The 144179-nt window shown below is 43.5% G+C and overlaps 5 protein-coding genes and 1 non-coding gene across 8 annotated transcripts; 3 read left to right on the plus strand and 3 right to left on the minus strand.

Moving 5' to 3' along the window:
- Positions 1–6446: 6446 nt before the first annotated feature.
- trnaq-uug (transfer RNA glutamine (anticodon UUG)) lies at positions 6447–6518 on the plus strand. Its single transcript has one exon. It is a non-coding gene; the product is annotated as a tRNA-Gln (tRNA).
- A 183-nt stretch (positions 6519–6701) lies between these two features.
- Positions 6702–61387, minus strand: LOC130106652 (tensin-2-like). The gene is made up of 26 exons (XM_056272839.1): positions 61051–61387; positions 23553–23585; positions 23314–23363; positions 22990–23173; positions 22525–22575; positions 22152–22274; positions 21985–22049; positions 21136–21219; positions 20056–20168; positions 19803–19863; positions 19444–19519; positions 18879–19008; positions 17411–17476; positions 17188–17304; positions 15573–17000; positions 14729–14731; positions 13281–13425; positions 12228–13144; positions 11829–11960; positions 11329–11421; positions 10764–10841; positions 10390–10467; positions 9531–9699; positions 9135–9203; positions 8776–8805; positions 6702–8575 (listed from the first exon to the last, which is right to left on the minus strand). The coding sequence occupies exons 1-26, from the start codon at positions 61171–61173 to the stop codon at positions 8431–8433; spliced, it is 4563 nt and encodes a 1520-aa protein (XP_056128814.1). The 5' UTR covers positions 61174–61387; the 3' UTR covers positions 6702–8430.
- Positions 61388–64090: 2703 nt separating this feature from the next.
- eif4ba (eukaryotic translation initiation factor 4Ba) lies at positions 64091–81822 on the minus strand. Of its 2 annotated transcripts, none has more exons than XM_056275022.1 (15): positions 81788–81822; positions 79508–79648; positions 78336–78541; positions 76202–76318; positions 75953–76007; positions 75641–75784; positions 74017–74202; positions 73048–73212; positions 72422–72692; positions 72101–72189; positions 70599–70854; positions 68698–68735; positions 66660–66789; positions 65663–65729; positions 64091–65189 (listed from the first exon to the last, which is right to left on the minus strand). In XM_056275022.1, the coding sequence occupies exons 1-15, from the start codon at positions 81798–81800 to the stop codon at positions 65115–65117; spliced, it is 1953 nt and encodes a 650-aa protein (XP_056130997.1). In that variant the 5' UTR covers positions 81801–81822; the 3' UTR covers positions 64091–65114. The 2 variants fall into 2 exon arrangements, with proteins under 2 accessions (XP_056130997.1, XP_056130996.1); XM_056275021.1 differs by having other exon boundaries at positions 64091–65192.
- A 1297-nt stretch (positions 81823–83119) lies between these two features.
- On the minus strand, positions 83120–88286 carry LOC130108170 (keratin, type I cytoskeletal 18-like). Its single transcript, XM_056275024.1, has 7 exons — positions 87754–88286; positions 86165–86247; positions 85509–85665; positions 85161–85325; positions 84716–84841; positions 84127–84347; positions 83120–83960 (listed from the first exon to the last, which is right to left on the minus strand). The coding sequence occupies exons 1-7, from the start codon at positions 88204–88206 to the stop codon at positions 83921–83923; spliced, it is 1245 nt and encodes a 414-aa protein (XP_056130999.1). The 5' UTR covers positions 88207–88286; the 3' UTR covers positions 83120–83920.
- Positions 88287–95079: 6793 nt separating this feature from the next.
- LOC130108411 (keratin, type II cytoskeletal 8-like) lies at positions 95080–101001 on the plus strand. 2 transcript variants are annotated; one of them, XM_056275326.1, is made up of 9 exons: positions 95080–95622; positions 97428–97636; positions 97759–97819; positions 97976–98071; positions 98274–98438; positions 98700–98825; positions 99017–99237; positions 99333–99373; positions 99998–101001. In XM_056275326.1, exons 1-9 carry the CDS (start codon positions 95158–95160, stop codon positions 100312–100314), a joined length of 1701 nt encoding a protein of 566 aa, XP_056131301.1. In that variant the 5' UTR covers positions 95080–95157; the 3' UTR covers positions 100315–101001. The 2 variants fall into 2 exon arrangements, with proteins under 2 accessions (XP_056131301.1, XP_056131300.1); XM_056275325.1 differs by having other exon boundaries at positions 95082–95622; positions 99995–101001.
- Positions 101002–135604: 34603 nt separating this feature from the next.
- On the plus strand, positions 135605–139291 carry LOC130108388 (keratin, type II cytoskeletal 8-like). Its single transcript, XM_056275298.1, has 7 exons — positions 135605–136111; positions 137790–137998; positions 138137–138197; positions 138308–138403; positions 138542–138706; positions 138821–138946; positions 139067–139291. The coding sequence occupies exons 1-7, from the start codon at positions 135722–135724 to the stop codon at positions 139289–139291; spliced, it is 1272 nt and encodes a 423-aa protein (XP_056131273.1). The 5' UTR covers positions 135605–135721.
- Positions 139292–144179: the final 4888 nt, after the last annotated feature.

Raw genomic sequence — 144179 nt, forward strand, 5'->3', positions numbered from 1 at the left:
ACTGCTGCTGCTGGTGCTACTGCTACTACTACTGCTACTACTACCACTATCACTACTACTACTGCTAGGTACTAATCCTACAACAACAACAACAACTACTACTACTACCACTATGGACTAATTCTACTACTACTACTACTACTACTACCACTGCTATTACTACCACTATCACTACTACTACTGCTACGTACTAATCCGACAACAACAACAACTACTACTACTACTACTGCCACTGTCAGTAACAATAATAATGATAATAATAGTAATAATAATAATAATAGCCCTGTGATGGACTGGCGGCCTGTCCAGGGTGTCTCCCCGCCTGCCGCCCAATGACTGCTGGGATAGGCTCCAGTATCCCGTGACCCCAATTGGGATAAGCGGCTTTGGATAATGGATGGATGGATAACAATAATAATAATAACAATCAATAATTGATCAAAGTAATTATAATGATAATAACCACCTGCGACCCCCCCCCAAAAAAAGATTAAAACGAAATGACACCAGTTAGAAGCTGCATTATGTAATCAAATGTACATCTTATATATAATTTAATTATATTCGGTTGTAAAAAAAAAAGGTAAGAAATCGGTCTAAATCAGTGGTTCCCATCTGAGGTCCAGGCCTTTCCTAAGGGGATGGGGATATGGCTTTGCCCGTTTTGAGGCCATTCTCACATACAAAAATAAGGGGGGGGGGGGTCAAAGGAAAAAAGTTGGGGAACCACTGGTCTAAATGCATTTGGACTGTCCTATGGCTATGGAGGAGGTAAGTTCCTCCAATACAGTGGATTGTTTTTCTCTTTTAACTCTAACACCCTCTATTGACCATATAATCAATTGCAACACAAGAAAGAGCAACTGTGCGATAGTGTGTTGCTGACACGTCAAGTCAAGCAATTAAGGCTTCTTGTTAATGTTTTTTTTTCTTCATGATAAATATGGTAAGACTAATGTGTAACAGATGCAGGGCCTTATTTGTGACTTTCACATGACTCTCCTTTCCTACCACTGAAGCATGGCCAGTGGTGTAGTGGAGGATATACGCAGGTATATGGATTATACCCACCTCTTTTTCCACCAGTTTACAGTATAATCACCCATCAGCCAAAAAGCTATTGAAATACATATAGGAGAGTAAGCCAGTTCCTCCTTAGTGATCCTCCCATTTAGGTTGCAGTGTGCCTACCTCCTCAGCGACCACCATTGAGCATGGCCATCATTTTTACATTCTTGCTTGCTTTTAAATTCTTGCTGCAGTTAAACTTTAACAGGATGACGTTTATGATTCCATCTACAGGCCCAAACAAGGGTTTATCTAGTTATTACCTTCAAAATCAAGTGATTCTTTGGCAAACCTTTCTCTTGAATATGTGTGGATATGTGAGGGCCGAGTTGAGAAAAAAACAACTTGTACCCAGTATCTAATATAGGGCTTACCCGAAAGCAAGGTGTGAAACAATATGTCAAATAAACTGCGGTCACGATAAGTAACCCATTTGGTAAACTACCACAAGTTTTGTGTCCTCCCCAGACAGTTTATGAAATTCAAGCATTTACCAGAGACTTCAATACAAACTAGATAGAGAGACAGAGAGAAGTGCGGCATCAGAAATAATTGAAATACTATTTGCTCAATTAAAAAAATCCTATTCATTTAATCAAATTAAGGTGTCATCATACCACATTTTAATATACAGTGCCATGAGAAAGTATTTGCCCCCTTCGATGTCCTCTATTTTTGCATATTTGTCATACTGAATTGTTTCAGATCTTCATAAAAAATGTAATACAAGATGAGGAAAACCTGAGTAAACACAAAATACAGTGCTTAAATGATAATTTCATTTATTGAAGGAAAAAATTTATCCAACACCCATACAGCCCTTATGAAAAAGTAATTGCCCCCCTGAACTTAATGACTGGTTGTGCCACCTTTAGGAGCAACACCTGCAACCAAACACTTCCTATAATTGGAGATCAGTCATTCACATTGTTGTTGAGGAATTTTGGCCCACTTCCCTTTGCAGAATTGCTGTAATTCAGTGACATTGAAGGGTTTTTGAGCATGAACTGCTCGTTTAAGGTCCTGCCACAGCATCTCGATGGGGTTCAGGTCAGGTCTTTGACTAGGCCACTCCAAAAACTTCATTTTGTTTCTTTTGAGCCATTCTGAGGTGGATTTACTTTTGTGTTTTGGATCATTATCCTGCTGCATAACCCAGTGACGCTTCAGCTTGAACTGCTCTCTACCAGAACGTTCTGCTAGAGAGCAGAAGTCAAGGTTCCTTCAATGATGACAAGTCTTCCAGGCCCTGAGGCAGCAAAGCATCCCCACACCATCACACTGCTACCACCATGTCTGACTGTTGGTGTGATGTTCTTATTGGCAAATGCTGTGTTTGCTGTATGCCAAACATAATGGGACTCATGTCTTCCAAAAAGTTCCACTTTCGACTTGCCTGTCCAGAGAACATTATCCCAAAAGGCTTTGGTGATCATCAATGTGGGTTTTTTTACAAATGTGAGACGAAGACTAATGTTTCTCCTAGTTAGCAATTATCATTTACAAACTGAATTTTGTGTTTACTCAGGTTCTCTCGGTCTCATATCACATTTTGTATGAAGATCTGAAACAACTGCCGTGACAGTTATCTAATTCCACTCTGACAATAAATGAGGAGCGAGACAAAAAGCTTCTCCGGTATTGTTAAACTTTGAACAGGCGCACAGTACAGTCTCTCTTATAGGGCTGTTGTCTGTTCTTCTCCTCCTTATCGCATGTCTTCCAGCTCACATTGCCCACCAAGGCCGTTTCTCAAATAACTTTGTTCAGACTTTGCTATACTCGGTGAGTTTCTCACACATTCCTTTGCTGTCGACTAACAGCTAACAATATGCTTTTATTAACAATATGCTTTTATTTGTTAACATGGAGAGGAGACTTTCTAACACTAACTTTGTTCTGTTACATATGAACTATATGCATCTAGCTAATTCTAAGCAATATAGACTACATTTAAACATGGCATAGCTCATACATGATAAAAGATTAAAAGTAAGCAAACATCATACATATCATTATATGGCAGACAATTTGCATTTACACCATTCATCCATCCATCCATCCATTATCTAATAAGCCACTCATCTGAATCCGGGTCGCGGGATGCTGGAGCCAATCCCAGCAGTCACTGGGTGGCAGGCGGGGAGACACCCTGGATAGGCTGCCAGTCCATCACAGGGCAGACACACTCACACCTAGGGACAATTTAGTACGGCTGATTCACCTGACCTACGTACAAGTCTTTGGACTGTGGGAGGGAACCGGAGTACCCGGAAGAAACCCACGCAGAGAACATGCAAATTCCACACAAAGGATGACCTGGGACGACCCCCAAGGTTGGACAACCCCGGGGTTCAAAGCCAGGACCTTCTTGCTGTGAGGCGACCGTGCTAACCACTGCTCCACCGTGCCGCCTTACACCGTTCAGTGTGACAAATATGCAAAAATAGAGGAAATCAGAAAGGGGGTGGGGGGGTAAATATTTTTTCACAGCACTGTGTCTTTCCTGTGTTTTGTATCCTTAAACCCTTCACATGCTTAATTGTGCAAGCATGATTGAGTCTCTTGAGAGAGTTGGAGTTCATGTTATCGATTATCAGTATTCTTAAATATGCTATATTTTAGACATTTAACTTACACACAAATTTGGTCAGCTCACCAACATTGCCTCCTTCCTAGCTCCTGGAAAATATATTATCATCTCATCCTCAGTTTTTCTTTCCACACTGTTCTGCATGGCTGGCCAGTCATGACATACCATACAGTAAATCCATATAATAACAACCGATTACATTTGTCTTGACACAGAGGCATACACTAAATCTCCGCACTAGTAAAAAAAAAGAAGTATATATTGTATGTTTGTATTACAGCCATGAAAAAATAGTTGAATATAAGATTCATTCCTGAAGAATTGACATTCTGTGAGTCTGGAATCCAGCAGCATCTTAAACTGGAATATCGCTGGGAAAGAATAAAAATGAAAGTGCACAACATCAAAACATATGACTGCTTGCTCACAAACAGCAGGGGGACTGTAAATATAACATAAAGCTGTCATTATTTATGACAAGTGTTTTGATGATGTCCCCACGTGTAGCTTAATAAGTAATGTTTCAAAACTATAAATACTTGCATGCTTACTCTTGTGTTGAACCACTGTCAACCAGTGTCCTGAGTCAGGTTTAGGGTTACACTCCACAGAGGTCTTTTGGTGTGGATCGTATAAGGACAGCACACGCCATACGCGTTGTCGTCATAGGGCATTATTTTTGTGGACCATCTGAAAAACTTACTATGAAAATGCTATTCATCTAATCAAACAAATCAAAACCAATCAATCATTGCAAACTTGTGTTATTTGTCTTTGTTCAGCCATATAGTGTAGACTATGAAGGTATCAGTCTGAATAATGCCAATCTTTATGTTTTTAAGATCTGGATTTGTAATACATCATACATGTCAGTAAGTGTGCCCCCCCCTTTTGGATCTTGTTATTGAGATGACTAATGAGACGAAGCTAGGGCACTTTGAAGAAAACAGGCAGCGGAAACAGTGTTATGATTTGCAATATTCATTAAAATGAAACGTTTTTATGAAGCCTGCCACTCGGGTTTAAGTTTGCTTTTTTATGCAAGTTTGTTTACAAGTCAAAATGCTAATTTTTTCAGAACTCTACAAAAAACTTGATCTTTCAAGATAAAAAAAAATCAACTAAAGCACGTACTCCAGTTTTCCCCTCTTCTTGCTAAACCACAGACAATGATATGGGCAGAGAGGTTAATAATGAACAGGTACTCCTCGTTTTCCAGAGGAGCCACCCCTGGACCTCTTACCTTCAAAACAAGGCTCCTACCACCCCTTCCACAGTAAACATTTTATGAATAACTCACCAAAACTCCTCATCTTTCTTTCAGTTAACATTTGTCAGTGGTGTTCTCAAAATCTACAATTTTGGAGGTTTTAGAACGGACCTTGTTTCTAATGATTAATATGCGCTACTGATTAATATGGCGTAATGAGGACCCAAAACAGGCTACAGAAGAAGAGTTGATAAACACAATATGGAGAGTCTCTCTATACCCTTTTCAGACAATCTAGCATAAAAATCAGTTACAAACATTTAATCTAATTCATTTTTCTACTAAACGGGAGACACGTGAGCGGTCCATTTCCTGCTCTTGTTAGTCTGATGATAAGTCTCTGATGGAAATTTCAGTGGACTTAACTCTCTTTTTTTCTATTTCTGTTCTGATCTGTTCCCCATAGCTCTGCTGATTTTTATTGATCGATATAAGTTTACAGCTCAAAGACAATTTTAGATCAACTCAATATGGGTTGAGCCATGGACTTGTTCAGCAGGTTGATGAGCTGGTGTCGTGTTGGGTTTTAAAGAAAACCTGCTTACATATGGCTCTCCACGGCACAAGATTAAGTGTCACTGTCTATGCAATGTTATTATGGCTACTTAAATCATAAACGAATATGCTAACAAATCAAAATAATTCAGTAAACAAATTATGAAAAGAATTGGGATTAAATCTGTTTGACTACATATTGCAGTATTATTACTTATAATATCACTTGATATAATGATATTACTATAATTACCTATGACTTGCATGCTTTTGCACTCAGTTCCTGTTGAAAGGCCACTTGATATTGTACTTTGTCTGAGTGATGTACATTTCATTTGTGGTAATGTTATTGTTCTTAACCGATTTATGTAATATCTTATATCAAGAACACTTCACGTAACTACAAAATCGTTGCTGTGTGAATGGAAAACATTATATTCCAATTTTAACATCTCCAAATAAACAATTATAGAAAGCCTTGACGCACCTTATTTTGAAAAGTTCTATTTTGCGAGTCAAGCAGCTACGACGAGAAGCAGACACCGGAAGTGGGCCGTAATGACGTACACAGTTGCCTTTTCGTCATGTGCTTCCTATTTAACAAGCTAAGGTCGCAACGTGCTAGCCGTGCCGTAATTTCCCCTTCTTTGGTGGTCCGACCAGTGATTAAACGATGCTTATGTCCGTTTATTTCCCATCATGAAGTACTTTTCCCGCAAGGAAGGCGTCGCCGCACATTTGCCAAAGCAAGACGTACTGTAGGTTAGGCTGCTAACGCTAACGCTGCTCGGCGCAACGCTGGCTAGCGGCTGAAGTATTTTGCTAGGGGGCCATCTACGAGATTAATTCACATACTCGTCCCAAATGCGAGACGTTATGAGCATCGAATATTTCGGGGCTTCGTGTAAAGATGAGAATAAAAGTAAATACAGCGAAATTATGCAGATTCAAGGATAACGTCCCTATGCTTCGTTATTGCATACTATATATACTTGCTTTCCTGACACTGTAGCCGTGGACGGTCCCATGGTGTAATGGTTAGCACTCTGGACTTTGAATCCAGCGATCCGAGTTCAAATCTCGGTGGGACCTCATCCTTTTAAACGTGATCACATATAGTTTGTGTGTTTATTCATAGTGAAGGTCATGGTCAATTTGAGGTACCTGCGAGATGTAAGCGTGTTGGTGGATTCGCACTAACCAAGACTGAGGCGAATAATGTGTCACTTGTAATAACTAATATAACAAATTTCAACAACAGTAGGCTTTGACGATCTCACAGTGACACGCACGTGTTTCGTTTACTTTTTATTTGTTTCTCCTTTTCAGTGTCATAGAAATATTATACAGTTATTCTTATCCACTTCAGTTGCATAAAATATATTATTTCTTTTTTTTATAAAGCACAACTCTGAAAAATAACCGCATTAAAGCCAAATTAGCTCATATAAAACAGAGATACCAAAAAAAAAACAGAAACATGATAGTAAAAAGTCAACACTTCATAGATCCCTTTATACAATAATTTAGAATAAAAATCCAACCTAAAACGCAATTCTTGCAAGTTATGCTAATAATCTTGGATAGCTAAATCCAGACTTGCTTGCAAAACACACTTTGCAAATCTAGACTTGTTTGCAAAAAAAGTTTCCTTTAATAAAACAGGTCAATAATCTGTGATATAGCAAGACATTTTCTGGATTAACAATGAAATTCCATCAGGAACGGAAACTTAACATTGTGGATACAAAACATGATTTAGGGTGATTTGCCAGGATACTGTTAGACTTGTGTGCCACCGATGTACGATTATTATCTATTTTTCAGGCAAAAACATCACAAAAGATTACAAAGTTCCAATAAATTGTGCATTGAGCAGCTCTCATGGACTACGCGCAGTTTCTTTCTGCTTATTTCTAGCTTTGGGAGACAGTTTTTCATCCTCTCATTATTGGTTAAACTGTCTGTGATCCCTGAAATGTGTAATTTATTTTAGGGTCGAATTTCCCTTTGACAAATGAGCTAAATCAAACAATATTTTGTTTGTACAGTCTGAAAATATTTTCTATGCATCATAGATTATAGATTTTTGCTTTTCGTTGACTGTGTAGGGCCTAGCGTGTACAGTACGATGCACCAAGGTTACATCTCCTTTGCCTGTTTTTGTGTTTAAATATAAATGACTTGAATAAACACACATTAAAATACCATACGTGTCAGTGAACCATTAGTGTATGAACGTAAACATGAAATAGCTCTTCTCAAGAAGGACTGTAAACGGACACGGCATGTATCCAAAGATACTCAGTCGTTAAAACATCACATACGATAACTTGCTGTGCTCCATGTAATGACTTACTTACACCGTCTCTTTGGTACTGACTCCATCAGGGCTGATGGTGCAACAACGTCATCTTCCATGTGAACATTTTGCCTCTACATTCTAGTACACTGATAATGTCCTGCTTAGCCATTTCATGAACTTAACATTTTGTAATATTGTACTGTGGGGGGGAAAAAATCCAGTAACAGTCTGTGCCAAGTGCATCCATAAGGTGCAGGTGTCTAAGGCATGCCGTACCCATATTATTATTATTGTTATCATTATTTTAGTAAACATGATAATAAGAGGTTAACAAATAAAATGAATGAGTATATGGATGACACAAAATGGAGAGACAAATGCTGCTAAAATCTCATTTGGCAATGGTTCTTAAAATCTCATCACTCTTTGGGGGTCTATTAACCCATTCCCTGGAAACTGCTTTCACCATTTTGTGAAATACAGCAACGACTTTGTGTCCCACCAAGCAGCAACTTGTCAGAATCTCTCCCCTGTCTGCACTGAATCCTGACATTAAAGCATGGATTCTATCACAAACGTGTAGTTGCCACGCCGTCTTCTTCCTCATACAACTTATGCACATAAACACTTTCTTTTTAGTCCCATGTATATCTTTCCCCTGTTCACGGCAATCCCAGGCCTCAAAACCCTCCCGGGTCTTCATCGTCGCAGCTGCGGCCCCAGCATGACTTTGTTGATAAAGTTGACAATGGCTACAGCTGGCTGCTCGGGGTCCATCTCTGCAAACAGGTGACACACGTTTTCTGTCACACTTCCTGTCCGCCTTGCCACGAAGCCAAACATCCTACGGGGCAAAGGTATACGAGAGGTTAAAGGGGAGGAACCCACATAATACGTACGAGAACAAATGCTTAAAAAAAGACTTTGGCACACACCCCCCTTCTCTCTCTCCCCCCCCCCACTCACAGATCAGTTGCCATGCATAGACAGCACACACTTAACACACTTAGTGATAGTGAACATCACTCAGACAGAAGCACTTACTTGCTCGACGTGCAATCAGAATTAGTCCACCTGAAGCACGGACACACAAACAGAGACTTAAGCTTAGAAAAACAGGGATAGAAGCTTTTTTGGCACGGCAAACACTACTCACCCATTCATCATTCATTCATCACATCACACAGAAGGAAGCACAGAAACACAAAGAAACATTACATGGTGAAATATTGACGTATTGCGCCCATTTGTTCAGCAACATAGCACAGCATACAAATATCTTCAAAATGGACAAAAATATAGCCGGCGTTAATATATATTTAGCCACAAGAGCCCACCATGTTGGTGTTCATGTTCATTCCACATACATTTGAGCGTTTGATTTTTTTAACACAGTAACTGACCTCTGGTCGTCAGGGTCAACGCTGCTGAACGTCACACTGCTGATGGGATAGTGCCTCCGGAAGAAAAGTCTGGGTAGACACGAACAATATAATTGTCTTTAGTATAATGCCTTTCATGCAAGTTTCACTATCAGAAAAAAAAATGTTTGCATTAAAATCGTGCACATATTATCAGATACAGAGCCAACAGAAATGGTTTAACCACCACCTATTCAATACTCATTGCTTTAGCAGTCATCGAATGGCCGGATGTTCTCTGCGGTGCCTCAAACCACGTGCACAAGGCATATTTAATCAATTCGACTGCTTCGCTGTAACAGGTCCATCGTGTTAAGAGGTCTCATCAGTTTTTCGAGCAAGCAGAATTGTTCCCCCCCACCAGCTGCTGTGATCTACCTTCTCTTGCTGTCGGTCAAAGTGATGCCCTGGGTGGACACTTTGAAGTGGACAACAGTTGCTGTGGGACGCGGCCTCAGGGCCAGGGTAGATCTTGTCGCCTTTGAAATGGCCTGGGGCCCCGTCAGCGACTCGGTTTCCACAGAGTTCAGGTAGAGTACGTTGCAGGCTGGATCAAACATAGGATGATGAAGAATCACGGATCTACATCAGCATTACGCATGTTAAAATAAAAAAAGTTGTTTATTGAGCGGTCTCTACTGGTCAGAAGTAATAATTACAATTGTATTTAACAGATTTAACCTGAAATCAGGGATTTTTTTTCCATTAATGAATAACTATGTCATCCATCTGGACTGTGGAGTCAGAATACATAATAGTAGCCGACATCTTTACCATGGTCGGAGACACTTCCCATATACTGGTGTTGACATTTTTCACAGGGTGTGCCGTGGGAAACACACTCCCACTAAAGCAGGGAGAGGGATTCAAACATGATGGCAACACACCCGTTGCACAGGTAATCAACAAATCCTACAATCAGTAACAGCAGAACAGTGTTGCCATACAGTTTGATGTAGCTTGTAATTCATTTGATTGCCCGTGTTAGCTCTGGTCCGAGCAGGCCATTTCTACAAGGATGGGAACTGTTCGCTGCTGAGCTGACGGCACACAAAGGACAATGGCTGCTACACCTCGTTTTCACTTTCAGAGGGAGGGATAAATCCGGGAGATCATGGATTTCAGCTTTAACGTCCAAGTCTTAGGAACAATCCACGGATGAATCCAGGTATGACTTTAAACAGAAGCAAAATCTGATCAGGAGAAGAAAGAAAGGGAAAGAAAAGCCGATGGTTACCTGCTCCTTGTTTGAGGAGGTCTGCTGCCGTGCTGGTGTTGGTGGCACTCTGCATCTCCTGAAGCTCCCCAACTAAATCTGAACATCGTGGTGTACAGTTTTATATGTATATCTTAACTATATTGAGCCATATTTTATCGCGATCTACGTATATATCCACAGAACACACATGAGGTTTGTCTGCGAACAGAAGTAAACACACAGGCACCCAGACAAAAACATGAACATTATACAAATAATGCTGTCAATACAATGCCATTTGTTGAAATACACGACTTCCTAAGTATTATCATTCCATTTCACTGCAATATACAAGGCAATTTCAAATTATATAGGTGTCCCATCCTGGAAAAACTAGCAAACATGGGTATTACCTTTTTCTGGTATGCGTAAAGCACATGGTAGTGATATGGGAGTGATTGAATGCTGGTACACCAGAGCAGATAAACTTCCTGAAAGATGTAGAGGAGGAGACAAAAAGAAGCTAAAATAACATTCATCAGTCATTGACACGTGCAATTTTGTTCTTACACACCCATGGACTTTTTTTTTTTAGCCCTGAGGTTTGTCTCGGAGACCAACGTAGAACCTGGGTAACCCCTGAATTTAGACACCAGTTGGTTAACACTGATGTCTTTGCAAGACTGGGTGATTGCTCGTTGCAAGAGGTAGACAATAGATGTTAGGGGGAAGGAATTACACATAACCATCATGCTTTGTTACTGACTGTCAGACCAGCATGAGAGCTAAAAAAAATTCCAAGAACAAATTTGTATGTACGCACAATTGATGAATACGGCCCAATATGCGTAAGCACGAAAGAAGAAAGTAAGTCAGGGCAGAAGTGAATTGAAGAAATATCTTTTGGGTCGGTTATCAGGTGAAAAATGTCGAGTATTATGAATCGCAGAAGTTATGCGGTGGCTGTCCACAACTGACCGAAGTAGGACTCATTCTGGCAGCCCTTGATCTTCACTCCCCGCGGTCCCGTCTCGATGAGGAAGTGTCTCACCAGCTGTTCCAGATGATCTCCTGGGGAAAGAGGAGAGGGCGAGTGAGAGGGGGGGGGAGATGGAGGAGCGGGAACTCTCACTGCTGCTTCCTGAAGCTTCTTTCATAGGAGAGCAGATTACAAAAAGAATAAAGACTGATTGATGGAATCTCATTAGATCTGTAACATCACGGCTTGCTTTGATTAAGAATTAAGCCTCTCACTTCAGATTTTTTATTTTTTTTTATTTCATTCAAGTATTGAATCCTTCAAAAGTACAACAGAAACCAAAAAGAAAAAAAAACTCCATTCCTCATAATTTCTTCAGGAGTAAATAAGTTGACTTGACAAATAATGTGGTGAACAGTACGGTCATTTGTGCACAAGTAAGAACGATAGTATAATGACACTAATGTTATAGTACATTCATCCTGAGTAGCCTCAATACCTTTGGTGCCACTGACGTTGGCATTAGGAGGAGCGATTGCCACCTTGAGGGCCAGGCCATAGGCCCCCTGGAAGGAGTTGCTGTCTCTGATGAGGAAAGCCCCGGGCTCTTTGTCCTTCAACACAGCTATCGCTACAGCGGGACAGACACGAAACAGATTATGGACAGAAAAAGACTAGCAACAGGGATAATACTTGGGATAAAGGACAATAGCCTTCCTTCCTTCTCTCTAGAAGTATTATCTGATGTGGTGTTGTACAACATCCAGGCAAGAACAAAATCTAGCACGCCACGATTCTTCTTTTTCTTCATCCGCTGCGAAGTTGAACGGCTTATTACAAAGAAGTATGTTGATAAAGACACGTACGTTCAATATTTACCCCTGGTTTAAACCCTCACCTTGGTCTCTTGTGATACCCGGTTTGTACCAGTACTTGGAGCTGTCCTGGACAAACTTAGCATTGACTCTGGTGTCAGTCTCCTCTCTACAGCTCGACCCTCGTGGGACCATCTGGGGTAGCTCGCCCACAGAGGGCGAGAACGTTACGTGGTGCGGGCTAGTGCATGCTGAGGAGGCCCTCAGAAGAGAGTTATGTCCGTTGAGGGGCCCGGCTCCGGGCGAAAGGCGTTTTTTCTCAGGGAGAGGCGGCTGAATGGCGGGTATGGTAACTGCGGTGTATCCAGTGTATGGGACATGAGGCACGTTTAATAACGGGTAGTAATAGGACGCCATGGGGAAAGTTGGCGTGTGGTACCCATCGGGCACAGGGGACGGTGGCTTAGTGTCCGCCGTGCCGTCTCTGTCGGGGGTCAGCCGCTGACCCGCTGGGTCTGTGGTCAATAAGGAGGGCTGAGGAGAGGGTGGTTTGTCCGAGGAGCCAATGGGCGAAGGTGAGGACATGGGTACAGAGCTGTTACTGGAGGAGGGGTTTAGACATACACCCATGTTACTGTTACTGTCTGACTGGGTATCACCAGGAAGGGCGGAGCCATTGAGTTGCATTTGAACAGGGGTGACTGGTTGGGCGGAGGGAGGGATAATGTCGGTGGTCTCAGTTACAGCTTGGTTAGATGTGACTGTGACTTTTGCTTCATCATTGTTGGATGTGGAGCTGACACTCTGGGAGAGACCACTTGCTGCCAAAGTTGGGTCTTTGGATATATTTAAACCTTGGGCTTGTGTTGTCGTTTTTGTTGGTGTTTGTGTGATGGTACTGTTGCCGATTGTGTTGGGGTCGAGAGGTGCAGGGACTGGGGTATCTCGACTTGACTCGTGGGAGCTCTGGGGAGCACTCTCCACAATCTTCTCTGTTACGCTGGGGGGAGAAACAAAGCATGAGAAAATAGCACTAAAAACGGTGGACTTGTCTACCAATGTTAAAGCTTGAGCGTTTTATCCCTCTGGGAGTGTTTTGTTTTGTGTTAAGAGACACTGCTTTGATGGGCACTTACCTGTCTTCCATGTGTGTGGGGCTGTTGCTGGTAATAAGTGTGTAGTCATGATCTGAATCTGGAGCAGGGGTGCCTGACTGTTCACTAGAATCAGATTTTTCCGTTGAATCCTGCGATATGTGGTCCTCTGCACCATCTTTTTGTTCTTTGGGAGGTTTGAAAGGGGGAAAAAAAGAGGGGAGGGGAATTGAAACAATGACAGTAATGGAAGAACTATTATACCATCAATACAAACCCTGCTGTTCCTAATGTCTTTATGCATGCTCAATAACCCAGGGAAGAAAATCACAGAAAGTTGAATCAGTTCATCCGGACACATGTATTACAATACCGTGATTGTAAACATTCCCCAGTCCTCCGTGAATAGTACACATGATCCATTGTAACGCTTGTTAATAGTCACGGCAATTTGCATATGAAACCGATCGTTGGGTTTGGTTATGCCACTGTATTGTTTATAATACATTATAATGTATTGTGTCCTGGGCAAGACGTTAAACTGCAACCATCGGGTCGTCGGCGACTAAACCGGCACCCCCACTTCAACCTGTGGGTTGTTGTGGGGAGGGTGTGTGGACACCCAGCAGGACTAAAAACAAAACCCGTCAAAGGGCGGATCAGTTCCTCTGTGAACCAACGGCCATCCATACCTGGAGAGGAGACAGGGACCACGAGATACTCCCCCTACTGACACACAATGATGACTCAACCTGTTGAGGCATCAGCTGTGCTCCTACCACCTCCATAGGTTACAGAACTGATGATGATGATGATGATGATGATTGTTTATAAGGGGGGTGGGGATCCCTGCAGTCAGTTTAGACTGAAAAGGTCACTTAGATGAGTGATGAAACGTTTCTCTCTCAATAAACATTGTGTCCGGATGAACAGCAGGTCACCTTTCTGTGATCCGCTGTTCTTAGATTCAAGATTCAAGATTCAATAAGGCCATATCAGCTTTACAGTTGATTTGGAATTTGTTTCGGTGTGCTCAAAGAAAACAACAGTAAACATATAACTACACAATACAGACAAGGAGTGTCCACAAAAACATACTGTTACAATTATAATTCAGTTAATGAAATCATATGTCCCATGCCCTTAAAGTGACAAATTAAAGTGCATGTGTTTAAGGAGACTATACTTGAACCGTCAGTGTATTTAGGATGAAGATTGCTGCAGGGTAAGTGCTGCTGTGGAAGCGAGATGTTCTGGTCTTGATAATGTGGATTCTTTTACCCGAAGGGAGATGACTGAATAGGGGGTTGGCCGGGTATGAGAAGTCCTTCAAAATTTTAAAACCTTTCCACTGGATGTGAATATGGTATAATTCAGAAATGGTAGGGAGTTCGCAGCCAATTATTACTGAAGCACAACTCTGTCCAACAGTTTTTTCTTGTGGGCAGGAGAATTGCCATGCCGTACGGTTATTAGGAAAGTTAGCGCACTTTCTATTGCAGCTCTGCAGAGCTGTAACATTGCAACCCTTTGACACTCCAAATTTCCTAAGCTGCCTTAGACAGAATAGTCTTTGGTGAGCTTTCTTCTGGATGGTGGTGAAGTTGTCTTTGCATTTCGGGGAGGAGGAGATTGTAGTCCCAAGGAATTTGAAATGAACCACTGTCCCTACCCCCTGGTTTTTAATGGCCAGCGGTAGTAGCTATCCCTGATTTTTACGGAGGTCGACCACAAGTTCTTTGGTTTTGTTGATGTTCAGTTCCAGATTGCTATTGCTACACCAGTAGACAAGAGAGGAGACCTCCTTTCTATAAGCTGTCCCATCAGTATAGGAAATCAGTCCTGTAAAGGGATAGTTTGGATTTTTTGACATAAGGGGTTAATGAATTACTTAGTAGTGATATCATTTGGAAATCACCACAGTCAGCAAGTCTTGTGGTCAGAGATCTGGCTGCTAATCCCAGTGAGCGGGTACAAAAATGAACAGCAGCAAATGGGGACCGCTAATAAAAACAGTTTAAGCCATAATAACACATGCAACAAAAAAAACAAAACAAAACAAAAATTGTTAACCGTCTGCAAAACCTTCACTTTTATCCAGTACCCCATTCTCCTCCCAGACAACTCTGTATTTTGAAACTACTTTTTGCTGTTGAAGAATACTGGTGCATTGTTACACAACAGAGGCTGTTCTCATATAATGCCTGTGATCATACCACCTTAAAACAATAAATTTGAACTATCCCTTTGAGATCAAGTGCTTCTCTTCTATTTTATCAAAATTCACACTATTTCCAGGGCCAAGGCAAGCCTCTCCATATTGGTTTCGTTTACCTGTGAGATGCCCACTCTGGTTACTGGTTTCAAAAGGGGTCCCAGCCAGTCCACCTCTTGCAGGAGAGGCTCCTGGGTTGGGGCTCGTCGGAGGCAGAGGAGATGCCGACCCAGACTGGTATCCGGAGGCATATCCCCGGCTCTCGTGGCTCTCGGCTGGGGAAGACTGATAGGGGGAGCAGGAGCAGGACTGGCGGGGTGGTGGAGGGGTGTGGTATCCACTGCTGGCTCTGTCTCGCATGTCCACGAGAGAAAGGGGGTTTGGGTAACCCTGATGCGGACCGAAGATTATTCCGGGTTGCTCCAGGGTCCGACTCTGCTCCAAGGGGGAGTGGTAGAGACGGTAAGTTGGCATGGCTGACTTGTGCTGCCAACGTTCTTCCTCTCGCTCCATCTCCCAGGGACTTTCTGGCCCCCACAGCGGAGGCCCATCTCTAGTCTGCCGTGCCACAACCTCTTGGGTCCATTGTGGGCTCCCCGATTCATCTGCATGCAGCGGGTGGACTAGTCTGACTGAAGCTGACTGGTGTTCTCGCCTGCTGGTGCACTCGCGACAGAGGCAACCAGATGAGGCTGGTTGATGAGGGCTGAAGAACAGTTCCCGGTATGGACTGGAGGGCAGTGACTGATGGGAGAGGTGAGAGGAGGGGACATGGCTGGGATAATGGAGGAGATGACACTCATCCCCAATGCACACTCTGTTTGAGGGTGGGAGGGTGTGGCTGTGTGGGTGGGTGTGCTCGGGGGTGGAAAAAGGGTAGCAAGGCCTGTGGAGACAGGGCAAGGGAGGGGTCGGGTGTTCCCATGGCAGCTCTGGTAACGGGTGGGCACTATGGCGATAGCAGAGTTCCATGTGAGTTGAGAGAGGAGGAGGGCTCATGGGTTTGGATGGCAAGGCCGGTAAAGTCCGACTTTTGGGATTGTTTTTAGTGCTGTTGCAACGACTGAGGCAACCGTTAGAAAGACACGGATCTCTCTCCCTCTCCCTTTCTCTCACCCACCCCACCTCCCCACACCTCACACTCGATCGACCTAAATGTGAACACTCCCGCCTCAAACCACTTGGGCTTGACAGTTCCCCGTCATCTAAAATTGCCGTCTCCCTCTCCCTCTCTTTCCCACTCGTTTTATCTCTCGTCCTCTCCCTTGCATCTCCTCTCTTCAACAGACAGTCAGTCTCTTGTTTTGCGGGGCAGACTGGGGAGGGAGAGGGCTCCTCAGCTCGATCTGAGGGGGTCGAGGAGTGGCCTGAGTGGGGGCTGAAGGAGAGAGGCTGAGTTTGAGGCAGAGGCCGGCTGGGAGCTTGAGGTTTCACCGTAGGGCTGCCTGGGAGGCGTCCATTGGGCGAGGCCCCAGAGCTTGGCCCACGTCTCTTTCTCACCTGGGCATACAGACTCCCATCCAAGGGGCCCCTTGTATGAGAGATATCTGGAAGAAACAGTAGATTGAGAGGTTTGGTGCGTAAAAAATATATACGAGTGTCCTATCTTCAGATAAAGAATAGGCAACGGCAGGTCGTAGAACCAATGTGTATGTGTGTGTAGGGGGGGCGGTGTTTGTGAGTTTGCGTGTAGCTGTTTGTTTCATACTTTGTGTATCATAGTGTGTATCATACTTTCCATACTGTCCTGGTAGTGCAAGTTGAAGTTCTCATAGGAGTCCCATCTCATCACAGGGTCGGAAGTCCTGTAGTCAACTTTGATGGAGGGATCATTCTTCCGGTAGTCTCGGCCTTGGCCAGCACACAATTCCGATGTTAAGCAGAGCGACGTTGACGGTACATCAAAAGACATTACCGCACATAATGTGTCAGGACGAAGAAAGGTGAAGATACGTACCTTTCGTTTTCTCCGGGCCGCTTGAAAAGATACACTCGACTGTGGCGTCGGGGGGGAACCTGTCATCTGGAGACAGGCAGAGACGAAAATATTCACTCGGATTAAGACCAGAGAAACATACAGGAAATGCATCGCGGAATGATCTAATCCATGAAGGTATAAAAGCATGCACTGCTGCGGTAGATTATTTTAACACATTTCATCGTAGCAAATAATCATATATTTTTAGGTTGCAACAGGGGGAATTTTCTCTGCGGAGGGGGAGGACGACTAACGTAGTACGGCACACGTAACATATAATGGACATACATGAATTAGATACATGTAAGTAGCACATCTCGAAGAAATCTGTCGTCTGCAAACATAAACAGTAAATAATTAAGATGTTTTTCCATATGTAGCTTGGGCGTAGCACATCTTCTCTTTCGGTGCTTTATGCTTTTACGCTACAGCGGCTGTACTGTTGACGCTCATGCAGGAAGAAGTGTGTGGCTCTTAAAGTCCAGATAAACCGCCATGAGACGGCGGCTTACTGAGGCGTTTGCGGCTTGCGTTTCATTTCATCTTATATTGTCATTTATTATTAATTTCAAAAATACATTTTCTTAACAAAATAGCGTGAAAGAAGAGGACCTCCAATTAAATTATGTAGGAATATAAACAACGTCAAACACCAGAATGTAACTGTGGCATGGCACTGTTTTCTTTTGCCTGTCTTCGCTAGAACAAATCAGGATGAAAAATGATACGGTGCCTTATTTGTTTATACAGCCGTGACTTCTACATTCGGTTTTACTGTTGAGATCGAAAAATATCGTCCAAACAATCGCTCTAACAGTTACGGCTGCGACATTTATCTGCTTATGTCGCCTTAATCTCCATTAATTAAGTAAATACAAAGAGCTTCCCTTTCCACTTATCCTCTTGCAACTGACTCGGCTTGAGGTCAGACAAACGGAAACTATTTTCACAGTCCCAGAATACCAAGTCAGTCAAAAACGACCATGAAAAAACTACAAGTCTGCATCAGCAACTGCCCCCGTTACATAATGAGGATATGGTGGCCCAATAAAATAACAAACGTCGACTTGTGGAAACTGACCAGTCAGGAACAAATCAGCAACCAAATCAAAAGAAGGATATGGAAATGGATCGGACATACACTCGGGAAAAGACCGACCAACGTAACAAGACGGGCTCCAGACTACAATCCACAAGGAAGGAGGAAGAACAAAAACCAACTGGAGGCAGTCCTCGCTTGAAGAGCTAAATAAGACGGGGACCTCCTGGCAAGAAGCAAAGGCCACTGTGCAGAAGAGAGTGAGGAGGAGATCCATGGTGGACGCCCTATACTCCCACGTGGGCCAAGAGGATTAAGTCAGGTAAGTCAAAACACCAAGTCATCAGCATTTACTGCTCAACGCATGTCCAGATAAAGTAGTGGACCTGGTTCCCTCTGTGTCTCTACCTGTGCAGGCCACGTCCAGTTCAGTTTTGCCAAACCACAGTTGAGCTCCATGAACAGTGCAGGTGTGAAACTGGACTCTGAACACCACCTCCCTCTCTGCAGCTTTGGACCGCCTGTGGTAGCACTTTACCTTGAGACACAGAGAGAGAGAGAGAGAGAGAGAGAGAGAGAGACGGGTAGTAAGGGGACGGAGAGAGGGAGAGTGTGATGGAGGAAGAACTGTGAATTTAGTCGGTGTGGGTCGGTGCTGTGAAAATTTCCTCACCCTCCAAGTTAGCATGCTAACCCTTTCTATGTGTTCAGCAGTACAAGCTCAAGCATGGATGGTTTAGGGTTGACGTTATGTTATTTTTAGAATAATGATCATTATTATCGTCAAATTGCTCATTTCCAGGGCAAAGGTGCAAAGTACACCCATTTCAGAGAAGGTTAAGTGTATCATTATAATTAATTAAGTATTTGATAAGAGAGTGGATAAGATGATGAGGAATAAATTCCCACGAGCAAAAGTTTTTGGCGTTAAGAGTTTCTTCTTCTTGTGAAACGCAAGTGTGATCATTCTCACCATGATGTCTCCTTTCAGTGGTAATGTTGGCTCCATGGTGATGCAGAGCTTCCTTGCTCTGGAGCTCTGAGGATCACTAGACACACACACACACACACACACACACAGAGGGAAAAAAACCCCCAGAAAACATGGATGCTCCCACTATAAATACATATAAAACCAGTCAAAACACTTCTCAGTTTGGGTGACACACGCAGAAACATTAACCCTGAAGTAAGCGCGGGCCACCACGCGTCTAAACACAGACAGCCGCCGCCCGCACAGACGAGATCTAACAGGGAGAGAAAAACAGAAGATGTCCACGTAGGTGGTAAACGCCTACGATGACGCAACTGGACAGCGAGCTATATACTTACTAGATGCCTGAGGTGTAAATCAGCTGGAGAGACTGGTAGATTTTCAGAAAGGGACAGTAACCTGTAAAGACACAGAGACGTTAAGGAGAAAGAAGGGGGGAAAGTGAGGGGCAAAAAAGTAAGTAGACAAAGGCTTCATTTCATTTTTTTCCCCTCCTCTTGTAGGGAGGAAAACTGTATATTTCCTACGGTGTTTTGTATTTATTTGTATAAGCACGGTTCAGTAAAAGCACTAAGAAGGTGGAGGACCGACCTCCCCCGGCCTGGAAGTTGGGCAGTGAAGGGATGAGGATCTGGTGGAGGAAGAGAGGACTGCTGTTCATCTTTATGGAGCCTGACAGCAGACCGCCAAAGTAGTAGATGTATCTGGAAAACAGGAGATGACCTCAGCCCAACGGAGTCACAAGGAGAAAAAAAAGAAAGAAAGGGAAATAACCTCAACAGATCATGAGTGAGAAGGTGGCATCAAAATTACACACAGCGATGAAGAGGGAATGTAGAGAATAATGTGACTGCAACTCATTTCATCAGCAAGTATTGCTATGTGAATTTATATCATTTCAAATTAAAAAAAAAACTTCATGGGGGCATCCAGGTAGTGTAGAGGTCTATTCTGTTGCCTACCAACACAGGGATTGCTGGTTCGAATCCCAGTGTTATCTCCGGCTTGGTCGGGCGTCCCTGCAGACACAATTGGCCGTGTCTGCGGGTGGGAAGCCGGCTGTGGGTATGTGCCCTGGTTGCTTCACTAGCACCTCCTCTGGTCAGTCGGGGCGCCTGTTCGGGGGAGGGAGGGGGGAATAGCGTGATCCTCCCACGCTCTACGTCCCCCTGGTGAAACTCCTCACTGTCAGGTGAAAAGAAGCGGCTGGCGACTCCACATGTATCGGAGGAGGCATGTGGTAGTCTGCAGCCCTCCCTGGATTGGCAGAGGGGGTGGAGCAGCCACCGGGATGGCTCGGAAAATAGGGTAATTGGCCAAATACGATTGGGGAGAAAAAAGGGGCGAACCCCCCCCCCCCCCCAAAAAAACTTGACGGAAACAGTAAAAATAAAATAACTCACTCAAATTCTCAGTACAAGTGCACTCGCCAATTCAGAAGAAATGCAATGAGATGCACTGGAATGCATTTGAATAGAATTTAATTGCATGATCGGCCATTTCTTCATCTTAGCCGGCCCATCTCTCTCATCGGCGTGGAAATATGGACGTATGACATCGGACCCATAGGGCTACATTTAGGGTTTTATGCATTTAAACCGATGTGATGGGAACATGCCTTATTTTGCATGATATGAAAGTTGGCTGGAGTCACAACAACTGGTGTCACACCTGTTCTGGGAGGGCTGAAGAGAAGAGGAGACTTTGTCTTCACAAAACTTCCTCATGGCCAGCGTGGTGAGAGCCTGGTCTGCCCTGTAAACACACGCCGTCGCCGTTTAGTAAAATACATGATGCCAGTGAGTGTTAGTTTCAGCCTGACACGAGCCTTACAGAGGAAATGGGGTGTGTCACTAGTCAGCCTAGTAATGGCTGTGGGTTGTACCAGTTGCTTTTTACTGGTTTATACGGGATAATGTGCAAGTTGCATCCTATTCTAAATCCTGCTGTCACCAGTGGAAGACACTGAACTATTTTTGATGAGGTAAGTTTTAAATGTGTATGTTTGTCAACACAATTTTGTTTTGTATTTGACACACATCGGCGTCGTCAAGCCATATGAGCTTGTCTATAATTGCATTTGCACTTATCATTAATGTGTGTCCCGAGCAGATGGACAGATTTAATCTGAATAGAGGCTAACAATAAGAGTCCTCGCTGTAAATGCACCACGGACACATGGTAGATGGACGATGGTCCTTTTGCCCACACTATAGCCGGGGTTGGTAAGCGATGCATTTGGCCACGGTGAACATTGAAAGTAACTGAAAAAATGGAAATAAACAATTATGCAGGAAGTTTCTGATGTAATGTAGTACACTTTGTTTTGCCAATGGCGTGAAAAAAAGAAGAATGGCATCGTGTTGAATAATTTTACTATAAAAGGTTAATTGACCCATTTTAACAGCTTGTGTAAATTTCAAGTGGCTAATTCATGTCTCGATCCTGTCTGGATGTGAAATACAAGTTACTGCAAAACGTGTAAGGGCATTGGCACAACACAGGGGGGGTATACATTACCCAGCTGATATCTTGTTGTAGTGCATGTAGGCTGCCACAATGACCCCCGTCTTGCCTTTGTTGCCCTGTCAGAAGGAAGGCCACAAATCAGCATGAGCACATGTTAACTCTGCTCCCTTATAGGAGCGAGCAGAAACCCACGGAGGCTCTCCCTGCTCCCCACTTACCTTGCAGTGGAGGACCACCACATTGTGGGGGTCAGAGGTCAGCCAAGTCTCCATGGCCTTACACACGGCACAGATCCTGTCCAGTGGTGGGGCGTGCAGGTCAGGCCAGCCGTAGTCCTGCACCTGAAATCAAACAGGAGGATGGAGGAGATTTCAGGGCCTTTTGTTATAGGGTGAGATTTAACTAAGGCCAAACTTTCTGCCCAACCTGCTAGCCGATAATACATTTTATAATAAACGTAGCACGTTATTTGAAAGCTACGATCCAACATCATTCTCCGTTGACGTCAGCTTTGCAGTGGTTTCTGTCATAGTTACATATTCTGTGAATGAGCCGTCGTCTTTTCTTAGGTGTAGATGAGAATATTTGTACCTTCGGGTTAAGTCTGGTGATGTCATGCCTCTTCTCTGATAGGTTCAGAAGCTGCGAGAGAGGGAAACTCTACATTACACCAGAGCACACGTTTTTATAGTGACACTGTAGAAAATAATTGCACAACCACGTTACATGAAACTGTTCATGCAACCGCTGCTGACATGTGCAACCAATAAATCTAACAAGGAATTTAGCGGGAATACAGCCAGTGGTTCATTACTTGGCAATTACCCACAGATCAGGACAGAAAACAATGATATTAATGGACCGCTAAGCCAGACTTAAACAAAAAAAAGCTGTATTTTTCATAAATGAAAGTTTTAATAATGTTAATGATCACCATCTATTCGTCTGGTTCACCTCCGTTCAATCTTTCACAAGATGGGAAAGCACTTCAGTACGTCATACAGTTTCTATTTGTTTTCATGCTTCAGGTTTTCATCTTTATTCCCCCCAACTAACCAGGAACTTGTCTTGGTGCTTGGATTTGAGCATGGTGGCCACTTCTTGAAGGTTCTTGCGGTACTGTTCTTCCTCGAGGCTCGGCAGGAAGAAGACAGAGATGATCCTTTCCGTGATGTAGGTGAGATCGAAGTCATAGTGTCGCTCCATCACATGCTCCATCACTTGTTCCACACTCCTGCTCCTGAGCCGGGGGGTGGGGGGGGAGATAATTTAATCATCACTTAGTTTCCGTTGTTCTACACATTGACTCTTTTGTCATCCATCTTACACAGTGAATATTATTTTCTACTGTCTTGGTATCCATTCAGATGGGTGTGATACCTTCGTAAGGAGCCCCTCTTCTTCTGTGACGTAGACTTGGTTAAGCCCTGCTAGAAGAATGACAGAGAAAACATGTGCATGTGTGTGTGTGTGAATGAGCCAGAGAGACAGGAAGAGAAAGGAAACGAGGGAAGGGAGAGAAAGACAGAGACGTGATTAAGGGAAGCGGAGGAAGATAACCGTGCTTGCTGAGCCAGGGTAATTGTGTTACAAAGCCGTGTTATTTTCAAGATACTCACTTGGTCCGGGGCTGAAGTACAGGTGGTCGTCACCTGGAAGAGAGAGCAAGCATGACTCATACCTTATACACCACCATCACCACAACCACACACACACACACACACACACACACACACACACACACACACACACACACACACACACACACACACACACACACACACTCACACACTAATGTTCTTGGGCTCCCTCCAGCTACAGTGAAGAGAGGATGAAGAAGAACGGAGCGATGAAGAGGAAGGAGGAGAGCTCGTGAAGAGGATAGGAAGAGTCTTTTTCGCTCTCGTTCTGTCGTCTGCAGCAGCTTGTTCGGAGAGGAAGCTGTCAGCAGAGATTTACCCGTTCCAAATGATGGGCTTGTGAGGCGTGGTGCCAGACCAAGTGTGGGTGCCCACACACACACACACACACACACACACACACACACACACACACACACACACTTGCGGGGATAAACATAGACAAACACATGTGGGTGCCCACACCGACACACACACACACACACACGCGCGCGCGCGCACACTTGCAGCAATAAACAGAGACAAACACACACAGACGCCCGAGTTTCTGCATGTGTGCACACAGAAAAACAAGCAAACACAGACACACAAACACAGATACACATTTTGTCACACATGTGCATGCACTTCTTCACACATAAACACATAAACACAACACATGGCAAGTTACTTTCAAATGAACTTATCTCAATTTTAGAAAAAACATACAATTTTATCATACAACGAGTAAGGTATGGATAATTAGCCCTGTCAAATGTACTTATGGCACAAAAAATGTGAGCTAAGACCGATGTTTAATGGCTTGACGATTTTGACAACTTTTGTTATTAATCGGTTTTCTATATCTATGTCAGATGCTCATGTGTGTGATGTTGGATTTGAACTCTTCGTGTATAATCAAGCTAATTTCATGTTAACATTTCAGCCCCACAGTCCCAACATGCTAAAGTGCTCTTAATTGCAATGAGGGATAAATTAATATTTTCATAACGATCCTGCACATGAACAAGCCTGAACAGGGTACTCAAGGAAGTCAGTACAGTAAGAGTTACTCAGTTATAATGACGGGCTGCATTTCTTTGCCTTGTAAATAAGGAGAGACAGGCAGTTTAGTGAAGGTGTGCAGTCCTATTTTTTTTTGGACCCCCCCCCCTCCCATTTTCTCCCCAATTGTACTTGACCAATTACCCTATTTCCTGAGCAGTCCCGGTTGCTGCTCTACCCCCTCTGCCGATCCGGGGAGGGCTGCAGACTACCACATGCCTCCTCCGATACATGTGGAGTCGCCAGCTGCTTCTTTTCACCTGACAGTGAGGAGTTTCACCAGGGGGACGTGGCACGTGGGAGGATCACGCTATTCCTCCCAGTTCCCCCTCCCCCCCCCCGGACACCGACCGACCAGAGGAGGCGCTAGTGCAGCGACCAGGACACACACCCACATCCGGCTTCCCACCCGCAGACACGGCCAATTGTGTCTGTAGGGGCGCCCGACCAAGCTGGAGGTAACACTGGGATTCGAACTGGCGATCCCCGTGTTGATAGGCAACGGACTAGACCGCTACGAAACCCGGACACTCAAGAGTCTTGTTTTAACTGCACCCTTTCATCATGCTTGTTGTGGTGGGACGACACGTGGGGTAGACCCACATGCAGGAGCATAGTGGGACAGAGGGCTGTCTTCTGTGAGCCGGAAGTAACACGGGGATTCGAACCAACGATTCGAACTGATAATCCCTGTGTTGGTAGGCAACGGAATAGACCGCTACGCTACCCGGACGCCCGGTGCGCAGTCCTTTTACTCAGCCAACACAAAGATGCCAAATCGCACACGTATGTACACACACACACTTGCTTGCTGGTTGTCCATCGTGCCTGATGATGACCATCTTCTTCTATTTGCGGGTCCTTTGACGACTCAGATAGCAGAAGATACCTGCGCAGAGATGGTTTTTAAAGTGGCATGGGGGGTGCGCTTCTCCCAACGCCACATGACTTGATTGTAGAGGAGAGGGTTCCGATGGCAAGGGGGATCCCTAGACGACCGGCACCTCCACACAACTGCAGGGGGCTGCCGGAAATCCAGTTTTTCGGAAACCGCCTCGAAGCGTGCCGCCACAGCTTGCTTTTCTGTTGGGGTAAGCTCCCTTAGCCTTATGTCTTCCCAGACTCACCCACAAGGCAGTGGGGCAGTGGTTGATAGGTGCCAGGGCGTGTCCACCAGGGTGGGCCTGCACACCATATCTCTGGGGCCCACTGCTGCTCCGAGATCCCCTGCCAAGTTAGCCTGGGGCCGCAAGACCCCAGTTACCATGTGTGGCCACGGGGAGGCCTGGCAGGAGTCTTGGTGAAGGAGAGGCTATGTACTGGCCAGGGAAGGCTTACACGCTAGCATGCTTCCCTATTCGCCACAAAGGCTAGCCAGCGGCAGCAAGCTAAGGGCAGGAAGGACACAAGCGGGTTGGAAGAACACGTGCACCTTCCCTCCAACTACATGTACACACACCCACACACACACCCACACACACACACACACACACACACACACACACACATGTATAAACCCCTTCCAGAGAGGACGTCATTCAAATGGTTGTGGCAAAATCATCGGTGGTCGAACGAGAGAGACTGGAACAGCAGCTGTCTGCACCTTCATGTAGTCTGGATGGTTCATCATAAACACAATGGCACGTCATTAGCCTCATTAGCCTCATTAGCCTTGCTTTGTCTCAGCAAACTCAACAATGTTACACTAGATTATAATACAACTAGCGAATGAAAGCAGCAAGATGAAAACATTGTTAAAAAAACAAAACTGTTGATAACACGCCCGGATTTAGCAAGGCAATGGGCTCATATTCCAAACACCAACAGACAACCATCACCCCGTGAACTCTGACCCTTTAAGTACGCCTCGACAGGAGGTGATGGACAAAGTTGAGCTGTGTAAATGAAGGGTGGGCGATGACAGGTGCCAGTCAAAAGGTTCACGCGTCAGATCCCTCGCAGGAGCATAACTAACCCTCAACATAAACAACCTGAGGAAATACATACAGCACGCGGCGACGCAGCGATGTGGAAGTTTCTAGTGTTGAATCTGTTCATTAAGGTCAGGCTCTACTCATTTACTGCCAACCAATGAAGCAGAACTGCGTTCTCCGCTATGGCCAAGAAACTTTGTAACATTTTGAATAACGGGGTCGAATTTAAGAGTGTGTTGGTCTATCTATGAGAAATATACACATCGTCCATTTAAGTCTGAGAACTGCACACACAAAAAAGGAGAAAAAAGCAGAAAAAGTTCAGTTCCATAAACGGACTCACTCCGCTATCCCTCCTTAAAGATCTAGAGGGAATCAACAAGTGGTTCATAGCCGAGTCTTATAGATCCCGAGGTTCTCCCGGTTTATTTATCGGAGCAAAGATGCTGCAGTGACGCAGCATCTCTCTGCCGAGGGATGAAGATGAAGGGATGACAGAGAGAGCGGGACCAACACAAACACACCACAGGTTACACCCAGATTACATCTCTGAGGTCACCAATTACACAGACGCTCCCTGAGACCTCCTGGTCGTCACACACACACACACACACACGCACACACACACACACACACACACACACACACACACACACACACACACACACACACACACACACACACACACACACACACACACACACACAAACATACAGACACACACACACAGACACACACACAAACACACACTCTTGTACTTCCATCTTTCTGAGGACATTGACAACATTCATTCCCTAGCCTTTGACCCCCACCTTAACCTACTTCTAATCCTAATTCCAACCTAAAATCCCAAATCTAAGTCTTTACCCCAAACTAGACCCTTAAAAAAGAGGCATGGCCAACATGTCCTCGCTTTGCAAAAATGCCCTCATTCTGATGGTTAACAATGCAAACTGGTCTTCACAAAGATAAAAATACAAAACCACACACACACACACACACACACACAGTTGACAAGTGTGGTTACCCACATGTGCATTGCAGACTTGAGCAAACGCATGTATGCAGTATAGTACGCAAACACACATGCATGTGCACACACACACACAGAAAATGAATAGTTCATGTTTTATTAACATCAATATGTGATGACAGCTAAGTGCTGCTGTCATGGACAACACTGTCAATAAAGTGGAAAGCCCGCAGCATACTGACCTCCGCTGTGAAGGGGGTCAGGCTTTATGTCAGAACCATAGAACAAAACAGTGACGGATGAGTATTTCCCGAGTTACCGTCTCGAGAAACAGGGCATAATTAAACTTTTATTCCCAGTTCGTTTTCCTTTCCTCTTGGCGCCGGGAACATGAACGGGTCTTGTGGGCCCTTCTTATCTAACGGGAGAGCAGCAGGACTCAGAACAACTCATTAATTCTGGGTTTTCTGCAACATCTACACGAGAAAAAAACAAAACAGTTCGTCGTGAGTCATGAAGAGGGAGAAACACAGTAAGGCTTGGGATGGCCCGATGGAGGGACAGGGTAATGGAGGAATGAAGGGGTGGAGGAGAGGGTGTGACTGCCAGCAAAACATGTCGTCGCTACACTGAAAAGCATATTATTATGTTAAGATAAAACCATTTCTCCTCATGGCTAACAGCAGCGCCCCCCGTCGAATGTGACGATGCCGTTGGATGTCTTCGAGTTACTCTGCATGAGTACACTGATCTGTGTGTTCATGGGTACTTGTACAGAACACTTAAATATCTTTTATTTGTCTTGTCATGTGCAAAAAGCATCAGGATTGCAAAGCAGTGTCTGTTCTGACGCTCTCCATCGCTGGCATAGCAAGGACAAAAACCCATCCACCAGTATCAGAACCATGAAAGCTCAGTAGGACTTTCCCCTGAACAATTACGCACGCCTCATATTAACATCTTCACCATCGCAGCCAGACACGAAGAATGAGACCGGCAGCAGTGGGTTTAAAGAAGAAGCGAAGCAGTCGTGGAGAAGAAGTCGATATTTCAGACCAAGCTCAGGGAAGAATTTTATTGACAAATTCTACAACAGCAGAAGCTGAAGCCCGGGCGTAGCCGTGTGTTTGTTCGCAGGTGGAGAAGCCAACCGTTTCATTTTGAATGGATCTGTATGGTCTGGAGTGGTCAAGCACCACTTACCAGCTGCACCTTGGGTGTCGGGTAACACGACCACGAACCACCATCCTCAGACTGCAGCTTCAATTCATTTATTACCTCCTCTTTTTAAATCTGTGTTCTTCTAATGTTATTTTCTACCATGTGCCTCACAAGAACAAGTTCGCTGCTGTCGCACCAGTCAAACCAGTGAACTAAAATTAGAAAAACGCCTCAGCAATTTTTCAATTTGGTCACTGTGAAGAGTAGGTGACAGTTTATCAATCGATTTCCTTTGCAGCCGGAGGGCAGAGGGATTTGTTGGGATCCGGGAGCGGTACTGTGCTGTCTTGTTCTATTATGATGTGTTTGTTTAACCTCAAATTAAACATTTTCATGTATCGCTACAGTTCCTGCTTGTTTTCGTACTACTTTGTGGCGTGTTACTGGAGGGAAAACACACACACACACACACACACACACACACACACACACACACACACACACACACGCACGCGTAATAAAACATAGGAAATGAAGTAACATGGATGTTCACCCATAGGGGAGGAAGCTACTGTTAATGGGCTTAATAATGGTGGCTAAGTGGATAAAGTGGGAGGCCCCAGGAAGGAAGGGTAAGAGGCTGTCACCACACACACATACTTATACACCCCAAAGAAACACAGACACAAAATTTTATATGTATATGTATATGTGTGTGTGTGTGTATATATATATATATATATATATGACTTCGTTAAATGAAACACTCAACACTCAACGGTAGGGAAATATGAATAAAAATATATATATTTATACATATGTATGTATAAACAAAAACAAAGGCAAGTTCAGACACAGCCACAGCAGCAGTGAGCACTGGTGTGTACAGCAAAGACACAGGAGGAGGGGACCAGAGTCAACAGGAAGCAAAAACATTTCATTGATGGTCAACCAAGACACACACCCACACACACAGGCAGACCCCCCCCACACACACACACACACAGTGTATACACATGTCCGTGGTGGTCCGGTTTGCCAGAGGGTCTTCATTAGCACATGTAGACTGCATGCTGGAGCCACTGGGATTGAGACCATCTGGTTCAGTTTGCTTTGTCCATCAGTGGTTTAGCCCTATGTTCCCTCAGCCCTGTGGGTTAGCTATCGAATAGGTTAGCTTCGGCTAAGGTTAGGTTAAGGTTAGGGTTAGGGTTAGGTTGAGGTTAAGTCAGGTTAAGATATTTTAGGTTACGTTAAGGTAAGTTCAGTGATATAGGACTGAGGGAACATAGGGTTGAGGAAACATAAACACGCTCCCATACATCAGTTAACTTTTACTGAGGTGCCACAGAGGGCCCCTTATCTCACCCTCAGGGACTGAGTCGCTGAGTGACTAACTAGCTAGTTGGCTGGCTCCCTCTGTCTTTCAGTTTGCTTTGTTCTTCAGCTACTACTCACTTCCATCTTGCTATTTCCAGTCCCCTATCTAATGAGCAAGCATGCAAACTAGCTTGCTGGCTGGCTGGCATGCTAAATGGCAGGCTGGCTGACTGGCAGGCGTGCCGACTGGCTGACAGGCTAAATTCCCAGGAGCTGGACAAACGGAGGCTCCTGAGAAATCCTCTAGCAAAGCAATCCACCCACAACACAGTAACTGTGACAGAGAGCTTATTAGTTTTCACTGCCACAGTCTTGAATCACCGGGCCGACTCTGCGGCGAGGAAACTCAAAACTCGAATCTGCTGAAACAGCTGACTCAGAGAGGGCAACATAAGTTGAATGTGACTCTTTGAGACAGAGGCTTCGCTTTGCCATCCAGGAAGACTGACTTTAATTCTGACGGTCAAGTCAGAGCGCCCATCGCACTCCAGGAGTGGTAAGGAAGAAGTGAGTAAGCCTTCCTGTTTGAAACTGGAAAAGCTGAATAACCATTCCCCTTGAGGCATCACGAGTTCCATATTTTCACAAAAATAGCCAATGACCAATTCCATAGAAAGTGGAGGCTTTCTTTGGTATTGCCTTTCTATTTGTGTTTCTGTTATGTTATGCCTATTCAAATACACCACAGTTTCAGTCTCAGACTGCCTCAAAATGAGGCTCTCCCCCCCCGCCCCCCTGGAGAGTTACAAGGTTTTACTCTCGGCACCAGAGGGCAAGTTTGGAAGCAATTGTGCTGAGGCTTCACAGTGAGAACACTTCACATGGAAGTGTGATGCACAGTCCTCCGTCCGTGTTTCTTGCTATCCCTCTATCTTTTCTCACTCCTTTGATCCATCGTTTCTTAATGCCCTAACCCCCCCGCCGTCTGTCACTCCTTTGCTCTGCCCTTTGCTTTTCTCTACCCCTTCATCTCTCTCCCAGTCACACAGCGCTCCTCTATATCTTTCTTCATCACTTCTTCTTTTTGCTCTATCTCACGGGACCTGAGGTTACCGCACATGTGACCGCATATATGCCCGCCATGGAGAGGGGGGGGGGGGAGTATGTCCTGCCACAGAACAAACATCGGCACGGCCCGGTGACATCTGATGACAAAAGACACCTAGACTAGCATCATGCTAAACTGGGGCGGGGAACTGGCTGGGAAGAGAGGATGGGAAGAAACACAAACAGGAAGCAGAAAAAAAAAAGAGTTGGAGAGATGGAAAGGGCTTCGACACATACCGCAGAGAGAAGGAGACCCGTAGCGGAGACGGGCATGGTGCGGGGATGAAAGAAAGCAGCAGACATGGACAGAGAGAGCGAGCGTTGGTGAGGAGAGAGATGTCAACAGCTGAACATGCTTCCCGACCACTGACAGAGTGCTGAGAGATTTCGCAGAGCTATTTTGATAGAGCTCCTTATTTTAGATCATACATTGCCCTGTACACTTAACAACTCATTTTTAGCAATTCGTCCGTCAGTCACCTCATAACTTTGCTTGCTTTTCCCCCGTAGGGCTCGCGACTGTCACAAGAAATCTTGCGAACACAAACTACATGTGAGTTACAAATATATAACTGTCACGCATGCGCATGGTTTTGTGCATGGGTTTGGTTTGCCTCGCAACCTTGAACACTTATTTATAGCGCCGCGATTAGTTCATATATTGCAGACAAATCCATCCTCGCCTACGTTCTGCGCCACAAGAATTATAATTGTAATTCATAAAATGGGAAAAACTCAAAAGAGAAAAACAGCCTCCAATCCTTTAAGCCTAAATGGTTTTAGGGGCATTGTTGCATTTGTGGCAAGCAAAAAGCAACTCTTTAATCCCTGCAGCATCAGACGGTGGTTGTTATAGTAGCTATCACAAAGCTCAGAGGCACAGGAAATGAAAAACTGATGGGTAAATATAAACACGGTGTACATGTGGGCGTGCAAGCGCGTGCATGTGTGTGTGTGTGTGTGTGTTCCTGCTCATCTGTGTATTTTTCCTATATTACCACCTTATTGGGGGGGCAGGGTAAGTGACTTGAACTATTATGCAATTGTCTAGACACTTTGCAGTGTCTACTCGGGTCACAGTAGGAGTAACATGACAAACATGAATAGCGATGACATCGTGGCGGTCATGACTTTAGCCTAATTCAGTTACAATGACATTCATCGCTGCACTTCTGTGGCATTTGTCTGACAGGATTATCCGTTCACAAAATCCAATTCACTCTCCCTGCCATTGAGCTTGCTGGCTGTCATGGCATCGACTACGCTGTCTCTGCCTTCCAGTTGATCTCCAGCGACACTTAGAGCGGGCAGAGGACAGGATGTCTCTCTGGCCCCCAGGAGTAGGATACACAACAGTTCCAATGGCAGACACACAACAGGCTTTCTGCCATGTTGCCCAAGATACTTGAGGGAGGAGGGAACATTTACAGCATCTGCTTGGCAGGGGGTGCCAGACATCGGTCCCAGAAGAAGTCAGAAGGAAGGTGCTTGCAAATCTGCAACGCATTACTTCACCTGCACCTGTTCCATAGGCAGTACTCAAGACAACTGACAAGCTTTGTTGTGGAAAAAAGCCCCAAAAAAACTGGCTTGTTATGTGAGCATGCAGACTACTGTACCTAGCATGAGGACTCTATTTACATTTATATTCAGCATAGGACATTAGCAGAACAGCTGCTGCAGCTCAGGACACAATATGACCATCTGTATTTCATTATGGCACATTAGGGCACAACGGATGATTACAGGACAGCTGATCAGGTCATCAGTATAGCCATTTGTCTTTGTCAGCTGATCCAAACAATACACATACATAGACATCTGGACTTCGGGACACATTTTCCAGTGGAAGCGATGCACACAGCTATCCATGCACACTGTGCATACAAACACACATAGGCACATGCATTCAGGTACCAGCAGACAAGCCGTGAAACCAAACTGGGGTGTTTGTAAAATTAAGGAGCACAAAGCATATAGCGTGAGGTTGTGCGTTAAATTCCAACTTGGGGAAAAAAAACCTCAGGTCATCTCCAATGCACCACCTCTTTAGCGTTCCCTCATCCCACACATTAAGAAAGTAAAACACAAGAATTTGCTCTCTCTCGTATAAAAAATTAAATTCAATGTCCTTTTAGTAGGTCACAGCCAGAGTTTCATCTTGATTTTCTGCACTTGCCTTCATCGTTCCAAAGCAAGCCCTCTTACAAGGCAAGGCAAGAATACATTGCCAACAGCTTGAATTGAATAGTTTGCATGATTACATACTGCATCATGTAAAACTCCCAAGAGTAGTTTAAAGGTTGTCAGGTTAGTGATAAATGACTCTCAACCGACAAGAAACATACGTGAAACACGTGTGGTCAAAACTCAAGTGGCGAGTCTGACTGAGTATGCATACAACACCCTGCCATACAAAGACCAACACATTATACAGCAAACGAAGCACAGAGCATGGTTTACCTTTTAACAAGCAGCTTCAGTTCCCTCACTCAGCCCCGAACAGTCTTGTATAAGGGGAGTGATACAGTACCTCCCTGTCTCTCGCCCTCCCCTCCCTCTCTCTCTCTCTCTCTCTCTCTCTCTCACTCACTCCCTCTCCCTCACTCCCTCCCTCACCACCCACTTTTCCTCCCTCCCTATTTCTCTCACAACACACACACACTCCTGCTATGCCAGCAACACATGCAGCATAGCCCTTTTTTTCACTCCTCCCTCGCTGTTGTTACACATAGACAGCGATACACGTCAGCCGATTACTAAGTGTTCCCCCTTGCATGCATTTCATTCACAAATAAACAAACACATGAGCACGAAAATATTCGAGAGCTGAAACGCCACATGGATATTATGCTGAGCGGCACACTCAATCAGACTCAGAATCATAGGGCTCTGATCTGTAGGGTCCCCCCGTCCCTCGCCTGAGGCCTTAGCGCTTAACATGATGAGAGCGGGAGAGAGAGGGGGGGGGAGGGAGAGAGAGGGGGGAGAGCAAGAAGAGTAGAGAGGGGGAGAGAGAGGGGGAGAGGGAGAGAGAGGGGGGGGAGAGAGGGGGGGGAGAAGAGAGAGAGGGAGAGAGGGGGGAGAGAGCGGTGAGAGTGAAGAGAGAGAGAGGAGAGAGAGGTGAGAGGGAGAGAGAGGGGGAGAGAGGGGAGAGAGAGGGGAGAGAGAGGGGAGAGCGAGAGAGAGGGGGAGAGAGAGGGAGAGGGAGAGCGAGAGGGGGGAGAGGGAGAGAGAGAGGGGGAGAGACAGCGAGAGAGAAGAGAGGGGGAGAGAGAGAGGGGGGCGAGAGAGGGGGGGAAGAGAGAGAGAGAGAATTAAAGCTTGTCCCTGCTTGAATGCATCAAACATTATACTTAAAATCTTTCACTGTTATCACTTGTTCCTGAGTAACTCAATATGTTTTAGGTGCTTTGACAATATTAATTTAGCAATCATACCATCAAAGCCAACTGATCTGAACTGTGTGCAAGTGTGTGTGTGTGTGAGAGAGAGAGAGAGAGAGAGAGAGAGAGAGAGAGAGAGAGAGAGAGAGAGAGAGAGAGAGAGGTGGGGTAAGTAACTGGGGAGAAACTGGGGCTGTAAGAAAGACTGCTACAGAGACGATGTGAGAGGGAAAAGGAACAGACGCCATATGAGACGCTGATAAGAAGGATGGTGAACAAAGAAAGGAGTATAACGATTAAAGAGAAGAGAAAAACATTCCGGATAAACTGTGGAAATCTTTGGCCTTGTTTAATCTGACAATAAAATATCTGGAGCGCGAGAAATCGAACAGAGACTAAAAGACAGGAGAGATGATGACAACAAGATGCAAGAGATGAAAAAATAAAAAAGGGGGGGACAATATGTTGACATATAAGCAGGAGAGATAGAGGCACATAGAAGAAAGGAAGAAACACAGCACATCTTGAGCCATGAAGCTCCCCTGTATATTTATAAAGGTTCCCAGACAGGACTTATCACACACACACACACACACACACACACACACACACACACACACACACACACACACACACACACACACACACACGTGGACAGACAGGCAGGCAGGCAGGCAGGCAGACAGACAGACAGACAGACAGGCAGGCAGGCAGGCAGGCAGGCAGAGAGACAGACAGACAGAGACAGATAGAAAGACAGACAGACAGACAGGCAGCGACAGGCAGACAACTTTCCTCCTCCCCAGCTGCCTCTCGGTTATATTCCGCCCCCCCCCTCTCTGGTAGGCATCCACGGCACTCGTGTTATTTTCTATATTTACCCCTGGAAGTTCTGCCACTATCCAGATTGAGCGTCGTTGTGTGTGACGATGCCCACTCGTGTCCACGGCGCCTGCCTGCCTCGCGCTCACCTTACCGGCTGCCCACCGAGAGTTGCTTTCGCTCGGCACCATGGTGACCGGGGAAGGATGCGACCAAAATAATAATCCTCATTTAATAGTACACGCCGCCATGGCACGACAGCTGGCGTTGTCCAGTCGCTTCTTATGTGGGCGGGTTTACGGAGGAGGGGACGACGCGGCGAGGAGAGTCGTTTCCCCTCATAAACCCCACGGGATTTGGGCTGAACTCAAGTGCTAAGTTAAGGAGACAGGTCTCCATGCATGACTGCGTGTGTCCAGCTCTCTCTCTCTCTCTCTCTCTCTCTCTCTCTCTCTCTCTCTCTCTCTCTCTCTCTCTCTCTCTCTCTCTCTCACACACACACACACACACGCACACATGCGAGAGGCAGCGGTCAGTACAAGGTCATGAGCCCGCTCATTGACGTTTGATACTGTGCCGCTGCGAGTCGGTTCGCATGGGAGCGGAGCGGCTCCGGCTCCTGCCGGCGCGATGTGGTCCGATGAAGACACCGAGGGAGTCTGAGGCCAGCATAGTGGTGTCTCCTTTATACATACGGAAAATACACCGAAAATGTCCTGCTTGAAATCTTCAAAATAATTACCGTCATGATTCTTTTTTGAGGGGGGGGGGGTAAACAGGTCGGGATCACATTGTTTTACTATCCCTTGTTGTAATATAATTTGGCTTGATTCAAGTATCTTCAAAAAACAGTTAACGCTAGGACAGACACGGGCCCGTCCTCACTCAGTCCGGCCCGCGGGTCAATTTCCAAATATCAATAAATTGTTGGTTTCACGGGCGTTGGAAGCAAGCGGGCCATTTGACCACTGGATCAGTTGTAATTATACTGTCCACTGATAGAGGGCGCGCTCTCGAAACACAAGAGGCCTGTAGCCAAGCAACTCCTTCCTTGCACATGTAGTCCATGGGCCAGAGCCCAAAATTTCCTATTTCGGTACACTCAAGGTGGCAAAACTTACTTATAATTTTTGAAAGGATCCATGTCTGTAGATGATATTTTGGTATGATAACCATTCCTGAGTGGCAGCTGTATCACAGTTATCAGCTCATGAAGTTAACCACCCCCTAAAGTAAATTGCATTTTAGACGCTGGTGCATATCCTGGTTTAGCCTCATGGTCAGGACATTTTTCAATGTTCTATAATATTGTCTTTGGTATCATTTTAAAGGGGACCTTCTTAGCTTTCATTCAAGCCCTGTTGTGGATATTTCTCACAAATATAGAGGTCACTTGAGCTCTTCAACCCGTCAATAACACACATCTTTCTGCAATGTTCGCCTAAACTATATACTTTCTTTTAGCCCTGTGGCATCTAGGAATATCAGGGACACAAAACACAAAAACTGGAATACTCACAGGACTGTAAAGATTCAGAAAATGTATAATATACCCATACTATTTCATTGTGTGAGGTGATTGTGAACCTTAAATTAGAAGGGCATTATTACTAAGAAACTAACTAGACCAAAGCCAGTTAGTCCATGGGTCAGACCATATCGATATCACCCAAGGTGACACAACTTCACTGGTGCCATTTTATTTGGTACACTAACAGAAGTAAAATAATACATGATAACCTTTCCAAATGAGCAGCTATTTCATTTTTCTTTCAGGAAACCTGTTTCTGTGCCTCTCACGATTGTGTATTTGCCCAGATTTTTACAAATATAGCATTTCAACACCCCTGGTACTGATTAGCCCAGCTTAAACTCTGGGACAGTTCTTAGTTGGCCAACAACCAAGGATAACCAGTACTGTGTACTTCCATTCATTGTGCTAAGCTAGGCTAACGTGCAGCCAGATAGCTTTCTACTAAACACATATAGAGGAAACTGGTATCTATCTTCTTGTCTCACTCTGGGGAAGATTGTAAGCTAATTTCCCATAATGTTAGCATGTTCTTTTAATGTATATGTTAATATGATTAGTTAAAGTGGCTACGAGGAACTTTCATCTTGTGATGATTTTAGCGGCCTCATGTGGACAAAATACAGCTGTTGCATAGCAACTAGGTAATGTATCTATTTGTGGCTATGTAAGATAAATAATGGTAATATGACACTGGTGAAGCAAAGTAAACTTTGTTTTAGTAGTGTTCATACACCTAAGTTACATGTATTTGTTTGTATGTGGCAGGTGAAAACTGACTGAATATGGCCACTGGTGAACAAGCAAGTTTTTACCCAATACCAAAGCGCCCACGGGTGGAGTGCATTATCCACTGTTCTGATGATACAGATAAGCTGGTTTCACTACAAAGTGTCGACTCATGGAGAACTCTGCTCAGGGCAGCTCAGATACGAAATCATGCACCAGTTTTGAAACTGGCAAAAGACATTCCTGAGGGACAGATTCCAGCAATCTACTACCACAGAAAGTGTCGCAGTATCTTCACTATGAAGCAAATTCTTGATGGCCTCCTTGCAAAAGAAAAGAAAAGTTGTGTCTCTGCTGAAGAGAAACAATCTAAGAGAGTAGCTCGACATGCTCCAATTACATCTAGGACTTATGATGCAGAGTGCATATTTTGTCAGAAAAACAGCAAATATTCCAAGAGACAGAATACGAGAGAAGTACTGGTGCAGTGTCGAGAACTGCGAGCTGATGCAAAGATCAGGAGTGCAGCCACAAAGAAAAGGGACAGCACAATCCTTGCCATTGTGAGTAGAGACCTTGTAGCAGGTGAAGGGCACAACCACAGGTCATGCTATAGACTTTACACCAAAGAAGAGGTTTCCAAAGGAGAGGTTGCCAGCAATGAAGATGATGATGCTGCAGCCCAGTATGAAGCTGCTGTGAATAAGGCATACAATGAGCTGTTCCTCTTCATCAGGATGGAGCTTTTTGGCAATCCTCAAGTGATGACAATGACTGATCTCTCTTCTAGACTGGTAGCTTCAATGAACTCCCAAGGCATTGCCCAAGTCAAGGAATCAACCAAGAAGCACATAAGGCGAAACCTGGAGAGTGAGTTTGCTGGAGCCTTGCAGATATTCCCTGATGAGAAAGGAAAATTCCTCCTCTATCCCGATAACTTGTCCATGAGGGAACTTGCCAAAGAAAATCAGTCTCTCAAAAGGGAGCTGCAGACCCTGAAAAGTGTCAGTGCACAAGATGTTATAGCCAAAGCAGCCATCAAATTGAGAGCAGACATTAAAAGTCAAGATGTTCCTCAAACCTGGCCGTCTGAAGTCAAACCAGAAGCAGAATGTCCTACCATTCCAGAGTCGCTCATTATCTTCCTGTACTCTCTACTCACAGGCTCAAATGATCCTGATCATGCATCCCAGAGAGTGCAGTGCCTTCTGCAGTCATTTGGCCATGACATAGTATATGCAGTGACATGTGGAAATACCAAGCCTTCCAAGCACATTGTTCTGCCATTCAGTGTCAAATCGTTGACAGGAAATGTAGAGTTGATAAACATCCTCAACCGACTTGGTCACAGTGTGTCCTATTCACAGATGGAAGAGATCAACACTGCCCTGTGTCTCCAGAAACTCTCATCATCATGGAGTGGCATTGCCCTTCCAGCTAACATCCATCCTGGCATATTCACAACTTTAGCCTGGGACAATATCGACCGTCTTGAAGAAACTGTCAGTGGTGAGGGAACATCTCACAGAGTCAATGGGATTGCTGTGCAAGCAAAGCCAGTCAACCCACTTCCTGTCCAACCCATGCCCACTGTTCCCAAAACAAAGAAGAGAAGCATTGATGGACCCCCACCAATGTTACCAACTTACAATGCTGGACAACGGGTAGGGCCACCACAAAGCAAAAAGTCAGATGCCGATACTGCAGCCAATACTAAGCTTGCCAGAGAGAAAAACCTTCTTTGGGTCCTAGCACGCATGTCACAACAAGAAGAACAGTCAGTCAGCAGCTGGACAGGCTTCAACATCCTGACTCGAGGAGAGATGACGGTCATCCCCGACAATATAGGCTATCTGCCTACCATCAATGCTCCAGCGACACAAATGTCTACTGTCAACGAGGTGCTTAACCAGTCACTGAGCATCATGCAGTGCTTAGGCCTGAGGAAGATTGTCTGTGTCTTTGACCAAGCCCTGTATGCGAAGGCTGTCGAGATCACATGGAAACACCATGACAAGTTCCATGATATCATCGTTAGGCTTGGGGTATTCCACACCATCTGCACACTGCTGGCAATAATAGGAAAGCGTTTCCAAGATGCTGGACTCAAAGACCTCTGCATTGAGTCTGGCATGATTGCAGAAGGCTCAATTGCTGGTGTTATGGATGGCCGCAAGTACAACAGGGCAGTGCGACTACACAAGCTCCTGTATGAGGCTCTCATGCGACTGACCTTGAATGGTTTCCTGTCCTGGTTGGAAGAAACTCACAGGAATGACATGGTTCACCTGAATGAGACACTGAAGACCATTGACAGCCTTGGGAAAGAAGTCTCACAACATGCTTTGAAGGAGGTCCTCGAGAACAGCTCTTGTACACGCATCATAGATCTATTTGAAGTCTACCGTGAGTTCCTTAGAGGTGGAAACGGCAGCCTCTCGAACTTCTGGATGTCCTATTTGGACATGGTTGAAATCTTGTTGGGGCTCATCCGAGCATCCAGAGAGGGAGACTGGATGCTACACTTGGCTAGCATTCGAGCAATGATCCCATGGTGCTTTGCTTATGACAGGATGAATTATGCACGCTACCTCCCCTACTACTACGCCCAGATGTCTGAGCTGCCCATCACACACCCAGATGTGTACACAGAATTCATGGAAGGAGGCTTCTCAGTCCAACTGGGCTCCACCAATCCCTTTGGCCGCATCCCTGTTGACCAAGCTATAGAAGAAACGGTGAACAAAGACACCCAAACAGCTGGAGGGACAAAGGGATTCAGCTTGAAGCCAGGAGCTGTGACCAAATATTATCTCACAGCTGAGTATAGAAGCATGTACCTCAGACAGCTGAGAGACCTGACAGGTCAAGGCAGGTGCAAATGGTCTCATCCAGATCTACAGAGTCCAAGGATCAAGAGAGATGAAGCAGATGTCCAGTCTCTCATGGACCTTATGGAGAATAACTGGCTCAATCCTATGTCCCCTGATGAGATTGATTTGGTTAGCCTCTCCACTGGCAACATGGCTCCACCTGATGTGACCATAGATCTCTTGAGAGCTCTTGAGAAAGGAGAAGAGGCCTACCAAGCATTCCAGCAAACAAGGTTAGATGCAGACCCACCACCTGTGAAATTCCACGACAAGATGACCAAGCAAAGTCTGAAAACATTCTCCAATGTCAGCACAAAACAAGCTCATGGAAAGAAAGCACAGGATGTGGTTCTGAAGGCAGATAGAAACCTTTTCAGTCACATGATCCTGGTGGCTGAAAGCAGGAAGGTGAATCTGAAGGATGTCCTTGCCTACCCATTGGGCCCACTACCATGGGCACTGGCAAATGCTGATGGGTCCTTACGAAAAACAAACAAGGCTGCACTTGCCAGAGAGCTTGAAAAGAATGTATCTCCTGCAGAAGACATCCCAATCCCATCTACTTCCATCACTGATGGGATGAGCCTGGTCCAAAAAATGAATGGCAACAACAAAACCTTTGCACAGGTGGCAGAGTCAGCCTTGACCCAGGTCCTCCATGAGGGAGCACAGAGTGGGAGGATTGATGTTGTTTTTGATGTCTATCACCAGACTTCGATCAAAGATGCTGAACGACTGAACCGGGGTGGAGACATCACTCTCCAGTACAAGAATCTTGCAGGGGGACACCACGTCCAGCAGTGGAGAAAATTTCTGTGCAGTTCCTCCAACAAGACCAGTCTCATCAAGTTTCTGGTGGAAGAGTGGAAACTCCCACGATACAGAGCTATGCTGCATGGCAAGGTGTTGTACATGACCTGTGAGGAAACCTGCTACAAGTTGACAGAAGATGGGTGTGAGGAAGCAGCAGAACTGCACTCCACACATGAAGAAGCTGACACCCGTCTGCTCCTGCATGCATTGCATGCAGCAAATGCGGGCTCAAAGTCAGTTATCATCACAGCTGAGGACACTGATGTCATGGTGCTTTGTCTTGGCTTCCAGAAGGACATCACCTGTCCCATCTACCAGAAGTGTGGGACTCAGAACCGCACACGGTTTGTCGACATCACCAAACTGGCAAGTTCACTTGGAGACAGCATCTGTGACAGCCTAATTGGCTTACATGCCTTCACAGGCTGCGACACTGTCAGTGCATTCGCTGGTCGAGGGAAGCTGAATGCCCTGAAGATAGTGAGAAAGCACACTTCCTGCCAAGAGACTTTTAGTCAACTGGGACAGACATGGAATGTGAGTGATGAGCTGTTCCAGAAAATTGAGCAGTTCACCTGTCGGATGTATGTTGCTAATAGCAGCACTGCTGAGGTGAACAAACTGCGTTACCAGCTCTTCTGCACCAAAAGGGGAGAGGTGGAGTCCAGCCAGCTGCCACCATGTAGAGACTGTCTCTTTATGCATGTTCAACGAGCCAACTATCAGGCAGCAATATGGAAGTGCTGTCTGCAGGCTAACGCTGTGGTGCCAAGCCCTACTGAGCATGGATGGACAGACGATGAAGGCAAGCTGGCCATTTACTGGATGCGCTCCCCACCTGCACCAGATGTGGTCTTGGAAATGCTAACATGCAAGTGTGTGCATTCATGCAAAATGCCAAGCTGCATGTGCCTGTCAAATGGACTTCCATGCACAGACATGTGCAGGTTACAGACCTGCAGTAACCAAAAACAGCAGGATGGTCCAGAACTGGACTTTGAACTTGGGGAGTCAGATGATGAGAGAAACGAGCAGTTTGATGAATGACAGTGTGATGATTCTGATGGTATTACTGTGGTAGTAGTCTATTGATGCACAGGATGTTGATTCTGGACTTGGTTACCCAGAGCTTGATAACAATAATGTAACCATATTCACATATACCCATTACCCTACCCATTACCATTACATATACCCACTAATGATATGGGATTACATGTATCATTGACTAAGTATATGTAAATGTCAATGTTGTTTAAAATATTAAAATAGTTCATTACCTCACTATGGTATTCCTTTTTATCATGTATTTTGATTGTGTATTTAAACAAATGTATAGAGACCAGTTTGTGACCTAACTGGCTTTGGTCTAGTTCTCATTTAAGGCTCACAATCACCTCACACAATGAAATAGTATGGGTATATTATACATTTTCTGAATCTTTACAGTCCTGTGAGTATTCCAGTTTTTGTGTTTTGTGTCCCTGATATTCCTAGATGCCACAGGGCTAAAAGAAAGTATATAGTTTAGGCGAACATTGCAGAAAGATGTGTGTTATTGACGGGTTGAAGAGCTCAAGTGACCTCTATATTTGTGAGAAATATCCACAACAGGGCTTGAATGAAAGCTAAGAAGGTCCCCTTTAAAATGATACCAAAGACAATATTATAGAACATTGAAAAATGTCCTGACCATGAGGCTAAACCAGGATATGCACCAGCGTCTAAAATGCAATTTACTTTAGGGGGTGGTTAACTTCATGAGCTGATAACTGTGATACAGCTGCCACTCAGGAATGGTTATCATACCAAAATATCATCTACAGACATGGATCCTTTCAAAAATTATAAGTAAGTTTTGCCACCTTGAGTGTACCGAAATATCGTCTGGCCCATGGACTAATGGTCTCATCTTGGTCTCGCCGGGCCTCTTCCGCAACGAGGAGAGACACGGAGTGGCAAAGAAGAAGAAGAAGAAGAAGAAAAGTTGACCCAGAGACCCGCGTCTTCCAGGCAAGATGAGAAACAGAATATATTCAAAGACAAACCGATGTGTTTAGTGTGCCTGGAAACAAAATCAGCCATGAAGGTTTTCGACTTGAGTCACCACTACAATACCGCACACAAAGACAAATATGGCACGTACACTGGAGGCGTCAGAGCCGGCTATCATCGCTGACCTCAGAGGAAAAATACACCGCCAGTAGAGCCCTTTTTACCAAAGCCACGTCCGCTCAGGAGTCCTCTCTCAAGGGTCTTGTGCTGTTTCCCTTGCTAAAGCGAAGAATCCCCTGTCAGATGGCGAAACAGTGAAGCTATGTGCAGTAGAGATGGCTAAATTTTTGGAGATGACAACATGGCTGTGGGTGAGTTTCGATGGCTTCGTCAGTGTGTGTGTGAGTGAATGGGTTAATGTGAGTCATACATCTTAAAAAAGCGCTGTGAGTGGTCGGTAGACTAGAAAAACGTGATATAAAATGCAGTCCATTTACAATTTTACCATTTTGCGCTAAATGCATGTTTATTTGAAACATCATGGAATGGGAGGGCCGAGTAGAAATGCACTACAAACGTGAATATCAGTTGTTGCACTTAGTGTGAAGGTTAACTTTTGTACCATTGTTGAATTATGATTTTGACACCCCGTTGCACTGAAATAATGGTATATCGCTCAGGAATGTGGACTTATTGTTTCTGTGTTAAGCTCATTAAGTAGATATGTTATTATAATAAACTTAGATTGGTGGTATATATTTTATTCTTTTCATTAAATTAGTAGCTATAATTGGTTAACTGCGTGATGGAGTTAGAGTATCCTACTGGTGATAGTGCACGGTCAAAATCTGGCCCTCTGGTAGTGAGGATAAATTTTTTTGTGGCCCTCTCTGTCATCAGAGTTGCCCATCTCTGAGCTAGGATAAGCATTTTTTTATGGCGTCATTGGGCAAAAATTCCATAATAACCTTTCAGCGTACTGTAATTCAAGTGGTCTGAGCAAATTTTACCAAGGTGAGTTTATCTCCTTTAATTTCAGGCACAGTGATATTCCTGTTCTCTCTGCTTCATCGCCCGGCCCCGGCATGGTTATTTCTTCTTCTCCCCCCATGATCGGCTCACCGGAGGATGAAGCGAGAGCAGCGGCTAATTCGCTGTTAGCCTTAGTCATTATTCGGCCCTTTTGTTTGGGGCCCCCCGTGTGGGAGCGAGCATCTTAGAACGTTCTTTCCTCCTCCTCTCACTAACAAGGAGGAGTGCCTCCACACCCTGTGTTCAGTTAGGACACTTTAGTGTTTTGTGGAGTGCTCGGCGACGGTCAGGAAATCTGACCAACTATTCATCTGCCATTGTGGTCGGGCTCAGGAGGCCAGTACAGTGCGGTAGGAGGCCCTCAGGTGGGGCAATGCTCGACCATTGGACTACTGCTGTGTGGTCTGTTGTCTTGGTTAGTGTCTGACTAGTGTCATTTGGGCCCAGCTAGGAGTAAGTAAGTAAGACTTTAAAAAAGTTAAGAGTGCTACACAAGATACAGCTAGAGAAAAAATAAACAACATATAAAAAGTAAAAATTATAGCCCCATTACAGGGAAGGGCAAGTTGGTGGAGATGGGTTTTGAGAAGTTTTTTTTTAAACTGTTAACAGAATCAGCTGATCTAGCTGGGAGGGGGGGCCAGGGCCCTTATGGCAAAATCACAGTCACCCTTGGATTTGCGGTAGGAGCGGGGTATAGATAAGAGACCCTGGTTGGAAGATCTGAGTGGCCTAGAGGTGGAGTAAGATGCAAAATTTGCAAATGTATAAAGGGGCAAGACCATGCAGGGCCTTATATGTGATAAGCAGTATCTTGAAGTCTATTCTATAATTTACGAGGAGCCAATGAAGGGATGCGAGAATTGCTGTGATGTAGGATCTAAGATTGGTATTGGTTAGCAGCCTGGATGCAGCATTTTGCACAAGTTGTGTGAAAAAGGCCCAACAATGCTTGCATTTCCTGAGGAGTGCCCATCTATCCCCCAAAATTCTCACCGAATTCTACCACTGCACCAAAAGAGCATCCTGATCAGCTGCATCTCAGTGTGTTATGGCAGCTGCACATCAGTGAACCAGAAAGCTCTGCAGCGGGTTGTCAAGGCGGCCCAGCATATCACCGGTACCCAGCTCCCAGCCATAAAAGACATTTATCACAAACGCTGCCTTCGAAGGGGTCTAAGCAACAGCAGAGATCCCACCCACCCCAACCATGGACTGTTCTCCCCCCTTCGCTCTGGGAGGTGCTACAGTAGCCTCAAAGCTCACACTACCAGGCTCAAAAACAGCTTCTTTCCCCAAGCTGTTGCCCATGGATATTTTTTAAATATTTTTGTACTTGTACTCCTTTTTTTAAACTTATTTTTAACTTTTGGTCTTCATCTGTGTATATATTATACTGTGTTTGCGGTGTTTGTCTATGGTCTGTCTTGCACTGTTTGGCAAAGCCACAGCCCTTACTTCATTTTTAACATGTGCCTGCACATTGTTTTTAATGACAATAAATTGAACTGAATTGAAAAAAGCTGCAGGCAGGATAGGGCTGCATGGCTGAGACAGGAGAAAAGAGCATTGTAGTACATTCATCGCTAATGGCCTTCGCCTTAGGTGTAAACTAATAGCGAAACCCATTAGAGGGCGGGGCATGTACGACTTAGAAATAGTAGTTACCCTGGATGTAAGTCCAGCTCTATGAGTACGTGCATAGCCCTCTAAACCTCTAGCCTGGTTGGCCAGTCTTTGTTGCTGAGTTCAAAGGAAGACGAGCTGTGGAGACGCTGGGGTTTTATAGGTGGACAGGCGCTGTGTGGCTCCTACCACCTGATTGTGTGGTGAGGGAAAAGACCTGTCTCATGTGCTGCGGTGGAGCCTCGAAGGGGTAAACCAATAGCGAAGCCCGTTAAAGGGCTGAGCATGTACTCATAGAACTGGAGTTATCCAGGGTAACTGGCATTTTCTAATACAATTCAGCTGGCTTCATAGATTCTCTTAAAACCAAGTGGCGACGTCTTGAAATCAGACAGATCCCTGCAGGTGTTTCAAACGACCCATTAAAGCTGCAGCAGGTAACACTGAATATTCCAGTGTAAAAAGAATAAATGACTTCTTATGACTTTTTTTTTTTTGCTGAGCATGAACATGAGTAGTCTATATGGCAAACTCTAGAGAAATCGTCTATATTAAAACGAATGTGTTGAAAATAGTTGAAAAAGGATGATTGAAAACATTGAGTTTACAGCGTGCTGCTTCCTTCCCTGTCATCACAAAACATCAATCTATCAAAGGCACAAAAACATTATTGAGCCCAGTGTGAGAAGTGATAGATTGCTGTTTTACCCCAAAGAGCCCTATATCTAGGTTGGTGGATCTTGTGCTTTCTGCTCTGCTGACCCCTTATTGTAACCACCGAGTCTGAACTGTCACACCCAATGACAGCCCTGTCTGGACACCAGCTCATGGCTCGCTATTTCCCCCTATTGACCAGGATAAGGCCATTCACGATGCGCAATGTCAGGGGGAATGTGGAATGATGAAAGCCTTTAAAAACATCTGGTTGCTTTCTGTTTGTATGAATAGTCTTCTCCAGAATGGAATAAACCCCCAGTTGTATTTGTACTTGCGTATGCACCAAATGTATTGCCTTACATGAAAAAGACAAGCTGAAGTCGATCTTTGTATTAAAAAGTCACTTTTCAATCATGATTATCCTTCCTGGCCTCTCGAACACAGCCAAAGACTCATGCCAAAATACCAGATCGTGAATTTACTCCTAGGAAACCTGGCCGGTTGTTGTTTGGAAGGGGTGGGGGTTGGTGGTGGCGGTGGTGGGTGACCTTCTTAAACCAGACATCTAGGTCAGTGCACACATCGTCCTCCACATGGCTTATTTCACCTACTGCTCACACTATGTCTGCATCCCCAAACCTCAGACACAGGACTCAAGATGCAGCTTGCTCAAGACAATAGGAAAAGGGTAAGATGCACAAGCAGAAGTGATGTGAAGGAGCTTTATTTATGCTTACCTTGGCCTCACATTGCTTGTGAACTGTAATCTTGCACTCTGCAAAATGTAGAGAGGGGGTTATTGCAGACCAGGGTGGTATGCATTACATTCTGACAGTCAGTTTTCAGAGAGGCGGGGTGGAATGTGTTGGGAGCAAGGCACAGGAGGACAGAAAGAGACAAAGCACAAAAAAAAGAAAGAAGAGAAGAGAGGGTCTGTCTGTCTGTGACAGGATTATGTGTACGTGAGTGAGCATTCGGTAAAGTTGGTCTGGCCATGTGTCTGCATCTAGTCTGACTTGGGACTTGGACTCACCCTTGCAGAAAGCCCCTGGGTTGTCGATGTTCTGTCTGCACACATGACAGACTCTTTTCCTCCTGAAACTCTTCTCTGTAAACGTGTGGCTTCTCGCTCTGGCAAGCTGCAGCAACAGAAGACTCTTGCCGTTATTCTTAAACAATATGAACACCGTTATTTTAAGAGAGGAACCCTTAAAATGCGCAATTTGTGTAAAACAGTCTTCAGTATACTATTGAGAGTGAACACATGAACAGAAAATATAATTTTTATTGCATGCTTTGCTTTCTGAGATCTGCAAAAGAGATATGCACATGACGTTTGTGTGTGTGTGTGTGTGTGTGTGTGTGTATTGTCCCTGCCTTCATGCCTACATACAACTTACATTAGGTGTATGTTTGTGACAAGTGCTTCTAAATTAGTTTCCTCTATGTGCTTCCAGACATGAGATCCTGGCATTATCCTATCCAACCTACTGAAAGTCCAGTCTGGCCCTGCAAAAAATGAAATCTTATCAAGTGAAAATATCTTGCATTTGGTACAATAAGTCCAATACTGAGCAGAATTATCTTGAATTATCTCATTCCACTGGCAGATAATTGTTCTTATTTCAAGTTGTTTTTCTTGATTTTGGTCAATTTAATCTTGTTTTGAATACATGTTAATCTTGTTTTCTTAAAACAAGATTATATTGACCAAAATCAGGAAAAAAAACATGAAATAAGCAAAATTATCTGCCAGTGGAATGAGATAATTCAAGATAATTCTGCTCAGTATTGGACTTATTGTACCAAATACACGATGTTTTCACTTGTTAAGATTTCATTTTTTTTGCAGTTTCCGTTATTACAACTAATGTTCACAAGGACGCGCCAGCATACCTACCTACTCCCATTAAACTACATCCACTAAAATTACTCCTTACATATGATGCGGTGGGCCGATTTTATGTTATGAGGCATGCTCTTGTCTCTTCTCTTTACTCATCTTCCTCTGCTTTTTCTTCATTGGTCACCATCAGCGGGGCAGCTGAGACAATGAAAGATGAGTGGGTGTGTTTTTGTGATGGCTGCAGGCCGGCTGAGTGTACTTGCATGGATGGAGTTCATTCTGATGTATTTTTAGATGTCCTTGCTTGCAATTGATGTCGTTGACATTCCCAGAATCAATCAATCAATCCTTAAAGAGTGTGATTGGCTCAACCATATTGCCAAATGTGATAGACCAACACCGGAGCCGACAGACTGTCATGTGCCGTAGAGAACAAACACGAGCTCGAACAGCTCAGCAGGTACGCTAAAGAGAAAATTAAACACTACAAAAAAACTGCTGGAAGAAAACCAAAACAAATCTGGGTTTCCATCCCAAAGTAGTGGAAGTATGGCGTAGTCTTGCCAATGTTCCTCATGTATTCGTTTTCTCGTTGCTATTTGAGTCTGGTTGATGTAGCTGACGACAGTGTTTTTCTTACTCTAATCTTCCGATAAACACAGCAAGCTGGTGTGCTACACCGAAGCCCGTCATGGCATGGCCGCCATCGTGGCAGCTGCGTAAACAAGCACACACCACCTCGTCCAGGCAAAGCAGTCTTTTCTTCCCTCACACACACACACACACACACACACACACACACACACACAAAACAAAAAAACGAAAGCATATTTGACAAACAACCACAGATGCACATGCAAACACATCCACAGTATTAGCACATACAGTAACAACATATTGTGCCAGTGACGGGCTAATTTAGTGGACTGACTTGATTTTCTTTTAATCAAAATGACACATATTAAAACATGGCTTCAACCAAAACAGGACAGTTAGATTAATGCACACAAGCTATATATGTATATAAAATCACAGATTAACATAATGTTGTGCAAGTAACTAATACACATGCTAACTTTGATATTCGCAATAGAAGCATATATTGTACACCAGCAAAAAGGAGTCAAAACACGTGTGTTTCTGTCCACACACACATACACACTCAATGAGACTGCATTGAACCAAAGTCAAATAAACATATTTCTAAGATTTTACTCTTGACAGACACAACATTGTCTGAATAGAAAGAAGACATATATATATATATATATATATACACTACCGTTCAAAAGTTTGGGATCACCCAAACAATTTCGTGTTTTCCATGAAAAGTCACACTTATTCACCACCATATGTTGTGAAATGAATAGAAAATAGAGTCAAGACATTGACAAGGTTAGAAATAATGATTTGTATTTGAAATAAGATTTTTTTTACATCAAACTTTGCTTTCGTCAAAGAATCCTCCATTTGCAGCAATTACAGCATTGCAGACCTTTGGCATTCTAGCTGTTAATTTGTTGAGGTAATCTGGAGAAATTGCACCCCACGCTTCCAGAAGCAGCTCCCACAAGTTGGATTGGTTGGATGGGCACTTCTTTGAGCAGACTGAGTTTCTGGAGCATCACATTTGTGGGGTCAATTAAACGCTCAAAATGGCCAGAAAAAGAGAACTGTCATCTGAAACTCGACAGTCTATTCTTGTTCTTAGAAATGAAGGCTATTCCATGCGAGAAATTGCTAAGAAATTGAAGATTTCCTACACCGGTGTGTACTACTCCCTTCAGAGGACAGCACAAACAGGCTCTAACAGGTACTATTTAATGAAGATGCCAGTTGGGGACCTGTGAGGCGTCTGTTTCTCAAACTAGAGACTCTAATGTACTTATCTTCTTGCTCAGTTGTGCAACGCGGCCTCCCACTTCTTTTTCTACTCTGGTTAGAGCCTGTTTGTGCTGTCCTCTGAAGGGAGTAGTACACACCGGTGTAGGAAATCTTCAATTTCTTAGCAATTTCTCGCATGGAATAGCCTTCATTTCTAAGAACAAGAATAGACTGTCGAGTTTCAGATGAAAGTTCTCTTTTTCTGGCCATTTTGAGCATTTAATTGACCCCACAAATGTGATGCTCCAGAAACTCAATCTGCTCAAAGAAGTGCCCATCCAACCAATCCAACTTGTGGGAGCTGCTTCTGGAAGCGTGGGGTGCAATTTCTCCAGATTACCTCAACAAATTAACAGCTAGAATGCCAAAGGTCTGCAATGCTGTAATTGCTGCAAATGGACGATTCTTTGACGAAAGCAAAGTTTGATGTAAAAAAAATCTTATTTCAAATACAAATCATTATTTCTAACCTTGTCAATGTCTTGACTCTATTTTCTATTCATTTCACAACATATGGTGGTGAATAAGTGTGACTTTTCATGGAAAACACGAAATTGTTTGGGTGATCCCAAACTTTTGAACGGTAGTGTATATATATATATATATATATATATATATATATATATATATATATATATATATATATATATATATATATACACTACCGTTCAAAAGTTTGGGATCACCCAAACAATTTCGTGTTTAAGTGTGACTTTTCATGGAAAACACGAAATTGTTTGGGTGATCCCAAACTTTTGAACGGTAGTGTATATATACACACACACACACACATACAAAGCTGTGGAAACAGTTTCCTAAAGAAATGCTTTCTGACTGCATGTGAAGCACATAAAACCATTAAATCATTTCATGGAGTGAGGCTGGTCAGAGAGGAAAGTGCAGATGAGCGCGCGCGCGTGTGTGTGTGTGTGTGTGTGTGTGTGTGTGGGTGGGGGGGCAATGAGAGTAGCAATGAGGAACAGCTAACGCCCTAGCTACAAATATTGATGTTTCTGTTCCTGTTAAATAGTTGTGTTGTGTGAAGTATGTGTTACGCAGTCGATAAGTTTCACTCTGGAAGTGAGGGCAGTATATTGTAAGGCCCATGAGCACATGCGTACAATCTTGTTTAAATGGCATCACAGCCACTTTTATAATCATTCTATCAAACCGGGTGTTTTCACATGGTCTCAAAAATTATCCACCCAACTATGACAGACTGGCAAAAGTTGTATCTCTCAAGTTTTGCTGCAAACACAGAATACTTGGTGAATTTTAGAGTCATTAATTGCATTCATCTGATAAGTGTGCAAAGGCGTTCTGTTCACTTAATGTGGTCCTTAGCACCACTGATGGATAAAATACTGCACTTAAGAAAATCAGCAAAGCAAGGAACTTTTCTGAGGGGTTGTTAGAGTATATAGCCAGTATATAGTCCAGATAGTTCAACCAAGCTAGATCGCCCGCCTTAGCCACCTACAGAGTCCCAGCTAACCGGTAGCTGGTATGAACACAGGAACATTTGAATCTGGATGATATCTGGCACCTGGCGGCATTGCACTAACTGTAGTATATGTAAAACCATCGGATTTCGGGATCCCAATTGTGGAAGACACGGGTAAAATGGTGCATGCCTTGTTAGACTTGTTTTATTTTTGCTGGCTTGCAGCAGACAGTCAAGTCCTGCCAAGTAGTAGTACTGCAGTAGTTAGTAACACACAATGTATGTCATCTTAGACAATGGCTCACTGTCACATCTAGACAAACTTAACTTACTGTGTGCGCACCTAATTCCAAAACCGCATGTCCTCACCATCGGGAGGGAAATTCAAATGTTGTGCGACGCTTCAGCGATGGAGAGCTCTTAGTGACAGGCAGAGGTGTTGTTTTGAGCTACTAGATCATGAGCGAGCTGTGACAAATTAAGGGATGGCTGTGTTGAAAGGCTTCACAGCACTGGACAACAATTTTTTTTCAGCAGTTTTGCTTCCTGAAACAAAATGAGATATTATGACAGACAATGCCAAGCTGAACACAAAAATAATTTCAGATTTGCTGTATCACGTAGGAATTTGGAGAAACGGTAAAATAACTTTTATTGAATTTAACATGTTTAATCACGTAGTGATGCTGACACATTGTGTTAGTTCAACTGAGCTTAAAATGTTTTGCAGCTGATTTTCATTTGTACTCAGCATCTGGTGCCTCTCGTGTCAGCGTCCAACAATAGTCAGCCAGCATTGATGGATTCCATCCATCCATCCATCCATTAGCCAAACCGCTTATCCTGCTGTCAGGGTTGCAGGGATGATGGATTCCAGTTGCCCTGATACCGCTTTTCCACGGTCGCAATGTCCTGATGAAACTTTTCACCATGTTTGTCACTGACTGCACCAAGATCAGCAGGGAAGAAGTCCAAGTGTGAATGCAGGTAATGAATTTTCAGTGACATGTTGCACATCATGGTTTTGAATGCTTTAAGCAAGTTGTCAAGCAGCTCAGTGTAGTTTGCCAAGAGAATTCTCAGCAACATCCTTAAATGCCTTCCATGCTATTTTCTCTGCCCCCACTAGCAGATCTTCTAACTCCCTGACATTGATGACCTGACTGATTTGTGGACCAACAAAAATGCCTCCCTTAATCTTGGCATCAGTTATTCTTGGAAACATCTGTCTCAAATAGCAAAATTCATCACCTTCTCTGTTCATTGCTTTCACAAAAATTTTCATCAATCCGAGTTTTATATGAAGAGGAAGCAGAAATATCTTTGTTGGGTCAACAAGTGGTTTATGTGCCACACTTTTCTGCCCTGGAACGAAATGCTTACAGAGCGGCCAGTTCTTTTTAATGTAATGTGACTCTTTAGCACGGCTATCCCATTCACAAAGGAAACAACAGTACTTTGTATATCTGGGCTGCATTCCTAGCAGCAGTGCCAATGCTTTTAGATCACCACAGATGTTCCAGTCGTAATTTTTGTACTGCATGTGTTTCAACAATAATTCAATGTTATTGCAGGTTTCTTTCATGTGTGCTGCATAGCCAGTGGGTACTGAAGGGTGGACATTGCCATTGTGTAACAGGGCAACTTTCAGGCGTGACTTTGACGAATCTATAAAAAGACACCATTGTCGTGGGTCTTGCACACAACCTAAAGCCATGAACAATCCACCAATGTCAGTGCAGAAACAGAGGTTGTCAACCTGCGTAAAGAAGTTTGTTAAATGTTCTTGATGGTTCCAAAATAAATGTTTGTACCTGGTTACAGCAAACCCCATCCTTGCAATCTTGAACCAAGTGGTTCTGCTTTAGCTTTTGACAAATCTACGTCCCTGACTAGGTCATTCAATTCTGGCTGTGTTATCAGATGAGGAGAACCAGGCATAAAGGGTTCAACATCTGGATTAGTGTCCTTTTCCACATCTGGTTCATACATTGTGGCATCTTCATCTGCCTCATCTAGGCTCCATGTCTCTGGTGGCTTCGGTACTGGCAAACTGTCATCATGTGGCACTGGCCATGGCTGAAGGCAGATTGGGGTATTTAATAGATTTCTTATTTTTAGTAGAGAAGCTAGATACATTGGTCAGACAGAAGTAACAGCCCGTCACGTGATCCTTCTGTTCTCGTGATATCATTGGGACTGCAAATGGCATTGACTTCCGAGTACCTCTGAGCCAAACTCTCAGGTTGACTGCACATGTTGCACAACAAATATGAGGAGCCTGGGGTTTCTCTTGGTCACCAATTTTACATCCGAAGTAGAGCTCATAGGCTGTCTTAATAAGTGCAGTCATGAGCCTTAAGCATACACTCGCCACAGAAGTAACGATGTATCGTAGCTGTCGCAACATTGATGAGATATTTCTGCTGTATTAAATCTTCCTGAAGACAATAAATCCCGTTAAGTGTACTCACTATGCTATTGCCTGAAGAACATGTGCATCAGCATGCGCCCAAACAGCCTCTGTAAATGTGAGCTGCTTTTATAGCCTGTCTACCACCATCTAACCTGACTAAGCATGCCCAGCCATGCCTAAGACAACATTTGCATAGCACCTACACTGAGTGCATAAACAGCTTGCTTTGTGGGCAATATACTAGTAGACTTAAAATATCATAGGAAACAAAAATATAGGTTATATCTAAAAAACAGTACGTGATAGGAAAATTTTAAGGTGATTTTCGTGATCAGCAGCCCAAAATCCACAAAATATACCCAAAAATGTTCAGGAAGCAAAATCTTCGTTGTCCAGAAGCAATATTCAGCTCAAAACAGGTGTAACATGCCCTTTTTGTAGACAGAATGCCTTTTGTGTTACAAAATGCATAATTTCATTACAAAACCATATAACACCGTAATGTTAAGTGGACAAAATGAACATTTGATGGCACGGAATGATGATAGTACACTGCATTCTGCCTTTCGTGCCACAGAATCATAAATGCTGGCCTAGGATGTCTATTACGTGGACAGAATTCTGTCTACAAAACAAGTTTCTTTTGTCCACATAGTGCTGAAGTGCATTCAGCTTTTTTGTCCACAAAATGAAAATCACATTATTCTTGTCATTCAGTGCATGACAGGAATGTCCATTTGATTTTCTGTGCATGAAAGTATGTGCTCTCTTCAATATCTCATGGACACGATGCTAACATGTTTGTGTTTTTCGTGGACAAAAGGCGTTATGGTGGGTTTCGTAATGAATTTATGCATTTTGTAGCACAAAAGGATTCTATCTATGAAAAAGGATCTGTTACACTTGGTGCCCCATACAAGGCCAGTCTAGGATGGGCAACATGATCCAGAGAGGACCGGTGTGGTTGCAGGTCTTTGTTCCAACCAATCAGTTACACACCTGAGTCTACAAATCAAGGTCCTTAGAAAAGACTATTGGTTGACTAATAGAATCAGGTGTGTAACCGCTTGGTTGGAACAAAGACCTGCACTTTCTGGATCATGTTGCCCATCCCAGGAACCCCCATTTGAAACGCTTCCCTCAGGCCGTAGATTTAGAGTAACCCGGTTCAACTGCAATAGGAGTAGAAACTCCTTCGTTCGCTGTGCAATAACCCTGCTTAATCTGCACGTGTAATTGAGTACTTCAGAGATTGTTTTTTTTTGTATTATTGTGTTCTGTACACTGTATGTACAGGAAACATGTTTGTATGTGTGTTGTTTTTATCTTGTGCACCTGACCACATGTCAAGTTTCCCATCCGGGATAATTAAAGTGACCGAACTGCTTAAATGGGGACGTGTTGCACTGTTTACATTTTTCTGATGATGGATATGATGACAAATGCATTTTCTGTTTGCCCAGTAAATCACTGTGATTGATTTTTTTTTAAGCTGTAGCATCCCTATTGTTTTAAGTTATAGATCAGCAATTTGGAAAATTGCTGGCATTATAATTATAGCTCAAGACTGTGGTAGTGTACCTTATATCTGCACCATTATTATGATTTGGTTCTGTAACTCAATTCAACAATCAATTGAAAGCTCACTGCCATTGGACCGACCACGCTAGCCAAAGCCGGTGGTGAGGGAGGGGAGAGAAGTAACATGTACTAGGTACTATAGGTTTTTATTTTTTATTTTATTTTATTTTTATTTTTTTATATATATTTTATTTATTTATTTATTTATTTTTTGGGTGGCACGGTGGCGCAGTGGTTAGCACGGTCACCTCACAGCAAGAAGGTCCTAAGTTCGAGCCCTGGGGTAGTCCAACCTTGGGGGTCATCCCAGGTTATCCTCTGTGTGGAGTTTGCATGTCTCCCCGTGTCTGCGTGAGTTTCCTCCGGGGGCTACAGTTTCCTCCCACAGTCCAAAGAGACATGTAGGTCAAGTGAATCAGCCATACTAAATTGTCCCGAGGTGTGTGTGTGTGTGTGTGTGTGTGTGTGTGTGTGTGTGTGTGTGTGTGGGCCCTGTGATGGTCTGGCAGCCTGTCCAGGGTGTCTCCCCGCCTGCCGCCCAGTGACTGCTGGGATAGGCTCCAGGATCCCCGCAACCCTGAGAGCAGGATAAGTGGTTTGGATAATGAATCAAGGAATATTATGATTTGGTTGTCATTTCCCTGGTAGGGCCGCAAATGTCATTACCAAACACAGTCAGGACGGATGATGGATTAACTGTTACAATTGGCTGAGGACCCCTTGTTGGCTCTTAGGTCACATGACAATCAACTCATGCTTCAATTGCCACCAAAATACTTCATAAATTTGAGGGACGATACAGCACCGGTTTTGATTCAACGGTACTTTCAGCTGAGCGAATAGTATGGGCTCAGAGCGTATGAAGTGCTGCGGGAGGCAGGCTAATCTCCTCCGTGGCTGTGTACTGGCACAGGGACTTCGCATCCTTAGTAAAGATGGCTCGTGTCTTTTAATGGAAGTCCAACTTGCCCAATGCAATGGAAAATTAGGCTTTTTAATAGAGTGAATAAAGTTCTACCCAAACCATACATGGAAAAGAAAGGTAGCAAACGCAGTTAAATATTTATCTTAATAAAAATAGTTTGAGATATGCAGTTAAGGTGTTTATATGTGACAGCATAGCCCTTTGATAAGTCATGTTGGAATAAGCCACATGTTTTAAATGGACTACGCAGTCTGGTTAAGACTTTATTGACATCAGGTTATTGTCTTGATTCAATTAGCCAACTGCTGTTACCTCATCCGCCAATGCAACATTAATGAGAACTAAATGCAGCCTTATTAAAACACCATTCATCCATGTCTTTTAATTACATTTATTAGCGGTCTAGTCCATTGTCTACCAACACAGGGATCGCCGGTTTGAATCCCCGTGTTACCTCCGGCTTGGTCGGGCATCCCTACCCCGTGTCTGAGGGTGGGAAGCCGGATGTGGGTATGTGCGCCTCTGGTCGGTCGGGGCCCCTTTTCGGGGGGGAGGGAGTAGCGTGATCCTCCCACACGCTGCGCCCCCCCCCGGGCGAAACTCCTCACTGTCAGGTGAAAAGAAGCGGCTGGCGACTCCACATGTATTGAGGAGGTATATGTGGTAGTCTGCAGCCCTCCCCGGATCGGCAGAGGGGGGTGGAGCAGCGAGCGGCACGGCTCGGGAAGAGCGGGGTAATTGGCCAGATACAATTGGGGAGAAGGGGGGGAGGTAAATAAATAAATAATATAAAGACACAAAACAATTATTTATGAGGGCTCACATTCACAAGAGGTGGCAGTTTCTTACCATACTCATATTTTCTGTACTAAGTACGAAGTCTTAATTTGCAATAGTTAAGGGAGGTCAAATCAAGCGACGTCTCAGTGATTCTAAATATAAAATGTTTAAGGCTAATCTTATGCGTAACTGCACACAGTTTAGTAATGTGTGTGGCAGGCGGAGTCGATGTTTAACAAGCCACGTCTAGATTTTGAATGCTAGGGTCTATCGGGCAGCATTAACAGAGTGGCCTATTCAGTCCACGGAGGCTGCATTTTTCATGCATTGAAAATAAGTCTTGTTCCTCAGTTTGCCATAATGGACCTCTTGTTTTATGATTCATGGTGGTTTGCTGTATTACCAAACAGCCACAGTGTTTTAGAAACCAGGCCTCAGATATTAACTTTTCATACTTCAGCATAATGAGAAATGAGCTCATCTTTTATGTGTAATTGTTGCCGGTGTTACAGAATTTTCCGACTCGCCCGCAGAATCTGACTCCCCTTGGCGTGAGGCTAGGTTAGGCTAACCCTAACACCCCCTCGCCCCCCAACTCCAACACCAATCACCTAACCCTAACCTTAACCCATTCACGCCAAGGGGGGGGGGGGGGGTCAGATTCTACGCGGTAGTCGGAAAATTCTATAACACCGGTTCAAACTGTACTATCAGACCGGACAAGAGCAGCGCCTAGTGGTCATGAGGTAGCACTGCAAGTCTCCTTATTCCGCACACCGTGGATTTAATGCAGCCTCCAGAAAAAGGAGGAGGAGATGGCGGGAGCAAAAACAGAAGACGGCAGAGAGTGCAGGACAGAAAACCAGTAAACGTGATAGAGGCTGAATTCACCCCCAGAGAGGCAGCTGTGGCTTTTAGTGAAATAATGGTAACCCAGCACCCCACCCCATTTGTTTATTTGGAGCCAAAATCTATGTCATTCCCAAGGCATCTCTGACACTCCAGTGTCCAGAGCACTTCCACTTCGAATATGGAGATGTTGTGAAAGGGTCAAACACTGACTCATGCCTAATGGATTTCTTTATAACTGTATGGTTGCACAGGCCTCTTGGTGTGGGAACGGGTATCGGCAGTATTTCAACGGTTTCATTCCAAAACACTCCACCCAGTTTTGATGGGGAAAAGAGAAAGAACAAGGGGTCTCATAACTCCTATTTCTACTTCAGTATTTCAAAAGAGAAATAGAGGGTTGCCCTCCGCACAATGTTAAGAGATTGAGATGACTATGACTCCAGAGATATTGCAAGATGAGTGATGCTTTCGTGCAATAAATTGTTTAATGACGCGATTGTTAAAAAAAAGCCTAATTTTCTGTGCTATTCACACAAACTTCTGGACACACACACACACACACACACACACACACACACACACACACACACACACACACACACACACACACACACACACACACACACAGGGTAAATGAATGCAGAGTATCATGACACACCCCCATGGCAGTAAACGTCTCGGCCTGCATGAGTGTTTTTTCAGGGCCACCTAGTCGTTGACAACATGCTGAAGCGCAGGAGCCACGATTCTGATTCCTGACTGGATAACACACACACACGCACACACACATTCCAACCTGAAAGGGACGGGAGCAGGTGGCGAGCTAGGGGTGTATGCTGCGGCACTGGCAGGGTATTTATAACGGTATGTCTGCATGAGTAGGGGCGGTCAGCTCTAAAGAGCTATGAAAACACTTGGAATCAGTATTGGAATAAGTTAGTGTGTGTGTATGAGCAAAGGAAAGACAGATTATGAGCAAAATAAAGGGACTACTACTAGTGTGTGTGTGTGTGTGTGTGTGTGCGTGCGTGTGTGATTGTATGACACATTTCATTCCTCTCTGCTAACGGAGTCCACCCATTCAGTAGGGACCACGTTTGCATGTTTTGGCATGGACGTCCACACGCATACACAATGTACACACGGAGTCTAAGACAGACACACAAACAATTTGGACAAAGGCACATTTGCAGCCCCGTGTGGTCTCAGTAATATTTCTGTTCACAGAGGAGCCAGGATTTCACTGTCAGGCAGCCCAGATGACTTTGTGAAACTATGCAAACAGCGGAAAAATGTCAGTACGCACGTATGTGTGCGTTGCCATACATGGGGAATTAGCGGTATGCATTTGATCATATAATAATGTGATGAAGCTGTCTTAATTTCAAGCTTTTCTCCCCCTCTGTCATACACACTGTTACAATAATGTGTGCGATTTACCATGATATAAAAGCAACCAAACATTTTGGTATGAGGCCTTGGTGCAAAGTGCCTTAGAGGTTCACCAACTTGTCAAACATGCAGTTTTTAAAAAAAAATTAAGACTTCTATACAGCCAGCATGTGGCTTTGTGGCTTGCTCCTACATCCATGCATGTGCACGGTTCCTAAATAGAGCAAGGCGGCAGACAGAAAACAAATCCCAACCGGACAGTAACTGACACCACTTCCTCTTGAACCCCCGACCCCAGGGACATGATTAATACCAACCTATGTAGTTGTCTGCTTCCCTCATCTCTTTATTTTTCTTCTTTCCTCACTTCATCACATGCCTTTGTAGGTGGCAGGGCCACGCAAATACAGTGGGACATAGGCATTACAGCAGGGGTGTGCAAATGTAGTCACTGTGTGTATCGTAGGTCGTGCCTCTAGTAACTAATACAAGTTCAATTTTTTTGTTGTTGCATAAATTGTTTAAAAATGCGGTCTGGATGCAAGCGAGCAATACAAGAAAATACCTTACGATCACAACAAATCTACACCGAAAGACTTGCCAGTAGTACAAATTTGCAGATTTTACAAAATACTTCCGAGACCATTATTGTATGGGATATTTCCTCCTTGTATTTGCTCCTTAATCAATGTGAATTTGGTGCAGATCTCTCTCCCCTGTAGCAGCCACTCCACCACCTTACCATCTTACATCTCATTCAGGACTATAAATGGGACCGGGCACGTGATGTGAAACACATGTCCGGCATATTCGGATACCTTAATGTGAAATGCTTCAACTCTTGTGTCCCTAGCTGCAGTGCAGATCGTTGAAGAGGAGTTTGAAAGGCAGGAAAACGGTCGCCTATGAGCTCAAACTTGGCTTCGGTTGGAGAGGACAGTGGTAATTCTCGGGATTCCTCTGGTTGACATCTACGTGACCAAAATCTGACACGAGTCAACGTAATGGCTCGACAGCATCTTCACTGCAGCCAAGTAATTTCCTCAACACAAACCCTTAACATTTTTATCCAAGTAAACTGAGTGCAATAGGACCATAGATGTATGAGGACCGTGAAGGGATCATGAAGTGACACTTGAGAGCCAAGACTTCATAGTGTACCGTGGCCAAATCAAAGAGATTTGGTAGAATGCATCATTTTGAGACTTTTGAATAGACAACCATGTGCAAAAGGTTGTTTGGTATCTCTCGTATGTCCCTCTAATGCGCTATATCTGGTCATCTTAAGCCAAGCAATTCTACTGACTACCACCCCCAATTTCCAAAGTCCCCCATATAACAGCTGTTCACTTACCTCAGCAATTTGGAGGACCTCAGGAGACATCTCAGAGTCGCTTTTGAGGAGGACCCCCACCGGATCTACACTAGCCCCATATTTCTTTACCCTTCCAATCCTTGTACTGTGAATGCAGCCCATATTTGCGGTGGACACCTCTCCTCTCCTCCTGTCCCGTCCTTCTGTTCTTCCTCTGTCACGCACAAGGCAGTTGTCAAGGAGCCTCTCTCTTCTTCCGTCCCTTCCACACACGTCTCGCTCCGGAGGGTCCCTTCTCCTTTCCCTCCTCTGCACTTCAGTCCTTCATGTCAGCCCGGACCCTCCTTGTGGCTCCTTAACAAGCGAACGTCCTCCTCAAGACCCCCCTTCTACATGTCCCCCCCACCCCACCCCGTGGCTCCTCTAACAGCCTGACAACCTGTCCTGTCTTTTAAAGAACCCTCTTTATCCCCCCCCCCTTCTTCTTTCAACCCTCTCTCTCTCTTTGCTCCTAGTGTTGCCGGCAGACCCCTCCGCTCTTTCCCTGCCTTCTTTCACTCCCCCTCTCCTCTTACACCCTTCTCTTTCACTCCCTAGCTCTGAGAGCATGCACACAGTCACCACCTCTCTGTCCCCCCGCCCGCCCCCGCCACCCCCAGTCCTGCGTCCTCCCTTCAGTCTCCAGACCCTCATGTATTGCTATGGCGCCCTATCAGACTCCCCTCTTTCTCTCTCCAGGGGTTGGAGACGGGGGCAGCTGTTTTGCTTCGTTGATGTCAGGGCCTTCCCTTCTCCACAGCTTCAATTCAACCCATTTCATTCGCTCCTACCGCCCCCCCCCATACACACAGAACTGCATAGCTTAGCAGAGAACATACACTACTTGATAGTACTGCTCCCACCTCTTGCTCCTGTGTCTTGTGCATGAGTGCCAGAATAGTGCACCAGGACTCGTCTGCTCAGACAATGTGATGTAACAGTTTTATTCTCTACCTCTGTAGTCCCCCCCCCCCCCCGAGGATCTTTCGCGCTGGTGCAGAGGGACGCCCGTGGGCACAGACCCCCATCTCTCTCCTTGGGTAGGACATAAATGCTGAAATATATTCCATGCCACCCTGTTTGACGGGAGGTGTCATAATCAAGACCACAGTACTTGTGTCATCCGTATGGCCTTCTCCTCCATCCCTTCCTCACACATTCCTCTGTCCAACGAGACGCGAACAAAGATGGGCTCTGTTCTTAAATCTTAGATCTGTGCACCCCTCGTTAAAGTGTACACACACACACACACACACACACACACACACACACACACACACACACACACACACACACACACACACACACACACACACACACACACACACACACACACACACACACACACACACACACACACACACACACACACACACACCAGACAAAATACTCATTTAATAAGAAGGGTTTGGGATTGTGAGAGGAAAGTTGTCAACAATACACTCTTTCTAGAGAAGTTTTTCACCCTTGGTCAGATCCTACAAAGAAGACTGATGCTGAAAGTAGGACAAATCCATAACTGTGAGCCGCATCAGACGAGCAATCTTCAAAACATTTGAAACTGACTCAGCTCAAGAAAATAACCCAAGTGAGCTTCGAAACAACAATTATTAATTCTGGAAAATTGCACCTCCCATCACTGTTTTGACTGTTGGCAACCCTTTCCCGACATCAGTTCTCGCTAGATGTTGATCATGACATACGCTATGGGGCGTCTCAACGAGGAGAATTCAGAAAATGCACGCACAGAAAAATAAAACCATCATTGTCAACGCAGAAAGATCTCTGGCTGAATAGGGATGCCGAGGCACAATTCCTTTCACCGAACACCATCTACTGACAGACTCGGAAAAGAAGTTGAAGCCAGAGTAGGACCACAGCTCGTAAAGCTCGGTGGAGGAACAGCAAATCTTCAGGACCTCCTGGGAGAACCAGCTGGCGAGTCACACACCAGCACCACACTGCAGGGCTGTCTTTAGTGACACACACCTACACGATGGCTGTGCAGTGACTTGGTGAGGGCAAGGAGAAAGGTATATGATGAAATGGTTATGGGCTATACAAAAACTTTGTTACCCCATGTTCATTTAATTCACAAATAGTTGATGAACGGATTAACTTAACATTTATGCTGACATCCACTACTTCTCTCTCACTCACACACACACACATACTTGCTGGTGCCCATGTGGTTTCATAGGTCACAGTAAAATATAAACCTACATGACCAAGTTAGTGCACTGTGACTGAACAGAAGACCTTAACACAGACACACGCGCGTGCACGCACACACACACCAATTAAAATGGCAATGATTATTACTTGTAGCTGCACACTGCACATAATTTAACTGGTATGGATTGACATCCATAAATTTGCCCCCCCCCAAACACACACACACACACACACAAAAATGTCCAGGCAAGCAACCTGTTGTTGGTCAGCATTCTTCGGGTCAACCCAAAACATGCCGATGTCTGTTCCTGTTTTGGGTTCTGGGGCAATCCTGTCCTTAAAGAGGATCAGCGGTTTGTGTGTGTGTGTGCCTGGTGGCTCAGCAGGACTCGAAACAGCTGCTACAGGGACCAGCTCTCAGCAGGGGGGGCAGGAGTGATCTCACTGAAGAAACACTGTCAAACAGCCCTCTGAGGGACCACACCAGGGGCACAATGAAGAGAAAAACAACAGGGCGGGTGTTGCGTTTGCTGATGCAGTTGCCCTCTGCGACTCAAAACCCTTTCAGAGTTCTCCTACCTAACATATGTAGCACATGAGATGCAGCATATAGTGATCAGTAAGTTGTTCCTAAAATACAGTGCATTTAACCTACGCAATTCAAGGACACGCAAGCTGAAAGACAGGATGTAGAAATGTCATACACTCTGGGGGGGGGGGGGGGGAATCAGAACTACATTCATATCTAAAGCCTATAAGATTTCGAGCTTGCCTCTTATAATGCACTCCTTTTTGCTGTTCAGCCCTTGAGCTGAAGTCCAGCCAACATCCCATGGACACACAATGACCAAATACATTAAGAATGTCCATGAAGACCCCAATTTATTACAAACTGGAAGACAAGTTGATGAAATCTCCTGGTAACCCCAGTATCCTCCCTTAGGTAACCCTCAGCCTCTCCCCAAATGTTTAGCTTTCTCACCTCAAGCAGGGTGAATCGTTTTAACAGCTGTGTCAAAAAGTGAGTGGTTGGAAATACAGCCGACGAGATGACTCTTTAATTTGTCATTGTTTCATCACAAGGTGTAGAAATACTGAAACATCTGCACCATATGTGAGGGTAATGATGATGGCACGTGATAAACTCTTACGGGAGTTTTCGTTCACAACTTGACATGCAACCATTCCTGCAGGCCCCGCTAATGACCCAACACTGCACTTCTGAACAACTCCAGTCATTAGTCAATTATGATTTGTTGAATGATGCTTAAATGACTGACAAATGTTTTGTAAATTAACTACTTCAAACATTCACTATCGTTAGTGACATAGGACAATCTCTACTAGTTTTGCATGAATACATTTGCCAAGAGAGGATTAACAAATCATTTCAGATTAAATCATTTTCTAATGAATAAAATGGGCTTAGGATGAATCGATACGTTGTGTAACTGAATTATTCAATTCAAATGCGTCAAATTCTGAGAAAAATAAAGACGTTCCATTTGTAAGCTACATCTCCCGCTATACCAAACCTGTGATTCACAAATATACAAATTCATTTCCCCCACTTTTTCCATTTATTTATTACAATTAATTCAATTTATCCATCTTTTTTCAATGTGTCATCTACTCTTTTCCATTTAAAACAAGTCCAGTATGTGACTATTATTTTAGGAACTGAAAAGTCCAGAGGGTGGGGAATGGGAAAGGGGGCTGGCCGGTTTACGGGGATAGGTATGGAGGAGTAAGGGAGGATGGGAGGGAGTCATGTTCCCTCCAGAAGCATATAATCCAGGTGAGGAGCATTTTCCGTATTTCATGATTATGTTCTTCATCCGCTGTTTTCTCCTCTTCAAACCCTCTGGTTTCCTGCCATTGTTTTCTCTTTATTCAACATCCTCAACGTCTTCTCCTTGGTCTCCATCCATTAGCAAAGCGGCATACTTACTGGCTGCGCTAAACTTCTGGAAAAAGACGAGGGAATTGATTAACCCAAGTTGACTAATGTCAGTATTTTGTTTTTGTACTTTGGCTACTTGCAGTTAAAAAAAATTTTTTTTTTAAAAATCCCCCCCCCCCCCAAAAAAAACCCTGTTTAAGGACGGTAATTTGGGAATTACAGAAATTATACCGGGGTGTGAAATGTTTAAAGCAGTGATTTTACATACTACAGAAAGCCTTGCAGTGGAATTGAAGTAAACGGTGAACGCACATTTTCGAGGAGAAAGAGGATTTCTGATTGTAGACTGGCCAATTCTCTGGGGGAAAAAAACCCTATATTTGAGTACAAGGGGAACTCTGGTGGACTCAGCTCAATCTCTACAAGAGAGAAAATTGGGTACAGGGGATGTTGTGGTTGAGGAAAAACACTTAAGTAGCCTGTGGAGGGGTGGGGTGCGAGTCAGATATTGACGTCACCCAGCTCAGGACTCACAGGGGTTGGGGTCTCTTCGTATTTCTTTGGCTCTGGTGTTGGTCTGGAGTCTTTTTTGTTATCCTTTCTACAATCAAACAGATTACAAGGCTTAACATTAACACCTTGGCTGAATGCAGGAGAGTTAAAAGCTTGATTTAAATATATACACACAAACACACACACACACACACACACACACACACACAAACTAATCTGGTCAGCAACACCCGCCGTATTCAGATTGTGTAATTTCTGATCACTGCAGCAAATATTTACACGTTAAGTTTCAAAAGCTGGTTTACAGTCATCTAGTGCATGCTGACTGCTCAGTCTTCCTTCTTAAGCCCATATTGAAAATGCTATGCTGTTATAGTTGAATTATAATTGCTATCCTGATGTGATAAAACATGTATATTAACATTTAAAACAGACAAATAAATAAAAAAAGTTGCTTAGTATAAAGCCTCAAACCAATACATTATTTTCTTTTCTTTTTTTTTACAGAAATGACAGAAACTAGGTCACGTCGAGAAAAGGCATGGTCTGTTTCTTGTTACCAAGTGGGCAGATATACAAATGGCTCATGTTGCTGCGTGATGTCATATCTTGATCAACTGCAGGTGAACATTGGTGCTCAGAAGTGTTTGTGTTAAAATATATTATTCAACGTTACCATGTGTCTGTTCAAATCAAGTATGAAACAAGGTGACAATTATCCATCCATTCATCCATTATCCGAACCACTTAGCCTGCTCTCAGGGTCGCGGGGATGCTGGAGCCTATCCCAGCAGTATGTAAGCTTTAAATATTTTCTACAGTAAAACTGAATAAGTGCCAGTCTCCCCGCCTGCTGCCCAATGACTGCTGGGATAGGCTCCAGAATCCCTGCGACCCTGGGTAAGGATAAGCGGTTTGGATAATGGATGGATAGATAGATTATGCAAAAAAGGAACACGAGAAAGCCGTCAGGAATGAGATATCCTATGAATGCCCTGTGTGTCCTTGGATAACTGACCTCTCTGGTTCCCTCCTTCGGTCCTTGTTAGGAACTTCCCCTCGGCCTCGCCCTGCTGCAGGTGCTGCCGTCCCACCTCTTCCTTTAGGGGCGCCACGATCCCGACGCACACCGTCAGCCTTGTTTTCATCTGCAAAATGAGGCAAACAGTTGATGGTTAAGGGTACGGGGGTTGATGGACTTCCTGCATACTATACTTCCATCCATCCAACCATCCATTATCTGAACCGCTTATCCTGCTCTCTTGGTCGGGGGATGCTGGAGCCTATCCCAGCAGTCATTGGGTGGCAGGCGGGGAGACACCCTGGACAGGCTGCCAGGCCATCACACAGCCCCCCCCCCACACACACACACATACCTAGGGGCAACTTAGTATGGCCGATTCACCTGACCTACATGTATTTGGACTGTGGGAGGAAACCAGAGCACCCGGAGGAAACCCACCCAGACACAGGGAGAACATGCAAACTCCACTATACTTCCACTGTACTAAAATCATTGGATTGGATCCAGTTGTAGGTGCTTTAAGTAAATACTGAAGTGGGTTAGAATGGGACAATCCCATTTTCTTAAACTCTTAACTGGGCTTGAGAGGTACCAGAATCCTCCAATCCCAAAAGTCTGCCACATAAACACTATCTTATTTAATATGAAAATGCCTTTTCATGAGAAAAGTTGATAGTGACTAACAAATTCTGTCAAGGTGGGAAAAAAATAAAATTTTTCTTACACTTCAATCTAATGAAAAATGTCCCCCTTCAATCGCCAAGTTATACAAGTCTACAGTTACCAAATGGTCTTTATTGTGTCCCTTTAAAAATAAACACATTCACATTTTTCTTTTTAAAGATGAAAAGGACATTTTCTAGGATCTAAGTTGTTCGAGATGTCCCACATTACACCAATATATTCCATTGGGATGATGTGTCTATATACTTCATATGGGGCCCCTTAAAGAGCACCACGGACGATTTTTTCCTGAAATAATTTTGCATCCCCTGGCAATAGGTTTAGCATTCCCTCGCAATACTTAACTGAAGTGATTTCAGTTTGAAAATGTATATGCGGCTTTTGGACATGCCTTTTATCTATGACACTTCCATGTCTACAGCACCAACTAGTGTCATAAGATTATTTTAGAGAGGAGAATGGGGCCACATTTTCACAGGATTAACTGTGTATATATACATGACTGTCTCGGCTCACTGCTGGCATGCTTCGGAAATATCAAAATAACTTTTTCAGCCTTAAAGTCTAGACAAATCAATGGCCTCACCAACTCCTATTGCTAAACACCATCCCCCCTAATGATCTTGTTTTTGTAGTGGCTACTAATAACAAATAAGTTATTTCAAATTGAAACTTTGCATATTCCACTTTATGATGGTCCCTTATCCATGCTGGTTGCAAGCAAGTGGCTTGAACAAGACACTTGATGTTTATTTGTGACAACAGCATAACCTCAGGGATATAAAGCTATCGATCTTGTTCAAGTAAGTAATAACGAGGGAAGGCAAAAAGTATTGTGGGGAAATACAAAACGAATTGCAAGGTATTTCAAAATACCTTGCAATTCAAAATCCAAAAGTATTTCAGAAAAAAAAAGTGCCACTATATGACTTTTAACAGGCTCTGTAGCTTCTTCGGCTTTCTATACCTGCAGAACCTAAACTGTAATAACTGAAGAAGGCTAAACCAATAAAGGTTCTTCAGAAACAAAACATTTGTAACTAAGGACACAGAAAAGGCAGCACAACTCTCCAATAGCTACAGTTAAGGCTCTGCTTCAGTCAATTACCTAATTCTCTGACCCATGAAAAGGCGAATAAAAACGGTATAACCTATACCACCATTTCAATAATGTAAAAATGAAGAAACCATAAAAAGGACTAGGTATGAATTTAAAAAGGTATAATACAAGTCTACTACTAGTACAAGTCTAAATGTGAGTAATATTTATTTTTGCCTTCAGAGAATCACGTTTTGGTCAGAAAAAGACATCCAGACTTAAATTTACATCAGAGTAAACGAGCATTACCTTTTCCAGATCCTTTTTCATCAACAGAACTCGAAGAGCTAGAGAGACCACAAAACAACAGTCAGGTTTTAACACTACAAAGTACTAATACACATACACTACCGTTCAAAAGTTTGGGATCACCCAAACAATTTTGTGTTTTCCATGAAAAGTCACACTTATTCACCACCATATGTTGTGAAATGAATAGAAAATAGAGTCAAGACATTGACAAGGTTAGAAATAATGATTTGTATTTGAAATAAGATTTTTTTTACATCAAACTTTGCTTTCGTCAAAGAATCCTCCATTTGCAGCAATTACAGCATTGCAGACCTTTGGCATTCTAGCTGTTAATTTGTTGAGGTAATCTGGAGAAATTGCACCCCACGCTTCCAGAAGCAGCTCCCACAAGTTGGATTGGTTGGATGGGCACTTCTTGCGTACCATACGGTCAAGCTGCTCCCACAACAGCTCAATGGGGTTCAGATCTGGTGACTGCGCTGGCCACTCCATTACCGATAGAATACCAGCTGCCTGCTTCTGCTCTAAATAGTTCTTGCACAATTTGGAGGTGTGTTTAGGGTCATTGTCCTGTTGTAGGATGAAATTGGCTCCAATCAAGCGCTGTCCACTGGGTATGGCATGGCGTTGCAAAATGGAGTGATAGCCTTCCTTATTCAGAATCCCTTTTACCCTGTACAAATCTCCCACCTTACCAGCACCAAAGCAACCCCAGACCATCACATTACCTCCACCATGCTTAACAGATGGCGTCAGGCATTCTTCCAGCATCTTTTCATTTGTTCTGCGTCTCACAAACGTTCTTCTTTGTGATCCAAACACCTCAAACTTGGATTCATCCGTCCACAACACTTTTTTCCAGTCTTCCTCTGTCCAATGTCTGTGTTCTTTTGCCCATCTTAATCTTTTTCTTTTATTGGTCAGTCTCAGATATGGCTTTTTCTTTGCCACTCTGCCCTGAAGCCCAGAATCCCGCAGCCGCCTCTTCACTGTAGATGTTGACACTGGTGTTTTGCGGGTACTATTTAATGAAGATGCCAGTTGGGGACCTGTGAGGCGTCTGTTTCTCAAACTAGAGACTCTAATGTACTTATCTTCTTGCTCAGTTGTGCAACGCGGCCTCCCACTTCTTTTTCTACTCTGGTTAGAGCCTGTTTGTGCTGTCCTCTGAAGGGAGTAGTACACACCGGTGTAGGAAATCTTCAATTTCTTAGCAATTTCTCGCATGGAATAGCCTTCATTTCTAAGAACAAGAATAGACTGTCGAGTTTCAGATGAAAGTTCTCTTTTTCTGGCCATTTTGAGCGTTTAATTGACCCCACAAATGTGATGCTCCAGAAACTCAATCTGCTCAAAGGAAGGTCAGTTTTGTAGCTTCTGTAACGAGCTAAACTGTTTTCGGATGTGTGAACATGATTGCACAAGGGTTTTCTAATCATCAATTAGCCTTCTGAGCCAATGAGCAAACACATTGTACCATTAGAACACTGGAGTGATAGTTGCTTGAAATGGGCCTCTATACACCTATGTAGATATTGCACCAAAAACCAGACATTTGCAGCTAGAATAGTCATTTACCACATTAGCAATGTATAGAGTGTATTTCTTTAAAGTTAAGACTAGTTTAAAGTTATCTTCATTGAACAGTACAGTGCTTTTCCTTCAAAAATATGGACATTTCAATGTGATCCCAAACTTTTGAACGGTAGTGTAAATAGGGAAGGGTCTGATCAATATTGGATGGAAAGGAGGATCTCCTCAATCAGTTGTTTTCTGAAAGCATTATTTTCTTCCTCCAGCACACAGTTAAAAATAAGTCAAACACAAAAATGTTTTAACAGTGAACAGTACTGGCCATCCCTAAAAAGTTATATGATAAAGATGAGCTGTATTCTGACCTGAGTTTGGGAGGTGAGGTGCCACTAGGGGACACTGGGGAGCATCCTTCACCCTCACTGCAACCTGCACTTGCTGCACTCCGCTTGGCCCAAGCGTTCTCCTTTGGGGGTGGTGCAGGCATCACCTTCAGTGGCTCCTTGGAGGAACTGGTAGAAGGGGGTCGAGGGGAGGAGGCTACTGGGGATGAGGGGTCATCTTCTTTTCCACTGAAAACCTCATTCTCCACAGAGCGCTCACTCTCTCGACGCCGGGAACCTGATTAGAGACAGAGGAGTTAGACAAGGAACTTTTCTGGGGTCATTGGCAGTTGGTGGGACCAGTAACTGACTGATCAATTTGTTTAACAGTAGAGCGACCAAGGCCGTCATTTTGACGGTTCTGGATTTTCACATTTTAATAACTTTGCAGGAAAAAAAAGATACAGACCCGCTGCTCTGTGAATGCTCCTAAAATTGCATATATTTGCATTAAAATTAGTTTTAGATCAATTGCAAAAAAAAAAAGAAAAAGTTATAAGATCTACCTAAATGACCATGAGCTGTCAAAAAGATCGCACGTAATTTGCGCGTGACTGTGTGCGTCATGTAAATGTTTACGATGTGTGTTGGTCGCATCATTTCCTACGTGAAGTTCATTGCTCTGTCCTAGAGCATTCGCCAGTGCAGAGTAATAGTCTAAATTTGATTTTTGATTATTGCCAACATGCCTGGTTACAGACGTCGTTTCTGACGCACCATGACTACCACCGAGGCGTGGCAGTATTTACAGGTGTTGGACAGCGGTGATTTTAAATTGTTTGAAAAATAGTATTAAAGTTGTTAAAATGTTAATTTTGATGTTAGTCGTTTCTTAAAAGCCATACTAATTTATGCAATGCATTAATATCTCAATTGGGTATTCATCTTGACAATCATGATCTTGACAAAACCTGGGCCGTCATTTTGACGGCCTGTGGTCGCTCTAGTAGTTTTTAAGTTGCGGTCGTTATTTGGGACTGTTTCAATAGTAATTTTCAGTTCTCTTTTTACATTTCACATTTTATAGCCTTGCTACATTCGTTAGATTAGCAAAATGTGTTTTCCGTTTTGTTTTTCAGGTAATATTTTCACGTTTTCAATTTTGCTATTCAAGTTCAACCATGTCTCTGTGAAGTTTAAATTGTTTAAAAATATTATTATAGTTGTTAAAATGTTAATTTTGGTGTCAGTCGTTTCCTAACAGACATACTAACATATGCGATGCATTAATTTCTCAGTTGGGTATTTATCTTAACAGAATATAGAGTTTAAAAACCGGCCGTCATTTTGACCACCCATGGTCATTTTAGGTAGGAGTGAAATCCTGGTCGTTCCAGTGTTAAGGATTACCTGCTAGCTCAAACCCCATTTTAGTTGTTACCAAGTCTAAGGACAATATAAACTGTTCAATCCTGACCTTAAATTATAATCTTTGTATCAAATATGAAATGAAGGAGATGACAGACAGAATATTGATAACTTACCTCTTCCAGAAGTGCTTCCTTGCTGCGAAGATTCACTTCCTGTGCGGGACCGCTCAGCTTGCGACTCCTCATTCCGCCAGCTTGGGTCCCTGAAGACCAGAAACCGGACATAACCAAACACTGTATTAAGATGAATTCCTCAATTATTTGAATTTGCTTCTCAAAGGATGCTGAACTTAAAGTTAAAAACTTTTTCAACTGAAAACTAAATAGGTCTAAATCTCATTGTGGCTCATTACTTAGATCAGTTTTAACACCTTTTAAGTTAAAAATCGTTTTGTAAACCATGTAGCGTGTCACTTTTAGCTGTCATTTACTGACCGGTCTTTGTCTCGTGGCTTTCTGTCAAGGCCTCGACTCTTGTCCTCCTCCAGCTGCCTTGCCAGCCTTTCCTGCTCTTTCTTAAGCCTCTCCTCAACCTCCCTCTCCTTAGCCGCTGTGTCAACTGGCTTTGCACCGCCAAAGATGGACGAAGACCTGCTGCCAGAGCTCTGGGTGGTTACTGGGACACTGCTGCTACCCCCACCCTGTTCCTCCTCCTCCTTGGGCACACTGCGAGGCTTCAGGTTCAGCTTGGGCCTCTGTAGCGGAGCTGGGAAAGGGCCATTGGAGATGTGTAAAGCTGGCATAGTCAACCTCTCATCCTAACTCTATGATGCCAAGACTGTTTACTGAGGTGGAATAATAAGACTGATATATAGTTTCTGAGGAGTATAAACTAGTGAGACAATGTAAAAATTATTCTAAACTGAAATTCTGAACTAAATGGGCATATTTTAATTTGCTCTGTCCAAATTTGCATTACCCTAATACTGAATAACTCTACAACTTCATAAACATAAAGTAAAAAACATAGATCTTATATTTAGATATTATTTGTATTGAACTAATTGGCACACAATGAATGTAACATGAATATGGCATTTTGTACACTGGATTCTTGTTACCTCTTTCTTCGCGCCTCTCCTCCCGCCTATCATAACGGTCATCGCGATCACCACCATAACGATCCCGTTCCCCATAACGGTCATTGCTACCCCGATTGTCATCGTAGTCGCGGCGGAAACCACTGCCAAATGCACGACGACTGCCACCACTGCGAGAGTCAAATCCTGAGGGATAGAAGGGAGGGATGGCGAAGGGAAAATGTAAAGCAAAGTGAGTATTGGAAAAAAGAATGGGGCAGCTGTGGAACAGTGGGCGCTCCTATACAATAGGATGGGTTTAATGCAGAAGACAAATTTCATTGTAACAAAAAAACTGTACAATGGCAAAAATAAAGTGGCTTTTTCTTGGCTTTCATACTGTCCATCCATCCATTATCCGAACCGCTTATCCCGCTCTCAGGGTCACGGGGATGCTGGAGCCTACCCCAGCAGTCATTGGGTGGCAGGCGGGGGGACACCCTGGACAGGCCACCAGGCCATCACACAGGGCCCACACACACACACCTAGGGACAATTTAGAATGGCCCATTCACCTGACCCTCATGTCTTTGGACTGTGGGAGGAAACCAGAGCATCCGGAGGAAACCCACGCAGAAATGGGGAGAACATGCAAACGCCACACAGAGGACGACCCGGGACGACCCCCAAGATTGGAACACCCCAGGGCTCAAACCTAGGACCTTCTTGCTGTGAGGCAACCATGCTATCACTGCGCCACCGTGCCGCCCGGCTTTCATATTGTATAACTTGAAAATACAGCCACAATCCCAGTCAAGGTTCAGGAGTGTAGTCTAGCAAACAATGGGGGGTTGCACCACTGTGAAGGCTGCAAAAGCCAAGGAAGAACATACAACACAACTTTAGGAGGAACATATCTGATGTTGATGAAACCAGGTTAGACCTCCGGGCTGAGCCTGGTACCAAAACAGGCTGAGCAAGTCATAGGTGAAATTTTATGTATTTTCTCACCTCCCCTGTCATAGTCCCTGCGGTCCCTGTCTTCATAGCCTCCCCTCCGGTCTCTGTCATCGTAGCGATCCCTGCGGTCCCTGTCATCATAACGATCCCGGTAGCGGTCTCTTCCTCCTTCATAACGGTCATTGTCCCGCCGTGGCCCATCTCTGTAACGGTCTGACTCAAAACGATCTCGTGATCCTACAGACATGGTAGGAGAACATCATCATCGATCAGAGCCAATCACACTCTCAAAAGGTCCAGTTGGCTAACTGATTATGTAACAAAAGCTTTGCTTCACCAGGGCTGTTGGCAAGATTGCGTATTTCACACAGTGATTAATCTGGGACTCCCCATTAGTAAGGGGCAGCCGAAAACTAAGCTATGGCGGAGTGATGCAGTCACAGCTGCCTCAAATAAGCCTGACTGGCTTGAAAAAGCTAAAGATCGTGGATGCACTTCCACTAAGACACACCAGGGACAGGGAGAGAGACAGAAACAGATGTGGAAAGCTCTTTCCCCAACAAAACTCAAGACGTCTTGTTTGGGAGAGAATTTGCCATGTCTGTCCAGTCATGTCATTTAAAAAAACAAAAAAAAACATCTGTGTAGTGCCATTTTTGTACATGATTATACAATGAATAAACGAGATTGATGCTGCATGTTCTGTAAAAGGTTTATCCAACCCCTCTAAATCGTGAGCGGGATCAAGGATACAACGGTAAACGAGAGGAAAAACAGCCTATAGACACGGATGGGCCAAATTCGATGCAATTTATTTTTGCTCTGGGGTTTGCACAGCCAGCAATAAATAGTCTGCATTTGCACGGCCCAGTAGTAGGTGGTCCGCAGCCCAGTCGTTGGTGACCACTGTTACGGCATACGAGGCTTTAAAAACTCTTTTGCCTCCTGATGCCATATGGTACCATCAAGGTTTGTGTCGTTAAGTCACAAACATGTTTTATTTTTCCCCACTGGAATCTGGACAAGTCTACAAACTAATGAAGTCCAAGTTGTAGAAAAGACGATAAAAAATAAAATAAAAAATGTATGCAGTAGAAGAGAAAAGGAAAAAATACAGTTAAGTGGGAGATTGCATGCCGGAGCTGGTGAAAAAGTTGAGGAGCAAACAGCAAGTGTACTGCAGCAAAGAGATGGAACAAAAGTTGGCTAAAACAATGGCAACACAAGTACCTGTAAATAATTTCACTTTGTCAAATGCTGAATTTTCTTTGGCTGAATTATTCATCACAAGTGGTAGCAGAGCTTATTAAAGAGCCCCCGCTATGATATTTAGGCTGATTTTAACAAGTTTAGAAAGGCAAATGGACAAACGTTTAAACAAACCCAACAAAGTTTCAACTGCTCCGATGAGATGCGAATGGATCAATAAATGGTTGGACTAGTACCTGAGTATCACTGGGAATGGTGTCCTCAATCTAAAACTCACACAGTCTTCTTGCTATTATGTTAAAACCAGGATAGGTCACTCAAAATAAACCTTAAGTCACTTTACAGGACCATACCTTAGTCCAACATCGCAACAAAACATACTGGTATGTTTCTTTCTTGCACATAGGTAGGATAAAGAAAAATGATGAGAATAAATACTCCTGATGCAACAGCATGTGAGACTCACTCTCTCCAAAGGCATCGTCTCTCTTGGGAGGTCCCTCATCATCTGCAGAGGGCCTGGCCCGCCAGTCACTGTCTGTCTTGTCGGGACCCATGTCTGCCATCCGTCCTCCCCGGTCCCGGCCACCCATATGTCCATTGTCTCTCTCTAAGTTTCAAGGGAAAAGAAAATTTGAGCATTGGGTGCCTTAGTCCAAATGAACTTGTGAATGCAAAGAGCAAATCTTAGCCATTTGTCATGTACAGCATGCCTACTGCAAGTTTATCATTGACACATATTAACACCTTCCTTTTAAGTTTTGAAAAGTCAGAATACCCTTGTCATTAGACTGGTCAGCAATATCCACACGAATCCTTCGGTTTCCTAGATTCTGAAGGGACAAACAAGTAGAGGTTGTCAATATTAAAAAAGGTGATTATCCATTGCAATTGGCCAAGTATGAACTATACACATCTTCATGATCCTTGCACATAAATGCAAGCCATTTGACTGCTACTTTAAGTTGTATTGATGAGTTGCATTGCGTAATAATACAAAAATCAGGCTCTCCTTGCATCCTCTCACCTCTTCATTGAGACTGAGAGCCCTCAGGAGGGAGTCCACATCATCAAACTCAGCATAACCAAAACCCTTCAGCCTCTCTGGGTTACTGGGCTCCCGGGGCAGACGCACTGCACTGATCTGGAGAATGTGACAGAATTACATGACAAGGACGCTTTTTTTTGCCTTGACAAGCTTAACACAAGTCCACTCACGTACATAACCTCTAAAGAGATCATATCATGCTCATTCCAGCTCTATATTTTTATTCTGGAACTCCCACTAGTGTAGCTTTGCATGAGTCACAGTTAAAAAAAAAAAGAATTAACTTATTTATCTTATACTGGCCCTTTATGCAGCCCCTCAGTTCATTCTGTCTGAAACAAGCCGTTTAGCGGTCTTTTTAAGGCCCCCTTCTTAGAAGCCCACTGCTTTCTTCTGATTGGCCAACTTCTGGAAACCTGATGAAGGGAAGTAGTCAGCACTTTTAGCACCGCCTCATCCTCACGGGGAAACTGCTTATTACTTAAAAAAAATTTGTGTTTGGGGGATGGTGACATTTATCCTTGGTGGTTGTGAGAATAACGCCATGATTTTGAGTGGATATGGTTGAAATAAAGGCACGTAATCTGACTGCTCGGTGCAAGGCTGTATTGTTTTGAGCAAATTGCTGTTATCTCCCTAAATAACTTCATTCATTCATTGTATATGCCCATTGTATGCACAAGCCATTTGGACCAATTATCAATACAAGACAAACATTTCAGTGATATGTTACTTACAGCTTGCACTTCTGACTCCTCAACACAGCCCTTTACAGATGGAACAGCCCTGTATTTTAGTACTAGCCTAGCCGAAAATCCGGCTTCATACCGGGCTCTATTGAGGAAAGAGTCCTCTGTGAAGTGGCGTGAAAAAAACAACACTTTGGCGTATGGCTGTTGTTGACTTGAAAAAATAATCTGTATCCAATGTTTTCTGGTTCTTTCTTCTTTAGGAAAGGCGAACGAATTGAAAATCCAGCATGGAATGCCCCCTGGTTCAGGAAGCAGTCCTCGGTAAAATGAAGGGGACATAAAAGGTTGGGGTTGTACTGCTGAGGAATATTGGTAAAAAGGAATTTTAACCACTGATTCTTCATTTAGTCTTCCTATGGAAGTCCATGCAAAGAGAATTTGCCTTCGCACAGAAGAAACCAGCGTCTTCCCACCATTGCAATATGCGCTAACCAAACTTCCTGTGACCTATCCACTCTGCTGAACTTTGCCAAACTAGCCGCAATGCAGACATTATGAAAATGTGTTACATAGTGACATAGATAAGTAATGGAAGAAAACGCTGGACTCCAAATGAGGCATTTCAGGCAGTGTTTTCTGTTAGAGAGAATAAATCTCTTTGGTATGGACTTTGTAACTCTGCAGACGCTTTACATGCACCTCCCAACTATATAACACACTAACGGAAAGGGAAAATCCCAAAAAGCATATGACCTCTTTAAAACATCAGTGTAGGTTTCAACCAACCATAAGAAGAGAAACTGAAGGGGGAATAAAAAAAAAAACTGTCTTTGAACAAGAGAGGCTGCTTATTCGGCTCTCTTTTTTTTGGGGGGGGGGGGGGGGGCATAAATACAAATAAAAACAATCAGATTGTCACTCAAATTTCAGAAATAAGATAAGGAAGACTGTGTATTTACATGACAGGATATGGGATACAGGCCCTTTAATCTGAAAAAACATAAGGCTTATGTACAAGCAACAGGTTACCACACAGTTGTATACAGACTGAGAAACTTTATGGCCCTTCCCAAGTTTTCTTCAGTTGATTTAGGAAAAGTGTGTGCCTGACTGACCTGCAGGCCCTGTTTCATCAATAAACACTACCATTAGGTAGCGTTTACTACTCCCCATGTGCAAACTAGTCCGAAGGACAATGTGTTAACAGAGACGTCACACTATCAGAAAGAGTTGCATTACAGATGACAAGCAACTTGGAAAACTTTCGAGATGGGTGCAATATGAAACACTCGCATTGGTTTCACTTTTCCCATTAGCTTTGGCGGTGCCTAGCTGAAGCAAGAGCTGCAGCAGCAGTCCCATACTATAGCGGTTATAGTCTAAACTGTGCATGTGGGTGCCGTTTTTCGCTTGACACTTACAGCAAGGCCGCGGAAGAAGTCTTTAATAGATTCCTCAGTGACTTCATAGGGCAGGTTGCCCAGGAAGGCTGTGTATGGGGGGCTGCGGGGTAGACAGGAGCGGTCAATATTGGGTTCGCGGGCCGAGCGTGGCGCTGTGGGCAGGATGGAGCGGTCAATAGGCGGCGCCCTGTACATGTCCTCTTCCGTGTGCCAAGAAGTGGAGACTGCAAAAATAAGAAGAGGAAGCATTTCAAACAACCACTTTCCTTCAAGTTATTTTATAACAGCTATTTATTTACTTTGCTGGTTAGCTGATAAAACTCAAATTCGTTCAGAATTCAGACTTGAAGTTTTGAGAACTGGACTGATGCAGGGTTTGGACACTTCAGTTATACTAGTTTAACTTGCATTAAAGAATTAAGCCACAGCAGGACTTCACATTAAAAAATGCTATACAGATTAACATAAATGAATGCATTTACAAACACACATAAAAAGTGAATCAAACTGTTAGCTAGAGACCACCCTTTGCGCTCAACAAATGCATTTGCTTGAAAATAATCAAGCACCAAGTTAAAATTGTTCATGCCTTGCAAGTTCAGCAGATTTAATTGATTTAATCAGAACTATTGAGATAACGCTTTGCCAAGTGAATTTAGCCTCACGACACTTGGAAAAAAGGCCAGGATGATACTAAAAAAAAAAACCATTTGGTTCCGCAATAAGTACTATGAATTTCTGCCTCAATTAGCAATGGACAATACCAACATCGACTGGACTTTGATAAAATATCATCCCCTGCTCATGACAGAAATGACAATGTACCCAATGAGAAGCTTTTAGGATATGCAACTCCCATATATTTCGAATGGAAATTTATTTTCATTTGCCAAATTCATCTCATCTTATTGTATCCATCATAACAGCCACATTCAATACCCAAAAGTCAAGGGCAGAGCAAATTCAGGAATGACTCAATTGATAAAAGTATTATTTTTGATCTTCAGGGACAGTTCCTTATTAATAAAATGAAAACTTGTTTGCTCATTTTATATTACTTTCCAATTATTTTTATGGTATGACCTATTTCACCAATATCCATTTCCAATGCCGCAAAATAAATCGCATACACATAAGAGAGAGATTCTCACTAGAAGAGATGAGATCTTTGCTAGTACAAGAACGCTCACCATCTCCATCCAGGTCGTCAGTTTCATCTGCCCAACTGGTGGACTTGGTTGGGTAACTGGGGGCAGGGGCATTGCCTCCACTGTCCTCAGCTAGGAAGTCGGTCAGTGTAAGGGTCTTCCCCTTCTTATTCTTCTTCTTAGCTGGAGGGATGACATATGCACACAGGAGAAAGATTTGTTAGGTTATGTGGATGTCAGTCAAAGCAAAAAGAAAATTCTTGGTGTCACTATCCTTACCTTCACATTTTTCGTATACAAATTACTGTGAAGCATAGAAAATCTTGTACCGATTTATTTTTAAATAACCAATTGGAAATAGCAGATTTGATGGATGGAGAGCCTTTATGTAAGAGGGCTGACATTTAGGGAGTCCAGCTACAAGCCAGTGACAGTAAATATGCATTCATTAGCTGTAATTAGATCCAGCTCGCTAATTGACTTACAGCTTATATTCATTTGACATCAAATCCTGGTACAGCTATAAAACTCTGCTTCACTGACAAACACAGCAACTCATCCCCCATTTCTTAACACCGCCAACTCAAGTGAATGGGTTTTAGGCCCATGCTTGCCTTCCCTTGTGAGGACAACACTTTGTGCACGTTTGGACAATCGCTCAATTAGCAGTGAGCTTGGGTTCATCCTAACTAGACAGGAGAACTACAAGCAGAACTACAATGTGCAAGCCCTGATAAAGAAATAAACTTATTTCCTAATCCCCTGTCCAACATGCAGTCTGAGCCAGGCAGACACCCAAGTCTGCTCTTACAGAATGACCCTCTTCATGAAGGGGGTGGTCTGCCTGTGCAACCGCCACTGAGCTGAAGATAAGAGCTATTTTCCTTTGCTCAGCTAAAAAAAACGAAACAAAAAAAAACGGTCACAACAGCTGTGGCGATGTTCAGACTTAAAAGATGCACAGGACTTACACCTTGGAGTTAGAACATGAGTCATGTGCTAATGTACTCAAGACCAAAAACGAACTACTAACAGTTTTAAAATAGTGTGTAGGCCTTGTTGTTAATAGCTGTTGATGGGGTGTGTTTGCGTGTGTATGTGGGGGGGCTTGAAACCCGTTAGGTTTGTTTTGGTCCGAGACAAACAGAGAGTGATAAAACTGGCTGCAAGCTTTATTGTGAAAATCCCAACTGTCAGGACATTCTTTTCATACGCAGCCACAAAACCTAAAACACATACAAAGCCTACACACGGACTGTTTACAACTCTTGCGTGGGCAATAATGCGAGCTCGCCGTTTCCAACCAGTCAACGCTATGTTACTTTCACAGGAAAGTCGGTCCTGACGCCGACACCGTCAATCAACATACTAATTGCTCGTTAGCTAGCGACAGAACATTAAGCTCCCCTAACTCGACTGTGTGGTCGCTAGCAAACGTTGAGCTGTCAGTCGTTTATACAACGACGACCCTAAAAGCAGAAGAAGAAGAAAAAAAGCCCCACGCTGGTCATCATTAGCAATATAGCAATGGGAGCTAGGAAGTTCGTCACTGCTTGTATGCGGGCTTAGTCATCATAGGACTGCTGACGGGGTTAGTATCCTTGTTTAGCCGGCTAGTTCACATTTTGGGGCCTACCGCTCTCGTGGCTGCACCAGGACCCAAGTGCGCCATCATCATCGGAAGGAAGCAGGGCTGGCTAGCCGGACGGCTAAAAGTCGTAGCGCTGCGGAGGGTTTTGAATTAAAAAAAAAAAGGATGAGCCTTTGGGGGGGACACCTGCCAGTTACCGTACACCGATATATTATAGACGAGACACGTGGAGGGAACCCTTGGAACGCCGTGATATTTCAGCCCAACCCCTCCTCCGAGAGCCGCGCTTACACACTAGTGTCGGAGCGCCACAGCGGATTGTGGCTTTCCCAAAAGCACAATGTGGCGGCTCTGCCCCGCAAGCTGCTAGCGCCTAAAACACACACCACGGTGGGCTCAGTGCAGCCAGCGCCGCGACTAAATATCACAAGCCACAGTCGCAAACATCGCAATCACCATTTAGTCACCCGGGACACAAAACCCAACATCCACATGCAGCAACGCGTTCAGGCTGTGCATGTCGTTGCCTCGACCATATCCCACCCTTTGCCCGCTGCGTCTTTACAGGGCCAAAACAAACAACGGACACGTTTACACACACGGCACGACGACGGCGACCGACACGACATGGTTTTAACGTCCCCCGAGTTCGTAACTGCGGGGTTGTGTCGAAGTAATGCCCTCTGAAAGCGCCCCATCCGACCCAGATCGTTCACCCACATAAACCTCACCTGACGCCGCCATGTTGGAGAGCGAGTTCGCAGCAGATGCCCGGATGAAGGCGTCAGAGTTTTATTATCGGGAGCGCGCATGTGTCCACGAGCCCGTCTTCCCTCCTTGCCCTTGCAGCCTAATGAGTTATTTACCGCTAATTACATCGTAATAGGATGCCCCCATTAAGGGGGAAAAATCAACCGTTATTTAATTTATTGGTTCTTCGCATGTTATTCAAACTTCACGCTCTACTTTTGTTTGCTAGAGCCGGATTGGAACATGTGTTTTACAGAAATATGCCAACGCCTCTGCCGATCTGGAAAAAAAGTCATTTTTTTGTTTCTTTATTGTGTTTGTTGGTCTCTCGATTCAAGGCAGGTGGTTCAACGAAAACTACATTTCATTTAAATTCACTTAATTGGTCAGTCTTTCATAATGTGGGTGTTTGAGAACTTTGCAAACATAAATACCTGGCCTGCAGTCAAGCGATAAACAAGTTGCCTAAAAAGGTTGAGGGAATTTTCTCCTTCCACAAAGATAAGAGAAAAATGCAAAGTAATGTAAATAGATGTATGTAAATATAAATGTATGTGAGGCATACATTGTAAAAAAGCGCTTTGAGTGGTCGGTAGACAAGAAAAGCGCTATACATACATACATACATACATACATACATACATACACACACACACACACACACACACACACACACACACACACACACACACACACATATATATATATATATATATATTGCAGTCCATAAGAGAGCACAGAGGTTGCTGTAAGTCTTTGAACTGTGAAGATAGATGACATAGGCATGGTTCTGCCAAAGGCTGTGCCAATATTGCGTCACCCTATGGTCACCATTCTCTAAAACAACTTGTTTTAAGACGTCTTAATAAAGTCCTTATTGTTTTATATGAGGTTTACTGAAAAACTATTTGTATACAACTTCATTGCAAAACACAAATGCTGCTTTGCAAAACTAGTCACAGTATCAAAAAAGATGTACAAAAGAAGAGGTATACCATAGCAGATTCACTGATATGTTTCCTTGCACTTAAATACATTGTCCTTATAATGAACATGCATTTTGACTAAATATTTTTTATACTTAAGTGTGAACATAGTGTACTAAGGTTTATGTATGGGTTGTAACATTGTATCTACTGTCAAAACCTGTCCCAATCAACAAGTTTAACATGAGGTGAACAATAGGCCACAGAATATTATTTCTGTCAACCTTTTTTGGTCAACATGGAGACTTTAAGTGACAATGATTTATCTCAAAACATAGCTTAAGAATTATTGTTTGTGTACTGTGTAATGATAAACAAATGCACAGGTTAAGGGTTCACATAAGATTTTATTAATTTTGTTTTGATTTCAGCTCATGAGACATGGTAAATTTCTCAGTTCACAAATTTATTAGCCAAACATTACACAATGCTTATACAATATTGTTAGAAATGCCGTGGACCTTAAAGCTGCAATCTGTAACATTTCTCTAGTAATAAATCATTGTTTTATCCATCTGGACCATGGAGTCAAGTTGCATAATATTATTGGGAACAACTCCAGCAGGAAATCTGATTGAAATGTGATGCAGATGTGGCCATGCTTCTGTCAGGCAGAGGATTAAAATAACTGTAGGTTAATATGACAATTTGGTTTAATGAAGTTCATACTGCCTGCCTTAGATCTGCTCCAAAAAAAAATTTTTTTTTTCAAAGGGTGCAGACTCTCTGCTGATGAACTGACAGCACACCAGTCACGATGGCTGCTATTCCTAGTTTGTAGTCTGAGAAAATCCCTTGCAACAGGTCTATTTCTCTCTACCTCCTACATCCAGCTGCATTTGACTGCCTTTTTACTGTAATATTGATTGATTGTCCAACAGAATCATCACATCGTCATCACATTTCAAATGGGTTACTTCATAGAAAATCTTGGGGATTGCAGCTTTTTAAGTTATAGCATGTTCATTGACAACTAATATTGCATGCATGTATGCCTGTATCCAGAATTTTGTAAATGATTTAGGGCCCAGAAGCTATGATTTGACCAACATTAGGTTTTTTTAATCGATTGTTGTGGTCCAGTTTGCCTTCATGGTGGGGATGGTTGCCAGAATCATTTGTTCCAAATTAGCTTGTGGTCTTTAGTTCATCCAGTGCATCCTGGAGCCTGTACAAAACATAAGAGTAAATGGAAAATTATATTTTTCTCAAGATTAACATTCAACTGATCATACAATAGCTATGTAGGTTATGTAAGTCTGGTTCATAATCATCATTAGTGTCTCTTTTCCTTCATATCACTCCCTACAAATTTACACTTTTTCTTAACTTACTTGAAGTCCCCACCATCCAGCAGATTCCTATACGTGGCGATCTCACTCTCCAACTTCATCTTAATGCTAAGCAGAGCCTCGTACTCTTGGCCTTGTTGCTGGATTTTGCCACGCAAGTTGGTCAGTTCCTCTTCCAGGCGAACAACTAAGCCGTTGTATTTTTCCATTTCCATGTTGGCACGCAGCTCTGTGTTCAGTAAGGTGTCTTCTAGTGAGGCTTTCTGTTGAGAGATTGGGATGTAGGAACGAAAAGTCTGTCAAAGAATATTTAACCAAGAAATTCTCATTTAAGAAAGCGGGGGGGGGGGGGGTCCTGCACAAATATGGTTCAGCTTGGGATATAATATTTTGACAGTGATACAAGAATGCTATCAAGTGTAACATTGAGGAATTTTCATAACAACCTTCACAATAATCTCCATTAACAGGGTGAACCACAGATGTAGATTGTCAAAAAGGCAGCAAACATGTGGATTTTGAATCTGAGTAGCCTGGATTTATGTTCTATCGAAGAAAAAAACTACAATATGAACAAAAAGCTTTTGAAAGAAATCTATAAATTATCAATATATTGAAAGTGATTGCTTACCAAGCTCTGTTGGGACGCCAGTTCGATTTCCAGAGTCTGGATCTGTCTGGTTAGATCACCCATCTCCATCTGAGCCGTCTGTAGAGCCTCTGTGTTCTGTGAAACCTGCACCTGCACATCTGAGATCTGTCAGAGAGGATGGAAGGAGATGCAGGGATGCTGGGTTAGCGACCACAAAAATAAAATGTGTTTCACAATGTTTCCTTTGACGTCTCTCAATATGTGACCTCTGTTTATATATATTTACATTTATAAATTTATCCCACAGTGGATCCTCCTTAAAAAAAAACAAAAACAAAAACAAAAACTGTACTTAACATTGACCACTGGGACACTGTTTGTAAAACTTGTTGAAATGGACAAAAGTTGACTTTGTTTTTTTTTCGGAATCAAACTCGATAAAGCTTGCATCAAATTCCCTCTGGGTTGCAGAGTGTTACTGTACCTGATTTTCATGCCAATGCTTGAGGTCTTCTACATTCTTCATGGCCAACCTTTCATAGTTGGCCCTCATGTCCCCCATGATCTGGGACAGGTCCTGACCTTTAGGAGCGTCAACATCCACCTGCACGCCCGACTGAGAGATATGGTTCCTCATCTCCATCACCTCCTACAGGATGGAAGAAAATGTGGAACTGTTGTGCAGGGAAAACATACATTTTCTAAGGAAATAAAGGCGAGATGTGTTATTCAAATCAACTGAAACTGCTCACTGTGGTGGTCACACTGATGGTGAGGCCTAACGAGGTGTCAAAAGGTGAAGTGTGGTGCATAGTTAGGACCGCATGCTCACATTCTCATGGTTCTTCTTCAGGAAGATGAGCTCCTCCCTCACGGCTTCAATCTCACTCTCGATGTTCAGCCTGCTCATGTTGGTGTCATCAATGACTTTCTTCAGCCCAGCAATGTCAGCCTCCACAGACTGGCGGATGGCCATCTCGTTCTCAAACCTGTAGGTGCAAACAGAGACAAACTCCATTTTAGACATAACACGTGCCTGTGTTCCCCATGTATGATGCATGGTGTGATACATGATGTATCACGTCTTCTAGTATCAAGGAGGAAAATGCCATTGCCATAAATGGTTCAATTCTGGGATTATAAAAGGAGGCCATTGGCATTTGCCAAAAATAAATGTGGTTGCGGGTCATGACTGAGATTGCACCAAAAAGCTGCACACCAAGCAGATATCCATAAAGCCACTATAACTAATAGACTTTACTCACCATATTTACACCGAACTAATAAATCCACTATTTCACTCTGATAGTAGATCATATACCACTTGCAAAACTGATTTGATCTTCAAGCAGAAAAGGTCAGAATTAGCTAAAATCTCAAGTCTCTCTCTCTCGCTCTCTTTTTTTACATAGTGGAGGTCAAGTATCTGAAAAAACAGCATGTAAAGGCTTCATATTTTACTTTTAAATGAAAAATAAAGCAACATACTTCACTTTGAAGTCATCGGCAGCCAAGCGGGCATTATCAATCTGGAGCACAATACGGGCGTTGTCCACGGTCTTATCAAAGATCTGGATGAAAAAAAGAAAGAAAAAAAAAGGTTTAAATACTACATAATGCCCCATTCTATTCAAGCGGACAATCTAAGGAAATAAAATAATAGGTTTGGTTACGTCGACATTGTGCTGATAGGAGAACAAGTTATTGGTCTATCACCAACTTTCTATTCATAAATAAAGTGATCATCGTGGTATTTGGTAGTTTCTATAGAGTATATATAGTTTCATACAGTATTATGTTTCTATGGAAACATAATAATCTACGAATCTCTGTCACTTATCTGACAACGAAACCCCAGACTCAGATCACACGATGTCCCATAACATGTTTGAATCTACGGTAACGTCTGGTGACGAGAGGAGCCCATAAAGTGAAGGACAGGAAGATGTGGTTGCTGGTTGCCACAACAGAATCTGCTGTTTTTTAGCCTAGCTGAAAAGATTTTCCTCCCTCCAATAAGTCAGTAGGGGACTTCTCTTTTCTTGCTCCTTTTCACCCAACCCCACCCCCTCTCCCCCCTCCCCCTCTCTTTCTGCTCCCTTTTCTCTTTGTCTCTTTGTCTCTTCATCGCTCTATATTTCTCTTCTAAGTTTTTTTTTTGCACATACAGTACCAGTCAAAAGTTTTGAGTGTGTGTGTGCGTGCGTGTGTGCGTGTACAAATAGAAATTTGTTTGGAAGTGAGTGTATAGTATGTGTATCTAGGTTTGTGAGTTCACATTTTTTTGGACATTTCCATGGCATCCTGCTGCGGAGGAAAGGGGAAACACTTGTCCCTTTATGTGCAGAGAAATACAAAGTGCTGCACAGCGGCCATCAATGTGTCACGATCTGGCACTAACCAGCTGCACTCTGGTAAAGAATGTGATATTTGACTCGACTGAGTAGAGCTGATGGTTATACAACAAGCGCGCGCACACACACACAGATGCATGTATACGCACATGCTGGTGGCGTGAGATTCTTTGTGCTTTGGTTTCACCACATCTGGTTCACATTGAGGTCCCCCCACATTGCAGAATGTGCGGTGAGTCCATTCACAAGCCGGGACTGTTTAGAAAAGTTGTCAGTATGTTTTAAAAGTTGGATGAGGGTAATTTGGAAAGGGTTAGAGTTTTTTTTTTTCAGATGAGGATTTACAGTTTCCCCTCATTTTGGTGATTCATCAGAGGAAGTGATGATCAGTTCGTAGCATGAGAGGAACTTTACCGAGGGGGAGGGGTGTATGTAAAAGGATCGCTACCACACCCTCCATTCTCTAGCTAGAAAATGGATAACCTACAAATGAAATGATACCAATTGTTTTGTAAATATCATCAGTTGTAGCGTAAGGATCATCAAACATCTAGTCTCATTTTGGAGAAGAAATATGAACTCATTGTGTAAAAGTTGACAAAAGTAAAGTTGCGCCATTGTCTGTGATGATGATGATGCTTGATCACATGCATTTAGTAATCTTTCTCTTCCTCATATCCACATATCCCCTTCAATTTGCTCATCCTTTATTCTCGTGCTTACCTGTTGACGCAGGTCATCTATGATGGGGGTGTACTTAGTGTAGTCTTTCAAGTCGGCACCTCCCTTCTCCAGGGCCTCCCTGATCTTCATCTCCAGCTCCCTGTTGGCCTGCTCCAGGTTCCTCACAGTCTCCAGGTAGTTGGCCAGGCGGTCATTCAGGTTCTGCATGGCCCCCTTCTCATTGCCCAGAATGCTACCGCTGGCCATGGATGAAGCGCCACCAGCCATGCCACCAGCCATGCCACCACCCATTCCATTACTCACCTTGAAAGCGGTTGAGGAAGACATGGATGGGGCACCAGAACGCAGGCTGGAGAAGGAGGCAGAGGAGATGCGGGTGCCGTGTCCACCAGCTCCGCCATGAATGCTGGCAGCGCGGTAGGAAGGTGTGGAGCGTGTGAAGGAGATGTGGGCAGACGGTGTCTGCTGCACAAAACTTTTCCTGTAACTCATTTTGGAGAGGTTTAGACACGACAGAGTAGAGGATGGAAACGAGAGATGGAGCCTCACTGCTGGCTGGCTGAGAAAGTGACGTTGGCAGAGGCAAGGCGGGGAACTTATACTCCTCCTAAGTCTCCCAGTCATAGCTGCACTCACAGACCCTGCCCACTTCCCCTTCCACATCCCCCATCCTCCCTTTCCTGTTCTCCTCCCCCCTTTCTCATTCACCCACACTTTCCCTTGTCCTGTACCAAGTTTTTGTGTTTTATTACATGTCTTTTAGAAAGTATGAGGAATACCTAAATTTGATGAACTTACGAGAGCAGCTTAAACCGACACCACTAATAAAAGTTAGCGAGAAACAGAAGAAAGTGAAGATGAAATAAATGCAAAGCTGTACGTGCCTTATCAGAATAACATGCTTCAAATATATTCACGAACAAACAAAGAGGGAACAGAAACAAAAGAAAAGGCACTGGTGCAAAGTTTGTGGAGAAAAAAAAGAAAGAAGCATGTAACTAAATTCTTTTGGTTAGGCCATAAAAGGCATAATGTGTACCAGTTGCTGCAAAGAAGCGGTCAGCTTGGCCTCTAAATAAACAGATTATGACTGCCTCCTCAGCAAGATTAAACTGGTTTGCAGGGTAGCTACAATAAAGCTGCTGCAAACACTGTAAACAACAATTTTTTCTGAAATGTAGTGCTTTCCACGGTTGCACACACCGTATAACAAACATTATGCACGAACAAGGCTTAATACACCTAGAAGTCCACACAAGAGGTGGACTGAACAAAGAACCCAGGGTAAAATGATCCCCCACCACTCCAACTACCCAAAGGGTGCGGAGTACAATGATTGGGAAAGAAAAGATGCATTCACCCATGATACTGCAGGCAACAAGCTGCACAAAGTCAGACTTGTTTACACCTCTATCCAGTGACCTTTGAAGCTCTTTATGTGGTACCCGGGATCACATTTGCAAAACTCCGTGATTAGGGAGCAGATTGGATTACAAAACCTTTGCAGTATGATCATGCATACGTTCGTGATTATGACGCTCACCAGGAAAATGGTGAAAAGTGAAGTGACGTAAAAATTGAGTTAAGCTAGGTCAAGCGCAACGAAGTGAGATGACTCACCTACCACCACCTACAGATTGATGCACAGTGTACTGACATGGGCAGCCAGCTAATACTACAGGCAGAGGGAGGGGAAGACGTGTACTAGACAGTCACACTGTCATTACACTTGCAAAGACGATCTTTAACAGGTCCTGTGTGCCATTGCGGTTAATGAAAAAAAGGTCAAAGGTTTTGGCAGAACACTGATATCTGATGCTACGCAATAAAGCATGCGTCAGGAGAGACAAGGAAATGAGAGGGATAAAGAGAAGACCTTTAGAGTAATACTACATAATAATTTACGCTCAAATAGTAAGCGTCATTTAATCCTTGGGTTGTAGCGATCCTTTGAAAAAGCTGCAAATGATTGAGTAGCAAAGCAAACCTAGATGCCAGTGAGAGTCAAGAGCTTTACTGCCAGAGGATTTTGTAGGAAACCACATTATTTCCATAAAAAAAAGAAAAGAAAGTATGCTGTGCCCTGGCATGGAAGAGGAGAGGCTCATGTTGAAGCATACTGAGGTAAACAGCTCTGGCCAGAGAGGATTTTCAAACTGGGCCCTAGAGAATAGAATAACAAACCAAATAAAGCACTCGGGGAAAGCTGACAAAGGCTGAAACACCCCTCCGAGTCCCCATATAACCCTGGTCCTTTGCTTTCCCCGATCTTGCCTCGCCTCTATGGCCGATCGAGTTACAGAGCTTTCTCACACTCGCAAATACATCACCCCATCCCTTCAATTCATCGTGTCTTTGCATTCTCAAGTCTTAATTGTGAATTTATTTGTGTTTTTAATCACTTAATTAAAACCAGAAAACTGGTGAAACTATAAAAAAGAAGAAAGCAGTCTAAGTGTTCTTAGCAGCAAGAGAAGTGCTGTAGGACATTCAGATGAAGCGGGCCTCTGATTAAGAGTTGGGCAATCAGATTTTAAAGAGGAACTTGTGATTTCAATCACTGTGACTCATCTCTCATGACTGTGTTTCCATCATCTTGTTTAACTTTGCTGCATCTGTTGCAAACAACAGTTTGTCTTTATTCCTGAAAGCGGCTTGAGGAGCGGTCCAAAACCGAAGGAGAAATGAAGCTAAATCTGCACCGCACACGGATTGGTAGCTTTACAGAGGCACCTCACGGTTTGTGGCTTCTCTAATTGAACAAGAAAAACCATTTTTGTTTTGTCTTTTTTATCATAAAGGTGGCCTGGATTTTCCTCGAGCTTACCCTTGACCCGACAGCGTGTTCACCTATTGAGGAGAGGTACACTTTATGTCAAAGTTAAAACATCGCTCTTTGCCTCGTATGTTGTAATCCAGGTTTTTTAGTTGCCCACCAGCTCTTGAGAAAATCAGGAACAAGAAAAACAAGAGGGAGCGAAGGCAGAGGAGAAGTTGAAGCCTGTGACTCATTGAAATACACAGCAGGAATCTGGGCAGCTGCACCAGGAGCTTATGTGCTTCATGGACCCCGGACAACTGACAGAAAATTAAAGCTCTCAGCTTGATGTTGACTGGGATGAATTTGATCGTGCTCGCCCCCCGCCTTTCTTTCTGCTTTCCATTCAGTCAGGCTAAGCGGGAGTGAGGGCTTGCTCGCACACTCTTATATAGTGGGTGTCAGGAATGAATTTGCATATGTGTGCGTGAGCACGCACATGTGGGTACAAGGAATGCAGGCATCCACATGGATGTCATGCGCTCCCTCCCCTTCACTTGCTCACTTACTCACTTACTTGCTAATCAAAATCACCCACTCGCTCGCTTACTTGTTCACTTGCCCAGTTTTGGTACATAAATGATGGGGGTAAAAAAAAAACTAAAAAAAAAACTCCTTAGGAATATTTCAAGATTTGTCAATATTCATGTTTTACAAGCAGGGGTAAGGCCGTAGATGCTGACATGGGCGAAGTTTGGAGGTCGCACATCAGAGGTTGGTGAAATGTGTCAACTAAGAGCCATTTTCTCCGTGGGATGTCATGTCCATCTATAGCTCATAGACATTCCACAGGTGGCCATAAATCAAGCCATGACACCGATTATCACAGGGAAAAGTCACTTGTCCACCTATGTGTGGTTTTAATTTCCGGTGAAAATGGGAAGATTGAAAAAAAAAAAAGAAGCATGACGAGAGTGCTTGCAAATTCACTTCTCAAGGGCAGATTCTGTTGTTATTGTGGTATTTAAAGTTGGTGAAGTAAAGAGACACATTCTGAAAGTTTGGAGGGGAAATATCTTGTAAATTGCTATTTAGTATGTGTTTGTTTGGAAAAAGAAGAATTTTTTTGGCTACAAAGAAAAAAAAATTGTAAAAAAAAATGGAGCAGCTGAAAGTATATGCAATTGTAAAGAAAAAAGGCGACAAAAAAAAACACATGACACTTCAGGGTGTACTCTTGCCTCTGGTCTTGCAGAAGCTCACCGTGCCATTCCTCCGTCGCAGCTCTCTGGGCTGTAAACATTTATCGAGTCACTAGAGGGCGCACGTCCTAAAGCAAACCAGCCTACCGCGGCGTGAGAGGAGTGGGTGTGGTGGTTCACACACAGCTGCACGAGTTCATCTTTTCCCCTCTCCAGATCTGTTCAATGCATGTACCGTACTAGAGTCTAACGCCGTGCCAGAATCCCTAACTTGGTGTGGACTTTATTCAAGACTGCGTGTTTTGACGCCTCCGTGTGTGAGAAGACCTCACGGGGGCAGCTTTGCAACGGTGCAAACACAATGGCAGGGGGCAACTTTTAGATTTGATTGATTGATTTCACTGATAACCTTTTAAGGTTCGGCTTGGACACCTACGTCTGAAATATTTCGACCTCCTATAGGCAGCGGTGCAGTGTGTGACTGTCACCGAAGGCCGGCTCCTCGCAGTACTCTGCAGCCTGGTCTCCAGACCCAAAGTGAGTTTGCTAGTGAGTCCATGGGCGGTGGAAAATCATAACCAAAGACGCAAATGTGGGCAAAATCCGTGCTATTCTTTAAATTACCTCTTAAACTTGAATAGCTGCATACAGTTAGTTTTTTACTTGATTGACTGTTGCTTTTCTCATCACCCCATTTTATTGTTGCATAACCCCATTTTTAATTCTTAAAAAGTTTATTGTAATCATCTTTCATAGTGCCGTGTCAATATAACACTTTTTAAATGAAGCCGTTTGATACCACCACCCATCTCCGAGGCCTTGAATGTAATCTTGATTTACTCCACATTTTGCTGCTTTCTGCATCCCGTCCTGCTCTTGGCCAACATCTGAGTCATTCTGTCAGTCAAAGTGAAAGAGGTCCGCTTCTTGTCTTCCGTAGTTACTGTATTGTCGTCCTTCCTCGGTCCACCTTTGTTTCAACCCCCCCACCCATAGCATGTACGTGTCTCTCTCAGCACATTCCAGATGTCATGTGTCATATTGCAGCTTCACACAAACCAAACCATCACCGGCCTCTTAAGAGGCTTCGGGCCCGGAGGTCATCCTATTAAATTGTCTTCTGACTCAGCTCCTAATTGAAGAACTCGTGTCAAGAGAAAAGGAAAAGTAAGACAGCTGTAAGTCCTATCGCACACATCAGAGGATTTTTTCTGTGATAGGTGCATCGTTGCATTTATCCAAAGGGGGTACGGTTGCCAAATGATAAGACGTGGTACATTTGTTCATATATGGCTGTTTTGAACCAAGCACAGCAATCCCAGCGTGGTGAGAAAACGTCACCGTGAAAGCCTTGGCCAAGAAAAACATACATCATTCGAGATTGGCTCATAGGCTTAACAGTCACTCCTGGGTTGTTAAGAAAACAGAGCAGTTTCCATGACAGTTTGTATGTAAGCTCCAACCCACAGCTCCACTTGGGCCTTGGGGGACTTCCCATTAACTGGTAACACAATGTAGCATTCAGTTTTTACTTTTTTCCACACACAGACTCCCTCGCAAAAAAAGAAAAAGATATATATATATATATATATATATATATATATATATATATATATATATATATATATATATATTAGGAGGTACCCAGGGAATTATCTTATTAAGACTCCAGCCACAGTGATCTTTCTTGAGATGCCAAGATGATAATTCATAAAACAAAGTTAACATCCACTGTTTGCAAGTTAAATGTTGAGTTTTTTTTTAAACCCATAAATAAGCTTTTCCAAGAGGAGGGTGCGAGCTAAATTGTGCACAGAAGGCAGTAAATTTCACTATGACTTTGCTGAAATCCAACACTTCATTCAAAGTACACTTAGAAAGTACACCTTTCTCTACAGACCTGTGTCGCAACAATTCATGTGTGCATAGGAGAAGAGTTACAGATGCGCACATTTACAGTGTGCACAATGTGTTGTGCAAACCCTCACTCCAAGATGTCAACATATCAGCATCTTGAGCTGCTTTATTGACTTCTATCTATCTATCTATCTATCTATCTATCTATCTATCTATCTATCTATCTATCTATCTATCTATCTATCTATCTATCTATCTATCTATCTATCTATCTATCTATCTATCTATCTATCTATCTATCTATCTATCTATCTATCTATCTATCTATCTATCTATCTATCTATCTATCTATCTATCTATCTATCTATCTATCTATCTATCTATCTATCTATCTATGCTTACTGTCAGTATGGGACAGATGGAGATGAGAGCTTTATATGCTGGGAAAGAATTTGAAGACGGGGTGGGGTTAAGAATTCTCTCCACACAGCAGAGGGGACTAAAAAGACAGGCATTGTTTGCTTTGCACTTTGCTGATATGGTTGGAATGTCGATCAGTAGATTATCTATCTACAGTCCCCTCGCTATTCTGACTAAAGGAGTGTGCACGTAATACAAGGTGTGGTGGTCCATGAGTGCAATATTCTGCATCCAGTATACATCATGCATCTGTGCATTTACTAATAGCTGTCCCTGCGGAAGTCTCAGACATCCGTCAGACGGGGATGGATGATGTGCTTTTTGATATCTTTCCTGTTGGTATTATGACCAGAGAGCCGATTGCAACGTATCTGCATAAATGATTCGGTGGAACATTTAACTTAAAGAGAAGCACGAAGCCTGATTCTGCCACAGTTATGAGAGACATGCAGCAAACACGTAAAGCATAGTATCTCATTCTTACCATAATTTACTTTGCAATATGTCAAGCCCATGAAAACTGCCGGAAAGGTCATAAAACCATCCGCTTGTTTATCATATCCAAGGTTTGACCATAACATCTGATATTGTATAAATATCTGTGGGTGGGTGTGGGTGGGTGTGTGTGTGTGCTCGCGCATCTGTGTATGTAAATAGTATGTGTGTAGAGAACGAAAAAAATAAACAACCCCTCACGAGAGTTCCTCTAGATGCATTGCTTGTAATGTAAAAATAGATATGGAAGATTAATCTCTGTGATTACGCTATAAACACAACTTAGTGCTCCAAGTTGTGAACGACAGCTTGGTGCTCCAAGTTCTGTAAGACCGGCTCAAAAAACCAAAAGAAACCCAAAAACCGACGCTCTAGGTAGACAATACAACCAGTTTCCACTCGAGTTTTATAGAAACTGGCAAGGAGGCTATTATGTAAGATTTGTGCTCCCTCCAGTGCACTCCGTGTGCCGTAAATGTGTAACATGATGCTATTTTTTCCCCTAGCATTCCCCCCCATCTCTCTCTCTGCCTCTCTCCCCCCTATCCTTCACACCCCTGGTGAGGATACTGGCCAATCACATCTCGACAGGGTCCCTCCCCTACTCAGATAAATACAGCTGTGAACCAGGGAGGCTCTATCTGCCCGACTCTCTCTCGCAGCAGAGTGTCTCAGCCCCCCCACACTCAGTTATAGAAACCCTCTGTGACCATGTCTGTTAGAGCCTTGAAGACCACCACCTACTCCACTGTATCCTCTTCTGCGGGTGTGGGCCCAGGCCAAGGCTTCAGCAGCCGCTCCTTCTCTGGCTACGGCGGCCATGGCATGGGTGGTGCCCGGCAGAGCTACGCTGTCCGCTCCTCCTATGGGGGTGTGGGCACCAGCGCTGCTGGCATGGGTGTAGGGGGTTTCAAGGTGGCTGGTGGGTACGTGGCTGGAGGGTCTGGCCAAAGAGGGGGCGCAGCAGAGTTTGGCTACATGGGTCTCGGCGGAGGCATCGGTGTCGGGGGCGGCATGGCCAGTGGTCTGTCGGCCCCCATAACGGCGGTGACAGTGAACAAGAGCCTCTTGGCACCCCTTAACCTGGACATTGACCCCACCATCCATGGTGTTCGCACACAGGAGAAGGAGCAGATCAAGACCCTCAATAACCGCTTCGCCTCCTTCATTGACAAGGTCAGTCGGTTATTTAGTTTGAGGCTACTATGTTGTGTTAGTGTGTTGCATGACCATAAAGACACATGTAACTTTCACAGAAACTTACTGTAATACAAACCAAACAGTTTCAGGCTCACAGAAGTTCCCCTTCCATAGGTGACATCCTTGAAACATGACAAACATAAATTGGCATAGTATGTTGTCCAAAGCCTACATGGGGGCTCTGGGCAGGATATTGGCTGCTTTTGGTGGTGGCTTGGCTGGCTTTGTTTGCAATACCAGGTGAAAAAGCAACGTCGAACCCGTAATATTCTGGTACTTAGTGGCTATGGGGCGTAGACGGTGTGCCAAGTATCTGCCGTGTTTTTAATCAAAGCTTGACTGTTATGTACCCCCCTCCAAACACCCACCACCCTCCTTCCCCGTGCACGGACACAAAGGAGGGTGTGGCAGGGGCAAGGCTTTGCCCAAAGCAAGGCACACATCTTAAACGGATTGATTCTATACAGTATGAACATCTACACAAGAACAGCATGTTCAGTGGACACTGGCAACTTTATTTAGCTGTAAAATTAGTTTTGATGAGTTTTTTTTTTTTTGTCTAGCCTGTGAAGATGAGTCACCTTACTGTTACACATATATGATCAAGCAGAGATACCTGCATAGTATATGAAACAGGCATTGCATCAATAAATGGGCAAACGGCAGTATTGTCTGTTATCTCCTATTGACAAAATTCCTTAGTTATCTTTCAGTACCACCTTAAAGGGGCCCCCGTTTAGGGGGGCACCTAAGGAGGAATGTCAGATACAGGTTTAAGCCACTACTCAATCAGAGGGAGTCATATAGTTTTGAAGTGAAGTGTTGCACCCAGCCCCTCATGTACACACCTTTAAATTTCAATGCACACATGTCCACAAGCATATATATATATATATATATATATATATATATATATATATATATATATGTGTGTGTGTGTGTGTGTGTGTGTGTGTGTGTGTGTGTGTGTGTGTGTGCGTGTGTGTGTGTATATGTATATACGTATATATATATATATATGTATATGTGTATATATGTATATATATGTATATATATGCACACACACACACAAGCAAAAAAGCATGTGTTCACCCCCCCCACCCGCCCCACTCACACACTCACACACACACACCCACACGTACCGGCAGACCAGTGTGTTTCTTAGGCTCATGTTTGCTGTATGGGTTAAGGACCCCACCCGGGGATAGGCGACAGAACAGCGAAGTTGTAAAGGCCTTGTGTCATGATAAGGAAACAGTGCCACTTTGTGTTGAAACACAGCAAATATGGGCGGATGAGTGAACAGTAATTGATGTGACATTTTGAGTGGGCTGGGGGAGGAATAGTTTCAATCCATCATTTGTCTCTTGATTGATCGTCATGTGTTTCTTTGTTAATCCCCCAAAACAGTGAATCTATTGATATATGTCCAACCATGCAGTTACTCACGTCTGCCTTCCACTCATCCGTTCTCTGTCCCTGTCAAGCCTGTATAAAAGAGTAAAATGAACTCACCAAACTACCCATATTTGAAGATATGCCATGGTCAAACACACAAATGGTGTCAAATTATAGGTGTCAGTAACAAAAACAACAATCTTCAGGATTGCAGCTTTGCTTCAGTATCGCCCTGCCTGGTCACATTCATCTGTGAATACATCCTCCCAATCTGAAAGTCAACTGTTGCTATCAGTCCACTCGATGCATTTAAACAACACAGCTGTATATTTGGCTGGCTCTGATCCACCGTTTTCGTTTACTTTCATTCTGTGTGGTCCCAGGTTCGCTTCTTGGAGCAGCAGAACAAAATGCTTGAGACAAAGTGGAGCCTCCTGCAGAGCCAGACCACCACCATCTCCAACACCGATGCCATGTTCGAGGCCTACATCGCCAGCCTACGTAAGCAGCTGGACAACCTCGGTCACGAAAAGGTCAGGCTGGAGTCAGACCTGCACAACATGAAGGGCCTGGTCGAGGACTTCAAAAAGAAGTGAGTTAGGGAAATTGGCTGAAACTAAATAAATGTATTGTCCCCGGCACGTTTCTGTTTTGATTCACTTCGGGTATTGAGAAAGACAGCAGAAATATTCATTCCTATTACTTTTTGTTTAGGTACGAAGATGAGATAAACAAGCGCAACGAGTGTGAGAACAACTTCGTCCTCCTCAAGAAGGTCTGTTCAGTCTGCAAACAAATTCATTCAAAACTGTCATCAGACTCAAAGCAGGAGTCCAAAAAAAACCAAAAACAAAATGGTCAGAGCCCCATGCTAGACCGACATATAACAATAAATGAATATACTGAATGCTACCTTTTTGTCCCCCTGTAGGACACAGATGCAGCCTACATGATGAAAGTGGAGCTGGAGGGCAAGCTGGATAGCCTTTCTGACGAGATTGACTTCCTGCGGCAGATCTATGATGCTGTACAAGATTCCTCACAATGTCCCTATTGTTATTTTTCCGTGACATTCTATCGCTAGCTAGATTTGGCATTTCTTTTCCTAATTCAAAGGGTCAGGTTTGCCCCCCTTTTTTTTGCTGTTTTTTTTTTTGCATGGGTCAAACTTATCGCTCCAAGTATATTTATGATGTTCACACATTTTTTGCTGCTGTTATTTCTCATAGGAGCTCCGTGAGCTGCAGGCTCAAATCAAAGACACGTCTGTTGTTGTAGAGATGGACAACAGCCGGAGCCTGGACATGGATGCTATTGTGGCTGAAGTACGTGCCCAGTACGAGGACATTGCCAACCGCAGCAGAGCCGAGGCTGAGACATGGTACCAGAGTAAGGTGAGACTGCTCTTACCGGTAGATATTAAACCCTACAAGCGATGCACAATTTCCTTTTTTGGGGTTGGTTGGTTGGTTGGTTTGGTGTCAGCGGTTCTCTGTATTCATGTATTTGAAACAGCAATACTCAAAATGATATAAAAGCATGAAGTCGCTGCACAAACCAGCCACCACAGGACTGTGAAAACATGCTAACGTCGCTGAGTTTACTTTTGATGATGTGGTTATGTGTGTGTTTTTTTTTTGCCATGGCTGCAAAAGTTTGAGGAGATGCAGCAGTCAGCAGGTAGATATGGAGATGATGTAAAGGCATCCAAGGCTGAAATCGCTGACCTGAACCGCAAGATAATGAGGATCCAGTCTGAGATTGACATCATGAAATCTCAGGTGAGGCCCGTCTCTGAATATTTGGTGTGTGCCGCAGGTTGTTGTCGTTCATATCAATAAATTCAATGGAGTTAACGGTACTGCAGTTCAGTGCCCTTGACTGTTTTTTTTTATATAGGCTTCTGCTTGCTGTCACCATTTGACTAAACAAACCCCAACCTATGCATGCCCCCTGTCTTCTCCACTCTTAGCGAAACAATTTGGAGAATCAGATCGCCGAGGTCGAGGAGCGTGGTGAGTTGGCCGTAAAGGACGCCAGGCTCCGTGTCAGGGATCTGGAGGAGGCTCTCCAGAGAGCCAAGCAGGACATGACACTGCAAGTCCGCGAGTACCAGGAGCTGATGAATGTGAAGCTGGCCTTGGACATAGAGATCGCCACATACAGGAAACTTCTAGAGGGAGAGGAGGACAGGTGAGATTTTAGGGAGAGTTGCGCACTAGCCTGTGATAAGAAACATTAATTCAAGCAATTTTACTCAACTTTTCTTTTACCACTTTTATTTGCAGGTTGGCCACTGGAATCAAGACCAATATTACCAAACAGACTTGTGAGTTACCCACTGCAAAACATTTAACTATCTGAACCGGTTTAAACTCTTCTCACTGATTATTTATCAGCCTCAGTTTAATGTGGATGCCTCTATATGGCCGACATCAGCAAATGAGACCATCAGCAAGAAGATATAGATATATAATTATACCAATCGCTTGTCTCTGGGTTGGATTCTCCACAAAATCTGACAAAATTATTTACGGCACACAGACGGGATGCATAGCCACAACTGGAGATACCTCATGGCTGTATATCTTGCAGACATCTGTTTTTCCAAAGCACCCCATATATCGCTCACTCCTCTCTTCAAAAAAGAATTTTTTTTTAAATTGCACAAGCTACCAGAGGGTGAGTGCAGATCTTTGAGACGAGTGGCAACGCTTACTAAGAATATGGTCGTTCTTCAAAGAAACACTACCAGTTTTTTCCACAGGGATGCGCAAAGTCAACAAAAATGAAAAACTGCTTGTAGCACCTTTAAGTACTTTGTTTTTTAAAAAAAAATATATAATAGGGTCTTGTTTTTCTTACATGTTTCTGGAACTAATGCAATAAAAGTATTTCTTGTTTTTGTCCACAATTCCCATGCACTGACCTCTTCAATCTGAATTCACAGCAGTGAACTACAATGCCTACGGTCTGGAGAGTGCTCGCATGGCATCCTCTGTCAGCTCCTCTTATGGGGGAATCATAGCGAGCAGCACTTCCATCAGCGGGCAAGAGGAGGCAGTGAAGATTGACGAGGCCAGCACCAGCGCCACCACTGCCACCACCAATTTCACCGAGACTGAAACCGTTGCTGTCAAAACCACAGAGGAAGAGGAGCCACAGGTGGCCTCCGAGCAGACATCCACCGTGGCCGAGGAAGAGGAGCAAGCAAAGGAGCAGGCAATGGAGCAAGAGCAGGCGGAGGTTCAGGCCGTGGCCGAAGAGTGAATTTCGCTCCCTGATGCACTGATGGTTAATTGATGGTTTTAGCTTTGCCTTTCAGATCTAGGTACCACAAAAAAAAAACTAGCAGGTTAAAAGACCCCACGCAAAGATTTTTTTCCTTGCTCTTCATTCAACGTTTTGGATTTAATTAAGGTTAATTACACCATTAACTCCATCACCAAACAACTGATGTGATGAACACAGAAATTTGGGAGACATTCCCTTAGGGTATTAGAAAGCAATAGGCAAATTGATCATTCACTGTCAACTGTAGTAGTCTCATTCACTGCCAAAGGTTATTAAAGGCCACGATTGTCACCAGTCCACCTGTTCAGCCAACAGGTGGCACTGTAGTAAGGGTTTTCAACAAAAAAAGATCACTGAGGCTCCAAGGCCTTTGCAAAGCACTGCTGTTATTATTTTGCAAGTACGGGCCAACTTGATGGTCATAGCACCTTGACATATCGTTGTTAATGAAATTCTTTTACGATTTGTGGAGCAATTGGGAAGATAGTGAGTCATTACTATGCGAAGCCTACTGTGCCAAAAGTCTAACAGCTGGGTGTTACTGGCAAATTCTCCCGAGTCCCCGTGCGCACCTTCAACTGTGAAAAAGCTTATGCTCAGGCAGACTGATGCTGGCAACAACTGCTGTTCTCTTGCTCAAGAATAAAGCTCCTCCAAACCCTATCAATGAACGGTCTTCTGTCATATTTTGATTAAAATGAGCAAATCTTACGTTCTCAGGCTGAATCAGTTTAACATATACGAAAACTGAAAAGACACGCAGAAATATATGCAGAGATAGAATAATGTGCCTTTAATAGTTAATACAGTGTTGCACTCAGACACTTCCATAGAAAACCGTCAACACTGAAAATGTCCCTCAGTTTTGTGTTGACGTAGGTCAAGGGTGGAGGGTGTCGTATCTGCTACACTGTCGTGTACTGTTGCATATGTTGCACTGGTTGTAGAGCCCTTCTGGGCTACCTTGTGAATTTGGGCTATACAAATAAACTTGACTTGACATGTACATTTACAATGAGTTAAGCCAAGTGCAACTTCCCTCTACATCTCTCTGCAGGTCCTGTCCTGCCCTGGTTTTACACTAGAGGTGACTTACAGCTAGCTCGCTGACTGCTAACGTGTGGGTACAAGGCCATGTCCATAACTTCCACTATTACAAAAGCAATTGAAGGTCATGCATTCCAGCATAATGCCAGTGAATATCGCATTCTCAGTACTTAATTGTCAGCTGCAGTTGTTTAACACACACCGAGACCTCCCAAAAACATCATCGGATCGGAAATCATGCACAGCTAAAACTGATCAGAAGTACAATTTTAATAATGAGCAGAGATTGGGTGATGCAATGCTGCACAGTAAAACCACAAGACTATGGTTGCAGGCAGCATTCAAACACCTGTGTGTGTGTGTGTGTGTGTGTGTGTGTGTGTGTGTGTGTGTGTGTGTGTGTGTGTGTGTGTGTGTGTGTGTGTGTGTGTGTGTGTGTGTGTGTGTGTGTGTGTTTGCTTAGGGCAAGGACAGTCACACAAAATTGTGATTAGACACATGTAATTTACCTGATGAATCATGTGTTTTTCTTCTACACAGTTGGATTTCATAAAGGAGGTTTTGAGCTTTGCAGAGAAACAGGTTTGAACGTGAAATCATGGGGGTGGTACAGAACCTCGGGCAATCATTGCTTACACAGTTCAACACACAAAATCCCACAACCCACCCACCCACCATCTTAGAAAGCTAAGAGAGCGCCTCAATGGCTGCTGACAGACTCTTGTCTCCTGGTATGCTGCATGCTTTAACAGGTAGGATCATTTTTGCACTTAAGGGGTCAATCAGTGCTCTGTGCTGCAAAATGCAACAAAAAACAACAACAACAACAACAATAAAGAAATGATTTTTTTGTACTGTTGTACAATAAAGCGGTGATCCACATAGTGCACACCGGTCTGGGGATGATTTAGCAATGAGTTGCTGTTGCACAACGATTTGGCTCAGCAGCCCTGCACGTCGTCTGCCCTTACACATTTCAGAGGAGAGAAGATAATCTAATACACAATCTGTTTGTGTTTCTTCTAAATCCTGTCTCTCAAGAGCAACTGGCAGAGGTTTGTATTTTCTGCCAGACGTGGATGACGGGGCCTCGTCCGCTATCAGTCAGAATAACATGCCTAAAATAACTAAGCTGGGGATGAAGGCGAAATAAATCTTCCAATGAAAAACAAACCAGGCACCTTTTTTCATTCACCACCTACCTCCAAACTGTTGGCTGTAGCTACTCAAAAAAAAAAGAGCTCTCAAGTTGTAGCCTCCTTTAATTAAAGACGTTCACACAAGTATTGGCTGCAGACTGCCACTAAAGCCACAACAACTGATACCAAAACAGCTTTCCAACTCCCCACCCTTCGGAGAGTGTACTTTTGGTCGAGATGACTCACAAATGTATGTGCATTGTTATGGCACGTCGGATGTAACTTGACTTACTCCAGTTACTCCCCCCCTTTAAGCCAAACTAGGGCTGAAGTTCTTAAGAGCATAAGGGCAAATCTCATTACACATATCAGGTCATGCAGGATTGCAAAATCTAGAAAAGTGTTGGCTTGTTGATGGGGCAGATTGGGCGGCACAGTGGTGCAGTGGTTAGCGTGGTCACCTCACAGCAAGAAGGTCCTGGGTTGGAGCCCCGGAATCGTCCAACTTTGGGGGTCATCCTCTTTTATTTTGGGGGGGGGGGATTTTCCTCCTTATTCGCCCCAATTGTACTTGGCCAATTACCCTACTCTTCCGAGCCTCTGCCAATCCAGGGAGGGCTGCAGACTACCACATGCCTCCTCCGATACATGTGGAGTTGCCAGAGGCTTCTTTTCACCTGACAGTGAGGAGTTTTGCCAGGGGGACGTAGCGCGTGGGAGGATCACACTATTCCCCCCAGTTCCCCCTCCCCCCTTGAACAGGCGCCCTGACCGACCAGAGGAGGTGCTAGCGTGGCGACCAGGACACATACCCACATCCGCTTCCCACCTGCAGATTCGGCCAATTGTGTCTGTAGGGACGCCCAAACAAGCGGAGGTAACACGGGGATTCGAACCGACGAGCCCCTTGTTGGTAGGCAATGGAATAGACCGCCAAGCCACCCAGACGCCCTCGTCACGGGTCCTCCTCTGTGTGGAGTTTGCATGTTCACAGTCAAAAGACATGCAGGTCAGGTGAATCGGTCATACTAAATTGTCCCTAGGTGTGTATGTGTGTGTGCATGTGTGTGTGCGTACGTGCGTGCGTGCGTGTGTGCGTGCATGTGTGTGTGTGTGTGTGTGTGTGTGTGTGTGTGTGGGCCCTGTGATGGTCTGGCGGCCTGTCCAGGGTGTCTCCCTGCCTGCAGCATTCTCGTGACCCTATGTAGGATAAGCGGTTTGGATAATGGATGGTATTTGGCAGCGAGGAAAAGATGCTTCGATATTATTGTTCTGTCTTCGTGCATGTCTCAGTTCAATTGAGTCACACTTTATTATATCCTCCCATACAGCACCCCCAGTCTCACCCTGAGGTTATTTATTAAACGCCGGATATAACTCTTGTGTTTCATGAGTGAGTCTTTACATCAGCTAATCTAGAAACTGCTCCGTGGAGCCACCTGTTTTCTTTTATTACAGGGCGGGTTATCCTAATGGTCTACACAGGCACATTTACCGGTGGCGGTAGTGTTAATTTGTTGGGGGTGTAACTGTAATTGAGAGATTTTGCCATGTTTAAGGCTGCTATGTTGTTATGTAATAGTGACACATTTACAACTTGAAAAAGTGTTGGTTATCAACAGTTTAAAATGGCGAATAAATGTTTCGGCAAGATGACAGCTGCAGCACTGACACCAAAAGAGAGTGGGGGGGGGGGGGGATTAGAATAGATGAACTAAAATACAAAAGAAAATGAATCTAATGCCCCGTAGTAGTGCGTGGGACAGGAATGCTCATGCACAAGTGTGGAGGGAGGTTTGAGTAGTGTCACTTTGATTGATTGATTTGTACCCCATTTCACCCTTCAGGAGCTGACAAGTGGTTATAATTTATTATAGCTGCAGCTCTTTCTTTGTGTTGCGTAATCACAAAATGAATGTGCTGTGCTTAACCATTCCCTTTCTGCAGGGCCTCTCTGCAGAGTAACTATGTTCATGCCTCTGCGAGAAAAAAAAAAAAAGAGAAAATGCCACGACTGTCTCCACTTCACCGGAAAAGCCTGCAAGGCTAGGTGTGAAGCCTTGTTTGAGTGCTCGTGTGGCACTTCTGAAGACAGACAAGAAAGACACCTTGTTACTGCACGGTTACAAGGAAATGTGTTCTCTGCATTTAATCCATCCTATTGTATAGGGGCAGTGGGCAGCTGCAGCGCCCACGGACCAACTCCAGTTCTTCTTTCCATTGCCTTGCTCAGGGGCACAGAAAGGAGTATCAACCCTAACATGCATGTCTTTTTAATGGTGGGAGGAAACCGGAGCACCCGGAGGAAACCCATGCAGACACGGGGAGAACATGCAAATTCCACACAGGAAGGACGTGGGATGGCCCGGGGTTCAAACCCAGGACCTTCTTGCTGTGAGGCAACAGTGCTAACCACTGGGCCACCGTGCTGTCCAAGCTTTGAAAATGACCATTTTCCTTCTCATTTTCATAGTGCAATGGAAAGTATAAACACAATTGATTAAAGCTCTTCTTCTGGAAACAATGATGCATTTTATTCATTTCAACGACTTTCCACAACATGTTGCACTGAAATGTCATGGCAGGTGCATTAAAGCAGCTTTCGACACATTCGCAATATCCCTGTAGCATCATACAAACCTGCAGTTTACACAGATGACTACAGAAACAATTAACAGGTGAGGATCAAGCACCTTAATTGATGGTGTTGCCCTGGATCTACCCGTGAGTCAGTAACTAATAGGTATCCTTTTCTTAATGAAACTGTTTAAGATACTAGGAGACAAATTTTGACATGCTTGTCAACTGGTTTGTAAGGTGCACATTTAATCAAATTTGTTCAATGGCAGAATGATGAGTGAGGACTACCGTATGTTCTTATATGGCACCTACAGTTGCAATCAAAATTATTCAACCCCCATTGCATATTAGGTTTATTGGCAAAATGTACAATGTTTCAGCTGTTTGCAATAAGCAAATTACACAATAACAGTTTAAATAGTTCAATAAAACTAATATTACAAGGGTTTTCCCCAAATTCAACACAAATGTTACTTTTAATGACTACTGCGGTCTCAAAATGATTCAACCCCCTGACTAGAATCCCTCATAAGAGCACACATTTGCAAATCAGGTGTGGTCTCAAGCACACCTGATGCAACTAATCAAGGGCTTCATTAGTTGCATCAGGTGTGCTTGAGATAGAACACATCAAGTACCCGGACTGGCTAGGGGTCTGTTGACGGTGACGTTTGACTGCATGTTACAAATATGGCTAAGTCAAGAGAATTGTCCTGCCTTGCACAAACAAGGAAAAGGATAAAAAAAGATGGCAAAGGCACTGAATGTTCCTAGAGATACAGTTGGAAGCATAGTTCACAAGTTCAAAGTTAAAGGAACAGTGGCTACACTACCTGGATGTGGCAGAAAGAGGAAGGTATCAACGGCTGCCACCAGATTCCTGAGGAGGCAAGTGGTCAAAAACCCTTGAGTGACTGCAAAAGACCTGCAACAAGACTTGGTGGCAGCAGGCACTGAGGTTGCAGTTTGCACAGTAAGGCGCATACTAAACGCTGAAGGGCGCCATGCCTGAACTCCAAGACGTACACCACTACTGACCCAAAAGCACAAGAAAAGTCAGCTCCAATATGCCCAAAACCATATAAATAAGCCAAAGAGGTTTTGGGATTCTGTTCTGTGGAGCGATGAAACAAAACTGGAACTTTTCGGGCCTACTGATCAGCGGTATGTCTGGAGGAGGGAGAATGAAGCATACGCTGAAAAGAACACCCTGCCTACAGTGAAGCATGGCGACGGCTCGGTGATGCTCTGGGGCTGCTTTGCTTCCTCTGGCACTGGAAACCTGCAGTGTGTGGAGGGCAAGATTGATTCAATCAACTATCAGGAAATCCTAGGAGAAAACCTCATGCCATCCGCAAGGAAGCTGAAGCTTGGGCGTCATTGGACCTTCCAACAGGACAATGGTCCCAAGCATACCTCATAGTCCACCAAGGCTTGGTTTCAGAAGAAGTCCTGGAAGATTCTAGAGTGGCCGTCACAGGCGCCTGGCTTGAACCCCATAGAAAGTCTCTGGTGGTATTTGAAGAAGGTGGTTGTAGCACGCAAAACCAAGAATATTAGTGAACTGGATGCCTTTGCCCATGAGGAATGGCCTAAGATTCCTCAGGAACGCTGCCAGAAGCTGGTGTCTGGCTATGCATCCCGTTTGCAGCAGGTCATAACAGCAAAAGGGTGCTCTACTAAGTACTAAAGACGCTTGTCATGAAGGGGTTGAATAATTTTAAGACTGCAGTAGTCATTAAAAGTGGCATTTTGTGTTGAATTTGGAAAAACCATTTGTAATATCAGTTGTGTTGAGCTATTTAATTTGTTCTTGTTTGATTTGTTTATTGCAAACAGCTACAGTTTGTAAAGTTTGCCAATAAACCTAATTTGCTGTGGGGGTTGAATAATTTTGATTGCAACTGTAAATAGACTCATTTGTTAATTCCTGGGGCTAAGTCAAGAAACAGCACTATTATCTACAACATACTATTTCCTTGTTTCCCTCTCTGAGAATAGGATTATTTCATCTTGTACAATGTCAGATTTAATAGCTTTAATTCACTCCCAAATATGATACACTGCAGGCAATACAAATCAGTTAGTCTAGTCCGTATCTGTCCATACATGTCTCGGTATAGTGTGTAAGATTGAATGGTGTTTCGTTTTATGTCAAGGTAGACCTCAGATTTTTTTTTTTTAATCTCTCTGGAAGCTCAACTAACAGGTTGGAGCTCATCTGTTGCCTCAGGCTGGGGACCACTGACAGAAGGAGGAACCTCAGCAGACACAAAGACTATTTTACATAAGCTTCTGGATACCAGGTTTAGGCGTGTCTCATTCCTTATGTGGGAAACTGGACTTCCTTCAACAACAGCTATGACTTTCTCATCATAGCAGAAAACTCCTGATGGAGCTTAGGCCATGGAGTTATGTCTCATTCTTCCCCGATGCAACCATGTTTTTTTGGGGTTTTTTTTACATCTTAATTCATCACACATTTTACTAAGCATTTGCTACTTTCGCTGATGCGTTTTCTCACAAAAGTTCGCTGATCTGAGGATGTGATCGCCATACCTTTGCAGAACTATGATTGACAGGTTGACTAATCCGTGTAAGGCTAGGCAAAAGCAGCACCGGGCAGTTTTTCATCACTTACTACTGCTGCATAACTCCAGTCTACCTGGCAGCCTGACAGCTGGGTTAGTTCATTTCAAACAAATATTATCTCATCTATGATCATAGAGCAGTAAACTGCCTTGCCCTGAGGGTGTGGTGGCCTGTTGCATTGCATCTCCAGGTCTAAGAAAGCTTGCGCCCCCTGTGTCCTGTAGTGCGCCAGCAAGCAACAGATTCCACATTTCGAGGGTATGTCCAAATTAACCGGTTAATAAACTAACTTCAGAATGTGCCCATATGACAGGCACACAGTTCAGAGCACCAGTCACCTTGACGCAGCAGCATTATGTTGGTAGGGAACAAATGGCTGGTCTGGGTCCAAGTACTGTAGAGATCTGAAAAGGGCACACTGGCTTGATTTCATTTCCCGTGGACAGAGAAACAATAACACACATCCAAGGCTTCAGTCAGCACCAGCAGATGGCCAGATAAAGTTTACCAATGAAGCTTGCATCTATAACACCCTATAAGCATCTATAACGCCCTATAAGCATCTATTGCATCTATAACGCCCATACTTTCCTATAATGTGTATTACAATGACTAACGGCTATGGCTGAAGACTGTAAAATTGCACTGAAGTCTCATTATGCATCTCTACAAAACTTCACCAAAACAAGTTGGCTATAATGCATTATGACATTTGACAGATAAACGGGCTAGTGATGACATATTTATAATGAATAAATCTGTTTTAAATGGACATAATGTATCATAAAAGTGGTTATGAGGTGTTGTGAGGGCGTATACATGTCAAGTCAAGTCAAGTCAAGTTTATTTATATAGCACATTTAAAACAACCACAGTTGAACCAAAGTGCTGCACAAGCTTAAAATACAATATAAATGGTTATAATGAATCTCACAATGACTTATAACTACACTTATAGGGCGTTACAGATGCAAGCTTCATAGAAAGTGTTACCGAATGTCTTTCTCTCTCTGGCAGAACTGCACGTCAGAATCAGAATCAGAATACTTTATTTATCCCCGAGGGGAAATTGAGTTCTATTACAGAGACTCACGCTTTAATAACTAAAGCCTAACAAGATACAAGATAAGAAAATAACAGAAACAAACAGAAATAAAAGATAAATACGAAATAGAAATAAGAACAAAATATATCAACAAGCATGGTGCACATAACACCCTATCTATACTGCACTACCGCAGCACACAACAAGCAGCACAAACAAAACCCGACAGGGCCAATACACTGACCATCAGCTCAGAGTGTCTGACAGTCTGAGTCTGAGGGAGGAGTTTTAAAGTTTGATGGCCACAGGTAGGAATGACCTCTTGTGGCGCTCTGTGGTGCTTTTCGGCAGAATAAGTCTATTACTAAAAGTACTCCTGTGCCCAACCAGCATGTCATGGAGTGGGTGGGAGACATTGTCCATTATGGCACGTAATTTCAACAGCATCCTCCTCTCAGAAACCGCCGCCAGAGAATCCAGTTCCACCCCCACAATGTCACCGGCCTTGCGGATCAGTTTATTGAGCCTGTTTGCATCCGCTACCCTCAACCTGCTGCCCCAACACACAACAGCAAACAGGAGAGCACTGGCCACCACAGACTCATACCACATCCTGAGCATTGTCTGGCAGATGTTGAAGGACCTCAGCCTCCTCAAAAAGTAGAGACGGCTCTGTCCCTTCTTGTAGAGGGCATCAGTGTTCTTAGCCCAGTCCAGTTTATTGTCAATATACACCCCCAGGAACTTATAGTATTCCACAGTGTCCACACTGACCCCCTGGATGGAGACAGGGGTCACTGGTGTCATGTCCCTCCTCAGGTCAACTACCAGCTCCTTTGTCTTAGTCACGTTGAGCTGCAGATTGTTCTGCTCACACCACGTGACAAAGTTTCCCACCACAGCCCTGTACTCAGCCTCCTCCCCATTAATTTTAAAGAGTATTTAATGGTATTCCACATGTTTTTATTTTTATTTTTTCCCAGGGCAATAGGATGTGGAAGTTTATTGGGACACTGAGCATCAATGGACTTACTTCAAGTCCTTAGCTTGTGTACATCTAGCCTGGTGGAGACACACAAGGCGTAATAACCAGCAGGAATGCTGTTCTACACTTGATTCTGACCTCTGACCTCCCTGTAGATCAATGAGAGGAAAGACAGACTTTCCCCCAGGGATCAGTCAAAGTGTCAAAGTTGTACTATGTAGTGAGCCCAGTTAAGATTTAGGTAACACTTTAGTATGGGGAACATAAAAAAACTTAATTACTAGTGAATTAGTAATGATCAAGATGTCACTTTAGTATGGGGAACATATTCTAAGTAACAAAAACTTAATTTACAGTCATTTAACACTATTAACACTTGTAGTTTTGTGTTTTGTTATGTAAGAACAGACCATATTCATTAAGTGTTAGTAAGGGAGAATAACTCTTCTTGTGGTACTACCACCTTATAAAGTCCATACTAAGCAAAGCATATTGAGATGGTACTACTAATACTTCTGAGGTTATAGAGGGAAAACTCATAGTTAATGGCTTACTGGTTGTATAATAAGGCCATGCAGAATAAGGCATTAATGAGTACGTAATAATGACCAATTAAGAGACAATATGTTGCTAATTTGCATGCTAATAAGTACCTAATTAATGGTGACTACGTTCCCCATACTAAAGTGTTACCAAGATTTATATATGCAACTACATCAACTCATTTTTAAAGGCAATCCTTTTTACCTAAGGGGGGGGGGGCGTGCATCTTTATTTTATTGTGTGTTTTCTACTTGTTTATAATTTATATGGGACATTCTACAGAGCTGGTTCAGTCAGTGTTGGTAACATCTTGAAATAAACATGTCTGTCCCCCCCAAACTTTGCATGCATGTAAATTGCATATCCAGCGTACATATTTCTAGTAGTTGTACAGTTAATTCTCATATTGTATTTTTAGACAGTTTTGGAATATTTTTCCTCTCCCAAAAAGTGTCACTACTGAAACACAATAACATATAATATAATATAATATAATAAGCGGGGTTATATTGACCTATTAAGATTTTGTTTATATCTGCATTGTAAATAAATTTTTTGCTATTTCATTGAAAAGCTTTCACATGAAAATCAATAAGTCACAATTTTAACAAAATTTTAAGTGTAATTTATGGGATTCAGTGTATTTTGAACCCAATCTTTCTTTGTACAACACATAAAGTTCATCATATTGATTTCAAAGTTGACTTAGTAATAAAGAGGCTACAGAGAAAGATAAGTGGGCAGGTGGGGGTGGTCCTTGTAAGCAGAACAACAGACTCAAATTCACTGAACCAAACACTGACACAGCATCTTAGCCAATAACTCAATATACTTTATTTTTGACAAACCACCCCATGTTTCGGTCATGACTGCACATTTTCATTAGTGGCAGTAATCTTTTGGTAGTGACCACAATATTTTGTTTGCCACACCAGAATCAAGACTGTCAACATTTTATGCTAATAAAGATAACTAATAACTCATAAATGTTGCACATATGCAGCCAGCACATATAGCAGACACACATCTGACAGTGAATATCTGAAAAGAACACATAACAGTTCTTGGATTTCAGATTACACCTCGCTGAAGGGCTATTGCATAGTTTGGGTCTTGAGGAGCGTGCAAGTGAGAAGAGGTATGCACACACGCTGGTTTTTCTTCCCTAAAAAAATCTTAAGAGTGTATAAATTAACATTACTGACACACTTTAAAAAGTCAATAATACTAATTAGAAAGCAGTTGCAAAAACTGCGCTAGTCTGAGCCTGACTACACCTGCTCAAATCATTTTTTTAATCTACAGTGACATGCCGTCTATATGCAAATTGTCTTTCCTGTGTATTTTATTCACCTGTGTCTGCTAGCTGCACTAATGTAATATGCTGATTTAAAGGTGCAGTCTGCAATTATAATCCAATACACTTTTTGTCAAATTCTGAGCGTATCTCCTCATGGTCCTCTAGCTGACTCTTCTGTGTGTGTGCTCAAAAAGAACAACAACAGTATCTGCACATAAAACAACTTTTACTGGCACAATAAAACAAAACAAAAAAACAGACGTTTTGGCCCTTGGCTTGGCATGCATGACACACCTTGGCCCTTGGGGAAAACTAATCGGGGAACCCTACTGTACAGTGTACAGTATTTGTGAACAGCTACATACAGGGGTTCATTGTAAATGACTTGAATAAAATTATTTTGCCCTCACAAATGCCTTTGAATGTGAAGAGAGAGAGAGAGAGACTGCTTTACCATTAATCAAATAAAATTGAGTAAGGCCTTCACAATAATCTGATTCAGTCTTCATCGGATTGCCTTGTTTTCATCAGATAGCATTAAAACCCTCCACAAAACTTCAGACAGTTGATAAGATGAGCTGGAATGGGACGGTTCTTACTCACCTCATCGCTGTGATGACGCATAGCTATCCTGTTGCTCTCATCCAACTGTGTGGTAATGTTGACTCACCCGAAAGCCTAAAGTTTCAGGCAACTGTCCATATGCATCTTCAGTGTTACCTGCTTTTTCACCTCCTCCCAGAGAGGATGCATGTCAGGGATGCCCAAGCAACCAGGTGGCTTTATAACAACAGATATAGAAATCTACATGGGAGTGTCCTCCAATTATGCTACTCCAGGATCAGCCTCTGTGCCCACCTGACGACTCAAGAAGGACCCAGGAGGAGGACAGTCATACTTGACCCCAAGTCACTGCCGATGGTGATGATACGTATCTGGACAAAAGTCACTCATGCTGTAAATGGGCATATGATTTGCCACTTTCACACATTTTATGGGCTATAAAAAATGCAAATCTCATGAGAGTTTGTGGATTATGGTTACTCTGTCTAGTAAATTGTGTCCTTTTTTACACAATTATATACAGAGGGGGACATTTATCTTTTCAGAAGGATTTTTTTCTCTCCTACTAAGTTCAAGTTCAACTTCATTGTCATTTGTATTGGAATATAATTAAATTCTTGTGTTCTGGCTCTCTCTGCCTTAACATAAAGTACATAAGGACAAAGGACACAAGGACAACCCCCCCCCAACCCCCCCCCCAAAAAAAACAGACCTACACAGACTATGTACACAGAATTCATACATTATGTATACAAACAGAAAATACATGAGTCTCCATGGACTATGATGTTCGTGGATGACATTGTGATCTGTAGTTAGAGTAGGGTGCAGGTTGAGGAGAGCCTGGAGAGGTGGAGGTATGCACTGGAGAGAAGAGGAACGAAAGTCAGTAGATAGAATACATACGCGTGAATGAGAAGGAGGACAGTGGGATGGTGAGGATGCAGGGAGTAGAGGTGGTGAAGATGGATGAGCTTAAATACTTGGGGTCAGCTGTTCAGAGTAACTGCAGCGTGCAAGAGAGGTGAAGAAGAGAGTGCAGGCAGGGTGGAGTGGGTGGAGAAGAGTGTCAGGAATTATTTGCTACAGAAGGGTACCAGCAAGAATGAAAGGGAAGGTTTGCAAGCAATGTTGTATGGTTTGGAGACCGTGGGACTGGCGAAAAGACAGGAGGTGGAGCTGGAGGTGGCAGAGTTGAAGATTTTCTTTGGGAGTGATTAAGATGGACAGGATTAGGATTGAGTATATTAGAGGGACTGCTCAGGTTGGACGGTTTGGAGACAAAGCAAGAGAGGCGAGATTGAGATTGTTTGGACATGTGTGGAAGAAAGATGCTGAGTATATTGGGAGAAGGATGCTGAATATGGAGCTGCCAGGGAAGAGGAAAAGAGGAAGGCCAACCTGGAGGTTTATGGGTGTGGTGAGGTAGGACATGGAAACAGAGGATCCGCTGTGGTGACCCCTAACGGGAGCAGCCGAAAGGTGAAGAATAAGCTAAAAAAGTACACACAATAACTCAACAATGTAAGGTGCATATGGGTGCACCAGCTGTTCAGCAACCTGACTGCATGTGAAAAGAAATTATTATTGGGCTGGGTGGTGTGTGATTTGATGCTCCAGTGAGAACAGAACATGAGCGGGCGGGGTGGCTGGTGTCTCTAATGATTTTTTGGGCTTTCCGTTTGCAGTGAGTGGTGTAAATATTATGAAGCTGTGGTAGCTCCATGCCAGCGAGTTTGACTGCTGTCTTTACAGTCCTTTGAAGCAGTCTGCAGCCCTGAGCAGTCAGGTTGCCAATCCACACTGATACATACAGCCTGTCAAGACACTCCCAATGGTACTGTGATAATCCATCCATCCATTATCCAAGCCAATTATCCGAATTCAGGTCGCAAGGTGCTGGAGCCCATCCCAATAGCCAATGGGTGGCAGGCAGGGAGACACCCTGGACAGGCCACCAGTCCATCACAGGGCCAACACATGCACACCTAGGGACAATTAGTATGGCCGATTCACCTGACCTACATGTCTTTGGACTGTAGGAGGAAACCGGAGCACCCGGAGGAAACTCACGCAGACACGGGGAGAACATGCAAACCCCATACAGAGGACGACCGGGGATGACCCCCAAGGTTGAACAACCCCTGAGGTTCGAACCCAGGAGGTACTGTGATAAATAAATGTTCATAAAAATGTTGGTGCTCATACCAAAACTCATGAGACACCCCAGAAAATACAATCTCTGCTGTGCCTTCTTCAGGATGCAATTGGTACTGAGAGACCATGTGAGGGTGTCTGTGATTTGTACACTGAGAAATGTAAAAATGGAAATAAAAATGGAAATGGAAATAGGAATGTGATTTTCTCTGATCTTTCTAAAGTCAACAATGATTTATTTTGTCCTACTGACATTTAGAGAGAGGTTGTCATTATGGCACCCTATGGTTAAATCTTCCCCTTCCCTCCTACATGTCCTCTCATCACTGTCATTTATTAGTCCAACCACTGTGGCATCATCTGGGAATTTAATGATGCTGTTATTGTTATATTTTTGCAACGCAGTCATGTGTAAACAGACTGTACAATAGGGAACTGAGACAGCAGCCTTGAGGTGTGCCGGTCCTAAGAATTAATGTAGATGAGTATGTTTTACCTATTTTCACAGCCTGGGCCTGCCATTCAGGAAATCAAATAGCCAATTACAGATAGAGTTGCCCAGACCAAGACCTCTTGAGTTTTAACACCAGTTTGGATAGTACAACTGTATTAAAAGCAGAGCTGTAATCAATAAACAATATTCTGACATGTATTTTTCTTTTCAAGGAGTACTAAAGCAGTATGCAGAGCAAGTGAGATAGCGTCATCTACAGATCTGTTGGAACAGTAGGCAAACTATAATGGGCCACGGGTAACAGGAATGTAACATTTTATATCGGGTACAACCAATCTTTCCAGGTTCTTCATAATAACAGAGGTAGAGAAACAGGTTGGAAATCATTAAGGCAAGAGACAGGTGTTGATTTTTTTTCAGGTACAGGCACACTGAGCTGACAGTACATCTAGATTTTAGGCCTTCTTCTCTCTCCTTCTGTGTCTCCCCCTTGCATGAAAACACAAATAACCACACATGCACCTTTTTATTCACTCAATTCAATTCAATTCAATTTTATTTGTATAGCCCAATATCACAAATTACAAATTTGCCTCAGTGGGCTTAACAGCAACACAACATCCTGTCCTTAGACCCTCTGATCGGATAAGGAACAACTCCCTAAAAAAAAACCCTTTAACAGGGAGAAAAAATAGGAAGAAACCTCAGGGAGCGCAACAGAGGAGGGATCTCTCTCCCAAGACGGACAGCGTGCAATGGATGTTGTGTGCACGCAATTTACATAATACAACATTGAAAGAGGATAACAGAATTATAATGGACATAAAATGTATGAAGAATATGATTCACAGGATGCCAAGCAGTGTCCAGATGCCAACAGAACAGCCCAGGACCCAAACCACGCGACCAGCATCATCATGTCAAAAAAAAAAATTATGCGAGGACAGGAAGGGCAGGCAGCATCCAAATGGCGACCACCATCACCACAGAGACCTGGGAGGAGAACCGACTGCACATGCATGCAAGAGAGACTCACATGACACCATTCAAACAGAAAAAGAGAAAGGAGAAGACATCATTCAGAGAGAGAGAAAAGACATGTTAGAGAAGAGAACAGTTTGCAATAGTCATTAGTCATAATCAATTAAGTCATCAGCTGGTCATAATCTGTACTCTATAATCTATACTCTGTAATCTCGTCAGCAGAACAGCGGTTGGTAAAGTCATTGAGACAGAAAACCCACCCGCCATCCAGTACAGGTTGTGAAGCTCTCAACTTAAAGGCAACTAATTGTAAGCTAAGGCAAAAAGATGAGTATGTAGTGGTTATAGGGATACATAATTCCCCTTACTGAGCTAGTAGGAAAGTTTGTTTACAGCTGCTGTTTTCTCGGTTCGTGTTTACAGTGACACACTTCCACTACGCGCGTTTTTTGTGGTTGTTGTTATGGTGAAGGAATAAATGGTGCATGTTGTGTAGCCGAAAGAGAAAGTTGTCACGACTCCTGATTGAGCTCCTCTACAAGTTCTAAGTGTGGATTTAAAGGACTCAGCAGACTCTGATTGTCTGACGGCAGCAGGCAGGTTATTCCACAAGAACGGAGGCTGATAGGAAAAGGCCCTGCCACCAGCTGACTTCTTTTGAACTTTGGAAGAATGTTAAAAAGGAGTCAGCTGGTGGCGCTCATGAAGAATGTAAGGGTGTGTCATTAACAAAATTCTTCTGCATATGCTTTGGAATGGAGATACGCTTTGGACAGGTTTCCAACCAAAGTTAAGATTGTGGAGTTCAATGTGATGTTCTCCTTTATGGCAAACTGTGTACACTAATCTTTATGCACAGCTCATGTGTCACCATAATGTGCACAAAACAAGTTTTCACTGAAGTCAAATTTCAGTTATGCAGATGAGCGTCTCCTCCGTGACCCTGAATTGGTTTAAGAGGGTATAGCGAAAAAATGATTAGATGAATAAATCTTACCTAAAATATAGGTAATTCAATTTGTTTCTTTTTACAGCCATGAAACGATTGTGCAGTAAAAAGAGAAAATCAAATGACATGTTACAGCAGAGGGCGTGGAGCCTTTTTCATATACTGCCCTATATGAAGTCCAGAGCCTATCGGGAAACTGACCTGCTGAATACAGTCCCTATATATGTATACATATGCTTAATTAGCAAACATATCCTCTCTTTCATTTCTAGTGTATTTCATTAACCTCCCTGATTTTGCAAACCCACTAATTAACTCATCTGTGTTGGCACCTTGGATCTGCCCAGGGTTATTGGCTCTACTTCAAATGGTAAAAAGCCAACATACTTTATTCAGACTTTGGCACTAGGAGTAGTGTTATGATTTGCATAATAAAAGGTTTGCCAGTGGCATAGTTCTCGCATTCTGCAAGGGAATGTGGCACACCCAAGTTAATAATTTCCTACTATACTTGTGATGGGTAGTTTTTATGTTCACCTGGCAGGACAAAAAGGGTCTAGGGAGGCTTTTACGCACAGGGATTCGTTCTCATAGTCTCCCTTTTACTTGTTCCAGCATGTGCAAGCCTTGCAGTCTCTTGTTTACACTTTTACTCACACACATACACACTCACACACAGCGCTGTGTGTTTTTTTAGAGGGGGGTTCCTAAAGGGAGTGGCCAGTGAATGACAACCTGACTAGACCACTGTTTCTTTGGAGCTGTACTGGAAAACACGTAGTGAGCTTACCATTTGCGGTCTAATTAATCCAACTTTAAGTTTCTACTGTGTTCGCCGGTCTGGAAGCCAGTTTTTATTGATGCCATTACCTTCTCAGAGAATGAGACACAAATAATCGAGTGGCAGTCAGGCCATTCATAGTCATCCATCCATCCATTATCCCAGCTGCTTATCCTACGAAGGGTCGTGGGGATGCTGGAGCCTATCCCCGCAGTCATTGGGTGGCAGGCAGGAAGACACCCTGGATAGGCCGCCGGTCCATCACAGGGCCCACACACACACACACACACACACACACACACACACACACACACACACACATTCACACCTAGGGACAATTTAGTGTGGCCGATTCACCTGACCTACATGTCTTTGGACTGTGGGAGGAAACCGGAGCACCCAGAGGAAACCCACGCAGACACGGGGAGAAGATGCAAACTCCACACAGAGGATGACCCGGGACGACCCCCAAGGTTGGACTACCCTGGGGCTCGAACCCAGGACCTTCTTGCTGTGAGGCAACTGCGTTAACCACTGTGCCGCCCAAATTTTCATGTCTAACTAGTCAAAATGAAAAAGCTGTTGGTGCCAAACTGAATAGCAACTATAGTCACTTTTGACAAAACTACTAGGCTTCATTCAAAAGCGTGCAGTAACAGTGGTACATTCACTTGTACTTACTGGAATAGCAACTGACATTTTTCAGTAGTTAGTAGTGACTAGTAAAGTTACTACTATACTAGTTAGTAGTATAGTAGTAGTTACTACTACTACTAGAATTGTCTTACAGATGAGTAAAATGTATGTTTAGGACTAGTATATATATATATATATATATTTTTTTTTATGATGAGTAACTTTACACGTGACAGCCAGGATAGCAACTGGTATCTGAAAAATAAATACTAGCGTTTCTTTTTTTGTGTGTGTGTGTGTGATTAGAGCCAACTTTTTTATGTTTGACTGCATTTAGACAGTGGACAATGGGTTGTTTAGGCACTAGTCGCTAAAGAAAAATCAAACTCTACTAGTACCTTTTTTTAAACACTGGCTATTGTGAAGTTACTAGTTGCTAAGAAGGATACTGTAATGTTCCACATTCATTCATAGCCATCATCGTCTTAATCATGAATCAACACACGTACATATCTACACCCCCCCCACACACACACACACACTCATATACACACACACACAGCCCCATATAAGGACATAGAAGCTATGTGTGGTTGTAAGCGATGACTACGTAACGGTTGCTAGGCACTGCCAAGTAATAATAACAAAACGAGGCGGCTAGACATCTGCTATTCTGAATCACGATGAGAGAATGAGAGATAACCTCTCTCAAAACACAAAGCATAGACATTCAGTCTTTTCCTGAATTCTGGGGCCGTTGCGGAGTCTTCACACATTATACGGGGTCATCGATAAACAACCCATTTTACTGCGGGTTTGTGTTGGATGTATGAAACAGAAGAGGGAATGGCCCCCGGCCTTCAAAACAGGTCACATCCAATAGGATGACTGCATAATGATAAAGTGAAAGGAGAAAGAATGAAATAACATTATGAAATACATTTCACGGTAAACCTCAAATTATAATCCTCAAGAGTCGTTCCACGATATGCCTATTGTTAGGTAAACAAATTGCATTAAATCGCTGAATTAGTAGCACCTTTCATGACAGGGTTTGAACTTTAACGCTATGGGTCAGGGTATTCTGGGCACATGAGCCAAGTGGTCATACATTTTGCTGATTTTTTGCTGTTGTTGATGGATGTGTAGGTTAAGATAAGTGCGTGACCTCTAAGAGATGTCAGGGTGAGGTAGTAGTGTGAAGCTGGTGATTAGCAGTGGGTCCCTGACTGAGTGAGAGGTGGTGTCCCAGGAATGTGTTTGGTGCAGGCTGGAGAAGATACACCCACTTTGACAAGATGACCTGTGCCGAAGCACTGCAGGTTTATGCACTGTCCAGTGTGAGCCATATCCAACGTGCATGTCGCTACATTATGCTACACTCAAGAGTGCGTGAGAATATCAAATTATTGATACTACTAAATATTGATTAGACTCATGCAGTATCCATACTAGAAGAACTGATTGGTGGGCTAACCCACTCTGAGTACAACGAGGCATGCTTCGGTAGCATTGCATGGCACAAGATTTCTGACAAAGAAATTTAAATTCGGGGCGTCCGGGTGGCATGGCAGTCTATTCCATTGCCTACCAACATGGAGATCACCATATCACACAGTTGGCCGTGTCTGCGGGTGGGAAGCCGGATGTGGGTATGTGTCCTGGTTGCTGCACTAGCATGTCCTCTGGTCGGTCAGGATGCCTGTTCGGGGAAGGGAGGGGGAACTGGGGGGAATAGCGTGATCCTCCCATGTGCTACGCCCCCCTGGCGAAACTCCTCACTGTCAGGTAAAAAGAAGCGGCTGGCGATTCTACATATTGGAGGAGGCATGTGGTAGTCTGTGGCCCTCCCCAGATCGGCAGGGGGGGGGGGGAGCAGAGATCAGGATAGGCCAGAAGAGTGGGATAATTGGCTGGACACAACTGGGGGGGAAAAGGGAAAACAAATCTTAAAAAAGACAAACTTAAATTCAGTTTCAAAAGACCATTTTGATTTGATTATTTTGAATTTTTTTTAGGCGGCACGGTGGCGTAGCGGTTAGCGCGGTCGCCTCACAAGAAGAAGGTCCTGGGTTCAAGCCCCGGGGTAGTCCAAAATTGTCCCTGGGTATGAATGTGTGTGTATGTCAGCCCTGTGTGATGGCCTGGCGACCTGTCCAGGGTGTCTCCTCGCCTGCCGCCCAGTGACTGCTGGGATAGGCTCCAGCATCCCCGCGACCCTGAGAGCAGGATAAGCGGTTTGGATAATAGATGGGTGGATATTTTGAATTTGGGGGGGCTGGGGAGGGGGCAGGCTGTGCATGTGTGCATGGTGTGACAGTAGCGCTAGCGCAGCTCAATACGCAAATAAATGAGGCCATATGATGGCAGTTTTTAAAATCCTTCTTCAAGCTTACTCATACAAACCAATGTTCAGTGGGCTAGATGACTCAGTCTTCATCTCACTGAGGTTAAGTCAGCTGACCAGACCACAAGACCGAGACCTGTTCCTCTTTTCGCATGGCTCTTTTCTTCCTACAGGTACGGTAACAGATTGTGTGTGCACCCATAGCAAGGTGTTAAAGTCCAGACAGCAGACGGGCTCGGTGTTATGTGAAACGTGTCCTGTTGGCATGCCAACATACTGTTGTCTGTCATACTGTTGTCTCGAAACTGTCTCGAGACTCGGTCGCACAGCTGACGTTTTGGACAAGGAAGCATTTCACACCTTCACTTATCTTTTTTTTTACAACATTTAAACATTGGAGATACACGCAGTGAAGAATTCCTTTTACCATAGGAATTACCATTAGATGGTGTGACAAACGAGCCGCCAGCAGGCTAAGGGTGTGTTCCTGTGTGGGCGGTGAAAGCCTGAGTCGCAGATCCAAGTCTGATCTGCACCAACTCCCACTCAAACACACCTACAATCCAACTAGGAAACCAAAACAATCAGGGGTGTGTGTCACAAAGCACCGAAATTCTTTTGTTGTGAGTTGACTTTTTTTTTTCACTTTTCAGTGAATGTTTTCTTTGTACTCATTCAGATCTGTTCCTTCCTGTCTTCTTGAGCTCCTTCAAATGCTGACCTCATGAACCTGTAGGTTGGATATGTGCAACTACGTGTCAAGCGTAGAATTAAACAAATTTCTATACGGGGTACCTTAAAATCACGTATTCAAGTTCAACCCCTCTGGTTTGATACGATAATGCATTAATTACTATATTGTCATTTATATTATTTATTATCATATTATTTATATCATTTATTGTCATAAAAAACATCTTGCATTTTGCCATCGTTCTTCAACAGCACTATATTAATCAGTTTACACAATTTTATTTTTGATTCCCCCCCCCCCCCAATTTTATCCAGCCAATTACCCTACTCTTCCGAGCTGTCCCGGTCGCCGCTCCACCCCCTGGGCCAACATTTTTGATTTTCCCCTTCCCCCCCCAATTTTATCCAGCCAATTACCCTACTCTTCCGAGCTGTCCCGGTCGCCGCTCCACCCCCTGGGCCAACCCGGGGAGGGCTGCAGACTACCACATGCCTCCTCCCATACATGTGGAGTCGTCAGCCGCTTCTTTTCACCTGACAGTGAGGAGTTTCACCAGGGGGACGTAGCGCTCGGGAGGATCACGCTATTCCCCCCAGTTCCCCCTGCCTCCTGAATAGGTGCCCCGACCGAACTGAGGAGGTGCTAGTGCAGCAACCAGGGCACACACCCACATCCGGCTTCCCACCCGCAGACACGGCCAATGGGGCAGCGTCCGAGTGATGTCACAGCATCGCTGTCGCTATGGACGCATCACAGGAAGTCAGACATAGGGAGCACATTAGGCAGTACAGCATGGCTGTGTTTACAACCAGAGCCGGCCCAAGGCTTAATGGGGCCCTAAGCAGAATTTGATTTGGCCCCCCCGCCCACCTCCCACCACCGACAATATTATGTCCATGCTTGATCGTTACCATATCATTGTCATGACTTACTCCTCCTCTTTCGCTTGTCTGCGCCAGACAGATAAACCCTTTTAGGTGACACACTGTCGTGATGTACTTGCTTACAGTTATAATACGCATGAACCTGACCCCAGCTCTGACATAGGCAGCGGAAATGTTTAAACCAGTAGCATTAATTTGTCGATATCAAAATATTTGGTATTTGTTTTTTGGTGATTACTACTGATATGATATATCACACACACAAATATATATATATATATATATATATATAAATATATATATATATATATATATATATCAACCTGTCGAGTTTGACATTTCAAGCGCTCTTGGGGGCCCCCTGCTGGTGCGGGGCCCCTAAGCAACCGCTTAGTTCGCTTGTGGCTTGAGCTGGCTCTGTTTACACCAGCTCACGTATAAACTGCCATAAATCCGATAATATTAATTGACGTTCCCGGTGCAAAGTTTACATCGGTAACTGAGGTGCACAGTAACATGCAACTAAAAAGATGGTTGCAGTGTCGTGGAAAATAAACAGGAGTTGATTGACCGGTTAGTTGAGGGGGGGTGTCAGCTGTCACACAGCATAAGGTTTCCCATTTTCTACTCATTTGGCTATGAAGGCTAGTACATACATTCAGGTTTGAAATCAAACAATTTCATAGGAGGTTAAAGTACAGCTTTTCAGGGTTGAGCTTCTGTTATTGACCCTGTCAGTAGCGGACCGACCAGGAAGCACCGGGACAAAGTACCGACTGCACCCCACCCCATCCTCACAGTTTTATGAACACTTGATTCCAGTTAAATTAGTGGACTTGTTTTATTAGCTTTTATTACATTTTTAATATTTTGTTTTATTTTATAATGTTAACTTGTCCCAAGTGGTCTGAAATACTGGGACTAAAAAGTGTTAGTTTCTCAACGGTGAATCCGATATTTATTTATTTTATTTTTTATTCATTTTCCATGTTTACAGTGTAACAAGCGAGACAAACGTAACAACTCACACCCAGTGCCAAAATAAGATATACATTTTGCATGTATCATTCACTGTACACACACACCACTACACCCTCCCACATAGACAGAGAGGATTTTTAGCACGACTCCCACACCCCGAAATATGGATACAGAGATAGAGAATGATGATTAGATAAAAATGAAAATATGTAAAATAATTAGTAAATTAAAAACAAAAAATAGATTCCATGTAAATCATCCATGGATGTGAATCCGATATTTATACAAACGCCCTCTAATAAAAGCGCAAAATCTGTACTTTAACCACCTATGAAATTGTTTGATTTAAAATCTGAACTTTTGTAGTATATAGCCAAATGAAGAGAAAATTCTCCTTTCTAGCAGACATTAAGGATGCCACTGTATATTGGTTTAGAGTATGTGTGACTTCCATAATACATGTGATTTGATGCACGTAGGTCTTGAACACAGATTTTCTGGCCGAGTTTCTTCTGGTGGTGTACTGGCTATTCATTTCAGGATCAAGCGCTGCATCGAAGATGGACGGGACAACGTAATCGATCCATCCACTGATGATGGCAAGAGGTACCAGATGCAACTTCGTGCAATCCAAGGTCACCAACCGGCTCGTCCCATCCCACCGATAACAGGCTGGAAAAGTCTGGCGAGTGGCCATGGATCTGCCAAAATCATTCGATCATGGTCACAACATCTACCACTGGCTGGTAGACCCCATTGAGACGGTCAATGCTCTTGACAATAACGTGCTGGGATTGGATCAGGGTGATCATCCGTCGGCCCTTCTCCTCCAGCAAAATGCTTGGTACAGATGAACGTCATTTTATGGACTTTGTTAACGTTGAATGGCTTGTGTGGACGGCCGCAAGCTCTGGTCCAACGTAAACACTTCTCCAGCTGCTGCTTGGGTTTCGGAAAATTAAGGAACCGTACACCCACCATATGCGGACTATCCGCGTATCTGGAGTCACTATTGCATTCCCCACAGCAGCAAGGTTTTGAGTACATCATGACACACAATAAAAAATAGTGAAAATTACAACAAACTGCTTACTTCTAATGTAGTCCAGTGCATCCGATGTCTGACTTCCGTTTGCTGCGAAGCTTCCGCTTCCGCTCGAGAAGGGCTAAAAAACAGCCCATGGACGCTGCCCCATTGTGACGCCCGCCCAAGCCGGAGATAACATGGGGATTCGAACGAACGATACCCGTGTTGGTAAGCAACGGAATAGACCACCACGCTACCCCGGCCGCCCGATTCGCAAAATTTAATAGGACACATTTAGTGAAGTTTTTCTTTCTTTTTCAAGTAGGATTTTTGTATCCTGAAAACACACCTAAAGCATTTTTAAATACCTTTTGAGGTTCTGCAGAACTATTTTTTCCCCACATTTGGCACAATATGTTTTGAGTACCACACCTTTTTTCGAGACACATTTCGACAAGATTCATATCTCCTTACCTTTGTGCAACTGCATAGAAACAATCCACAGACCGTTACAGCATCGCTGCAGAAACAGATCAAAATGTTGTGCATCCTGTCTACAAGAAAAGCCCAAAGTAACTGTGTTATATTCTCTCCTGTTCATTGGTAAAAATGTGAAGAGAGGGTTTGCAATGGAAATAGCTTTGCTAGATGAGCAAAAATAACTATTTTCTTTTCATGGCTTTACTGAGAAGGAGAAAATCACATTGGAGGAGTAAATTGTTTGTGAGACTACTGAACATATTGAGGTAAGAGAACAGGGAGTTCACCGCATTTCTTTGCCAAATGCGAGAGATGGACGACCTTTGGTTAAATTCCAAGGAAAGGTCATTATCTCTCATTACCATTATCGGAGAATTGTGTTGTTGCTCAAAAAAGCAATTGGATGGGAACCTGCTGCTGGAGGTACAGGTTCAGTGTGGGCAATGGCAATTCAAGCAATCCAGTGAGTCCCAGGCCTTCTGAAATCTAGCATACCTTTATTTTAGTTCAAATTTCATACGTCAAACACAGGTGTAAAAAAATGAACAAACATCAATGCCAATATTAGCTCACTAGCAAACAGACAACTTCACGACACATAACAGTTAAACTCTGCAGGCAAAATCCTTTTTTCCCCCTCCTTATTACAAAATATATTGACATGTAATTTCATTATAGTATATAATATAGAGTATGACATGATAGCTAATAAGGGTGAAGAAGTATATATGTCATGTTCCGGCTTTCCAGGCATCATGACTTTTCATAAATTCAGTGTCACAAATCCCCTGTCAAGGATTGTTGGTAAGAAAACAAGTGAAAATAAACAAGTCAATGCAAATCAGGTAGACTAGACCAAGAGTTGGCTGGCTGGAGCTGTTTGACAAGTTTCAGGTGATCCCGAGGCGGCTTTCTTAGCTTAGAACACCTGCAAGGAAACTTGTGACCACAATGCCTTGAGCAACAAGTGTTAACAATACAATCTTACATGTGTCCGTGTTTGTAGAGAGCTGACACAAATAGTGTAGGGAAAACACAACAACGACTATGTGACTATGAAACATTGCTTCAGTTGTTATTTTCATAACATTCGTTCCATTCAACGGTTGCAATAAAGGATGCATTTCTTTGTGAGGATGTTGAATATTTGAGAGCATTTAATTTGCTTGCTCAGTTGTGAGCAAATGGTTTGAAAAAGGATCACATGAGACATAAGATTCTGACAAGGATAACAAACATTTGAGCATACCACACAACCAACGTTAGTTCAACTCATGTGTTAAGAAACACCAATACATGTTCAGAGTAGATATAAGATACATATTCTGCATGTAGATTTAATCTGCACACCGAAAATGTCAAGTGATTGCACTCTGCTTGGATTTTGAGGTGTTGTTTTAGTGAAAGTTGCTATTAGATAGACTTCACGTTACGGTATGTAATTATTATTTTATTATTGTCCACTATCCAAACCGCTTATCTTGCTCTCGGGGTTACAGGGGTGCATGCTGGAGCCTATCAAGCAGTCATTGGGCAGCAGGCGGGGAGACACCCTGGACAGGCCGCCAGGCCATCACAGCCGCCAGTCCATCACAGTTATGGTTTTATTAAACAGACAGTGTGTTAATTAAGCACAGTTATTATTAGGGGTCCAAGCAGCGAAGCTGGTGGAACCCTATTGTATTTGTTAGGATTATTATTAGTTTTCTCCGCTAAAAGTGTGTGAGGCTCAGCAACCGTAAGTCCTAGACCAACCAACTTTGGTACGTGGATTCCTATGGCCCCCCACTACTCAGGCACCACAAATCACCTATGTCAGCCAGATGGTGGCGCTATAACAAAGGGTCATGCGTAAAAGGCTATAATTCCACACCATAAATCAGATCAACACAAAACTTAATCGACCCATGCATCTCAATGTGCTCAAAGACTTTACTATTGGGACCACCTATGTCAGTCATATAGTTTGCCCGCTATTTTGACTTATTTGGTGTGGAAGCACTGCAGCTCTACATACCACACGCCAGGACACCTGGGTTTAACGACATACTTTTTCTTTTTACGGCAGTCGGCTAGGACGCAAGAAATCAGACACCGTCTGGTCCAATTTTGGAAACTCTGGCACATGTTTCTGAAGCAATGGAAGTGTTACGACATTTTAAAAAATTACGGTAATCGTCTAGGACACAGGTGAACCAAGTAATCCGACATTGTCATATCTAGTTGGAAACTCGGGTAGGCTACTGTTTCTGAAGCAAGATTCTTCAATCTTCATTACATTACCAACAGCGGTTTAGTTTCATGTTGAAACGGTAGTCTTTTACAGGCTAGGTGTATAAAAGGCCCCTACGTATCATAGCGTTAATTATTTACGTTGGGTGAAGGTATATGATCATGAGGACAAAACCATTGAAATTGCTCCATAGGGGGCGCAACAGTGCCAATGCTTGGACCCCTACCAACGCCGCTTGCGGCTTTAATTATTATTATTATTATACAAATTTCCTTTAACGTCATGCCATAATACAACATAATAACCGGGCCCATTCCCTGGGCCTAGGGTTAGAATAAGGTAGAAGTCTATTTGATGGATAGTGCCTTTCTTAGGATATGAGATGTTCCAAGTAGTGCAATCTTCTGTAGTTCTTGTATTCTGATGTTACTCGGGATCCGTTGGGTGTATTTCTCCATCCCTTTTTATTATTATTATTATTATTTCTTTCACGTTTCCTGTTTTGCATCCTGTCGAGCCGGGTCCAAACTATGGACCCGAGGCACTATAGCGCAGATGTCACTTGATTGACAGTACTTGTCGTAATATGTGGGCTGTTCCGAGTAGGGCGATCTTCTGGACTGCACTGATGTTGATGTTTCCTGGGATATGGTTGGTGAACTTTTCCATTCCCTTCTTCATGAGTCCTAGAGCGCCGATGACCACTGGTGTTGTTTCGGTCTTCATACCTCACATCCTGTTGATTTCAATCTCCAGGTCTTTGTACTTGGTCAGCTTCTCTGTGACTTTCACTGAGGTGTTTTTTTCTGGATGGTATTGCCATGTCAATGAGCATGCACCTCTTTTGCTTCCTGTCCTTGATAACGATGCCGGGCTTGTTGGCTTTTATCTCTCTCTCAGTGTGGATGGGCATGTCCCAGAGGATGGTGACATCATTGTTTTCAGTGACCGTTTTTGGCTGATGTTCGTACCACTTCTCAGTCGTCTTGATCTTGTAACTCCTGCAGATCTTCCAGTGCAAGTAATAATAATAATAATAATAATAATAATGATAATGATAATAAATCAATCTTATATAGCGCTTTTCTAAAACTCAAAGTCGCTTTACATAAAGGTATGCTGCTGCCTTGTTGTGCCTGTACATGTACTCGGTCTTTGCCAGTTCCAGGCAGCCTGAGACAATGTGGTCGATGGTTTCTTTGTACATTCCACAGATTCTGCATTTTGGGTGTTTTCCATCTTTGATGATACGATGGTGATAGGATCTGGTTGCCAGGCTCTGGTCTTGTGCAGCGGTTATCAGGCCCCCCATCTCTGCTTTCAGCCCGGTGTTCCTCAGCCACTGGTGTGTCTTTTGCTGGTCCACATCTGCATCTTTCATTCTTTTTGGGTACTTCCCGTGCATTGCTTTGTCCTCCCAGGTTTTTTGCAGTTGCTGCTGGCCATGGTGTTTTGCCTTCTGTTTCACTTGTTTGGCATAGATGGTAGTTGCCTCATTTTTTGTTGGAGGGGTTTCTGGGACATCAAGCACTTTCTTGAATTGTGCAGCTTCTTTATTGATGGAGTAGATCTGATGTTTTACTATTCAGAGGAGTGGGTCATCTGTTTTTGTCAGGTATGCATCCAGCCCGATAGTGGTAGTCTTGAAGGTCAGTTCGAGTTGGACTAGGCCTCGTCCTCATGAAGCTCTTGATAGGTACAGCCTGTCGACATCTGCTTTTGGGTGGTGCATCTTCTCCATGGTCAGCATCTTCCTCGTCTTGGTGTCTAGTCTCTTGATGTCGTTCAGTTACAACTGATGATGTTGAAGCTGTACGTCACTACAGGTATCGCTAGGGTGTTGATAGCTTCAATTCTGTTAGCCACATTGAGTTCGCTCTTCAGTACCCCACGCACTCTCCTGTGGTACTCTTTCCGGATCTTCTCCTTCATGGCAGAGTGTTGTATGCCGTCTCTTTCGTTCACTCCTAGGTACTTGTATGTGCTATCTTGGTCTAGCTCTTTGATTACGGTGTCAGTGTCAAGGTCTAAGTCTGCAGTCTTGGTAAGTCTTCCCTTTTTGAACGTGGCTTTGGCACACTTGTCGATTCCGAATTCCATCTTGATGTCGTCGTTGCAGGTCTTGACGATGGTGAGTAGACCCTTCTGCTGATTGTTGTCCTTGGTAAATGTCTTGAGGTCATCAATGTAGAACAGGTGGGTCAGTTTGCCATTCTGTGATTTGTACTTATGGCTGCTGTTGTTCAGTAGATTGCTGAGTGGCACTAGTGCAAGGCAGAAGAGCAGTAGTGATAGTGAGTCCCTTTGGAAGATTCTGCTTCTGGTGTTGATCGGTCTCGATGTTAACGACCCCTCTGCATGATAGAGATTCAGGGTGGTCTTCCAGGTCTTCATTGGATGAATTTGACAGTTGTTGGGCAGACTCTGTACATCTTGAGGCTCTTCTCTATCCAAGAGTGTGGCATGCTGTCAAATGCCTTCCTGTAGTCAATCCATGCTGTTGACAAGTTCTTTTTCTTCGATTTGACCTCTTGCAATATGGCTTTATTGATAAGGAGCTGGTCCTTGCATCCATAGCTACCTTTCTTACATCTCTTCTGATCTGCTGGTAACAAGTTGTTTTTGTCGAGGAAGCTATAGGTCCTCTCTGTGATGATGGAGGTGATGATCTTGTACACTGTTGGTAGGCAGGTGATGGATCTGTAATTCTTTGGGTTCTGTGTCTCCTCTGTCTTCGGGAGCAGGTACGTGGTTCTCCATGTGAGCCATTTGGGGCATTTCTTTGGATTATTGATGATGTCATTGTAGGCCCATGCGAGGTTTTCGTTGATGCTGGGCAGGTTCTTGATCCAGAAGGTGGCAATTCTGTCTATCCCTGGTGCCTTCCAGTTGTTGGTCTTGTTGATTGCAGCAGTGGTCTCAGTGGTGTTGATGTTTGACCATTCTTGGTTCTCTATGTGTTTGTATTGATCCTGTTGTTGCTAGATCCATGTAGCTCCCTCATTGTGTCTTTTGTTGTTCTCCCAGATCTTACTCCAGAACGCCCTGACTTCTTCGATTGTAAGTGGTTCGTTGACGTCCATCTTCTTCTTACCCAGCTCACGATAGAATTTTTTGGCATCTTCTTTGAAGATCTTGTTTTAAAAGAACTTGCTCCTCTTGTCGAACCTCCTGAGTCTCTGTGCCTTGGCTTGAATCTGTTGTTTCAGCATGTCTTTGACTATTGGTATATCTTTCTTCTGTTTGATGTTGAGCTTTCATTCCAGTAGTTTCCTTTTTCTCTCTTTGATGTTGGAGTTTTTATTGACTTCACGCAGGAGCGATAGTTGTCTCTGCAGTTTCCTAATCTCCTTTTCAATTTCTCCTTCCAAATTGGTTGTTTTCTCTTCCGTTTCTGTTGTTGTCTCGGTCTTTTTCCTACTGTGTCTGCTATGGCTGAAGCGGCTGCATATACGAGCTGGTTGATTTCTGTTAGGTTCAACAGTCTTGTCATCTTGCCCTTGATGTTTTGGATGACTTCGTTGGTGAGTCTGGGTGCTTCTTTGGAGTGGTGGTCTTTGATCTTTGGGATTATTAGTCGTTCTTTGATAGGACTTTCTTTCAGGGTTTCCCATATCTGCCGGATGCTTACTGTCATCTTTGCTTCTTTCTCATTGTATTCTTCCTGGACTGCCTCTGCTTGGTGTTGTACTTCGGGGGGGGGGGGGGGGGTCCGTGATGGTGGTTTCTGCTTGTTCTTCTTCCTCTTCACCAGTTGCTGCTGTCTCGTCTGACTTGTTGATGTTTAGCACCTCAATGTTTGTGTTGGGGATGCTCTGTCTGATCTTTTTTCATATGTTTTCGAGTTCCAGGTCTGTTAGTCTTTGGTTTTTAATGATGTCACACCTGACATTGGAGAGTTTGTTGGCATCAAGATTCAATCTGTCCATGGAGTGTTTTTCTCACCAGATGTTGTAGGCAGCTTTGGACATTGACATTACTGTTGGGTTCAGTGAAGCAATCTAGAATGCTTCCATGACATCTTTATACTGTTGTTGTAAATAGAAGTCCACTGTGGCTATACAAATAAAATTGACTTGACTTGACTGTGAGGAGTGTCCTCGGTGTGGTGTTCCTCTAATAACTGGTGGGTAGAGTTTGTTCCAGTAGCAGACTTTTCGACCGCAATCTGGTTCCTCGCTGGGGATCGCGGTCCTTGTTGACCCGCGCGACGACCGATGCAGTATGGTGATTTAGTTAGTCGTAATTGCATCATTGTGCTTAACTGTAAGAGCCCCTTTGGCCGCTTGTATTGCTGGCTTGCCATACTTGTGTTGCCCAGTCGGTGCCACATGGAGGAGGGGGTGAACTTCTATGGACCTTATTATTATTATTATCACTGCACATATGGTTACACAGTTTGCTGTAAATGCGCTGCAAATGCTGACTCCTGAGAGTAAGAAAATTTCCCCATACTTTGAAAAGCCCCATAGGGAATAAAAGGAGATAACATGACTAGTTTTTACAACTCTACAAAATTTCTACTGAATTTGCAGCTACTGTGCAATTAATTCTTCACATGCTTGGGAATGTGCTTGACAAGATTTAGTGGTAAACGTGAATGATGAATACTAGGGTGTGCACTTTAAGCAAGTGTGGAGTGATGCCGAGCAGGTGAAAGGTTAATGCACCTGTATTTATATGTGTTTGCAAATAGGTATATAGTGAGAAACTTAAGAGGATTTCTGCAATACCAGTAAACATTTAGCATTTTCTTTTTCTGGATCACTTGCTTCCAGTCACTTTATCTGCATACTGATAATATTTTATTGCATTAAAGATAATCATACCAATTAAATTAAACCACTTGTATGAAATTGTGCATTTGCAGGAGTAGTAAGTGAACAAGGAATAAAAATGTGTTGTTGTCACCATGAGCTGAAGTGACTTTGATAGAAGAAAGTCTCATCAGCAGCATCTAACACAGCTTAAAAATATCGCCCTCAAACTGCAGGTGCTTAACACCTTGCTAAACAAAATGGAAAGGGCTGTCAATGCCAGTGCAAAATATGCCTTGATCACATAATGAAAACATGCATCACTGCCATTTTAGATATGCTCATTTGCATATTATTTCCCATGTACAAAGCATAGGCTGCCAAATTTTATAACAAAAACATTTTTCTGCATCCACACCCAGGTTTCACGCATTGCTGAAGTGCAAAGAGACAGGCCACACAAAGAACAGTCAATTTGTTTCTCAGACAGTGCCTTCTTGAAAGGATGCTAGAAGTAGCTTGTTTTTCTTTTTGTCTGTCTTGTGTTGTTCACGCACACACACTGATATCTGCTCTAAGCGCATACCTGCAGCAGGGCTTATGGCCAGGACTATTTTGATATAAAACAAAACCTGTATGCCACCACCTGATCAATCTGTCAAGTCTCAAGCTGCGGCGACATCCTTAAACATATGTGATTAAATGTAGGTGATGAAATGTCCTTCTGATGTTATTTCAGTCACAGAGAACATGCAAATCTGAAATGAAAAGTCAAAAGGAATAACCGGGAGAGGGAAGGTAGAGAATATGGGAGGCAAATGTGTCCTCACACTGATTTTTGGAGTAGAGGAGAGTAGGGCATATTGTGACTCTGTTGCCAGAGGACATCATTAATATGATCGAGCAGTAATATGCTTTACTTCCTTTTCTTTAAATCAGCGCTCTGTTTAGATGTGGTCCAGGTCACTGTTATCTGATTTGACAACAGTTTTAACTTTTCACACATAAAAAACAAAAAACAAAAAACACTACATTTTAAGCAATAAGACTTTGTAGAGAATGGAAGTCCAAAGTTACGATTTTGTGCAGGGTTTAGGAGTAACGTGGGCTTCTTTGGGCACTATTCATTGACTCTTTACACAAAGCTAATCTTCAAGTGTTGACAGACATCAGTTTCGGGCAACTTGTCCCAGTGATTTTAGGGTGAGTTGTCACATGTGACAGCTTGTGTCAACAACCAACCAAGCCTTTCCAGGCTCCATCTCAGACCCTGTACTGCCGCGGTACAGCATCAGCCCAGCCTGGTTCCTAGTCCAGCACCATAAGCACCAGCCATCTACCCTTGCCACTAATATGGACACTGACCAAGGACTGCTGGCACAGAAGAACATGTTGCAATATCATAATGCTGGCATACACAACCAGCTCTCTGATGAAGAAGACAACATAAAAACACCGCTTTTCACTGAAGTATCAGTGAGGGAGGAACTGTAAATTGGAAAAAGAAGAAACAATTAGGAAACGGGCAAAATTTAAAAAGAAAAACAAGACTCCCTCCTACAACAAGCAATTCTGCAAAATCCAAAATGACCCTTGGAAAAAAAAGTTCCTCTCATAATCCAATTGTCCGTAGGTGTGAATTGTGTGTGTGTGTGTGTGTGTGTGTGTGTGTGTGTGTGTGTGTGTGTTTCTCTGCCTTCTGCCCAACTGGGTAGGCTGATGGGCCAGTTCCATCTGATAGGCTCCAGCCCCCTGCAACCCTGAATCAGATTAAACGAGTTGACTAATGGATGGCTTTGCTATGTCATTCATATATAACTGCTGTGTTCATGCAAGTGGAGTGTGATATGAGTTATCAGCAGGCACAAATTATCATTGCATCTGCATATCTGCCATTATTGTTCTCTTTCACACACAAAACAAACAATTTGCAATATGTAAGCAGGTTGTTAGTTAGCAGGGCATTTATTATAAATCAATAAAAGATGTGGGGCACCCTGGGAGCCTCATACCATGACTGACATTTATGGTTGTCATTGCACTGGTGTTTGACCACTTGAAATCCCAGAGATTAATTTGTTATAAAACGGTTTCTAGTCCTATTGAGTCAGTATCTTCTCCACTGCTGCATTTAAAAATTATTTTTTTTTAAAATGACTCAAACTTATTTTCTACTTACTCATGTTGTGGTATCTTTTGGCAAAGGTCTTGCATGAGCTTTGTGTGTCATATCTTCTTGCAAGCCACCACACATTGCCTCTTGGGCAAACTTGCCCCACTTGGCTGCCATGGTGAAGATATAAAATGCGTTGCATCATTTTTCCACATGAAAGTCTTCTTGGACAGTAGCCATTAAAACCAACATCTAAAGTATTTGATTTGGATATTCATGGATTAACTATTGTCATAGATGTGCTGGTGATAAAAAATAACACCATAAGACATTAAAATGCATGCACGTTGTTGAGACAGTAGCTTTACCATACATGTAATTCATGATAGTAGCAGGAACTGACTTGATGCATGCTCAATAATCCAGGTAAGACTGTCAAAGAAGGTTGAATCAGTTCATCTGGACACAACCTTTATTGACAGGTATGTTTCAGCAGGAACTATATTAATGCCATGAATGATCCATGTCTAACGTTTTTCATGTTACATTGCTAAAAGACTATATACACTTTGAGTTGTCACGTGTGTGTTTTCTCTATACTCCTTCTCTCGGTAGTATTACATTTAAACCTCACCACTGCCGGTTCAACCTTGCCCTTTACTACCCTTCTCCACAATGTGCTCGTTGACACAGACTACTATGGCCTCGCCCTCTGCATTGTAGCTGTATAAGTCATTGGCACCGCATATTATTCAATTATTTACACAGGCTCGTGAGTGCTTGCAGAGTTAGCTAAGGAGTGTTTATGGTAAAAGATGGCACATCATGAGAAAATAAATTGTAGTGTTAAGGTGTGTGCTGTGTGCTGTGGTTGAAAAGGGACTGCATTGCCTGCAATATTTCTGCAAGGAGAAGTAAATGGCTTGTGTACCGCATAACTGATCAATTAATAAATATTTTCCGGGGGGTTTATTTGTGTTGGGACTCAGAACTCCTGCCCAGAATTACCAGGGAACAAAACTGGCAGATTCATTTGCTTCTATTCACTGTTTAGTAAAACAGAGATAAATCTTTATGGTAAAAGTTTCACACCACAGTAGAAATGAAAGACATGTGCATGTGAAAAGTTAGAGTGGAACGAAAAAGAATGAAGGCCTCACCTATAAGAAAGGTGACAAGAAGAAAAAAACAAAAACTATAAGCACAGAACTTGTCAAGAGAAAATTTTGCTTCAAAATTTGAAATATGTGGTACTTATTCGGGGGCAGTTTTTAAAACTGCAAGAGCGCTCACCGTTTTTAAGTTATTTAATCAAATCAAATCTTAATTCTGCACAAAATGGTGCATGGGGAATCTCACTACATGTGGCAACCCATTTGGCAGCATGCTTCCCCTTTGGGACGGGAGAGGTGTCTCTAAATTTTCAGTTTAATTAACGTGCTAAGATGTATTTGCTGTGCCGCAGTGTAACGCTTATTACTTATTATATGAGGGTATGAGTATAACAAAAATGAATCTTTTTTCACTCATCCGCATTCCAAAATAAGAGCTGTGAGTCTTTAATGCTTTGACATAAGTAAACCGGCTTAATCGTCTATATATTGCTGTTGTCATTTCACATTCTCTTTGAGTGTTAGCTATATGTTAAGACTTAAAAAATGTAAGTATGCTGTAAAAATGTGCAGAGAAAGTCCTTTCACTCATGTGCTTTCCACAAAAGGTTGTGGCCGTCTCTTTCTTTTTGTGTGAAGGGTGTGTTCGGGCTTATCTCCTGACAATCCCTCCCTACCTGTTTTACAGGACAGGCCACTCCTGCCATCCACCCTGAGGCAAGGCAAGCAGAGGTGGACGGGTGGGTGGATAGAGAAAGCGAGAGTGCAGCTTAAAGTGAGAAGTAGCTGAATGTTGTAATTCCAGGTGGAGGGCCCCTCCCCTTTGCTTTGCACAGCCATAAAAGCAGACTGAGACAGCAATCAGACACTCAGAGGGACTTGACTCTCCTTTCGAGGCCTGCTTGTCTTCAGCCACCCTCCAGTTATACACAGAGTCTTTTTGAGACTTCAAGCCTTTTGCTTTTAACAGCAGAGTCAGTTACCCTTAAGATTGCAACCATGAGCACGAAGTCAGTCAGAGTTTCAAAGAGCTTCTCCAGTCAGTCCCTCTCTGGACCAGGCACCTACTCCAGCGGTATGTCTGTGCGCCGCAGTGGGTTTGGTGGTGTTAGATCAGCAGGTGGATATGGAGGTGGTGCAGGGGCCAACTACTCTTACAGCAGCAGCAGCAGTGCTGGAGGTCTGGGCCTTGGCATTGGCAGTGGCTTTGGCAATATGTATGGCGGTGGCATGGGAGTCGTATCTGCCCCTATCACAGCTGTCACAGTCAACCAGAGCCTCCTGGCCCCCCTGAATCTGGAGATTGACCCTACCATCCAGGCCGTTCGCACACAGGAGAAGGAACAAATCAAGACCCTCAACAACCGCTTCGCCTCCTTCATTGACAAGGTCAGCTCCTTTTAGTACTGTCTGCTTCTCCTCTGTATAGACAACTTAGCCCTCATCCTATGAATGCTGATTCAGTATCAATCAGTCAAAAGTGAATCCTTGCATTTCGACGCTTTTCCTTTGTGAGCATTTCTGAGTGAATAAAACTCGATAGAAAAGTCAGTGTTATAAAACTCTACTTTAGTCCCACAATTAAGTGTCACTTATTAGAGATGGTTATTGATGAGATATTTGTATCAGTCAAAGTCTAAATCACTTTACTTCTGATCCCGATCAAAGAATTTCATGTGGCATTAGCAACACACCCCTAAACATTCCTTGATAATGGTGAAAACTGTTTACCGGGCACAGACATGCAGCTCTTTTTGCTGACAGGAGCTTTCACTGACATGTCATAACTATCCATAAGCTCAGGAATCTGGGCATGGGGCTGGAAACACACAAGAAAAAAAAAGGCGAGAGAGCTATCAAACTTATCTCTTTTGTGATCCATCCATCAATGAATAACTGCCTCTGGGATGAGTAAAGTTTTAAAACTCAAGTTTTTTTTTCTGATTATGCATCACTCTATCGGTTGTCACTGGGTACCCCACCCTTTAGGTTACCTATGAAAAAAAGGGACCCTGTACTTTTGACTTAGCCTGCAGTGGCCTTTCTGCCCACTTTCCAAATATGGGTGTGGACTCTTATTGGTCTGACTGGCCCGTCTCATAACATGGAGACTAGCAGGTGTTTTAGGGATCTGCCATACAAACAGAGTCCAAAGTCTGGTGACTGCCTATCACCAAGCTATTACAAATGCCAAGTGCAGAGCAATAAATTACTGCATAGCCTACCATTTACTCCGTGTTTGCACTGGCAAGCCAACTGCATACCGAGTTTCATTTGATAGTGTAGAGTGATAATTTATAAAGACCTTAACCTGGCACTGAATCAGCATTCAATACAAAGTAAATAACCCTTGAAACTCAGGTGCTTTGTGTTCTGTGGTTTATCTGCCACACCTAGTTTTTTATGGTTGGGTGACTGTGCGGCCCTCTGAGCTCAGCAGAGCATCTGAGATGAGTCATAGTCAAACAAGAGATAGGTGAGATGTTGAAAGCCACACAGACACAATAAACTCCTCCCTTGTGGGGGAAGTCTGGATCTGCCAGAACAAGCATATGTATCTTTCTTTTCCTCTTCTGTTTTGAGAAAGAGGAATAACAATGACATACTATGTACCATGGCAGGCTATCAAGGATATAATCTTATTTATACTTCCCAGGATTTTAGCTGCAATGACAGGGTGAATACCCAGAGAATGCCATATGCCTCCATGAGTTAGAGTGAATGCTGACAGGGTGGGGCAGTTTAGGCCCAACACTATGATGCTATCTACTCAGCAGTACAAGTAAAGGTGTGGTATTTTCATATGTCCCTGTTATTCGGTAAAACTTGACATGGAGGACTACTGCAAAGTGGCACACCCTTAAATTCATTAATCTGTTATTTGTCTTGGTCAGAATGTTTCAATCGTGTTTGTATGTGAAAGAAATGAAGGAGTATTGAAGTTATGACTGTGGCACAATTTAATCCCTGCATCCTTATTTATAGATTCCTTCATAACACCAAACCCAGTAAAATTAGAACATTTTACAATTATCTAAAAATCTTTCCTGTTTCTGTCCATCTACAGGTACGCTTCCTGGAGCAACAGAACAAGATGCTGGAGACCAAGTGGAGCCTCCTACAGGACCAGACCACCACCCGCTCCAACATTGATGGCATGTTCGAGGCCTACATTGGCAACCTGCGCAGACAGCTTGATGGGCTGGGCAACGAGAAGGTCAAGCTGGAGGGAGAGCTGAGGAACATGCAGGGCCTGGTTGAGGACTTCAAAAACAAGTGAGTGTTGGCATGACATAGTCCATACATATATAAGAATAGAATATACAGTGATAACAAATACTGTCCAAACACAACATTGTTTTCAAGATGGGCCAGAGAAAATGTTTGCTAAAATGTTGCCTTGTCTTTCAAAAGGTACGAAGATGAAATCAACAAGCGTGCAGCAGTGGAGAATGAGTTTGTGCTGCTGAAGAAGGTGCGAATAAAGACAGTTGTCCCATTTTCCACTGTGGAGTTTGAAATTGCATAGTTCATAATAAAAAATATATCAATGAATAAATAAAAATTCAATAATTCTCTCTCCAGGATGTTGATGGTGCCTACATGAACAAGGTTGAGCTGGAGGCCAAGGTTGATGCCCTTCAAGATGAGATCAACTTCCTCAGGGCCGTCTATGAGGCTGTATGTACTACACCATATTGTTAAACATCACCCACATACATGCTGAAAGCTACTAGTTATCCAGGAGTAGCGACTAATTCATGAAAACAAAAAAGAAAAACCTTCATCTGTACTTAAAAATATCCATTGGTTCCCCAGGAGCTTCGTGAGCTGCAGAGCCAGATCAAGGACACCTCAGTCATTGTGGAGATGGACAACAGCCGTAACCTCGACATGGATTCCATTGTGGCTGAAGTGCGTGCTCAATATGAGGAAATTGCCAACCGAAGCAGAGCCGAGGCCGAGTCATGGTACAAACAGAAGGTGAGTGAAAAGCAAAACCAACTGAGAGAAACCGGGTCATGAACCTACAGCTGATTTGCTTTGCTAGTTTCTCGATCATGTTTCTCATACACTTTTCTTGTCCCCCCCGGCTAGTATGAGGAGATGCAGACCTCAGCTGGACAGTATGGTGAGGACCTACGCTCAACCAAGACTGAGATCGCTGAGCTGAACCGCATGATTGCCCGTCTTCAGAATGAAATTGAAGCTGTCAAGGGACAGGTATGTTTCTGCAACCTCTTGCATTCTGGCAAGGGCCAAACATAAAGAATACTAAACAGTTGATAAAGTAATCAGCTGTTAAGGGAGAAGTCTAATTCCAAAGCATTTGGTTTTCTGCAGAGGGCTAGCCTTGAGGCTCAGATTGCTGAGGCTGAGGAGCGCGGTGAGCTCGCAGTGAAGGACGCCAAGCTCCGCATCAGGGACCTGGAGGATGCTCTCCAGAAAGCCAAGCAGGACATGGCCCGCCAGGTGCGCGAGTACCAGGAGCTGATGAATGTCAAACTTGCCCTGGATATCGAGATTGCCACCTACAGAAAACTGCTGGAGGGAGAGGAGAGCAGGTAGGCTAAAACACTGAATTGTAATATATTTTGTTTGTCATAGCTGCAGCTTTTTTTGCATGCTGCCTCAACCTTCATTTAAACACTATGCTCACAATTCTTTACTCTGTCAATAGACTGTCATCTGGTGGCACCGCTGCAACCATCCATGTGCAGCAGTCCTCTGGAGGTGGTGGTAAGTCTCATGTTGTTACAGTGTCATGCATTGCCATTCATAAATACCATAAGCAGGACTGCACCAACAAATTACATTGACTGCAGAATAGTTCAATGAATGACTCCTCTCTCTCGGTCCTTTCAGGCTACTCCAGCTCTAGCTCCAGCAGTGGATTTGGCTATGGCGGCGGCAGCAGCAGCAGCTTGATGGGAGGTTATGGAATGGGCGGTGGTGCCACCATCACCAAATCTTCCATCACAAGCACCAGTAGTTCAAGGCGTAACTACCCCTTCTGAAAACCTTCAATCTGTTTAAAGTCTGTCCCCTTCTATGGTGCTATCTAATACTGTTAAACAGTGCCAATTAAGTCATTGAAATTCTAGGGATACAAAGAGTAACTTAAACCAACTCAGACTAAAACCTGTCATTTGCTTGTGTTACACCGCCGCCATTATGCTTCAATGATCAATAGGTGCTCCCTCTATATTGCACTGTTTAACATTATTGACAAGAACTTCCGACAACAAGTAAGCCTTACAGACATGTCAGGTCAGCAACTAAGTCCAAAAATTTTATTTTCCTGCACTGACATCCTGGAGAAAAAGTAAACAACAGAAACAAAGAGCTAGAGAAAATGTTAAAACGTTGGCAGTGAAAGCATTTTTAAAACACCTGATGTAATGCTCTCGGTACATGGCTGTGACATTAGACTTGTGGAAAGCTTGAGTTTACTTCATATGGCTCTATCTCCATTACAAGGTGTCAGAACTGTCTCCATGTTCAGTGAATGTTCCCAGTCCTCCTACCTACATGGTAGCCTGAGCATATTTCAGAGGGACAAGTCTCTGACCAACAAAATGTGGTCACTCAAGAAATACACAAAATCAAATACTCAAAAAGCTTATATGCATTAAGCCATTCTGATTTACTTTTTACTGGTGGGTACTCACATTGAATTGGTTAGTGACTTGTTTCCCTTAGTGTTTTGTAAATGTTTTCTCCAATGCTTTATTTTGCTTCTCCTTACCATCAACCTGAAACTATGTTGAAACCAGATTTATTTTCTTCAAGTATTCATAGCAACATGTCTGCTGTATGTTGCTGCAGGTAAAGCATGTGAGGAAAAAAATAAATCTGAGGTCTAAAATCCAAGTTTATTGTCTTTATTACTACGTTGCCACTTTATACAATCTATAAGGGTCATACTTAAGGTTAGGAACATTAGTCGGTGTCTTAGCAACAATGGCATTTACTAATGATACTTCTGAACAAGGCTGAACAAGACGGAATACATATGCATGAATGAGAGGGAGGACAGTGGAATGGTGAGGATGCAAGTAGTAGAGGTGACAAAGGAGTATGAGTTTAAACACTTGGGGTCAGCTGTCCAAAGTAACTGGGAGTGCAGAAGAAAGGTGAAGAAGAGAGTGCAGGCAGGGTGGAATGGGTGGGGAAGAGTGTCAGAAGTGGTTTGTGAAAGAAGGGTACCAGCAAGAATTAAAGAGAAGGTTTACAAGATAGCTACAAGATGGCTATGTTATATTGTTTGGAGACAGTGGCACTGATGGAAAGGAGATGGACAGGAGGGGATGGACAGGAGGCGGAGTTGGAGGTGGCAGAGTTGAAGATGCTAAGATTTTCATTGGGAGTGATGAAGGAGAAGGAAGACAGGATTAGGAACAAGTTTAATAGAGGGACAGCTCAGCTTGGATGGTTTGGAGACAAAGCAAGAGAGGCATGATTGAGATGGCTTGGACATGTGTGGAGGAGAGATGGTGGGGATATTGGGAGAAGAATGCTGAATATGGAGTTGCCAGGGAAGAGGAAGAGAGGAAGGCCAAAGAGGAGGTTTATGGATGTGGTGAGGGAGGACATGCAGGTAGCTCATGCGACAGAGGAAGATACAGAGGACAGGAAGAAATGGAAATGGATGATCCGTTGTGGCGACCCCTAACAGGAGCAGCCGAAATTAGTAGTAGTAGACTTCTGAACAAGGCTGTCTTCCATCATGGCTTTATCCAAAATCAAATACTAGCACAATATGTTGTACACAATCATTTTATATGTTTTTAGCATGTTCAAAACCATAGTATGCACAAAACGGAACATGAAAAACATTAATATGTCATACTATGTACATGCAGGAAAATTTCGGAGTATGCAAACACCGGACACTACGCTGGCATAAATCTCCCACAATCACAATGCATTGCGACACTTCACGACAACAATAGCGTCACAACCTTCTTTTTTTTTCTTTTTTTTTTAATACAAGTTTGGGAATAAATACAAAATGAAGGATGGAAATAAATCAACAATGGTGGAAATGATGGTACAGTACAATTGCGTGAATATAATATGAAGAGATATCAGAATAATGAAAGACAGACTAAATAATATTTTACATACAAATCAAAAAGCACAAAAGAGAAAACAGGGCAATTTGAAAGGAGCACACGAAAGCAAGGTAAGAGACCTCAAAATAGCAAGGACTGAGATATAAATGTGTACAATATTTTAGCTTTTCTGTTCGTTTTTTCCATATTTTTCAACGACTTAAAGTAGTTGGCAAAGCTATGCAAGAAAAAGGTGAAAGAGGGAGTACCGCCATTCCATTTACAAGAATGCATATTATATTTACCCAAAATAATTATGAAATTAACAAGGTCTGAATGTTTTTCATCTAAATTGACCATAAAATAAATGTCTCTATGTGTAAAAGAAGGTATGCTATCCAGTTTTAAAGACAACCATTTATGAATATCAGACTGTTGTAACATGATATTTTATTTTGGAGCTTTATTTTGAAAGGACTGTCTGTTTCCGGTATGTATATATATGTGTGTGTGTGTGTGTGTGTGTGTGTGTGTGTGTGTGTGTGTGTGTGTGTGTGTGTGTGTGTGTGTGTGTGTTTTATGCTGTATTGCCAGGTCCGAGGATTCCCGCGGAATTGGGCTACTTTCAAAATGTTGCCGCGGGTTTTTTTTATTTTTTGCCTGTGGGTTGAGGTTTTGCATGCAAGTTACATTAACTGTATATTTAAATGAAATAATTTAAAAATAGGCTATATTTTAATTTAAACACATTTCAAATTCAGCAATTTACACAACTATAGCACTGATACGATCGTACTCAACTCCTAATCTTAACCATTTGTGAGAAACAAACCCAACTAACTCCAGATCCGCACTTACACACATGGCCACGGGACATGCCCCTCAGCTGGCGCACAGAGTGAGCCTGGGCTCCTGCCTGACTTCCGCCTTCACGGTGACTTGTTGAGCTAACGGAAGCTACACTACCTAGCTATCAATGCGGGAAGAAAGAGATGACACCCGGTAAATGGGCAAAATATGGAAAAAGATACAATAAGGAGTGGGAAAGTGAAAACGACCAGAAGGATTGGATAGAACGTGTGGCCGAGGATGAAACCAAAGCTTTCTGTCGTTACTGCAGATTCGAGCGCATCATGGTGATCTCCAAACCCACAGCAAAATGGAGAAACACATTCAAGTTCTGGTATTGGGCTGTTTTTGGGCTAGTTTTAGTTGACATTGGGCTAATTTTGGGCTAGCTTTGATTGGCCATTGGGCTGGTTTTCTCACAAAGACCTGGCAACCCTGGTGTTACGCCCTCCAACTTGTCGGATGTTCACAGTGCACGCTGCTGCATATTACTGTCGAGTTTTGCCAGTCCTAGACAAAGTTAATTCAAAAGACAAGAAGTTGTCGTGGGGTCATTTTCTCTAAACTGGAGTTACCACATATTTTTGGCGACGATGTGAACTGTTTTTTCATGGACATGTCGTCCCGTCTTTGTTAGCTGAGCTAGGCTACAGTGTGCTAGTTAGCTAGGCGGCTACGCATGAGCGGCAGTGCCGAGGAGCAGTGTGGGGATGAGGAGCCTCGTGTGCAGATGGCTACATTTGGGACTGTCAGTGAGTTTGTGGCGAGAAATGAGGACTGTTAGCCTACCAGTACACAATAGTGTACAGAGCAGGAAAGAATAATGCAAACGCCAACGTGCTGAGTCGGCTGCCTTTACCTGAGACACCTGGTGCTACATATAGTATGTGCCTCCAGAGACTGTGTTTTCATTGGAGAGGCTGTCAGAAACATCTGTGGAAGCAGCCCAGGCCAAGCAGTGGAACGAGAGGGACCCTGTCCTGTCCCAAGTAAAGACTTTTCTTTTACAAGGCTGGCCCAGGGTTGTGGTAGGAGAGGAGCTGAGACCTTATGCTAAATGCAAGACAGAACTGAGCCTGCAGGATGGATGCATTTTCTGGGGTGCAAGGGTCATCACACCTCCCCCTAGCCATTCACAGATTGTGGAGGAAATACATGAGACTCATCCAGGTGTGTCGCGGATAAAAAGCCTTGCAAGATCATATGTCTGGTGGCCAAAATGGCTCAAGACCAGGACAGCAAGGTAAAATCATGCACACAGTGTCAGACAAATCAGAACATGCCACCACCAGTGCCCTTGCACACATGGGAGTGGCCAGACTGCCCCTGGTCTGGGCTACATTTGGACTTTGCCGGCCCGTTTATGGGGCAGATGTTTCTAATAATGGTGGATGCACACTCAAAATGGATAGAAACCCACATCACGAGCAACATCACAGCCCACACAACCATAGACAGACTCAGACAAGTGTTTGCCATACACGGGTTGCTGGACACTGATAATGGCACAACATTCACCAGTGAGCTGTTCAGTGAGTTCATGCAACAGA

The sequence above is a fragment of the Lampris incognitus genome, chromosome 2 (genome assembly GCF_029633865.1).
Source record: "Lampris incognitus isolate fLamInc1 chromosome 2, fLamInc1.hap2, whole genome shotgun sequence".
In the NCBI taxonomy this organism is placed as follows: Eukaryota; Metazoa; Chordata; class Actinopteri; order Lampriformes; family Lampridae; genus Lampris; species Lampris incognitus.

Bases quoted from the DNA above. Each gene is read 5' to 3' on its own strand.
- LOC130106652 (XM_056272839.1), bottom strand. From the start codon at position 61,173: ATGGGCTGCATTCACAGTACAAGGATTGGAAGGGTAAAGAAATATGGG. The intron at 8,806-9,134 runs GTCAGTTACTGT...TCCGTGCTTCAG, and splicing joins GTTGACCCTGACGACCAGAG to GTGGACTAATTCTGATTGCA. The intron at 8,576-8,775 runs GTAAGTGCTTCT...TTTGCCCCGTAG, and splicing joins TCTGATTGCACGTCGAGCAA to GATGTTTGGCTTCGTGGCAA.
- eif4ba (XM_056275021.1), bottom strand. The intron at 76,319-78,335 runs GTAAGTGTCAAG...CACATTCTCCAG, and splicing joins ACTTCTTCCGCGGCCTTGCT to ATCAGTGCAGTGCGTCTGCC. The intron at 74,203-75,640 runs GTGAGTCTCACA...CCATGTCTGTAG, and splicing joins AGACGATGCCTTTGGAGAGA to GATCACGAGATCGTTTTGAG.
- LOC130108170 (XM_056275024.1), bottom strand. From the start codon at position 88,206: ATGAGTTACAGGAAAAGTTTTGTGCAGCAGACACCGTCTGCCCACATC. The intron at 85,326-85,508 runs GTGAGCATGCGG...TCCATCCTGTAG, and splicing joins TGAAGAAGAACCATGAGAAT to GAGGTGATGGAGATGAGGAA. The intron at 83,961-84,126 runs GTAAGTTAAGAA...TGTTTTGTACAG, and splicing joins CTGGATGGTGGGGACTTCAA to GCTCCAGGATGCACTGGATG.
- LOC130108411 (XM_056275325.1), top strand. From the start codon at position 95,158: ATGTCTGTTAGAGCCTTGAAGACCACCACCTACTCCACTGTATCCTCT. The intron at 98,072-98,273 runs GTACAAGATTCC...TATTTCTCATAG, and splicing joins TGCGGCAGATCTATGATGCT to GAGCTCCGTGAGCTGCAGGC. The intron at 99,374-99,994 runs GTGAGTTACCCA...CTGAATTCACAG, and splicing joins CAATATTACCAAACAGACTT to CAGTGAACTACAATGCCTAC.
- LOC130108388 (XM_056275298.1), top strand. From the start codon at position 135,722: ATGAGCACGAAGTCAGTCAGAGTTTCAAAGAGCTTCTCCAGTCAGTCC. The intron at 136,112-137,789 runs GTCAGCTCCTTT...GTCCATCTACAG, and splicing joins TCGCCTCCTTCATTGACAAG to GTACGCTTCCTGGAGCAACA. The intron at 137,999-138,136 runs GTGAGTGTTGGC...GTCTTTCAAAAG, and splicing joins GTTGAGGACTTCAAAAACAA to GTACGAAGATGAAATCAACA.